Genomic DNA, 129,870 nt, shown 5'->3' on the forward strand with positions numbered 1-129,870 from the left:
ACTACAAGATGTAGTGCATGCCCCATTAGAATGGCTGCACCAACACTTGAAAACTGGATAGGATTGGGCCCTGAGACGGCACTCTGAGGCACACACAGGGTGACCAGATGTCATAACAATAAAAGAGGACAAGTCACCCCAAAATGTAGGATATTGAAGAAAAATGTAGGACCATAAAATAAAAGCTAAAAACACTAATCTATATTGATTATATATTGATCAATATATAGATTATATATTTATTATATATTGTATTATTGATCTCATGTGCCTAATTTAAAATTACTTATTATTGAATTTAAAATTGTATTACATATAATTTATTAATTACAAGAGGGGATGCGTTGCCTGCTCACAGGGAAAAGCAGGACATTTAAGTTCTTTTCCAGGACATGGGGCTAAAAAATAGGACATGTCCTGGAAAAAGAGGACCTCTGGTCACCCTGGGCACACACTGGGATGGTGCATGCTAAGACGGCACCCCTGAATTTAGCACTCTTCATTTTCCCCAGGTCAACCCCCATCTTTCTTGCTCCTGAAAGAGCAGCCCTTTCTAAGGCTCCCACAGCCCCATCTCTGCCCTCCTGCTCCCCAAGGCACCCCAGAAAAGCAAGGTAAAGATGGAGTTACACAGGCAGCCCTTCCACAGCCTCCCTCTTCCCCACCCACGCACCCACCCTTGCAAAGTCAACACTCCCCCCCCTCCCACTGCTCTGCCTCACCTATTGCCCTACAAGACAAAAGTGAGGTCATCCCCATTGCCTCACTGTGCCAAGCCCCACCCCACAGCTGTGTGCACAGGAGATGCCCACAAGGGGACTGCAGGTGCCTTCTGCCCTCTCCTGGGAGCTGCCCCTGCCTCCCCCCACCCAGGCAGCCCTGCCTGGGCTCCCCCTCCTGCCTCTGCGCCCCCCACCGACCCCCCCACTGGAAGCCCACCCGCCTGGCGCCCCCACCCCTTGCCAGCCACACTCAGGGTGGCAGGAAGCCAGGAGGGGAGCCTGGCTGCTGTCAGCCACACTCACCATATACACGATGCACAGCACATTACGGGAGCAGGCGAAGCCCAAGCACACCATCTTCCCAGGCAGGAGCGGCCAAGCCCCCCTTTCCCTCCCCCGCAGCACAAAACAATCTCCCCCTCCGCCCAAGGGGAAAGCAGCAGCAGCCCGTCCTGCCCCTTTAAATCCCAGCCTGCAAGAGCCAGAGCAGCAGCCGCCTGTCCTGCCCCTTTAAATCCCAGCCTGCAGGAGCCAGAGCAGATGGCTGAAAGAGCCGCATGTGGCTCTAAAAACACAGGTTGCCTATCCCAGGAGTAGGCAGTGGTAGAGAGAATGCTTCGCATGTAGGAGATTCTAGGCAGGAAAAAGAGTCTTGTCTGAAAAAGAGTCTTGCCTGAAAACCGGTAGAGCATCTGCTTGTTGGGGTACATCTACACAGACCAATGGTCTGACTCTGTATACAGCAGCTTCACTACTACATAGCCATTGGACTACATTCAGTTCGGAAGGCCGTGAACTGCACAAATTTGCATTAAACTTAGAAAATTCCGCTCTATTTACAGCCAGTGCTTGCAATTTGCTGAGCCTAGTTCACTGCATGCATTTTGCATGTGGTTGCTGCCAAACCACATGAAGGAAGGCCCATAGCCAGGGAGACCGACCAGGGACAGACTGTACTTGCTCCCAGTGTGGAAGGGATTGTCACTCCCAAATCGGCCTTTTCAGCCACACTAGACGCTGTGCCAGAACCACCTTTCAGAGCGCGATACCATAGTCTTTCGAGACTGAAGGTTGCCAAAACATGCTGCCAAACCATGCAGTGAACTAAGTTCAGCACGTCGCACAAAGCAACTGTCTACAATACCTTGTTATTTCCTCAGTTTAAGGCAGGCTTGCATAATTTGTAACATACCAAGTTGACCGCCGCTTGCATCTCCCTCTCTCTCTCTCGTTGAATAATATTTACATATTATTGCAAAAAAATATTTGGTGGCTTTTTACAATCTTGCCTACTGATGCAAGTTGCCAATGTACATTTATAACCTACCCTATAAATGGCTGCTTAGCATTTTGCATCTACGCCTAGAGTGCTGCCTTTGCACGCTTGCAAAAAATGAAGTCCTATGGACACCGTATTTCTGCAGGACCCACCAATTTTATAAACAGGAACAATTTAGAGTTTATTTTATCACATTTATGTCCCTAGGTTTTATATACCAAGTGGAGCCAATTCAACTGAATGGAATATATATGTGGATAGAAATCCTCAGTTGAATGAATGAAAGAGATGTTCCTGCTAAGGCAGTTTCATGTGTGCAGCGAAGATCCTATACCCTCTTATATGTCACCAAGCACAAATTGACACAAGAGGTGGTAATGGCCACTGAGGAGATCTGAAAGGGGATCAGACCCATTCATGCGACCAACTGAAGCTGTCAGGCAACAGTTTAGTGGGAGGGTGCACACCCCCATCTCCCACTGCTATCAGTCCATCCCTATCAGCTCAACTCCATCTGCCCACTTGCAGCTGCTGCTCTTGCTCCTTGGATTTGAAAAGATAGAGGAATGGAGCAGAAGCAGAGGAGCAGGGGAGAGTGGGTGGGCTTAGAAATAATCTCCTCCACACTTCTGTTCTGGCACCCTCTTCCTTTTCCAATCCAGGCGGTGGAAGGAACAGAGACTGGCATGCCACCAGCTATGAGCAGGGAACAGCTGACACCCCTCTTCGGTACCAGGAACAGGGTGACCAGATGTCATAACTGCAAAAGAGGACAAGGCACCCTAAAGTATAGGACATCCAAGAAAAGTGTAGGACATGACAAAATAAAAGCTAAAACTCATCTGTTGATTTCATGTGGCTAATTTAAGCACTATATTACTTATTATTACATTCAAAACTATATTATTATATATAATTTATTAATTACAAGAAGGCTATGTGCTGCCTGCAGGGGCTGCTCATAGGGGAAAGGAGGACATTTCAGTTATTTGCCAGGACATGAGCTTAGAAAAGGAGACCATGTCCTGGAAAAAGAGGCCATCTGGTCACCCTGGCCAGGAAGCCTTTGGAAGGCATCTCACAATGGCTATTCGTAATTGTAGACAAATTGAACTTGCCAATGCTTGCAGACAGTATTCATCTGAAACAAACAACTTGGGAGTGATGTTGTCTTAATGCTCTGCTTGTGAGCTTTCTGGCAGCCTCTTGCTGCCTGCTGCTGACAGTCTGGACAGTCTGGTCAGCAGGACAGTCTGGTCAGCAGGGCTTTTCTCAGCTTCTTAGATCCACTGATCTTTGAGATAAGTTTTGGGCCACTAAGAATTCTCTGCAGCCCAGTAGCATAGCTACAGGGGGCAGTGTGGCAAGCGTTGCAGGTGTCACAATGCACCATGTAACCAACCCTTCCACTTGCCATTGGAGTCATTTTGGGCAATGCATTGTTGTCACTGCCCAGAATAGGTAAGTGGGTAATGGCAATGTAATAGGTAATGGCAAGCAGGAGGGGCTGTTTACATGACATGTTGCAACCCCTGCAATATTTACCACACCAACACCTCTATCACTACACTACTGCTCATTTCTTGAGGTCCATTTCCTGTGTTTGAGCTCTGTTTTGCTTCAGCTCCCTGCTCCCGACTGCACTCAGACCTTTGTGGATTAGCATAAGAACTGCCTACACAACTCCAGGTGCTAAATGTGACAGGTTCTTCCACACCTTGCAGAGTTCCTTGCTGGACTAGGGCGAGCGCATCTGTGTCCAGGCATATGGGCTTGGCACCATGGTGATATATTCCCATTAGTAATTGGAAACAGTATAGCAATAAAGTACAGTATGAGGCAATTAATTCTGAGCAGTGATGAATGGTGGGGCATTGCAAGTGATACTGCGAGCATAATTCAACTATCCACTATAATAACTAATAAAGATAAACATCCTTCTGAGTAGGAATACCGAGCCTAAGGGACTCGGCTGATAAACTGATAACACTTGGCCAACGGTGCTACAGCAATGAGACAAATCTTTCCTTCAGCTTCTGTTTGTTTTACCTTGTGACTTACATTTTCCATTCCAAGAGTGCTGTAAATGTCACATTTTTCCGTTAACTCACAGGGCTGGGTCCTGATCTTTGCTCCCAAAGGGGCTGGTTTTGCCATTAGACGTGCAGGGCTGGCCTCTTCTTCTTTTTCTTTTAAATAATAATTTTGTATATTGGGGGCATTTATCTGTAACAGAAAAAGACACAATTTCCTGAACTTTAGCTCAGCGAAGGAAACAGAGGCCGATTAAACATTCAAACTTTTTAGACTGGAAAACAAAATTAATTGATAGTTTGCAACTTTTGGGCAGCCACCCCATGGCAGGTTGCAAAACCCAGTCCCATGGGAAAACGCCAAGGAGCAGAAGCAAATGCTTTTAAAGCGCTCATCAATGATCTGCCGCTTGATCCAGTCCCTTTTAATCAGAACTGTGCTTTAGTAAATTGCACAGGCTTGCAGCTGTAGTCTAAATGATTCTGCCTTACTGTTCCCAAGTCAATCTGAGGGCCAGCCATCATTCTAAACATCACAGCAGTCATATGGAGGGCAGCTGAAACTGACTGTTGGTTGATCCAGGATGAGATGTAAAATAAGCCCTCAACAGTTCATCAAGACGGTGGATGTTCAGTAGATCACAGAACAGACATAAAAGTGCCATGGCAATATAAATATCCCCTCGTTTATGAAGAATCTGTACTACTGTGTCAAATGATATACAGACCTATGCACTCTTACCTGGGAGTAAATCCCATTGAACTCAATGAGACTTACTTCTGAGTAGACACATATAGGCTTGCACTGAAAGTCTGTTTTCTAGTAATAGTATTCGGCACCAGCAGACAACAAGCTGAGACACCCTTCCAACAGGAAGCAGGGGTATTGGACTTGCATTCCAAACACTTTCAAGAATACTTTGATTTGGGAAGGTGGCATTGGCAGGGACAGTTTGAAGAATGCAAAGTTACTTACATTATTTCCTAATGTTTAAAACGCAAACACGCAAAGGCCACGATCCTGCAAATCTCAGCCAACAATGTCACTATTGATGTTCTGGATGAGCATATTAGGGAACATGAGAACATAAGAATGTGAGAATAAGGGATATAAGAACATAAGGGACACTGAATCCATCACCATATGTTTCCATGGTACAAGCAATCCCACGGGTTGGGTAGTAGCACTCTGAGCCTAAAGAGGCTTTTATTATAGCTGCACTTACAACATTGTGCTGAGTAAGTTGTAAGTTCAGCAGTGTTATAAGATGAACCTATTCACCCATGTAGCCTGTTTGCCATCATTATTGGTTTTTCCATATTATGCTTTACAGAGACTTGTCAGGTAATTTAACTGCTCTTAAGTCACATGAGTTTGACCTGCAATAAAGGAATTTGGAATGAGATAACCTACTTTTTTCCATTATCCTCTTAGGGCTGAGAATAACTCTTAAAACTCAGGCTCTGAAACACTGACTGACTGCTTCCCCAAACAATAATTATGTTCTGTCCAGGTTCTTACAGTGTAGGGATTGTTCAGGGCTGGATTGCACTGGCAAGAGTACAAGAAGGTAAAGAATCAACAAGCTGTGCTTGTAATTACATTAGAGAGAGAGAGTGTGTGTGTAAATAACAGACTTCTTCATTTCATTATTCTGTAGGTCACAGTCTTTTTCATTCCTAGCACTTGATTCTTGGAGCACCTTAACAGTTAATCTTAAAGCTGCCACAATTCTATCCAGTCTTTCTCCAACAAGCTCAAGTCAGTTTGCATGGAGTTACCTGATTTTATTCTTATGACAGCCCTGGAAGTGAATACCCTCCCCCCCCCCCACTGCTGCCTGAGGCAATGGCTTCAGTTTGCCTCATGGATGGGCTGGCCCTGTCTATTCCCCTTTTCCAGACCAATCCCTTCAGACCAGACCAGCCTCTGACTTCCAGGCCATTACACTACTTTGCTTCTATGACATTTAATTAGTTGGTCACTTTCCTTCTGAATAATACTGGGGCAGTAAGGTACTTTCTGAGTGGGCAAAGCACTTCAGATGTATTCACCATGTAGTTCTTGTAACAACCCTGTAAGGTAAGTGTTGTTCCGGTATTTCAACTAGGGAGCTAAGAATGAGAGGGATCAGATTACCTATCTACTGAGTTCATCTCAGAGGCAAGATCCAAACTGGGAACATCCTGATTCACAACTCAGGCTGCAATCCTACGCGCACTTACCTGGGAGTTAGTCCCACTGAACTCGGTGGGTCTTACTTCTGAGTAGACATGCCTAGGATTTCTCTTACAGCACAATCCTATGCACCCAATCCTTTGTATTTACTCAGAAGTAAATCCTATTGAGTTAAATGGCCCTTACTCAAAGGTAAGTCTAGAATTACAGCCTTAGCTATTGTGCTACACCAGCTCTCTTTCTTGGCCTACAGCTTTTGGTCTGGCTACAGACAGTATCTAATGATCATTTTTATCATTCAGTTTTTACAGTCATTTTATTTATAAAATCAACTGTTTGATTCAAGGCACAGAAAAACGTTCAGTCTGGAAGAAGTCATGACAAAAGGAGAAGCAAAGTGCTGAGCATTTTCCAATTTCAGCCTCAGCTCATTCAATTGCTTCTAAAGGGGGGGAAAAGCCAGCCACAATGTGTGCTGCAAGATGCATTAAGGTGGGGAAGGGGTCATAGAATACAGGGACTGATGTGACTATGATGCAGTTGATTGGCACACTTGCACTGTCAGCTTTCCTTTCACCACTGACGCTATTCAGTGATTACAGCAGCAGAACACAATTAACTGTGCTCGTCGAGCTTGATAACAATGCTCTAGAACAGCGGTTCCCAAACTGGTGGGTCATGACCCACCAGGGGAACCAGAAGCAGCACATTGCTCCTTAAGGAAAGTGGCCGTGAACTAGTGATGGTGCCACAGTGATCATGTCACCACCATGACCAAGGGGTGTCAGACTTACCTGGGGGGTAGTACCAGTCTCCTAGGGGGTGTGGGGAGCCTGCAAACACCTCATCAGGGCTCCCTAAGCCTCTGAATATTGCAAACTGGAAGTAGGCTACAATCACTATTTTTAGGTATTCAGAGGCTTGGGGGGGCCCTACAGAGGCATCTCTGGGCTCCCTGTACATCCAAGAACAACCTTTCCCTCAACTTCAGAGCAAAATGTAGCATTTTGCCACTCCCCCCCCCCCCCCCCCGGAATACCAGTGTGGGGAAGATATACTCATCTCCCTTGAGACAAGGACTTACTTGTGCCTATTTAGTTTGCTGTGTGATGATATAGTACAGCTGTTCCCAAACTGGTGGATCATGACCCACCGTATTGGAATCACGGAAGATATGAGGAGGAGATTAGATGTGGTGTCAACAGTGGCCCTTTACTCTGGTGAACCTGGGGAAGACAGGGTTAAGGCTTGGGCTTTCAGCAGAGGGTGTGCTGCACAGCTGCAACCACTAGAGGCAATGAGGTCTTCAGGGATATAAGGAGCACCTGAGACAGGGAGAGTTTGGTGGGTTGTAGTCAAAGACAGAGTGGAGGAGGGAGAGGAGACTTTTTGGCTAAAACTGACTTATGGCTCTACGTATTGGACTGACTCTCTGGCTAACTGACTTTCTGACACACTAAGTCATGGACTGGCAAACAAACAATGAACTGGTACCCTGACTGATGAACTGGAGGATGAATGACAAACTGGTGCATGGACTAATCCAAGGGAGACTGCAGAGTGGAGGAGAACTGAAGTAAACTCTGCTGCTTGAAGGAGGGACCCTGCAGAATTACAGGCAAGCCAGCCAATTGCTAGTCTCCTTCCTACTGGTGCTGGGTGCAGTGGTAGCTTTTGCAGTCTGCTAGATCTAGCTGTGGTTAAGCTGGGAGAGCTAATTAGTTTAAAGTGGGCATAAGATTTTTAGACAAAGCTCAGAATAGGAGCTTGGCAGAACACCCACCAGGGGAACTGAAGCAGGTCATTCCCTCTTAAGGGTAGTGGCCTTGCACCCACAGCAGCTCTGCAACCTGCTCTGCATAGTGATTGCTCTGCAACCAAGGGGTCTCAGACTTGCCTGGGGGATAGTGCTGGCCTCCTGGGGTGTGTGGGGAGCCCATTAACCCCTCCACAGGGCTCCCCAAGCTTCTGAATATCTAAAAATAGCAGTCATGACCTACTTCTCATTTCACTATTGTAAACTGGAGGTGGTTGCAATAGCTATTTTTAGCTATTCAGAGCTAGTTAGTAATTAGTCTGTGGAACTCCTTGCTGCTGGTGGTGATGGCATTCTGGCCTAGTTGCCTTTAAAAGGGGATTGGACAGATTTTTGGAGGAAAAGTCCATCACGGGTTACAAGCAATGATGGGTATGTGCAACCTTCTGATTTTAGAAATGAGTGACCTCAGAATGCTAGATGCAAGAGAGAGCACCAGGATGCAGGTCTCCTGTTGTCCTGTTTGCTCCCTGAGGCATTTGGTGGGCCGCTGTGAGATACAGGAAGCTGGACTAGATGGGCCTATAGCCTGATCCAGTGGGGCTGTTCTTATGTTCTTATAAAGGCTTGGGGAGCCCTGCAGAGGTGTCCATAGGCTCCCATACCCACCAGGAGGCTGGTGCTGCCAGGGGAAGTATAACCCCCCTCTTTGTCCCTCGTAGCAGTGTAATCCTAGTGATTACACTTCATCTCTCCCCTGCAATGACTTGCATTGTTCCTAGCTTCACTGTAGAAGTAAGGGAACTACTGGTATAGTGGAAGACGAGTTAGAAAAAAATTAACAATCTGGCAATAGATGTTCCCTCAATTCAGGGTTTCAGTTCAGTTCAATTCAGGCCACAGCTTCTTTCTGTCCTCTTATTCAATTCAAGATTGGTCTTTCTATGTGATCGAATAGGGGATGAGAAAGATGCTATAACCTAGAAAAAGCTTGCTAGGGAGAAACCCCTCTCCCAAGGTTCCTTTGGGCAAGAGTTTCACCTGACTCTTTTTCAGCCAGCAGTGCTACAATTTGAGACAATTCTATCCTCTTTCTTCATAAATTCCAAATAAATGCCAAAAGAATACAGGATTCCAAAGGCTTGATTTGCTCTTGCAGAAGACATCTCTAAAAAAATAGAACTCCCAGTTTTGGGACAGAATCTGGGAGAGATGGATTCTGTAAGTATCCTTGCTGAAAAATGAATGCTGAAGGTCTCTGACCTGTCTCTGCAGGACCTTACAAACTGAAACATTGGTAGATGCCAATGGTAAAAACAATTGCATAGCTACTTATTAGAGTAGAAGGATTGCTAAATAGAAGGTGGGAAATCTGAAGCAGAAGGAACAAAAGCACCTCCTGTCCTTTAATGCATCACTGATCATGAATTAAAGAAACTTTGAACCTGCTTAGATATAAAATTTAAAGGATCCTTACTGTTTATATAACTCTTTCCAAGTGCTCAAAGGACATACAGTACATTATCTCAACACAACTATAACATAGGGCAAGGATTATGATCCTCATATTATAGATAAGGCTGAGAAATAGCTTGCAAATGACCTTGTATTGTCATCTGTGCTGAACTGAGATTTGCCATAGGAACTCCTAGCTTGAAGCTCTGAATGTTTAACAACTTCCTCACTGGTATGAATGAAAGCCCTTCCTATCAAATCCCCTATAATATGTCTAATTTGAAATGCAGATGTATCTTCCCACTTTCAAATTTTGCTACTGACATGTTGCATATGAAATATTGAGGAGGTGTTCATGTTGAACATTCTCAGATTTGGACACTGTAAAAACCGTTTTAATAGGGTGTATGAAGTTTATCTCATGGGAATGAGGCATGTTAATGGCTAAAGTTTAAAAGTCGAGAACAAAAAGTGATCCAGGAAAAGTATCAATTTGCATCCTAGCTGTCATCCAGGGACCTCAGGGTGACATACCTGGGGCAACACCATTTTATCTTCATAATGAACCTAGTTAAGCTGAGAAGTATAAATGACCAAAAGTTATCCAGTGAACTTCATGCTGAGCAAAGATCTAAACCCGAATCCCTTCAATCCAGGCCCTACAGTGAGTCCCACTTACAGACATTGCTTGTGTGAAGTAGTCAATGGGAAGTGGGGTGGGGCAGTAATACTCGGCATTCGTGGAAAACTTGTTGCATGTTCAAAGCATGTTGCACAATTACCTCAATGTAATCTCGACAACAAACCCAACTGTCCTGTAGTTATCCCCATGTGGCTGCTTAGTCTGGGAGGAGTCCTTGAGGTTGCAATCGATATACACTTACCTGGGAGTAGGTTGCACTGAACTCCATGGGAATTACTTCTGAGAAGACATAGATAGGATTACCTTGTAAGATCACCAAGTGAGCTCATTGCAGGGGTCAGATTTGAAGCAGGGAAGTCTTGATTTGTATCTCATTCTCTTAACCATTATGCAACCAGTTCAGCTGATTTCCTAAAGGTGTATCTCGTTGAACAATTTTTGCATTTCCTTGAAAGGAGAAGTGTTCGTGTTTGCAAAAAGAACATACATCAGCCCACAAATGACAAAGAAGCATGAGGGAGCACAAATGCATCTATGAGAGGTCTTCTCTTCTGAGCCACTTTTTGTATGTGGCTGGGGCCCCAATCCTATCCAATTTTCCAGCACTGGTGCAGCTGCAATGTAGCCTCAAGGAAAGGGAACAAATGTTCCCATACTTAAGGAGGCCTCTGTGAGTGCTGTCCCACCACAAGATGCAGTTCATGCCCCATTGGCGCAGCTGCACCAGCACTGGATAGGATTGGACTCTTAGACACCACTCTGATCTCTCAAGCTATGCTACTGCTATTAGTTCAGCCCCAGTTTTGCCCAACTACCTTATCACCAGGGAAGAGAGCAAAAAACTATACTACAGTTGCCTAGCAACCACAGGACAGGTTCCCCATCCAGTCTTCAGAAACTTTATTGAAATTCTGTGCCAAAAAAAGCCATACTCAAACATCTATTATTTTTATGTTCGAAGAATAGGTAGGTGACACCCACCCTCTCACATAATTCCTCTAGCCATTCATGCTGTGATAGAAAAAACTGCATTTTGATTTGCAGCACAATCCTATGCATGTCTACTCAGAAGTCCCATTTTAGTCAAGACTTACTCCCAGGTAAGTATGCATAGGATTGCAGCCATATTATATTAAAATTTAAGACTCCATTGATAGGCTGAAGACCAAGCTGATGCAAGTGTACATTTCTTAGGGATTTACTCTTGAAGCAGTAACTCTGCTGTGTAACTTCACTACACACACAGTCGCATATACAAAAACACACAGAGTTCAAGTTAGTTAGCTGGCAACCTTCAGTCTCGAAAGACTATGGTATCGCGCTCTGAAAGGTGGTTCTGGAACAGCGTCTAGTGTGGCTGAAAAGGCCGAGAGTTCAAGTACATTTTAAGAAAGGTCAACCTTTTGCCAACTGAGAGCCTGGTTCTATCAGGATTTAGATAGATCCTGATAGAATCAGGATCCTACGCTGGTGCTAAGTGTCATAAGTGTGCCATACAGCATGTTTATGGCACCCTTGGAGTAAAGAGTGCTGGCACCAAACCAGCACCAGCTGTTGCTGGGCCTGGTGTTGGAAGGATGCTGGCTGGTGGTAAGTGGAGCTGCTTGCTGTGGTAAGGCTGTCCAGGGTGGGGAGAGGTGCTCCAGAGCTGGAAAAGGTAGTACAAGGGAAGGACTGGGAAGGGAGTGGGGCTGGCGGAGGCTTCCCCCATAGGGTCCTATCTTCTGTGTTGGGCTGAAAAGCCCAACATGGAGGTTCTCAAGTCTGCACAGCAAAATAGTCAGCACAGACTTGAGTAGCCCCATTGCAGGGCCTGCACCTTAATCAGGGGAAGGGGATGAACTTCCCCTTCTGCCAAGGAGACCTCTGGTTGCTTCCTTGCACCTGCTGGATACAGCAATTGCCATTTTGGTGCTGCTGTTCCTCCAGCTGTTCACTCCCGAATTGGCCTTTTCAGCCACACTAGGCGCTGTTCCAGAACCACCATTCAGAGCGTGATACCATAGTCTTTCGAGACTGAAGGTTTCCAACATGTTCCTCCAGGCTCCAGGAACTACAGGATAGGGCTGTGAGGCTATTACAATGTTTTTGAACTTCTGCTTCCATAAGAAGTTTGTTCTAGAAGCCAGTTTTCAAACTTGGCTCCAGTCCTAGAGACAATTTATGTACCTGTTCCACTTCAATACCATAGCCAGTCATACAGAAATCAATACAAATATTCATAAGAGAAAACAGAATAAAATAAGGAGTTTCCCTTGTTCCTCAATTTTACAGTCTGATTTCTATCTGTATGAACGACTTCAGAATAACTTCAGTGATACATCTTTATATCTACACATGTTCATCTGTGTTTGTCCATGTACTATCTTTTTTATTTTTCTTAAATGAAAGCTGAAATGGCAGTTTTGCTTTTCAGCCTGTGTTGTTCCTTTGTCCGCTCCAAATGGATGATTTCCCAGACACAGGGTAAAGTTTGCATCTATTATAATGGATGAAGGTATATAGAAGCTTTCTAATTTAGTTAATGTTTTGTCTACCTTTTCAATTGAGTTAGTTAAGAGAGTTACCCATGATTGAGCCATTAATACTGATTTTTAGATTTGGTATAAAGTTAATTGGCTGCTAAAAATAGCTTTGTGGTTATTTTATTATGGCTGCTTGATGACAATCCATGCTACTCAAAGACCTTTTGCAAAGGATTCTGTGTTTTCAGATGCTGAAAGATATATTTTATGGAAGTGTTCTAATTGCTTTTTCCATTGTGAACAGCAGGTATAAACCTCTGGAAAATAATGTTTTTAAGATGTGTTTAACTAGTATGATTTGTTGAAGCAGGCAGAATGCCAGATAGCTTGAAACAAGGTTAGAATTCAGTTTGCTATGAACAAACTGAAGTAAGGACTTCTGCCCTCCAACATTTCCTCTTACAGAACACATAGTAAAGTGTCTCTAGCATGCAGATCTACTTCCTTGATGTGTAACAGTGTAATCCTGCCCATGTTCATTTAGAAGTAAATCAATTTGCATTCATTTGTGCTTTTGTAAATGTGCATATGATTACAAAGTTGAAAAATACATTCTAGGTAGTGGACAGAATGCTGGATTTGGTGAGGACAGCAAGTTTCGAATACCTCTGCTGACTAGCCCGGACTCTTGCTGAGCAAGTCCATCCAACCCAGCAATCTGGCTCTAACAGTGGCAAGCCCGACACCCTGGACAACATCATATTCAGGGCATGTGAGCTAACTCTGACTTTTGTCTCCATGCCAACATCTGTGAGTCAAAGGAAGACTGCTTCTGTACAAAGAGACTTCACTTCTGTTTCTAAGGGACAAGAGCCACAGATTCTCAATGTCAGGGGTGGGCAAACTTTTTAGAAAAAGGGTTGATGCTTGGCAATGTTATCATCGCATAACCACTGAACTTCCAGGTAGCCAAGCTCCTGGAAACGGAAGTTCAGACTTTGGATTAGGAAGCAAGGACTCATGTCCAGTTTGCTGTGCGCCAGACAGGGACTGGTGGAGTCACTAGGCTCTTGGAGCCCCTATGCTATTACCTGTCTGGCACCTGGTGAATTGGGTGGGAGGTTTTGTCTTCCAAGCTGAGCTCTGTGTGGGCCAGAAGTCTTTGGGTAGCAGGCAGGATCTGGCCCATGGGACATAGGTTACCAACCTCTGCTCTATGTGATCCTTCTTTAAAGCCATCTGTGCTAATGGCCAGCATACTATCTGTTGACCCTGAGGTTCCTAAATTCATTATGCACTACATGAAGAAGTACTTCCTTCTTTTTTTGCGTGATCATTTTTATTGGATAACTGCCTAAGCTCTTGTATTCCCAATGCGAGGGCCCATGGAAACATTGGGTAATTGGAAGGGACAATAGGCAACCCATATGGGGACTTATTTTTGTAACAGCAATTTCTACTCTGCCTTTCCAGGCCAGTGACATTCCCAGAGGGGGGACTTTGCTTTTGGAACCATGAATGACTCTGCAATTGAGGGGGAAAGAGTGCTTTACACAGGTGTTCAAGCACCTGAAAACTTGGTGTGTCGTCCCCCCAAACCACCACTGTTCCAGGCTTCATGATAACATCAAAGTATTTGAAGCCTCTCATCTTAAGTCACTCATTTCTGCCTGCTGTCCATCAGGTTTGGCAAGCCTTAAATTACACTGGAAGTTATTTCTGTTAAGTCAGAGTTTCCTGAATGAATGTTTCGCTATTTCTTTTATTAGTTCCATCTGTGGGGGCATTTTAGACTATTGGTATTTACTCAAGGTCAGAACACTTTAGAGAAAGTTTGATTTTTATCATGGCTTAATAACACCAATTCCTGCACAGGGTAAATCTATTCCTAAGGAACGTTATTCAATACATTTAAGTGGTACTAAAAGATGGAGTACATAACATAAAATAACAGTTCATTTGAGGTTCATTAGTCTGGAATAAATCCCACCCTCTTGTTCCATACATACTCATAAAAACTAAACCTCACATATTAATGGACATTGAAAGAGCAAAAACAAAAGGCCTACTCCTTGTCATTCTTTAAATCTTACAACTATGTTGTAAGCTTGGGAAAAATGGTGAATATACATTAAAGGAAAAATAAGATGCAGTGAGTAATACTGCATGTGTCTTAGACAAAAGCTAGAAGAAACGGATGAGAGAGTACATCCATACATTTTCTCCTTAATATTTAATTTCTGGGGGGGGGGGGAGGGTGCATTTGAAAAGCAGATACTTGCATAGTTTGGTTTTTCTTCATCAGTAGGTTTAAATGGGACTATACAAAGAATGTACTTGAACATTCAGTGAGCATTATGCATGAAGATGTGGCCCTTGGGTACACATGGATGACTTTTCCATGCAAATGTGTTTCATTTTTATGTTTGAATGAAGAACTGGTTTCAGTCCATCAGTTGCAAACTTGTTCACCTCTTTGACCTTTTTTCAAGGAACATGAGTTCGTTCACCATTATATAAAAAAATGGACAATCCCAGTGCACTGTTTGAGATGCAGCTTCTACTCTCAACCATCTTAGGGAGATTTAAAGAAGCCAGGATGAAAAGATAAATTACAAGAAAGTAAAAGGGAGAGGAGAAGAGGAAAGGACAACAGGAGAGTAATGAAAGGGGGAGTTCAGAAAGTACATGTAACAAAGTAGTGATTTGCTTTTGCCATGTTATAAACATACTTATTCCTGCACTGCAGGAATATTTTTAGTTCTAACACCTTGCATACAAGGCTATCAAGTGATATGTATTTGTTGCTTAAGAATCCTGTGTTTTAAATGCATATGCCTACCACTGGAACATCAATATAAGTTCCTTTTTGAGAAATTGAAAAAAAGTGCTGGATAACATAAATTTTAATAAAGAAAACAATGAGTTTTTAGGAAGATGGCTTTTAATGGTTTTTTCCTTTGTCACTGTAAAACACCAGAAACAAAATGCCATCAAAAATGTTTTGCTATTTCTTTTATTAGTTCCATCTGTGGGGGCATTTTAGACTATTGGTATTTACTCAAGGTCAGAACACTTTAGAGAAAGTTTGATTTTACCTTTAATTTGCAGCCTCACCAATTAAGAGTTACCTTCACTAATTAAAACTCTACCACCACTGACTAATCAGCTACACAGAATTAACCCAAATCCTAACCAATTTTCCAGCACTGACATAGCTGTGCCAATGGGGTTTGTGCTGCATCCTGCAGTTGGGTGGCACTCACGGAGGCTTTCTCAAAGTAAGGGAATGTTTGTTCCCTTACCTTGGAACTGCATTGCCTTAGGTCAGTGCTGGAAAGTTGTTTAGCACTTTCCAGTGCTTTCCAGCACTGACAAAAGGGCAATCAGCTCTGAGGTAAGGGAAGAAACATTCCCTTACTTTGAGGAGGCCTCGGTGAGACACCCAAATGCAGGATGCAGCACATGTCCCATTGGCACTGCTATGCCAGTGCTGGAAAGCACTGACATAAGGGGTTAGATTAATCAACTTAAGGTGCAATCCTATCAACTCAGCCATGTTGATTGCGATTCTACCTGCATTCAAAACAAACCAAAACTTACACAAAAAGTGACATTGCATTTCAGCTTTTCAAAAAGCCACACAAGTCCTGCATTAATAAGCAAGGAGTATCTTGGCTACTATTACTTATGACAAATATCTTATTCTGGGAACTGTTCATTCTTCAGCATCACTATGATTAAGAGTAATAGATCTGAACCGGCCCAGCTTTTCCTGAGTTACAGATCAGAGGTCAATGGAAGACAAAGCACCCACTGTGTCACTTCAGAACAGTGTGCAGCCACCAGCTGCACTAATGTCAACAGCAAGGAAGATGACAGAGGAAAGAGCTTCCGTGCTGCACTTCTACTAGGACATACTGCTCGAAGATGAAATTCTGCACTGTACTGGGAAATTCAATATACTTGGCAGGTATAAAAGGTCACCACATTGGAAGGGGCTTGCTTCATATAAAAATGATGGAAATGCCAACTCTGTCATTCTTTGTCACCTTCCAGTACCTTTTTTCATCCCTTTAGCTTTTTTCTGTCTTGCAGGTCCACGCTGATTGGTCCCAGAAAGCCTTCCGCCACACTTGATTACACTCATACACTTCCAGTGTCCTTCTCTGGGGCACTAGTGGAGCAGCTGACGGCTGCATAACCTTCCATACCTGTTCCTCGGTGAGATCCAAGATGCCTATTAATCAGTAAATATGGTAAGACTTGCATAAACCAGTTATGGACCTAAAAGCTGGCTCACCCCACTCTCACCCCATTTAAAGGTTTCTAAGAGCCTAGTCCTATCCCCCACCCGCCCCACTGTGCCACATACAGTAGTGCTGTATTTGGCAGGGAAAATGGATAAGGAGGCTTCAGAAGGAAAAGGAGATCTAAATCCCCTTATTCCTCTGTCAGCTTCCCACTTCTCAATGGGTCTCCTTAGACAGCATAAGTCCAATGGGGTAAAGAGGCTTGAAAAACAGGGGAAAGGATCCAGCATGTGCCACCACTGCCAAATCCAGTCCCTCCCACAGCCCCCACCTCATTCTGCCTCCTCCCCACCCCCTTCCTGCCCCTGCCAATCCCCACCCCTGTTTCATCTGTTATTGAAGTCCAGCAACAGTTGGGGAGCTCTGCCACTTCCTGCAACAGCACTCCCATAATGGTCCCCAATGGAGCACTCTGAGTTCTGTCACCAGTCATTTTATGACAGCAGAAGTAGGTTCCACTATCAAAAAGCCCTGCCATGCTGACCCAATCCTAGATAGGGTTAGGCTCAGTAATTACATATCCAAAACTGATCACGAGGAATCCTGAGTAATGGAACTTCTGACATGTATGAACATTTTGGTTCTTTAGCACATTGCATGCCAAAATGACTTAACTTTTTGAATGTTTCTGAAATATTGTTTCTGATTTATGATAAATGAGATAGTGATGTGTTAAGAAATAAAATTATGCATTCATAGATTCTTGGAAATGTTAACCAATAAAGATTTTGTGCTGAGTCTTTAAAATGAGTTGCACATTTTGTGAAATACATGGGCACCTGCTTTGAATTCCTGATGTCAGAAATCAATCTGAAGATCTTGCTCTGTTCACTATTCATTGATCTGAAATAATGGATCCTTCCTGTTCCACATGTCTAGCTCAGATTAGAATTCCTTCTCTACCGTTAATGTGGAGTGGAGAGAAATCGAATCCATCTCCCACTACCAATATTGGTAAAGAACCAAAAAGTTGACTAAAGTGTTTTAAAAGGTAGATAATTCATGTCCAGTTATTTCAGGTAGATAACCTAACACTGAAAACATTAGTCAGATCAACTAGATATCCTTTGGGATAAAAAAAGGATAGAATGAAGAAGGCACCAAAATAAGATACAGTACATGGTAATCATGTACACAGTGTGCATCCATTATTAGGTCAACTTCCATAAAATCAATCAAAATGTTCACCAAAGGAAGTTGTTTCTTCTAATGAGCACAGCCTTTTCATAAGCTTCAGGACCCTTTTCACTAGTCAGAGGCTAGTGAACTTTAATGCTTGCCTTCAACTTCTGAATCTGATAGTCCATTATCCACATCTAATCACCCATCTCAACATTTTACTTGTATTTCCAACTGTTCCAAGTTTATTTCCTATAATGCTTAAGACAGTTGCTTAAATCCACTAGAGTGGGTACTGGATGGAAGGGTATTGCTTTCCACTGGTTTGTCTAATTCAGGGTAACCTTTGAGACTCTCAAAAGACTGATCATTTTATATTGTCAGTGTAGGTCAGTTATACCAACAGAAAAGGGAACAACCATATAGACACACTATTTCATAGCACAGTGGTTCCCAAATTTTTTCACTTGTGTACCCCTTGGCAGTCTAGTTTCATAAATTGTACCCCTCGTATTAGCCTTGTAAGGCATTCGAATACAGACCTGCCTCTTTCTGCTATAATTAAATTCTTTTTCAAGTACCCCTAAAGGTCCTGGCAAGTACCACTGGGGATACACATACCCCAGCTTGGGAAATTCTGCCTGATTCTGAAATTGCAACTTTAAACATTTTGGGTGGTGGGTTTTTGTAAATAGAAGCTCCAGTCTGGGTTGGTACTCATGGGTGTTCCTGTGCAAATAGTGGCTGCAGGGGGACCCCCTCTGGAATAGAAGCAGAGCATGGAAAAGAGTTAAATCACACTTTCCCCATGTCAAGAGTCCACACTTATAGTCCAGTTGAGCGCCCAGCCAATGTGAAGGGCAAAATGATATGTTTAAAGTCATGTGTGATCCTCTGTGTGGGTAAAAACTTGTTTCATATTTCACTCCTTAGTCTTCCAGTTTACAGATAAGGAACTGAGGCTGAGACATGGTCTCCCATAGCCAGGAACCACCCCTCACATGGGCCTCAAGTTCATGCTTTAGATAGCTTTAAAGAAGGAATTAGACAAATTCATGGAGGGTAGGTCTATGAATGACTACTAGTACTATGGACCCTCCAGATTCAGAAGCAATATACTGTTGAATATGATTGGCTGGGTTGGTTGGGCAGCAGTAGGGAGGACGCTTGCCTTCATACACTGCTGGCCTGATTCTGGTTGTAGGACTAGGTGGATTTTTGGACTGTTCCAGCCAGTGGCGTAGCTAGAGGGGGTGCAAAGCACTAAGTTTTGCAGGTGCCTGAATGCACCATGCAATCCCTTTGGAGCCATTCCAGGTAGGGGGAGCAAAACAGAGGCGAATGCCTGGTTTTGATGGAGAGGGGCAGGAGCTGCTTGCACACTGCGTTCAGGTGCCTGCAAAACTTAGTGCTTTGCACCCCCTCTGGCTACGCCACTGGTTCCAGCAGGGATCTTCCAAGAGGAAGGGAAGAACTGGACTCCGCTGTCCTTCTCACTTTGCCTCCAACCACCATTTGGAAAGAAAGCCCTGAAGGGACAGCTTGCCTTTCATGAAAGGGAAAGAGCAAAAGAGGAGGAACTCTGTCCAGGGGAGGCAGAAAGGAGGGAGAGCTGTGCGGGGAGGGGAGGCGTGGTCCGGCGGGCAGGGACCGGATAAATAGAGCGCACTCAGCCCAGAACGCAGAGCAGGACCAGCCCGGGCAGAGAATCAGCACCGCGGACAGCGACACGCAGCTCCAGCAGCAGCCCGTCCTCGCTCACTCTCGCTCCCGCACCTCGCCCAGGCGCACGCCATGGCCGTGGAGGCTCACCTGAAAGGAAAGGAGATCTCTGCAGCCCACTTTTTCGAGATCTGGCATCACTACGACGCTGACGGTGACTCCCTTCCCCCTTCTCCTCACTTGCTGCAGCTTGCAACCCACCTGGGGGTTGGAGGGGTTTGGAGGGCTGGCTGAGCTGCCTTTAGAGAGGGAGAGGAGACCTGGAGGACAGGTGCCTTCCTCGGCTGCTCTTCTGAAAGCAGGAAACTTTTGCCCTGCACCAGCCAGAACTTTGCCCATCACCTGGAACCATGGAAACCTTGGCCAAGCCGGGCTATGGACCGCGATCCTGGCTGCTATGGGGAGTACCAGCTTGCGAAGGAATCCTATGCACACTTACCGGGGAGTAGATCCCATTGAACTCCAAGGGACTTACTGCTGAGTAGACAAGCATAGGATTGGGCTGGAAGTCCTGTCAGTTCCTGTCTGAAGGCGTTGAAAAGTTCCTTAAAATAGAGATCTAGAAGTCAACCGAAGTGTTGATTTCTTGGGACGGGGGCTGAGAAGAAGTGGGCTGAAAATATGCTGCAAAGCAGCTTGGTTTTGCAAGCCATCTCCTATAAATGCAGTTTATAGCCAGTGAGGGAGGCTGAGAAAAACAAAACATCGACAGCCTTAACAACCATGCGCTCTCTTTTTGTGTCATTACAGGCAATGGGTACATGGATGGAAAGGAACTGCAGACTTTTATCCAGGAGCTGCAGAAGGCACGAAAAGATGCAGGTTTGGTAGGTTCAGATTCCCCCTCCCCCCCCAGCTCTTACTTAAACTTCATTAAAGAAGAAATATGTTCTGAAAAACTTCAGTGCAGATTTGGCTCCTATCTATCTCTATCATGGCAAATAAAGATGAATTGAATAAAATCTAGCATAGCCAAAAAGAAGTAGCGGGGTGGGGAATCTGGGTGAGAAGAGATCAAGACAAAGAACAAAGTTTATCTGATCATGTACTAAAATTGGAGTACTAACCCTTGTTTATAAAGAAATGGTGAAATCACTTTCCCCACATTTTTGAGTGTGGTTAAAGGGCTATTCAAAATTAGCGCAATGCATCTGAGATAACGTTGGGTGAAATACATTTCTGCCCCTTGGTGGTCAATAAACAGATCTGCAGATTAGTTTGAATGGAATCTAATGAGATATTAAGTGGGTTTGTGATGCAAGAATATTAGTAGGGAACATGGTTCCTTGACCTGCAATTGGTGATATGACATTCAATTCCACTCCATTCAAATATTAATGTTCAGGCAAAACTGTGGTAGTTTAGAAATGTTAAGCAAAAGTTTGCAAATGGAGTAAAACATTTTTAATTGACGTTTTCATATTTTGAAATAAGAAAGAACACCTTAGCTAAATTACAAAGGATTTGTTAATGAAGGACAAAAACAGGACAAAATCAGTCACACTAAAATATATGTCATAAATACAGTTGAATCGCTTAGTTAATTCCACTATGAAAGATATTCAGTGTCACTCACATGTACAGTGACCATGTAGTCACTGTACATATCTGTAGAATACATGTGCATTTCCTATAATTCCAAATTTAAAAATGTGTAAGTTGTCCTATAACCATGAGTTAATTGTAGAACTGCAAAATTGAATGTATACCCAGTTTTATGCAGTCTCTAGGTATTTGAAATTTTCACTCTGAAAAGCAACATAAAATATATATTTTAGCATTGCTATCAAGGACTTTAAGATGTATACAAGATGCAATGATGTTTAACTGCAATTATTTAGCATAAGACAAGATGAAAGGTCCTCATATATATTTTGCTAATGTTTCACCATTGTTTTCTTCAATACAAAACTCAGTGATCCACAGGCTAAAATGGATACACAGATTCATTAAAAGTAAGCTAGATCACATCCTGCATTAAATACATTCTTAAAATTTCAAACCAAGAAATTGAGTGCATTAAAAAGTCATCCCTTTTTTCTTACTTGAAATTATGTCAAACTCACAACTAATTAAAAACTAGAACACTCTCAAAATGGTGTATAAAATCCCTGAAGGCACATTCTTGTGTGCCACATACAATATGACTTTTAATATATTCTCCCTGCACTCCTGCTAGTAATTTGAAAGTACTTGGATATTCTTATTGAGGCTTTCATTGACATTGCTTCAAGGCTATCTCTGGAATATTCTGAAAAGAACAGCACCAAATTTCAATGCACTCATTGGATCACCCATAAACACTTGATCTCTTGAGTCTCTTTTTTTGGGATTTTGGATATGTGCCTGCCCATCAGAGGTTTCAAATCCAAGCTGATTCTTGGATTTGGAAGCTCATTTCCTGAACAAGTAGTTCACATGTCTCGCTGAACATAGTTTTTGTTAGCTTTGTATTTCTAAATTTTTCCCCAGAAAGAACATATGGACAAGTTTATGCATGTTCTGTACAATTTTGGTGATTGTGTTTTTATTCCCACCCTCGTTTTCTTGGATTTGCCTAAGCATTTTTTTTTTAAATCCCCCTAATTTTTCTTTGACACTAATTCTGAAAGCATTTTCTATCATTTAATATTTAATGTCATCACATTATAGAAGTTATAGATACATTTTCAGATTTCCAGTTTTTAAAAACTTAACCTATTTTGTCATAAGTTGTCATATTCAAAATGATTCATTGCGATGGATATGTTTTCGATATTGGATTGAATATCCACATTAATGGGGGGGGGAACCCATTAATGGGGGGGAACTGTTTGCACTTTCTCTTTGAATGACTACCATGAAGTGATTTGCACATATGAGTGTCAAAAATGACTGGGTGATTCAGGAACTTAGCTGGCTCCTCCCTAATATCTCATCTCCCAATTGGTCCTCTGTGTCTGCAAAAATACTATGCCAATGCTGGTTCACATAAGCAATCTGCACATAGTTTTTTGTGCAATATCTGAATCGATTTGGGGACTTGCCAACAGGGCAACAGGACAAGTTGGTGCTTGTGAGGTGCAAATGCCCTGCATAAATTTTACACTAGCATTGTTGTAGAAGTGGATGGGGTAGAAAGGGAGGCATGCTCGAAAGTTATCTGTTATCATTAAACAGCTTAATCCTTGGAATTTCAACCAAAGATATAGTGAGACAGGAATATAATGGTTGAAGTATTTACAGGAGGCTTGTACTGCAAATCAGAGTTGGCCTCTCCTTGCAATCAGGGTGCAGCTCTTTCCAATTTAGCATTACTCTTGGTTTCAGGACTGTTGCAAGCAAAAAGTACATTCACCACACCCTAAGGACATCATTAAATAATTCTACTGTGCAGAGGAGAGAATGGATACAAAACTGGGAAGCCATTTTCTTGCTCAAGCAACAATGGGACTTTTATTTAGACCAATGAAATAGGCAACCATGCATTAAATGTACTTGGTAAACAAGGTTACAGAGTCAGCTAGAGATACGACTCTCTATAAAGTGTCATGTGCGTTGTGAAATAAAAATAAGGTACTAAAAAAAGAATGAAAATTTCTGTTAGATATGCACCATATGATATTTGATCCCTCCAAGTTTATTTTTCCTTGGGAAGGTCCTTCTCCTCAGCCAACTCATACTATGAAATCAAATATAACGTATAATAAATGAAAATATTTATAGTAACCAGGTATGAAATTCCACATAGTTGCTCTTTCATATCCCAATTTTAACTAATAGACAAATTGACTCATAGGCAATGTGTTACATTGGTAATGTGATTGTCACGGAATTGGTAAATAGGACACAGTGTAAGATGTATTGTATAAATTCATTATTCATTGTAAGACCTAAGAAAATATTGCATCAGCATACCTGGTTGCCTTCCAAAGTTGTGTTAATGTTGCATCTGTCACCAGCAATCACTTTTCACTTCAATGTCTTTGAGAACACTGCATTATTTATTTGCAGGGCACATTTAAACCTTGATATTTTATTTGAATTTCTGGTTGGAACGTGCACTGATGTCATTAGTGCAAAGAGTTTAGCAGCCTAATCCTCCCAAGTAAACGTTCACAAGACTGCAATCTTAAGGCCGCAATCCTAACCAACTTTCTAGCACTGACATAAGGGCAATGCAACTCAGAGGTAAGGAAATGAACCTTACCTTGAGGAGGGCTCCGTGACTACCTCCCAACTGCAGGATGCAGCACATGCCCCACTGACACAGCTATGCCAGTGCTGGAAAGTGGGTTAGGATTGCGCCCTAAGACTGCAAGCCTATGCCCATCTACTTGCCAATGGGCCCCTTTCAAACAAAGTGGGACTTACTTCTGGGAAAAGCACAGAATCAGGTTGCATGTAATCTGCTATGGAGTCACCTAAATAACTACTGGTAACACCTAGATAATGTGATGCACCTTTTTCCAAACATCTTAAGCAGAGGAATCTCATTGCTGTAGGAGGCAAGAGCTGGAATAGAGGAAAGGGGAGGGTTCTTTAATAACTAATAATATTTTTTAAAAAGAGAAACTCCTCTTGGAGTACTTAATTTGTGGTGTTGTTGACAGACATGTATATTTTATAGCGAATGTCCAACTTTTGGTCAATGTTGACATTCACATGTGAATGCTGATGGTCCTGGATAAATTTCACAAATGTCCGAAGACTCAGACACACATCAGTAAATGTTGACAGTCACCTGGATGTGATTGTGCTGTTCAAAGGCGTATGTCTGAAAAGTGGGGAAATCATTGAGTTTTTTTTGGATATTCATGACACTTTGGAGAGCATCAGCATTCACATTTAATGTAATTCAACACATTTTAGGTACATGTTCTAACATATGCACTAACAACAAATACTTATTTAGTTCAGGTTGTGTTATGAATTAATAAAATGGTTTGTTTTGGCAGCTTAGCCTTTATTAGAAAAATATGTACAATGGCAACACTTCACCCAATTTTTGGTAAAGTTTGATTTTTGAGGTTAAGATGCCATTTTGAGGTGGGTGAAAAGGTCCATGAAAAACCCCTATGTTGTACTTTAGTTCGCTTGCACATATTTGCATCTATTTGCAGTCATGTCTCCAATCTGCCGCAACCTCAGCACCATTTTAAAAATTCAAAATTCATGGCGATGTGGTCCCAATCAGTCTGGACTCATGTAGTGAACATAGTGACTTCATGATGCAATATGCAATGTGGCCAATCACATTTAACTATGCAACAACATGGATGACAAATGTGACTTTTGTATAATCCTCACTCTGAAGAGAGGGGTAAGAGGGAATGTGTTCCCATTGTCTAGGCAGCTGTGATCCAGCTCTAGTCACACACGATCTAGTTCTAGTCATTCATTAAAGGCTGAGGAAGACCATGGATGAGGGTGTGTTTGCAGATCTTTATGTCGACCATCCTCACTGAATTACTTTCAAGGGAATGTACTGTTAAATGTGTACCCAAATGTGTTTCACTCTCTACATTCTGCTAGTCAACTCTGCCCAACTGAATAAAGGAGTGCTGATCTGGTTAACCTAGCTAGAAGGATTGATCTTCTGTAAGCATGTTCATACGTCTTTGTAAGGGGGTGAAAAATAGCATCTAAAGTAGGAATTGTTTAAATTGCATAGAGGGTGGAAAAACAGAAGAGTGAGGGCCCAATCCTATTCAACTTTCCAACACTGGTGTAGCCACAATGCAGCCCCATTAAGGAGGCCTCTGTGACTGCCTCCCTACCACAAGATGCAGCACACGCCCCATTGGCACGGCTGCACCAGCACTGGAAAATTGGATAGGATTGGGCCCTGAGTTGTTTTGGCATTCCTTGTGGGTTAAACAAAGTGAGAATAAGCTCAGTTCTGTTACAGATTTATTTTTATATTTAAATGTTCATAATTGCAAGTTGAAACAGAAGAATCTGGATAGAAAATTTCTGTACCTCAGCAGTTCATACTCATTTAGTTAGATTTACAGCGTAGTTTGCATGTCTGCTCAGAATTAAGCCCCACTGTGTTTAGATAGAACTTACTACCAGGTAAGGGTGTATAGCAGTGGTTCCCAAACTTTTTGTAAAGGGTGGCAGTTTTTTCACAAGGATTCCGTGGCTTCCCTGTCTGGTTTCCATGGCTCCCCAGGGAGCCCAGGCTCACAGTTTGAGAACCACTGGTGTATAGGATTGGAAACTTATGTTATTACTAGATGTGATGGAACTAGCAGAATGGGTTCCTAATTCATTTTCTCACCTTTTGTGTGTGTGTACAATTATTTAGGGCTCAGTCTGCTGGTAAGTTCTCTTGGGCAACCATTCATTTGAGTGGGGCTTGTGCAAGAGAACTTTCTGCAATGGATTATTTCTTTAGCTGCTCTCTGTGTCTCAAGTAATAGTCACCCTATTATACATTTATAGGACTTAACCCCTGAAATGAAAACATTTGTGGACCACTTTTCGAAGAGCACTGATGGGAAAATAGGAATCGTAGAGGTAAGAGAGCTTCTCTTTCTAATCACATTTAATGTGTTTGTTCATACATGCTGCTCATAGCACTACATGATACCAAACAGTCTGTAAGTATGTGCTTTGATTTGGTTCTGACGTTAACAAACAAAAAACTGCTTTCTTTATGTCATTTTGGATTCATTTTCATTCTGAATTGAGTCATGAAGCAGCAATCCACTTGCTGATCTTGAGTTGTTGTTGTTTTTAATTACAACTTTAGGTTTCCTTTTATGCAGCTAAAATCAATGGAACTAATTCATTTGTGTGGGCACTATGTACCTATTTGCTAAGGGAAGTTAGCCACGTCAGCAATGAGAGCACTGGTCACTAGTTCAGAAGGGGCTATGAAGAAATGGATTCAATTTCATTTAGCACTGAGCAAGTGATCACTGCCATCCAGCTGACAAGAATGGGCCTTCTTGATTGGGGTGGCACTCACACAACCCAGTCCTATTCCCCACCAGATCATAGCAGGCAGCCAGGCCAATGGAGCACACGCTGCATGCTATGGTGGGTGGTTGATCAGACAGCCAGCAACAGGTAAGTAAATAACTTTTTAATTTACCTCCCAGCAGGCTGCCTGATACCTTGTGGGTCTCCTTGAACCCACACCAGCTATTTTGATGGCATACGTCCAGAGACAGGAAGAGGGACGAGCGGGTAGGAAAATCAGGGATAGGATCTGGGGTCTACTTTTGCTGCCAAGATTCACCCGCCCCCACCCAATCCCCACTCCTGCCCTCTCTCCCCTTCTCCCTAAACCTTCCCTGATCTGCCCCCTCCACCACCTTATCTGGGCCAGTGGAGTATCTGGCTGATTCTGGTGCACATGTGGAACTGATGGCTGTTTCTGTAGCAGCTTTGACAGTGAAGTTTGCACCATCATAGGGCTATTTATGGCAATCAAAGCAGTAGATATTTGATGCGCCAGTTCTCTCTTGATATCAAAATTTTCTACTGTTGCTTAAAATACTTAAGATAACAGATTGCTTTAGGATGCCATTCCTTCCCAAAGTTGGCAAGAAAGGTCTGGGTTCTGTTCCTATGACTTACTGATTGGTGCTGGTAACACACACAAGCTTTAATCCTGAAGTCTGTGACTGCCCCAGTGGAAATGATGAATGGTATCTCAGTACCCACTGTGGTAAATAAGTAGGGGAGATAGACCCCATGTATCTGTTTGCTGATGTCAAATTAAAATAGTAAGACTGCAACTCAGTGAGAACTAAAATATAGGTTGTAAATTGATGCAGCCGTTCTTGGGATGGAGTAGTCCCAGTGGATTCACTTGCACTGTTGTCCAATAAAACATGCTTAGGATCAGGTTGCACAAGAGCTGTCTGTGTATTTATTAAATTGTACAGCGTACTGGATCCCAAAGCTTAAGTATTATTCAGGTACTGGGATGCATTCTACGGTGAATTAGTCATGGCTAGCTAAACTTAGGATATAATCATCAAAAGAAGTAGTTCTAATGACAAAAACCGATCTTTTTAAAAAAGACACAGGAAACTGGAGAGCGAATGAATCACAATAAAAGCTGGGGAAAAGCCTTAGAGAACAAAATCTCTCTCCTTTGCCTCCCTTCCAAAATTGATGTAATGATTACATAACCTACCTATTAGGAATTGTTAAACACAACTAAACTGGTATGTAAGCTATGTGACTTTGGGTGCAATCCTAGAAAGGCAATGGGCCGGTGCAAATCCCACTGGTGTCGCAAATATGGTGTAAAGCACTTTTGTGTCACGAGGAGAGGAGGGAGGCCAGCACGAGCCCTGCTCAGTCAGCCTAAAAGGTCAGCCCATGCTGACTGAGGTAAGCCTGAGTGGGGGTCAGGGGAGCATGGGGAGGGTGGGAAGGAGGCATTTTAGAGTGGGCAGTGGGTGGGCCCATGAGCACTTATGCTGGATCCTATCCCCGTTCCAGGGCAACCCGAGGCAGCTCCGGGCTGCTTGGATCTGCACCACCTCTTTAGGTGGCGCAGATCCAAGTAGCCCCATTAGGGCTGCTGTGGTGTTACCTGGGATAAGGGAAAGCGATTCCCCTTGCCCTGGGCTGAGCCGCAACTGGCCCTAACCCTGCCTTGGATGTGGGGCAGTCTCAGTGGCCTGCCTGTTCCAGGACTGGTTAGGTTTGGGCTGTTTGTGTTATATTGCATGATTGTTTCACTTAGCAAAACATTCTGCTAATGCTTCCTAGAAAAAGAGACCAACGTGAATCAGATTTCAAATTTCACTGACATAGTCTACCTAACTTAAAACATTTGCTGCCTTTAAAGAAACTGTGATTCATTAAACATGCTATATTAGAAGTCTAAAGAGTTCACCCATCTCTTCTTTTTTAGTTCCACTTCTCTATTTCTTAAACACACTGAATATGACATAGAAGATCTGTTTTCAAAAGCTTACTGGTCTTATGGGAGAATCTTTTGAAATAATGAATAGGGCAACCTGAATAGCTCAGTAAAGTGCATTTTCAGCATGACTGCTAAATTCAGGGAGATTTTTAAGAGCCTCTTCAACCAGACTTTCCTGAAATTGTATCAATTTGTTCTCAGGCTAATGTATAGAGTTTAACGGCCAACTGGTTTTTCTAAAAGGCTTACCTCCCAGCACTCCAGCCTATTTGGTTCAAGCCACTGGTTATGCTGAAATGCACCTTCAAAAAGCCTGCCCTCTTAACATGTCCAGGCTGCAACTAGGTTCAAATGATGTAAGGGCTTTCCTGCTAGGGAAAGGGGGACAGCCATGGTGGAAGTCTTCACTCCTCTTTTTCTTTCCTTCCTGTTTGCTTTCTCACTATCTTTTTTCCTGATTAAAAGTATGTACATACATTTAAGCATTCCAATTAGAAAGACTTTACTTAGTAATCGATATAAAGAAGAGAAAAATTATTTAAACATGGAAGAGTACAAGTTGTTCTCTAAAAATAGAGGTCTCCTATTATTGTTCCTCTTATGGTAGGTTTGCATGCAGTCCATCAGTCATGGGTTTTGTTTGCCTGGTGCCTGGTGCAAAACCATCCCATTCATCTTAGCTAGCAGCGAAATTATAAGGTCCTTTTGGGCTACCTTACATGACTGGAGTGTTCTGTACAGTTTGATGAGTCACAAGAGCCCAATAAGCATTGTCAATAAGATCTGCCTATTGTCATCAAGCTGTATTTCCTTTACTGGGGAGATGCCACATTTTTTTTCCTCAACCCTGCCTTTACATAAGGAGGCTGCAGCCAGAAGCTGCTAAGTGAATTTTAAGTGGGAGAGGAATAAGATCTGTCTTTTGTCTATAAATACTTTGTGTTTTGCAAGCTCCCCAAGACTGCAAAATGGAGTTGTATGTTATCAGTATGTATGTGTTTGGATTTGGCATGCGGTACAATCCTATACGTGTTTACGCAAAAGCAAGTCCCATTTATTGCAATGGGCTTTACTCCCAGATAGATTCCCTGTATAGGATTGCAGCCTTGGTGGATCACTGTTTGAGCAAGCCCATTCTAACTTGCGAACCTTCACAAAATATGGATGATAGCGAATCCTGTTGATATTATTACATTTATATCCCACCTTTCTTCCTTCATGGAGCTCAGGGTGGCTTGGATGTGGTTCCTAGGTAGTCTCCCACCTAGGCAGTTCAGGCTTAAAGAGGGTATTATGCATTAGGTACCCTTAGACCATATACTGGGACCCAAAAGAAAAAGTATCCTTTTAGCAGCCTTCTCCTAGTTATGTAAGCATGCATATCTCAAAATGTACTGGGTTGAATTGTTCTGTAATAAGGAATACAGCAGTTTCAGTGAGGAAGAGTAGAGGCTCAGTGACAGACCTGATTCAGACAACCCCAGATTTAATCCTTGGCATTCCCAGATTTAAAAAAAAATAAAAATCTGGCATCTAGTGATGAGCAAAATCCTTCTCTGACTAAGTCCTGGACTAAGACCTGGACTTCTCTGACTAAGACCTGGACTAAGATCTTGAGACTAAGTCTGGAGAGCCATTACTAGAATGACCAATAGACCAATTGTACAGTACAAGACAGATTCATATACCAAGTTTCTTTGGTTTCAATTAGAGCAGAATCTCTGTGGGCAGATCCAAAACCCACTGCATTCTAAGAGGTACTTGGCTTTTGAGGGAAACAACCTGTAACTGGACATAACATGACCCCAGATTCTGTTTAGTTTCCTATCTCCTCACCAAGGCTGGACTTAGGGTGATTTGATCTATTTGGCCACATTGTGCCTCATGCTTGGAGGTACCCCACACCAGGATGGTCAGCAGAGCGCCTGCAGCCACAGATGGCTTCGCGGTCTGTAGCTAACACTCCAGCATGGAATCTTCCATTCTGAGGTGTTGTGAGGAGAGTAGAAAGAGTGGAACCCAGTCCCAGCCACCCCAGTTCCAACTGACTTGAAATTGCCCTCCTGGAAGCAGTTGGTATTGACACCCCTGCCAGATGCCTCACCACTACTGCTCATCTTGGTGAGTAGGGGGCCAATTCCAGAAGCCATCACAAAGTTTGGCCAGTTAGATTAATTCCTAGACAAAGTTTTCTCCAGCAGCACCTCACTATTGGTAATCTATGGAAAATTGAAACCTTAAAACTTTTTAATGTTTAATGTTTTTTAATTTACCACCCCCCCCCAAAAAAAAACTCTTATATGTTTAAAGGTGCAAGTCACTATAAAGACAATATTTGATTTCTGATTGTAATAAAGCGTTTTAAGGCAAATTCCCAGAACTACTGCTTTTGTGTCTCAACTAGGTAATTACAAAAACATTTCATCACCTCAGATGGGTGACGGAATTATCCTAACAGTAGTCTGGACTCTTCAGTTTATGTTCTCCAAGAATAATTTAACATTCAGTTCAGGAAATGCTATATAATGAGTAGTTTGTGCCATTTTAAATCCTGAATAACTTTTAAAGCCATAACAACTTCCTGCATGAAAATATAATTGCACACCCAATTCTAAGTAATACATTTTAGTATATAATTACCAGTAAAGGCAGTAAGAAATGTAAATGACTAAATTAAAGAGTTTGTCAACTCTATTTGTGTCCCATTGAACTCAGAGAGAATTTCAGCGCAGGAGACATCCTTGGCATTGGGCCAAAAGGCTACAGTCCTGTGTACACTTACTTGGGAGTAAGTCCCACTAAACTATGTGGTCTTTACCTCTCAGCACACTCAGGTTCATTTATTTATTTAAAAGACTATTATTCACTTTCCCCATACTTAACTAATTTCTGCCCAGCCCACAGGTGTACACACTTGATCCCTCGTATATGCAATTGTCTGCATCCTTCTTGTACATGAGTGGACATCAAAAATACTTTCATGGAGAAAAAAGAACAAAAGAGTGGTTAGAGCAAAAGAAATACCTGCTGTCATTCATATATGTGGGAAGAACACAGCAGTTGTATATATGGAAAAAGTGCAGTATTCAGGAAGTATGGAAAACCAGTTGCAATTCCAAATGTCACCAAAGCAGAGAAACCATGTTGTGAAGTGCTAAGAGATCCTGATCTGGAATAACTCTTTTGTTAAGGAATGGGCAATAAGAGGACTGTGCGTCAAATATCTACTTCGCATTTGAAGGCCTCCTGTGTTTTGTTTTCCCTTAAACATGCGGTCACCTTCTCCCCAGCCATGTTTTGACAGCTGCACTCTTTAAAAAAATGCAGATAGCCTTGAATCAAGGCTAAAAATGCTTAGCCTTGATTGCAAATAGCAAGTGAAAATGTATTGAAAAGACTGTTGTTGGACAAAGTGGAATATTGAAGTGGAAATATCGTTTACGACAGTGGTTCCCAAACTCCTGTGGAGGAGTTGAGAGCCACTTAAATGTTTGTGGGGATGAGGCAATAGCAGTGACATGATCCCCAGGATTGCACCACCGCTGGGGTCAGAAGGAAGGGTTTTTTACTTACAAACGTCAGTGCCAGCCTCGGGGGGCAAGGGAAGAAAGCCCTGTGGAGGTGTCCATGGGGTCCCTGACCCCCCCCAAAGGGTCCCTGACCCCCCCCCCAAAAGGCAGCCACTGACATTTTTAAGTAAAAAGCCCATCCTTCTGACCCCGGCAGCAGTGCGACCCTGAAGATAGCATTGCTGCCATTGCTCCATGCTGCCCCATAAGAGGCTAGAGAGGAGTGCTTCCCTGGCTGGTGGGTCGTAACTCACCAATTTGGGAACCACTGGCTTGCAATTTGAGTGGGTGCTCATTGCCCTTAGTAGTAAGTGAATTTTCAACCTAATCTAATTTGAAGCAAAAAAATAAATAAATTATTTTCACATTCCAGTTATGAAGGCAATTATTTAAGGCTCTAGAATGTGACTTCAAGTTCCCAGAATATTAATCTGTCTCAATGACGGTATGTTAACAACAGAATCTTATTCATGACTTTGCAGAAGTGCTCCCATTACTCCCACAAAAGTGTGTATAGGATTCCATCTTTAGGTATATTTCTATACACGCTTTTTTCAAGGAGGTATAGAAAGTTCTCCCCTTCCAGCTTATGCTCAGATCATCCCTGTGGGGTACGTTATGTTGAGAGACAATGACTGCTCAATGTCACCCAATTATCTTTACAGTTAAGTGAAGGTTTGAACCTAGGTATCTCCATTTCAAAAACCACATCACGCTGGCTTTCATGCTTAGCTTGGAATGCTTTCAGTTTTTGAAACGTAGGCATCAATTTCAAGTTTCCTTTCCGGTCACAGCAAAGAAATAAAAGTTTCAGGTTGCCATTCTCCAATTACAAAATATTATGATCAATCTAATTATGGTCAATTATGAAGCATTTGCTTCCCATGGATTGCAAGTGTGTTAGTCAAGCGATTTATTTAAAGAATTTCAGACTGTTTCTTGCATAAGTGCATTAAGGTTACGCATCTTAAATTCTGCTTATGACAAACCCTTTGCAACAGTAATCTTGGAAATGCAGACATTCTATTTCTAGCTCATCTATATAAGTTAAAGTAAGGGCCTATGGATTAAGAGATGGGAGCTGGGGTCAACTAAGATCCTAGTGTACCGCTGCCACAAAGCTCAAGTAAAGGCAATCAGCGAGGAAGGGAACGAGTTCATATGGGGTTGGGAGAAAGGGATAGGGTCAAAAGAAGCAAAGACCAGTTCATTTCTCATGTTGTTCTCCCTGAACTCCAAGAACATGGAGAGGGAGGAAAGAGTAGTGCCAGCTACCTCTTCAGATCCGGAGGGTCCCACCAATGTGATGTTCATGAGTGTTCATGAACTCTTTCTCAAGAATACTGAACATGTGGCCACTGGGGGAGCATCATGGGCATCAGGAGATGTAGTAAAGAGATGTGTAATCCTGCTCCCTGTGAGATGAGGACTACTATTAAGCCCAAATCTCACTCAAGACTCCCCGAAGAACAGTCTTGGACTGATAGGGAAGGTGGCAAGTCAGGAAGAGCAAACGACTTGTGCTTCCTAGTCTTCTGCTATCTCTACTTTAGGACATCCCAGTGATATTGTACATGCTCTCAGTTACACAAGCCTGTTGACATGGCTTTTGATGGTTGGGCTGGGAAATTGAAGTGCAGAGAAAGAAGCAGTGGAAGGTACTTCCTATTTGACTATATCAGTGTCACACTCAAAACTATAGCAGGAACATGCAGTGGGTATCCAGAGTCCCACTGGAGTTCTTCAAAAAGCACTGCTGCTGCTCTGCACCTGGGTTGTGTGTGCTTGAGCACCTCACATGGCAGCAGTGCTTTTCAAAGGACTCTGCCTCACCTGCCTCCCAACCCACCACATGCCCCTGAACTGTAGTCTGCTCTAAAGTGGAACCAGGGATGTAGCTGAGTGGCAGAGCACCTATCTTACCTGCAGAAGATTGCAGCCTCACAGCCCAACCCAATCCTAAGTAACTTTCCAACACCAATATAGCCATGCCAGTGGAATGCAAATTGCATTCTCTGGTGGTGGTAGCAGTTACGGAGACCTCCTCAAGTTAAAGGAATGTTTGTTCCCTTACCTCAGGGATGCATTGCAGTTGCATTTGTGCTGGAAAATTGTTTGGGATTGAGCTGTCAATCTCTGACATCTCCAGATAGAGCTGGGAAAGGCCCTTGTGTGAAACCCTGACCTGCCTTACACAATGCAACTGATACCGGACTAGACTAATGGTCTGTCTTGGTATAACGTCATTTCAGACGACCTATTCTGTGTATTTCAAAACATCATATAGTACCAAGATGTCCAGTTATCTTCACTACTGCTGTCATGCAGCACAAATTTATATGGAAGAAAGTCCAACTCTGCCTGCATTCAGACTGGGCAAGAGGTACTTATTCCACTTTTTCAGAGTAACTGTCCCTCATCACCCCAGCACAGTGTCTTTTCTAGTGGCTGCTTGCTGGTGTCCTTCTGCATTTTATTAGACTGTTAGAACGAGTCTAAGTCTAATAAATTAGACTTTATTTATTAGAGTCTAATAAATTAGATTTTATTAGAACGAGACTAGAATCTCGTTCGGGACAGGGAGCCATTTAGTTATCAACAGTATTATTAACAGTATTTATTTGTAGTTATTTGATTTTTTTTTTTTATCTGTAAACCACTATGAACTTTTGTGTTGAAAAGCAATAGATAAATACTTTCATTAATCATCATAATCATGCATAGGATTGCAACCAAAAATCAGTTCAAAATCATTAGTTGAACAGTAGTATTTTAAAAGCTAGACGTCCTCCTTTATTTTTCTTTTCTTTGATTCTTTCTATCTGTGCTGAGGTTATTAGGTTTTTTTTGGTAATGAAAACTTCATTGAAAATATCCATGGGGCTACCAAATTCAGCAGTTATCAAGTTCCAATCAGTCAATTATCCAATCAGATTATCAAGTTCCAATCAATCTTTTTAAACATATATATTTCCAAATCTCAAAAGGAGAAACACCCCATTTGTTTCTCTGGCAATATCATTACACAACATTTTGTAGCTACTTCAACCACAATTTAGTTCAATGCGACCTGCACAGAAGATCCTAGTGGATTGCGTCTGGGATTTTCAAGCTTCTGATAAATATCCAAGTTACGTGAATGTAAATAAATTTTGAGGTCTCAATGCAGTTGTCAGCAATGTCTCCTTTCAATAAATAACAGCTGATTTAAATTTAATCTCTTTCAGCTTGCTCAGATATTACCAACAGAAGAGAACTTCCAATTATTCTTTAGGTGCCAGCAACTGAAATCAAGTGAAGACTTCATGCAGGTAAAATGTACAAATCACCCCCTCTCATAAAGTTAAATGACCAAGGTACAATTTATTTTTATGATTAAAAAAAGAAGTCTACCTTTTCCATTTCAGACATGGCGAAAATACGACAGTGACCACAGTGGCTTTATTGATGCGGAAGAGCTCAAGGTAAGAAATTATTTCTTATTTATTGAGATCTATGTCTCATTTTACCCTATCTTGAAGAATGGGGGAAAGGTACCTAAAGCAATTCCCCTCAACCACCAAAGATCACAGTGGATAATAATAAAATATACGTTCTTAGAAATTTCACATCCTTTCCCAACTTAACCTTGAGCCTGAAAGGTCAGTCTGTCTTATTTGAATCTGACATACGGTATCATTAAGGAATGCTTTCAATAAATATTGAGATCATTATCATGATCATAATTAGGCAGTCTCTGAGGTTTGTTTGGTTATAAATCATACAGTTCATATATATTCAGAGGATTATATATTCAGATATATATTCTACTGCTTTCCTTCTGATGGAGGCAAAACTGAGAAAATTTAAAGGATACTGGACATTATTAATTTTGATATGAAAGAAATGTTCTCAGGGAACAACAGCCTTCAGGGGCAGTTTCTTCCCCTGAAAACATTTTTGGCCTGAAAGATTATTTTAAACCAATAGTTCAATATGTAGTAACTGTTTCTGGACTATACTATTCAGCATGCAGATGGGAGGGGTTGCCTGGTGGAACCTTCCCTGTATGAGAAAATTAAAGCTAAGTATCAGGCAGAATGATTCTAACTTAGCTTTCTTTCTGACATCCTAATTTCTATATGTAGGATTTTTATTTTGTGCGTGGAACATTCAATCATGCAGCCTCCCCCCAACTTGTACTTTGAGATGTACGTCTTGGAACTCTTTTTATATGTAATTAATAGTTTGTCTAGACCAACCATTGTCAACTATTGTGCTGCAGCACACTGTTGTTGCTGTGAATGGTCTACAGGTGTGCCGCGGGAGTTTGGGGGAGGGTCATTTATTAGAAGGGCCATTGGGGGATGTGATCCCTCCCAATGGCGGGACAGTGTGCCTTGTCAATTGTCAAAAAACCGATGGTTTGCCTTGACAATTTTAGTACCTTGTCAGTGTACTGTGAGATGAAAAAGGTTGAAAATCACTGGTCTAGATTGTCTTGGAGTCTGGTGGCCCAATATAACTGCATTTCAACAATTATTCAAACATAGGCTAGGGACCACCCACATTTACAGTGTTTTCTGGCTCAGAGCAAAACAATCATCCAATTCAAGCCTGTCTCAAGCTACTTTCCAGAACATTGCACTGCTATATTTGAGTTCTAGTGCCTAGCATGTTAGGTTTCTACATACATATGCGATAATTTGTGGTAGAAATTATGCTAAACAAAACACAGACCAATAGCCAGCAGGCACATAGTTTGATGGTTAATTATCAGCGCAATCCCATGCATGTCTACTGAGATGTAAATCCCATTGTGTACAGTGGGGCTTACTTCCAAGAAAGTGTGGATAGGATTGTCAACCTTAGTTTTAAGATATGAGTTGTTGGATTTTGTTATATTCAACATGTAGCTTGGTGAATGTGCAAAGAGATGAAGGCTAATAGACTAGTGAGAGTACAAGGTCCCTGTTTCCATCTCTGGCATTGCCAATTAAAAAGATCTCAGGCAGTGGTGTCACTAATGATCATGTAGCCCGGTGCCAAGTTCAAAGTGTTGCCCCGGAAGTGATGTCACCACTATATCCTAGAGTGGTGTGGTTTTTTTGTTTGTTTTTCTTTAAATGAAAAATTTCAGGAGAGCCAGCCCAAGTGAACAACTTGATCATCTATTAGAGAAATAAACCCTGTACTTCTTGGTTCTGATATGAACCCACAAGTTCCATCTCTGTTTTATTGCCTGATTTAAACACTGGTACCAGATGAACTGCGGTTTTTTCCTGTGATAAGGCAGGCTCAAATATGACTGTGAGGGAAATATATGCTGATAATCCCCTCTTGAGGAATGGCTTCTTGGGAATCATTACTCATTACACAGGCTTCATGTTACAGTTTGGCCTTTAGAAAACACAAAAACACATTGGAAAACACAAATGTTTCACCACTTCTTTTAGTTTGCAACTTTCTTTTTCCAATCAGTGCAAGCTAAAAGATCTGGTCCAAAATACCAAAAAGTAACAATACTCCAAAGTCATACTACATATGACGAGGTTAGCACAGGTGGGTCTACGTGTCTTGGTACTCGTTCCAAGACAATTCTCAAGCTCTCGAGACTTCTTGCTTAATAAAGGATACTAAGTGTCGCTAAACTAGGACAATTGACTGATCTTCTGGGAAAACAAGTATCATTTCAGAGCAAAATTGGTTTTATTTCTGAAAGTCAGCAAAGCAACTTATTCCCTTCCTTCAAATATATGAGCAGAAAATAGACATGTCCAATTACGGAACCTGTCACTGAAAGGAGCAGAGGAAAAGCTCATTGTCACCAAAATGGTGTGACAGTGACCCTATGGAGTTTCAAACTAATTTAAATGATATTTTCATAACCCATGTTTAGCCACTGACATTCTTATTACCTAAGTGTAAGCCCTACTGAACACAATGGGACTTACTTCTGAATGTACATGCACTGGACTCTGCTGTTAGCCTATTGATTTCTGTGATTGTTAAATATATAATGTTTGTATGTGCTTTTGAAATGCCTGTGTGCATGACTGCATGCTTACAGAAATTAAAAAGCAAGTAAAGTAAACCATTTGTTCTAGCTATTTCAAAATGATACAACTATAAAGAAATAGATCTCACCCTAATGCTGGGTTCTCAGATTGGTGTGTTGAGACGCCCCAGCCTGAGAGCTTCAGCCTCTGGCCCCTTAAGAAGCCGGGGAAGTGGGAAGACAGCTGCACAATCCCCAAAGTTGTGCCGCTGCCTGGGACCAAGGCCCTCCGCAGGGCTTCCCAAGTTGTAGAATAGTAAAAATAAGCAACCGGAAACCACTTCCAGTGGTTCTGCCCTGTAAGTAAACCCCCTCCCTTTGCCCCCAGCAATGGCATGACCCTGGGGATCACGTCACTGCCTTTGCCCCTCCTCTGCCAAGACTTACCCCAGGAGACTTACTCCCAAGATGTTTGAGAACTGCCACCCTAATGGCAAACTAGGTAGATTATTGTTTTTGGAGACCCATCAATCACATGTGCGTGTGTGTTTTCTTCCAGAGTTTCTTAAAAGACTTGCTACAGAAAGCAAACAAGCAGATTGAAGATGCAAAGCTGTCAGAATATACAGACATAATGGTAAGATTAGCAAGTGTATCACGGGAATAGAGTACCTAAGACATTTACATAGCCCTCTAAAAAGTCCTTTGTCATTAGCAACCTGTGACTTTGCCACTCTTTTGGTTATGGACTGGTTGGCTATGTAGGCCTCATAGGCAATGAGAGACCAAGGAGGCGCTCTGATATTCCCTGAACATAGTAGTTTCCTAGATTTTAGTAACCATAGTAAAACTTTGACATTACAACCTTTAGAGGAAACATTTTTTTGCAAAATCTCAGTATCAGTCCAGTTATGGGAAATCTGTTCTTCCTTTCATGTGACTTAAGTGAACATTTGGATTCAAGAGTCATACCACATTACCAAACTTGATTAAAAACAAACATGCACTATTCCCCTTTTTCAGGGTAATCAATGCGTTTGATTGCAGGAAAGAAAACCACATCTAATTAAATAACAATTTATTTTACTCTGTAAAACATTTTGTGAACTTATTTGTTGAAAAGCAGTACAGTCATCTGTGGGGGTTGCTGCCAGCCCTCCACCCCGCAGATACTGATTTCTGCTGATGCTGGAGCCCAGCGGGCAATCAATTACCCGATGTTTGCACCATGCCCTCCGGAGGTTGCCCACTCCATGTGGCCTCAGAACAACTTCTGGTCATGTCTGGAAGGTGTTCTGAGGTCCATGGAGTGGGCCGCAAGTCTCTCTGGACCTCAGAACACCTTCTGGACACAATGGAAGTCGTGAACACAAACTGAATGTCATGTGTGGGTGTCTGTAAGGTGTTATGAGGCCCAGGAAGTCACATCCAGAAGATGTTTTGAGGCCCGGGAAGGCCAATGGAATGGGCCATGGGCCTCAGAACACCTTCCGGACATGGAAGGTGAAACATGGAATGGGCAATGGGCCTCAGAACACCTTCTGAACATAATCAGAAGTCATGCCCATTCACATCCAGGAGCTGTTCTGAGCCCAGGAAGGCATCCACGGTTGGTCAAATCCGAGGATGCCGAGCCCACAGATATGGAGGATCCACTATATATAAATATTCTTAATGAACAATAATTATTAATGGGTTTCATTAATAACATAATTTGGTTTTGACATTTCATCACGCTGCCTTATTCTATTGCAATAACAAGAAACTGTTGTAGTGTAACTTTTTTGGTTCTTTGCTGATTTTGTCCAAAACATTCACAAAAATCTCTAATAATGTTTCAGCTCAAAATGTTTGATGAAAACAATGATGGAAAGCTGGAACTGACTGAAATGGCCAGGTATGTATGGAATACCTACCTGGGAAAGAAAAAAATTGAGGCAGAGAAAGGACTCCAAAGAGATGCAGGGGAACAAGTCATTAAAATGAGCAGCAAAAGCCTGACTCAAGTCAACCACTTTTTCATAAAAAGATGATCTGGGAATATGACAGAAGTTTATGGCACTGTTTATAATGTGGAGAAAGTGAACAGAGATGGTTTTTTTTTTCTCATACAACTTAAACTCAGGGTCATAAGAGCATAAGAACAGCCCCACTGGATCAGGCCATAGGCCCATCTAGTCCAGCTTCCTGTATCTCACAGTGGCCCACCAAATGCCCCAAGGAGCATACCAGATAACAAGAAACCTGCATCCTGGTGCCCTCCCTTGCATTGGCCTTCTGACATAACCCATTTCTAAAATCGGGAGTTTGCACATACACATCATGGCTTGTAACCCGTAATGGATTTTTCCTCCAGAAACTTGTCCAATCCCCTTTTAAAGGCATCCAGGCCAGATGCCGTCACCACATCCTGCGGCAAGGAGTTCCACAGACTGACCACACGCTGAGTAAAGAAAATTTTCTTTTGTCTGTCCAAAAAAAATTGGACTCAAAATTTATTGGATCATCCAATAAAATTGACAGGCAGGAGATTCAGAAGAGCGTAAAAAAAGTCCTTGTGCGCAATAATTAATAGGTGATGGCCTCTAGCCATGAGATTCTTAACTGGAAATATCCATGCCCCTTGTGGGTATGGAACTCCATCTCTGAACAAATAAAAAATATTGTTGTTAGATTAGATGATTAACTATCAGCATTAGCAATATGGATTGAGGCATTCTGTCCTAACTGTCCATATGTAAAGTAAAACTAAGCTATTGATATCTTTTGAAATCACACTGGTACCTAATAGGATCAATGGTGATGATGATTTCTTCAGCTGCCTGGCAAACGGGTTATGGGTACATACTGGGCAATCCATTGAGGTTCTGTAATCGTAAAAAGGTTAAGAACTCCAGCAGTCACTTATCATTGCCATGGCTCAAAAGGCAGTGAGACCAATTTATGACATTTAACTCTGTCATTGGCTATTAGTCATGATGGAACCTCTGTGTTCAGAGACAGTCTATCACTGCATGCCAGCTGCAGGGGAACAACAGTGAAAGGGGGCTATGACTCTCAGGCCCTGCTTGACGTTTCCTGAAGACATCTTGGTCAGCCACTGCAGGAACCAGGAAGCTGGCTTGGATGATCTTCAGTTTGACTCGATTTTATTACATTCTTATGACTCTTGTGCAAGGAATATACACTAGTGGCATCTTTTAATGAAAAAGTTTGAAACTGAATGTTGTCCCTGAAAAGTGTTTCCCTCTCCCCACCACACAACACATTGGAATTCTGCAGCTCATTTTAACCTACTTCTCAGCACCTGTCAAAGTCCTCTCCTTTCATTGTTTCTACAGGTATGTGTTTAGATGCCTTGTGTGAGTGTTCAAGTTTTTACAATTATAGCTGAATAACTGATTGAACTTGTGTTTTCTCCAAAGATTGCTCCCAGTACAGGAAAACTTTATCCTTAAATTTCAGGTAGGCATTATCCTCATCTAAAGCTTGAACACATATTATGTATCTATATATGCACTGTTTGCAACTATGGCCCTAACAACTGTTTTTCGTTTGATTTTAGGGTGTCAAAATGTGCGGAAAGGAATTTAATAAAGCTTTTGATACATTTGATTCGGTAAGTAGACAAACAATGAAACAAACTCTACAAACTTGGGGTTCTTAAAGATTCTGTTCAAGAAAAAAACACAAAACCACCTGACACAAATATTTAGAAATGCTCATGTCGTATTTTAATTGTTTTTATTCATTACACCAATATCTTGCTTTTCTCCCAAGACTGTCTCTCAATGCAGCTTAAAACAATAAAACACAACAATTTGTTTGTTTGTAGGATGGAAATGGCTACATAGATGAAAATGAACTAGATGTTTTGCTGAAAGATCTTTGTACAAAGAACAAAGCGGTAATTCTAATTGTTTTGTTTCATTAGAAGTGTATTTTAAAAAATGTATATGTTTTTTGTTTTTTTCAAACTAGCCAGTTGACTGCACAATCCCATACTTGCCCTGCACTGCTGGTGCATGTGGTCACAAACATTCTGTAAAGCACATTTTGACAATGCAGAAGATGGGGTGCAGGCAGAAAGGCATGTCCTGCTGGAGCCAGTGCAAGAAAGAATGTGCCTTGGAGCAGTTATGCTCTGATGAGCAGGGGGCAAAGGAAGGATAGGGGGGAGTAAAGGAGAGGGTGTAACCAGGGCCTAGGAGAGGGGGGGTAAAGGGGGTAATTTGTACCCCGGCCCAGGGTCAAAAAGGGGGTTCAGGAGCCAAAGAAGGGGGCCCAGAAATTTCTTGGGATCTTACATTTTCCTATCTACTCAGACTTTTTGCCCTCAGGGGATGCTGGGAACACTACCATTAGCATGTGGCTGCAGCTACTGCAGCTATTGGCAAGCTATATATGCTGGGTCAAGCAGTGCATACATGACACTCCTTAACATAGTGTCAACTCTAGGAGGAAGCTATACTGCTGCAGTAGCTCTTTGACCTGTGGATCTGCTTACCATGAAGGAGCATATAGGAGCTTAGGGACACAGTCGCAAGACTATAGCTGCTGCAGAAGCATGTTCTGGTACAAACAGGACACTTTCCATTCTAGTGTGAGCCTAAATATGATGAAGCAAGATTTTCTATATTTAAAAGACTTTAGAGAGACTTAGGAGTATGTTTGGTTTACCATATTACTGTATCTAGTTGCCGATGCCACATGGATGGGTAGACCTGGGCTCCAAAGACTTTTCCAGCAGTCTCCACCCTCTCCCCTACCTTGTTTTGCCCCTCCCTGCCCCCATTCTGCTCACCCGTCACTGCCCTCCCCCACTCTGTTTCACCCCTCCCTCTTTACGAAAGGGCCCAAAAGAAACTATATCCTCTGATAAAATTCCTCTCAAAGGCCTTGGGTGTAACAGAATGAGGGGGGGAGAAGGGGGGTGGATGGATTGGGCCTGGGATCATGTTTCACTCACCAAAGCAACAGCAACTTTTGGAGTGGAAAAGGGAAAGAAGAACCATCATTCTAAGTCCAAACTGCTGAGGACATACAATATTCACATAATATCCGAATCTTTCAGGTGTGAGAATTTTTTTTTTTAACGTGTGAAGCTTTTTTCTCAAGGACTATTTGAAATTATCGTCATTCGCTTGGGCAACAGACAAGTTAGAGCTGTGCAGGTACTACTGCATAAAGTCTCTGGAAAGGCCCTAATGAGACCTGCTGAAAAGGTCTGATATACTCATATAGTCAGGCACCCTTGTCATCAACACATGGCCCATGATAGCGTACTATAGTGCTGGAGACATTTGTTTCTCCATATTTAAAATGAGACAGGACTCTAGGAGCAGTGGCAACTTGTTGATTCACTTAAGTAAACAAACTGGATTATAAAGCATTTTCTCTTTTTAGGATTTAGACATTAACAACATCGCAACGTACAAGAAAAACATCATGGCCTTGTCTGAAGGCGGAAAGCTTTACCGAAATGAACTGGCTCTTCTTCTTTGTGCGGACGAGAATTGAAGTCCGTCAATCATTTCCACGCAACTAGTGATAAATCTTTAAAATTAAAAAAGGGGGGGGGGACACACAACAACAATAACTGTGCACTATAAGGGAGTAGGCTTTATTTTCTTTTATATCTTGTAAATTAAAAACTACGTATAGATGATAAATACCCAGGATACGTGGCATATTCTTTTCAGCTTGTTTCTATACTGTTTGTAATGTACAGTTTTTGTAACTATAAGATTGATAAAGAGAACGTCTATGTTTGGGCCAGTCTGTTGATTCATTTGAAAACAAACCCAACACCCATAAAATGGAAAGAAAGAAAGAAAGAAAGAAAGAAAGAAAGAAAGAAAGAAAGAAAGAAAGAAAGAAAGAAAGAAAGAAAGAAAGAAGTGCGAGATGATTTTAACTTAGCTGAGACTATTGGGCTTGTGCTATGTTTGCTGCTACAGCTGCAACAATAATGATCACTATGAAGTATGTATCCTAGACATCATTCTTTCCAGGGTGGGAAGCCATACAGGTTCTGAGTCAAGTTAAAGCTATTTCACCTGTGGCACAGTTGTCAGAGGCAAGGTACACATGGTCAGTTTTTGTGGCAGATGTGGGCAGGAGTAAGATGGTCACCTGGCTGTAGGCAGGGTTATCTCTCCATAGCTGTGCTGGCTCAAGACCCAATCCTATCCAAATTTCCAGCACCAGCGTAGCTGCACTGATGGGGTGTGGACAGCAACCTGCAGTAGTGGGGCAGACAACATTTGTTCTCTTACCTTGGGGCACCATTTGTTCCATTACCTTGGGGCTGCATTGCAGTTGCACCAGTGCTGGAAAGTTGGATTGGGCTGCCTGTCAGTAGACCACAGAGGGAGCTTCATACGTATCATAAAGTGTACTAAAGTGGCACTTTTGGTCTTAACTTGTAGCACACTTGCCAAAAAAAGCTGACCTCCAACCTACTTATTTGCAGTGGCATAGCTAAGGAGGTGCAGGGGGTAGCAGTTGCACTGGGCATCAAGCTTAAGGGGGGCAACAAACTGAGCTTGACACTAGTGACCAAAATTGTGAAAATCTTGGTAAGTATGAATAATACCATCATGTTATATATCACTGGAAAGGTAATTTAATGCAGAAAGCAATGCAATAAACTGTATTGGAATATTTGTATGCTATCAAATGTTATAGCCAATTAACCAGAAAATGAAAACACAACTGCCTGTTATGGAACAAAAAGTGGATTTGCTGACATATGAAACTGATTGTTCTGAGTGCCAATTAGATATTATTATGATACAGCATGGAACCAATAACTTTTTATTTACTTAATTAATTGAATTAAATTTATTTATTTACTTAATTAAATTTGATTTTGTTGTGGAGAGGGACTACAAAATCTTTTTTGATCCCAGATAGCAGATAGATGCTTTAGCTATGCCACTGACGGGGGGGAGGCAGCAGAGTAAGTGGGTGGTGAACTGCTGGGGGGGGAGCAGGTGGGTTCCAATTTTCACTTTTTAAAAAACCCAGGTGTGATGTCACTTCTGGTTGTGACATCACTTCCAGGGCAACATTTTGAGCTTGGCACCAGGCTACGCAATCATTAGCTATGCCACTGCTTATTTGTATATTTGAAGCTGGTAAGATATTTGCTATAACTCTGCCTGCAAACTACACTAGGGACAGTGCCTCAACTAAGGGGAAAGGTTTGAGGCGCGTGTTATTCAGGCATCACAATGTTATAGGTGAATACTGTTAATTCCCCATCATATTCTGAATTCCATAGTGATTCAATTCCTCTGATTCGCTATACCAAGGTATCTCAGGATTATGAGATGCTGAACTTCATGAGAAGCCTTTAAGATACCTTGATAGCCTATTTAGGCATGTAGGCCCAACAAATGCCTTCTACTGGACAAACTGCACGTTGGAAAAATAAGAGTACAATACACGGAAGCAAGATACAATAACTGAAACGCAAATCAGCCTCATACTAGACTATAATGTTAGCATTAATGACAAGCTGCTGTGTCAGAGAATATGTCAACCCATTTTCTAAAACAATTTCCAACATTTTGCAGAATATTATAATTCTAGCAAATTGCTGTTTTTACATCATTCTGTGTAATCTATAATTAAATTTAATATACTAAGACTGGTGGTGTCTAATTTTGTCTACTTCCTATATTCTGTTACTTTGAAATGCAAGAAACAGCCTGCATTCATTCAACTTGATCCACAATACAGGTCATCTTACATTTTGCTCTGAGTTTTTCTCATGGGCAAAATACAGTCAAAATAAGTTGTGACTGTATCCCACTGAAATGCTTCATGGGACATGTTAGTCACAACCTGGGATAGAAACCTATGAACTCCTACTGGGAGTAAGCCCTATTGAACACGGCAAGGCTAACTTCTGAGTCAATATCCATAAGCCAAGGCTTCACATCTGATTCTGTTGTGTTCAATATTTTTGCTTACATTCCTATCCTACCCACGGAAATCAGGGCAGAATACAAGCCCCCTCTCCTGCTGTATCTTCACAACAACCTTGTGATGTAGATTAGACTGTGGTAACCTTCTCAAGGTCACCTTCATGGGTGGACAGTAATTTGAACTCTCAGCTTAACTGGCCCCTTCAGTTACCAGTACAATCTGCAGTGCTATAATAAGCATCTTTTTCCAGCAGTATAGTCTAGGATGTTTAGGACTATAGCTTAACAGTGCAAACACAGACATGTCTACTCAGAGTAAGTCCCATTAAGTTCACTGGGATTTTCTCCCAGGTACAATTGCTGCTGGGCAGCCCAATCCTATGCTATTTCCTGCCAGCAGAACAGGCACATGGAGTAAACTGTATTGAGACTGCAGAGGTCAGTGACGTCAGTGGAGAGGCTTGCACCTATGCCCACTGACCAAAGTACAACACTGGGTGGGGGGGGGATGAAACACAGAGGAAGTGTTTTGGGGAGGGCAGTTCAGACCCCAGAGATGGTGGGGATGGCAAAGGAGGCCTCCACTGCATCCTATTCCCTATCCCAGTCCTGAAAGCTGTACACAGGGCTACTTGGTTCTGCACCAGCAATTGCGTTGGTGCAATCTGAGTAGATACATAGCAGCTGCCGGGGCCCTACATCAGGTAACTGAACAAATATAGGACACAGTGGCATCCATTTCAGCACCACTGTATTATGATGTGGGTAGCCTGAATAGGATTGGGCTGTTAGTCACCACCACCATTTCTGGAGTGTCTTATTGACTGCAGAGCTGGCTATTGGCTGAAATAAAGTATATTCACATAAATGGGTGAGGCTGCAGGGTTGATAAAATGTAAGCTCTACTATTTCCAGGTTACTTGAACAATGAGGACCAAACCTAAATCTCAGAATGTAGGCTGAAAAACAGCAGTTTTCAGAGCGGCTGAAAGTACTTTCCATTGGCTCACAGGATTATGACATCACAAGTGTCAATGGCAGGAGTGATTCTTGTTTCTCTACCTATTAAGTATGAAGTTTTTGCAGTTATGGAACTGACACTGAAATCTGAGTTAGGAGAAATCCCCATTGCATTATGAGATCGCTTTAAGTCGTTTTCACAATACCCTCTGTTAATCATCCCAATCCCTCAACTGATGTAGAAGTGTTGCTATTTTATACTGTTACGAGATAGGAACCAAACATTCATACTGATTAAAGCAAAGTGCCTCTGTCTGAAGTATGCTTTCTTAAGAACAGGTCCAAGCTAACTTCATTACAACTGTGCTGTCAAAGCTAGTTACTACCCTATAAAAAATGTACCAAATTTTTCCTAATGTGATTTTTTTTTTTAAATCAGATCTAAAGGTTACTACACAAATACATACAAAGGCCTCTATGAAGTATCTTCTTTCACTGCTGGAATTACAACTGTCCCTTGGTGAAAAAAGACAGTGCAACCCTAACCTGCGCTGGTAGCCAGGCCACATGGCCTGCACTGTATTCAGGTTAGGAGCAGGCTAGAGGTCACCATAGGGTAAGGGGATATTGCTCTACAGCATGTTTACAACACTCTGGGCTGGAACAACGGCCACTGAACTGGCCCAAGCCAATGTTGGGATCAGGCTGCCCAGTATTAGTTTATCCTATGCTTACTTAGAAGTAAGTTCCACTGTATTCAGTTCACTGTATTCAGTGGGACTTACTCCCAGGTGTGCATAGAATTGAGGTCTCAAAATCAAGTCTGATGGTCCATTTTGACAATTCCACTTCAAGCAAAGTTATCTAATTCTTCAGTTCATGTACCTGTACTCTCTATATGCAGTGTAAAATATGATTGTGCATGTTAAAGAGAATGAGTAATTGGAATATCTGCCCATAGGAGGATTCTGAATTACAAAACTATTATAGTCACTGAAACCATGGATTTGTCTTTGCATACTTCACTTTAAAAAGGGAGAATCTTACCCTAACTTTGTACAGTACTTCAAACATCTGTGATATAAGATATCTGCTTGTTGGAATAATTACTGCATTGAGAGGTTTAAAATGGTCTCAAGAGCAAACCACTGCAAATTTGATTTTTTTTTCCCCTGTAGTTGCTGTCTTTTCTGTAATCTAGTCATCTGTCTTGTTTATACAGGAGCACAGATGAGATGCATGACTCACTAGGACATCAAAACGGTCAGGGCATTCCATATCAACCCAGAAAGTTGAAAGTGTGGATACACATACAAGACCCCATGGGTTGTATTTTAAGGGACACTCAAGAAAAACTATCCCACCTACCCATTCCCCTTAGCCTAATAGTGTTGCCTCCAGAGGAGAAGTCTGTGGGGTACAGAGAGCACTGTGTTTATAAATATCTGCCAGAGACCAGTAGAGCTACTGCCTACAGCAGATAATACTTAGGTGGACCAACTGCCTGATTTAGCATTAAGAAACTTCATATGGTTAATTTAAACTATTGATAATTCTGCAGGATTTCTGCATGGTGGAAATTTTTCAAGTGACCCATTGGAAGCTGCCTTATTATACGTAGTCAGTTGAGCTATTAGTCCTCCAGGGTCAGTATGGTCAACACTACCTGGAATTCCACATGGAATTTTTCTCCACCCTACCAGGAGCTGCAGGGGTTAAAACTGGGTTACATGTCTACCAGTGAGCCACAGTTTTCCCAAATTACACAAACCTGGAAATTTATGTATGCTGATGTAATCAGGAGAAGATAGTCTTTCATGAACTTTCATCAGTTTGCACTATTAAAAATTTATACTATAATGCCTAATAAAGGTGTCTGAATCTGAAATTTATACTTATGACCATAAACATCTGGAAAGGCAAATTGAAATCAATATTCACGCTGGTCAAAGCTATCAAAACTTGCTGATTAAATGTGGCTCAGGAATCCACAACTAAGCACCTAAATATAAATGGCCCAATTTTTCACAGCTGTTGTGTGACTGCAGATCCCACTGGTATGAAGAAGCCAATGATGTGAATCTTTGGAATTCAAGGTTAGGAGCCAATCAGGCCAATGCAGATCTACAATCATTTTATCTTACTGCATTTAGTTAGTCACATAGTAAAACCATAATGATAACCGATACTTGGTACTGGATACGACTAATTACCAGTGAGCAACACTTAGTGATGTTCTAACCAGCAATAGCCCGCATATGCGACAGCTGCCGCTGGTCCCTGTCCACTCCCCCAGCCTCCAAAGCAGAGGGGAACTGTGCTCCCCTCACCTCTGGAGGCTTATCTGAGCCTCACAGAGGCAGCGCACATCCACATGCTGTCTAAAAGGCTCAGATTGGCCATTTTAGGCAAAAACATGTGATTTCCAGTTTCCCAGCAAACCATGTCGTGTTTTTTTTGCCCAAAACTGGCATTCTGAGCCCACTGCCTCTGCAATGCTCAGGAAAGCCTATGGAGGCAAAGACAGTGTGGCTCCCCTCACCTTTGGAGGCTTTGCATAATATCAAGCCTTGCTTGGCAATGGGAATGTTGGTCCCCATCCCTGTCTCTAAGTGACACCCTACTGTATATGAGAGTGGAAATACTTAAAACAAGTATACTGAAATCCCTGATGTCCCCATATTTTTCCCTTGGTGTAAAGCAGGGATGCCCAAACCCTGGCCCGGGGGCCACTTGCGGCCCTCAGGGACTCCCAATCAGGCCCTCGGGGAGCTCCCAGTCTCCAATGAGCCTCTGATCCTCCAGAGACTTGCTGGAGCCCATGCTGGCCTGATGCAACTGCTCTCAGCATTTGACCTCCCACCTGAGCTGTGGGACAAGGGCTCCCTCCACTACCTGCTGATTCATGTCTGTGATGCAGCAGTGGCAGCAAAGGAAAGACTGGCCTTGCTTTGTGTAAGGACTTTTATAGGACTTGAGCTACTGCAAGACCTTCATTCATTCATATAACTTCCATCTCTAATAAATTCATTTATGTAAATTTATTCAAATTTTTAATGTAAATTAATTCTTTTTTTTCCTGGCCCCCGACACAGTGTCAGAGAGATGATGTGGCCCTCCTGCCAAAATGTTTGGACATCCCTGGTGTAAAGGAAAGCTTCCTATCTCCCAGAAAGCCATCTATAGGGCAACAGCATCCAGAGATTGCTGAATAATTTAGATGTACTCATTGCTGTTCTTTGTTATCAACCTTCTCCAAACTTTTAAAAAATGGACTAGACTTTGAGTCAGCATCCAATCATCATCTAATTCTCAAGAAGATAATCTAATTCTCAAGAGCGGGAAAGTCGGGGTTTCAAGAGCAGGAAAGTGAGCTGGAAAGTCAGGACACACACACTCATTCCCCAATATCCACTCCCGCAGGTGAAAACCTCCACAGGGTTGAAAAGTAATCACTTGCTACTATGTGTACATTTACCCTAATCTGATGTCTAGACTGTGTGATGCAAAAGGGGTCATCTTCCCATCTAGCTAAGAGTGGGTACAAGGACCAAAGACTAGCCTGAGTACTTAGGTAGTGAAAGTACTCATTAAGATACCTTATGCGTTTTATTTCCTTTCAGCTTACCTTTCAATTCTTATATCAAGTGGTTGACTTCACCCATTCATCATCGTGTCATTGCGTGCTTCCTTCCACATTTATTTTTCCCTTTTACTCTACCCTTTTGTTTCAATGTTCTTCATCATATTTAATACCAGTGGAGGTCCCAGGGCCCAGTCTGACCCCTAAACAGTTGTCCATCCCCTCTCCACTGCCATCCACAGGCAAAAGGCAGTGTCTAGAACAGAATTCATTTGCAGTCCATTGTGGCAGGACAGAAAGGTCCAAAACCATTCTTCAGAGTTGCCCTCTTAAAAATCTATTTGCTGATCAAGGCATTATAAATCATGCCTTTTTGCTTATCCTTTAAACCACATGCAAAAAAACCCTTTTCAATTGAAAGACATATGCCCCCATGGATTTTTCAACAGAAGTCCAGTACCACCTATTAGATTAGGTTTACTTTGCTCTGTTACTAAAGTCTTGCTTTGTTCAAGTTATATTGTGTTATATTCCTACCTAGTGGTCATATGGAGAGTTACAGTTCCTGCATTCAGCCTTTTAATGGCCAGTTAGATAGGGGGGGGGGAGAGAAATTGTGTCTATGGTTCTGTTAACACACTTCTGTAGAGATGCAGAACTTCCTGACACAGCAACAGTTTCTCTCGGACCACTATGAATTTCTAGAATCATAAGACGTCTTTCTAAATCCAAAATGCCAATCAAAATAACACAATATTGTGCAATCAAAATTATATAACAGATGAACCAAAAACAAAATCATTACACAAAAGTATAAATACAGCTGTAGTGCAAATCTACAATGCCTATTCAGAAGTAATTTCCATGGAGTACAATGGGACTTGCTTCCAAGTGTGTATAGAGTTGCAGCCCTAGTCCTTCCTGTGTTTTATGTGATTAGCATTTGTAAAGACACTAACATTGCTTTACGCAAGTTAAAATCCATCATGTGTACATAAATTTATATATATAATTTTAATCATTAGTCTTTTACTGGTTTCATTAGTATTAGTGAAGACGATCTATAGCTTATAGTACTTCGGGAAAGATTTTGAATACAAAAAAGTAGTAAAAAAGTTAGCTTTTTGTTTTCCTTATCATTTGTTCCATCATATTCCATTGTTCATTGGTGACCTAGAATACAAAAGAAAGATGTTAAATTCCAAATGTTTGTATTTTCAAGTTTTTATGTAGATATGACACAGGCTAGCAAATGGTAAAGCTATACTCGTCTAGTTCCCATTGATTTCAATGGGGAATGTGCATGTGCTTCCCAACTAAAATCAATGAAACTTAAGTGATTAGCTTTTGGATGGATTGAGCTCTAAGCATATTATTACCTTACGCAGCTCATTGAACTCTCCGGCCATAGATGCATATTCTCCACCATCCATTCTAATGACCTGCAATATTAAAACCCAGAGATCATTTTCATTCAATTACTCCAATAACAATTCAAGTGGATTTTGTTCATTATTAAGATTAACTTGGAATGTCAACCAACATTCCAATGACATTCAGTATGACAAAATATTCAAAAAATTGTAGAAATGTAAAAAAAGAATTGACATTCTCTATCTTATGCAACAGCCAAGGGCAGTGGTTGCACAAAGCAAATATTTTCACAAAGCAGATGAGAACAGATATACAGTAGCTGGTCGTTCATTATGAGAGCCAGGTAGGAATTTTTTCTGTCATCTGAATTGGCTGTGGATGGCAATTTTTTTGCCTACACCAGACTGGCAAGGGAGGAAAAGTGTATTCAGTATGTTTCATGCATTAAAAAATTGGTCACTGTGTTTAATAAAGTAGCACAAGTTCAACCCAAGTGGTGTCTTCACTGGGGGTGTGAGGGTAAATAGAATGCCAGATGCAGGAGAGTGGGAGAAAGATGCAGTGTCTTGTGTGCTCCCTGAGGTATCTGGTAGGCCTCTGAGGCACAGGAAGCTGGACTAGATGGGCCATGGGCCTGATCCAGTAGAGCTCTTTTTATGTTCTTATTTTAGAAGTAGCATCAAATCTGTAAATCAACCAAGGTCCGATCCATCAATCTTAATCAACTCTGGAAGAGCGATTCCCAATGAATTTGCATTAACCCCACCTAGTTCAATATAGACTACTGAGATTAAGCTGCTTCAAATGCAAGGAATCAGGCAAAAATAGTGGGCAGACTAAAACCCTCTGAATTGGAAGCAGGAAGCTTGGTGAACCTATATGCATTACAACTAGAACTTACTGCTCCAGTAATCCAACTTGCATAATCGCTACAGAGGTAGGTGGCAAGATTTGCAATCTCTTCCACTGTACCCAGGCGACCACAGGGTATTCTCTCTATCATTACTTTTTCAAACACACCAGCTGGATCAAGGCGGCTGAAAGCACCCTAAAGAAGAAAAGAGTTAAGAAAATTGGTGTTAGAATTCCATTAGAGAGCACACACACACTTCTGTAAAACTAAACAATAAAAGAAAAACAGTTAAAAGTACTGTGTATTGCAGAGAAATAGCAAGTCAAGAACAGGGCAGCATACACTATATAATTCCAGTATATGAGATACCGTGAAACACAGCAGACCCAGATTATCCTAAATGGGTATATATTCCGTACACAGAATTTTGGCATTAACAAAATAAATGCTGCAGCTTAGCAGAGGGAGAAATGCCCTTTCCGTCAGTTCACCATTCACCCCCATCTTCTCTTGGACTTCAGCAGCAGCCAGCCTCTTTACATGGGATTGAACATATGAGAAACCTTAGGTTAGTCCTTGGGGACCTATTTTTATTGCATATTTCTTTGGTTTACCATTTAAAAAAATGGTATAAATATCATAAAAATGTTATACTGGACAGAGAGCTCCAAACTAATGAAACCGAACCTATCCGTTTATAAGTAGAGACCTAAGAACCTTCAAGTGGAAAAGGAGGAGGAAAGGAGGAACTGGATTCAGATGAAACACATCCAGTTCTTCAACCCAGAATCCTTCAAGGTATAGAAGTAGCAGGTAGACCCCCTTGACTTTCAGAAGGCATTCAACACGGTCCCTCACCAAAGGCTACTGAAAAAACTCCACAGTCAGGGAATTAGAGGACAGGTCCTCCCATAGATTGAGAACTGGTTGAAGACCAGGAAACAGAGAGTGGGTGTCAATGGGCAATTTTCACAATGGAGAGAAGTGAAAAGCAGTGTGCCCCAAGGATCTGTCCTGGGACTGGTGCATTTCAGCCTCTTCATAAATGACCTGGAGACAGGGGTAAGCAGTAACGTGGCACAGTCTGCAAGACAACACCAAACTTTTCCGAGTGGTGACCAGACATGATTGTGAGGAGCTCCAGAAGGATCTCTCCAAACTGGCAGAATGGGCAGCAAAATGGCAGATGCGCTTCAATGTCAGTAAGTGTAAAGTCATGCATATTGGGGCAAAAAATCAAAACTTCACATATAGGCTGATGGGTTCTGAGCTGTCTGTGACAGATCAGGAGAGAGATCTTGGGGTGGTGGTGGACAGGTCGATGAAAGTGTTGACCCAATGTGTGGCGGCAGTAAAGAAGGCCAATTCTATGATTGGGATCATTAGAAAAGGTATTGAGAACAAAACAGCTAATATTATAATGCTGTTGTACAAATCGATGGTAAGGCCACACCTGGACTATTGTGTCCAGTTCTGGTCACCACATCTCAAAAAGGACACAGTGGAAATGGAAAAGGTGCAAAAGAGAGCAACTAAGATGATTACTGGGCTGCAGCACTTTCCTTATGAGGAAAGGCTACGGCTTTTGGGTCTCTTCAGCCTAGAAAAGAGACGCCTGAGGGGGGACATGATTGAGACATACAAAATTATGCAGGGGAAGGATAAAGTGGAGAGATACTCTTTACACTCTCATATAACACCAGAACCAGGGGACATCCACTAAAATTGAGTGTTTGGAGAGTTAGGAGAGACAAAAGAAAATATTTCTTTACTCAGCATGTGGTCGGTCTGTGGAACTCCTTGCTACAGGATGTGGTGATGGCATCTGGCTTGGATGCCTTTAAAAGAGGATTGGACAAGTTTCTGGAGGAAAAATCCATTATGGGTTACAAGCCATGATGTGTATGTAGCCCATTTTAGTAATGGGCTATGTCAGAATGCCAGATGCAAGGAAGGGCACCAGAATGAGCTCTCTTGTTATCTGGGGCATTTGGTGGGCCGCTGTGAGATACAGGAAGTTGGACTAGATGGGCCTATGGCCTGATCCAGTGGGGCTGTTCTTATGTTCTTGTGTTTGTGGGGAAGGGAATGCGTTTAAGAGCACTCCAACAGAGCTTCAGGTCAAACAGACATGCATGCACTTGATTTTGTTCACTTCCCTTTTTGACTCCCAAACCATTCAAGTGTAAACATAATTATTCATGAGGGTTCCAAGCACTCACATGGATAACAAAAACAAACTTTGATTTTTTTACTTTGAACTTTGATCAACAAAAATTGATTTTTTAAATCAATTTAAAAAACAAAGTTTCTTTGCTCTCTACATGGGATTATGATTTTAAAAAACAGCCTTGCTGACCTTCCTGATGTAAGGTAAGAGTCATTAAGAAGACAATCCATCAGCACTTCAATCAGGCCCTCCCTTCACCAAAGCAAAATGATCACCTTTCTTTCATGTGCTGGGGGAAGAGAGGGGTCCACAGGAGAAAGGAGAATTGATGGATTGTCAGCCTGCTGCCCCTCCCTCATTAAGGAGGCTATTGTTAAAGGACTGTTCAATTTTTTAAACTGATTTTAAAGGGATGCATTTTTCCCCTTCTCCAGGGATCAGCACATTCCTTCTCATTTGCAGGGGCCATTCGTGTTGAGTCAAATCCGTGTATAAATAGGCTGGACCTGTACTACCAGGCCCTGTTGCTTTCCTTCAGCCTCCTGAATTGCCAGGCCCAGATGGCTGAGGGCTAGCACCAAAGTGCGACTTGCTGTGACATTCCTTGGAAGGATACAGGTACAGCACAACTCTTCAGGAAGTACTACATGATAACAGATATCATAACAGATATCAAAGCCATTTCTTTAATAGCTAAAGTGTACCTTTGTCTTTATTGGACCTGGTTGAATCGCATTGAATCTCAAACCATATCGACCCCACTCGGCTGCAAGGGACCTAGAATTCATTAACGATCTGCATAAGTACTTTTTGTATGTAGATATAAATAAATTTAGGCAATACACAGCTAAAGTACTTAAATACTTTAGACTTGCCCACACAGTTTGTTTCCACTGGATAATTCTGCAGACTTTTGGATGCTCAGTCACATGCATGCTCCCTGCCTTCCTCTCATAGCCCCTTGCTTTCAAGCAGTGAGAATGCCATTAGCTGGTATGGAAATCCCAAAACTGATAGGGAAAGGCCTGCAAGCAGACATACAAAACCAGCTAGTATTTTTTTGTGGTGAAAACCAACAATTACAATATTTTCAGGCCACCTTTCTATTCAGAAGATACACAAGGAAATTTCAATTCACAGCATATTCTTGTGTGAACCTCTTCTATGTTGTTTGACAATGCAATCCCTTTTAAGTTGTGGACTTTGTATTGTTCCAGGAGGCCACCCTCAAAGATTCTAGTAAATCATTTACTTATTATTATTATCTCCCATGCAGCATCTATCCATTTAGAAGGAAAACAACTACAATCAAAAGTTCCATAAAAGTGGAAAAAGCACTTAGGAACATATGAACTGCCTTTCTGGGCTAAACCAAGGCTCATCTAATCTAGCACTCTATTTTCAAAAGCTGCCAGCATGCTTTTGAAAACTCATAAGCACGATCTGGAATTCATTATTCCCAGAATCTGGAACTCAAGGGAACATAGAGAAGTCAAGCCAGCAGCCTACAACTCTACCTAATTTATTTGCTATATTCACTGGGCACACTGTTCCCCCTCCCCCACAGATTTGATGGTGTCACAGAAGCAGTAACAAGGATCCTAATATTTTAAACAAATTACTGCTTCAAGGTTAGTCTATCAGAATGTGAATAATGCACCTTTTAACCTTAACTGGGGCTATAAAGAAAGAGGAATAATGCATGTTACTCACTTGCATAAGGCTTCTACACCTGCTTTGGCAGAGGCACTTGGTGATACAAATCCAGACCCACTTTCTGCATAGATTGTCGTAATGGCCAGGAATGCTGCTCCTGAAAGATGTATGAACACATCAAGTATAAGCGTTAATCAATATATTGCATCAAGCACATCACCGACTTGTGTAATGTTGTTTTGTGGGTCCTAAATAACAGCCACACCATGCTTATTTTTGCATGTTGCAAAAAAAAAATCAGTCTGCGTGTGTTGTACTTACCTTTTTGCGCTTTAATAAGTTCTTTTCCAATTTCCAAAGTGACAAAGGCAGTACCATTAAGAACAATATCGGTGATAGTCTTCCAGGCATTTGCAGAAAGGCGTTCAGAAGGAGAAATAAAATTTCCTGCTGCATTGTTTATTACCACCTGAAATGGGGAGAAAAGCTCAAATCTGTACTTGGTATATTTAAAGAAACTTCTTGGTGAAGAGATTGCAACAGAGGCTTAGACAACTACAGAAAATCAACTATCAATGTCAACTTCTGATGTTGAGAAAAAATGCATCAAATCTTCCAACTAATAATTCTTAGATTCCTTAATACATTTTTGTTCATTTCAATAGTAAGTTTCTACCTTAGAAATTTAACCATGTAAAAAAACTACAGTTAAACCACAATCAGCCCTGAGAATTTATCCCATGACATTACAAAACATGAATCAGTCCTGGTTGATCTTTAACCCTTATGCCAGTAACTGATATCATAAGTGGTGCAACTCACTATGCAAGAGAAAAGAGGGCTGTGGTGGAATACAGAGGCCCAGCCTAGTATTTGCATTTTAAACCATCAAATTTGGGAAAAACTTTTAAGTTCATCCTAGCAGTTAAGATGCTGATATAGTGAGCAGAACTGATCCTTGCCTTGAGAAGTTCAAAGGTTAAATTATGACATTGCACAAACAAAAGTTCTCAAGCACCTGAGTTCACTACACTCTCTTTTCCAGGATTTATGAATCAAACCTTATTTTTGAATTAGGATACTTACACTGGGATGTCCAGCCACTTTGATTAACTGAGAAACTGCATTGCTAACAGAAGCTGGGTCTCTCACATCACACTGAACCGCATGAACCTGTGTAATAAAGATATTGTTAATGAGCATCAGAAAAAAGCAGTATGCACAGTAATATTATTAGTGCACTTTCTAAATCACCAGAGATCAAAATACATTACTGTATGCATTAAATTCCTAGATTCCAATATCATGTAAAAGCATTAATATGAATTGTCAAACAATACCTTATGTCCTGTTTTGGAAGAAATTTCTTCTGCCGTTTGTTCCAACACATCAAGTTTCCTAAAATAATTATACACCATGGCTGAGTTTTCATTACATGCTTTCATATGTCAGACTTCAGTGCAATATAAAACATTAAAATATTTTGTACATGTAAGCAAAAGTTGTGCTATTTATATTAGCACTGATGCATTTCATTCCAAAATGTCCGTAAAAGCATATTTACCGGCTTGCTATGACACACTCTGCTCCCAATCTAGAGAGAGCAGTTGTAATTCCTTTCCCAATGCCAGTACCTCCTCCCGTGATAAAGGCCACTTTCCCTTGGAAAGCATTTGGTGGCAACATTTCTTTCTGAAGAGGCAAAAAGAAGGCAGCCTGAGGACCGTCCTTTTGATACATGACTTTTGTTCCATGACTGAAAGGCTGAAACAGAAAAAGAAGATTATTGCAAGGCCTATAAATGATTCTCAACAATAGCATGACTACAGCTATACTATAAGCCAACTATAAGTATTAATGTACAAACACTGACATTTTTGAACACAGTCATCTTTGGGTGAAACTAGCATCTCACCTAAAATCTGGATTAGGGGTGTCAAACAAAAGGCCCGAATGCAGCCCCCAGAATAAATTTATCTGGCCTGTTACAATTGGGCATTTCCAATATGATAGTTAAGCTCTCTTATATCTAGAAAATGTGTACAAGATTTGCACATTTTCTCTTCTGTCATTTGCAGCTAATGAATTACTTTGTGAGAATAAAATGCTTATTTCTGGCCATCATCTGCTCAATGATGTCACTTCCGGCCCTCAGCAGACACCATAAATGTCATAAAACTTCAGCCCTCTGTCTCAAACGAGTTTTGTCTTAGATCATAACTTTGAAAAAAGTACACCTTAATAACACACACAAACATTTCACATGGTTGATCAAGACATATTTGCCTAATTACAAAACAAAATATAAATCCCTGTGAATAATGGTGCCATCTGGGTTCAAGGTCAGTAACAGCACATTCCTATGCTTTTCCACTCAGAAGTGAGTATTCACTGTGGCCTACTCTTAGGCAAGTGTGTATAGGATTCAATGCTTTTTTGTTATTGATCTTTGATTGTGGCTCTATACATTTGACATTCAAAGCTAAAAACCCATTCCCTTCTCTTTCAGTCCACCCAGTCCTAAGAGATGTTATGAAAGCATCCAGGGGTGAGTGTGAGTGTGAAAGAGAAAATAAAATGATCAACAGAAAAGAATCCCTTAGGATCCTGAGTAGTTCTTGACTGTAAACAAAGATGCTATATCCTGCTTTCAACTTAATGACTATCCTCAAGAGGCTTCTGAGTATTTAACAAAGTTAAAGGGGGGTACTAATTAATAAAGTTGCCTAAATATAAAATATAGAGTTACCAAAATATAAATCTTATTTCTTAAGTATAAGAATGGAGTCATGGAGTTATGACTCCATGTTTATGTTATGTTTGCCCGAGTTATGTTTGCCCGAGTTGTACTAAAGAGGCTCCAGGTACTTGCAGAGAGCGTCTATCCAGAATCGCAGTGTGGATTCCGAGCCAACAGGTCCACCACTGATATGGTATTCTCCCTTAGACAACTGCAGGAGAAATGCAGGGAACAACGACAGCCACTCTTTATAGTCTTCATAGATCTCACTAAGGCTTTCGACCTGGTCAGCAGAGACGGCCTCTTCAAGATTCTCCCCAAGATTGGATGTCCACCCAGGCTCCTCAGCATCATCAGATCTTTCCACAAGGACATGAAGGGCACTGTTGTCTTCGATGGCTCCACATCAGACCCTTTTGACATCCGAAGCGGAGTGAAGCAGGGCTGTGTTCTTGCACCAACCTTGTTTGGGATTTTCTTCGCTGTCCTGCTGAAGCAGGCCTTTGGAACTGCAACAGAAGGCATCTATCTCCGGACCAGATCAGACGGAAAGCTCTTCAACCACTCCAGACTGAGAGCAAAATCCAAAGTCCAGCTGAAATGTCTGCGTGACTTCCTCTTTGCCGACGATGCAGCTGTCACTACCCACTCTGCCAAAGATCTCCAGCAGCTCATGGATCGTTTTAGTAAGGCCTGCCAAGATTTTGGACTGACAATCAGCCTGAAGAAAACACAGGTCATGGTTCAGGATGTGGACTCACCTCCCTGCATTACAATCTCTGAGCATGAACTGGAGGTTGTCCATGACTTTGTGTACCTTGGCTCAACGATCTCCGACACTCTTTCTCTCGATACCGAGCTAAACAAGCGCATCGGTAAAGCAGCTACCACGTTTTCCAGACTCACAAAGAGAGTCTGGTCCAACAAGAAGCTGACGGAACATACCAAGATCCAGGTCTACAGAGCTTGCGTCCTGAGTACACTTCTGTACTGCAGCGAGTCATGGACTCTTCGCTCACAACAGGAGAGGAAACTGAGCGCTTTCCACATGCGCTGCCTCCGACGCATCCTCGGCATCACCTGGCAGGACAAAGTTCCAAACAACACAGTCCTGGAACGTGCTAGAATCCCTAGCATGTATTCACTGCTGAAACAGAGACGCCTGCGTTGGCTTGGTCATGTCGTGAGAATGGATGATGGCCGGATCCCAAAGGATCTCCTCTATGGAGAACTCGTGCAAGGAAAGCGCCCTACAGGTAGACCACAGCTGCGATACAAGGACATCTGCAAGAGGGATCTGAAGGCCTTAGGGATGGACCTCAACAAGTGGGAAACCCTGGCCTCTGAGCGGCCCGCTTGGAGGCAGGCTGTGCAGCATGGCCTTTCCCAGTTTGAAGAGACACTTTGCCAACAGTCTGAGGCTAAGAGGCAAAGAAGGAAGGCCCATAGCCAGGGAGACAGACCAGGGACAGACTGCACTTGCTCCCGGTGTGGAAGGGATTGTCACTCCCGGATTGGCCTTTTCAGCCACACTAGACGCTGTGCCAGAACCACCTTTCAGAGCGCGATACCATAGTCTTTCGAGACTGAAGGTTGCCAATACAATACATGGAGTTATTTGTTAAGAATGGAGTCAAACTTTATTTCTAAGGTGTAAAGGATTTTGGGGCAGCTGACTGGGTAGAGTGTGAGGAGCATAAACCAGGGGTTACTTTGTAACTGTGGAACACTGTAGAGAACAAAGGAGACATTACAAATTTGCAGAGCATGGAAACAAGGACTTTTGAGGGCCTGGGAGCACTTGCTCCAAAGTACCTGACAAGAGTCTTACAGCACAATCCTATGCATGTCCATTCAGAAGCAAATCCCACTATGTTCAATGAGTCTTGCTCCCAGGAAAGTGTGGATAGGATTACAGCCTAAGGCTGCAAACTTGCGCATACTTCCCTAGGAGTAAGTCCCACTGAACAAACATGACTTACTTCTGAGCAGAGCACAGGCTTCCCAAAAGAATCAGGTGCATTTACAGGACACATTTCTGCAAAGTGACTTGCAATGACTTATGTACTGCCTGAAAACAACCAAGTAACAAAGGTCTCCATTTTGAAGAAAGGATTCCCCTGTTTACAGACCAGAAGCCAGGAAGGGTAGTATGCGCAACATCCCAGCTGCTTATTCAGTGAAAACAGGGGGACACCTCAAGGAATATTTGGGTGTTTTAAGCTCAAGTGGTAAAGAAAACCTTGTTGCTCTTAGGATAGGGAGATTTAATCTTATTTTTTAATGGCTGGAATCTGTCTTAGAGCCCAATCCTATGCATGTCTACACAGAAGCAAGTCCATGGTAGTAAATACAATTTACTCACAGGTAACTGTGGGTAGGATTGCAGTCTTAATACATAGATACACACACAATACTACTCTGATAAGAGGTTTCTGAAGTTGTACACCAGCGGAAAGCAGGGCAGAGCCAGGCTTCACCCCTATCCACACTCACTTCAGAGTAAGCCTCATTGTCTATAATGGAACTTACTTCTGAGTAGACATGCACAAGACTGGGCTCTTAAGTGGTAGATACACACCCACTATTCGTTTGAGAGGAGCTGGAAGTTGTACCAGGGGGAGAGTAGCGCCCACATACAGAAGGCGCCCAGACTTTACTCCTACCCACACTTACCCTGGAGTAAGCCTCATTGTCTCTAATGGGACTTACTCCTGGGTAGACATGCACAAGACTAGGCTCCTAAGTGGCAGATACACACCCACTACTGCTTTGAGAGGAGCTGCAGGGTGCACACCAGGGGGAAGCAGAGCAGCGCCCCCCTACAGAAGGCGCCCAAGCGGGGCCGAGAGCGAGCTCCTTACCCGCAGGGTGGCAGAGAGAAGCCGGGAGGAGACGCCCCTCCAGAGCCCTCGCTTAGCTCCCAGCACCGTCGCCATCTTGCCTCCTCTCAGTCAGCCCTGCCACAGGGGGCGTGGCCTAATTTAGAGCTCCGCCCCCAGCGCCTCTTTTAGGAGCGTGAGGGGCGTGGCCTGAGAGTTAGAACGCCTGTGCGTTATCAGTCACGCCCCAAAACATGAAGCAAAGATGAGCGATCCCTATTCAGCGCAGTGGCGTTGACTTGTATGGAAAGCACAGGGGGGATTGGCCTGCTACGGTTCCGTCAGAGCGCTACAGCAGTGGTCATTCATTGCAGCAGCTGCAACTGCACCAGTCTAGGCGTGCAATCCTGTCCACACTTTCCTGGGAGTAAGCTCCATTGACTGTAATGGGACTTACTTGTGAGTAGACAGGCATGGGATGGGGCCCTGAGGTGTGGCTCCTGTCCACACTTTCCTGAGAGTAAGCTCCATTGACTAGAATGGGATTTAAACTTCTGAGTAGACAGGCATAGGGTTGGACTCACAGTCCGCTGTGCACCTGCCTGGGGGGTAAGCCCAAATGGACGCAATGGGACTTGCATCTCATACAGTGAAATGCAGGTCTAGGATGACCTGATACAAAGGGGGACAGAGTGCCTCTACCTTTAATCTTTGTAGAGAAGGGGGAATTTGGGCAGATGCAGCTCAACGTGGAAGAGTTTGAAAAGTGGCATCTGCCCAAATTTCCTCTTTTATACCAGCATGGGGAAACTTTCAACTTTAGGGATCCAGGACCTTTAACAATTGTATACAAGAGGGAATTTCAGCAGGTGCAGCTTCTCATCTCACAGGTGGCAAGCTGCACCTGCTGAAATTCTCTCTTACTCAATTGTTAAAGGTCCAAGATCCCTAAAGTTGAAAGTTTTCCCACCCCATTCTATACAATGGTTCAATGTATAGGCACTCTGCCACCCTTTGCATCCTATGCATGTCTCCTCAGTAGTAAGCCTCACTGACTTCAATGGGGCTTACTCCCATGTAAATGAACATAGGAGGAGTGCAACTTTGGCTTGCATCTCCCTCCCCCCAATTCCAGAATTTGCTAGTCCAGTGCCAGAAGAGAAAGCTATAAATGTCTATGCCAGGGACAGCCAATTTGCTTAACATAAGAGCCACAAAAGATAAACTTGAGAGCTGCAATATTTGAGAAGCATTTAAATTCTTAAACCTATTTACTCACCATGAATATTAAACTTAGGTTTTATATCCTAAGTGCACTCTCAGTAAATTATGCTGAGGGTTTATACCCAGTAAATCAGTGGTTCTCATACGTTTAGCGCTGGGACCCACTTTTTAGAATGAGAATCTGTCAGTACCCACCAGAAGTGATGTCATGACCGGAAGTGACATCAGCAAGCAGAAAACTTTTTAACAATCCCAGGCTGCAATCCTACCCACGCTTATTCAGGAGTAAGTTCCATTTACTATCATTGTTAAAAGAATATACGTACATAGTAGCTTGTTAAAAGTACAGGTCTGTAACATTTCCGCAAATGCAGTCACATACCATGGGAGCATCAAGTCTAATATATTAAAAATAAAATATTGAAATGAGTGGGGACCCACCTGAAATTGGCTCGTGACCCACCTAGTGGGTTCTGACCCACGGTTTGAGAAACACTGCAGAAAATGATAAAGCTTGAACATTTATTTACATGTTATATCAACCATGATGTAATGTGATGCAAATATTTGCTTAGCCAACATAGGGCCCAATCCTACGCATGTTAACTCGGAAGTAAGTCCCGTTATAGTCAATGGGTCTTACTCCCAGGCAAGTGTGCATAGGACTGCAGCCATATTCTGCGAGCAGTATATTACCTGTCTCCGTCGGTGGTGTGGCCACCCCACTTGGGAAACTTTAAGTGCTATTCCACCTTCCTACCTGTAGGTGGCGCAGTGCAGCGCTCACTCCTGCCGCCCGCGCTGTTCTTACAAGACACGCATGCGCACTCCTGGCTGCGTTTCCTCCTTGCTGTCTGTAGGTGGCGCTGTTCTCTCTCCCCAGGGGGCTTTTCTGGGACTGGGCGTGTACGGCCTCGGCGGCGCTGACTTGAGCCGCGCATGTGTGGTGGAGTCGGGGACGAGACTGGGACAGGGAGGCGGTGGTTGGGCTGCTCACCTGCGGAGACAGGAGCGCCTGAGGATGTGGAGGCTGGTCCCAGCCGCTGACCCGGGTCCAGGTGAGGGAGGAGCACGTGGAGAAGGAGCCGCCTGGTCTGACAACGCCTCGGTGCTGGGCGCTCTGAGGTCTTTTGCCCCTGTGTGGGTTGGCTGAGCCTGGGCTAGCCCTGCATGGAGCAGGGACGTGCGGTGGGTGTGGAGGGCCGAGCCTCCCCACCAGAGTCCTTTGAAAGCGCCGTCACCGTGTGAGGCACCCAAGCGCCCGCAGCCCATGCACGTAGCGCATAGCAGATGGGTTGTGGGTGCTTGGGTGCCTCACACGGTGGCAGTGCTTTTCATAGGACTCTGATGGGGAGGCTCTGCCCTCACCTGCCTCCCCACCCACTACTGTGTGAGGCACCCACAACCCATCTGCTATGCACTATGTGCATGGGTTGTGGGTGCTTGGGTGCCTTACACGGTGGCAGTGCTTTTCATAGGACTCTGATGGGGAGGCTCTGCCCTCACCTGACTCCCCACCCACTACTGTGTGAGGCACCCACAACCCATCTGCTATGCACTATGTGCATGGGTTGTGGGTGCTTGGGTGCCTCACACGGTGGCGGCATTTTTCATAGGACTCTGATGGGGAGGCTCTGCCCTCACCTGCCTCCCCACCCACTACTGTGTGAGGCACCCACAACCCATCTGCTATGCACTATGTGCATGGGTTGTGGGTGCTTGGGTGCCTCACACGGTGGCGGCATTTTTCATAGGACTCTGATGGGGAGACTCTGCCCTCACCTGCCTCCCCACCCACTACTGTGTGAGGCACCCACAACCCATCTGCTATGCACTATGTGCACGGGTTGTGAGTGCTTGGGTGCCTCACACGGTGGCAGCATTTTTCATAGGACTCTGATGGGGAGGCTCTGCCCTTACCTGCCTCCTCACCCACTGCCGTGATCACTATGCTACTTCATGGTGATGGTTATACGACATGACAAACACCAGTTAGAGGCTCAGGGTGGACAAGAAGACATTTTTGAGCAAGGAAAAGCATGCTTTGGAACTCTGTCCTAGCCGAACCGCCTACCACTGTTTGTTGTGTCACATACCTGTTCTCACTGCCAGGTGGCATGGGTGCTGTGAGTACCACCAGATAACCACCTCAAGTACCACTAGTGGTACCTGTACCACTGGTTGAGAAACACTGTTCTAGTATGTATGTTTTATATAACACTTCATTCCTTCCTTCTGCCATAAAAATAGCTTCAATGCAATTTCCAGTAATAACGGAATCTTCTGAAAGGTGAAATAGTGTGACAGCCCAATTTTCCATGTATGTCTACTTAGAGGTGAGTCTTTTTGACACGTGTCCCCAGATATTTAGCTGTGAGGGTCATGTCACTTGGTCTTGTTCTTAAGTAGGCCAGGTTAGTTGTAGAAAATATGTGTTTTGTACGTATCTATGCATGGGGGGGTTTACAGACACAGAGTAAGAGAGAGATTGTGCTACATCAGTGTTTCTCACAATTTGTCTCCCTCTGTATCATTTTGCATGGTCCATCTCTTAAGTACCACTGGAAGAACTACCGATGATGTCATCACCAATTACTTCTAAATTGGGAAGCCAGACGCAATGCAACAAGCACCAGTTAGAGGCTCAGAGTGGGCAGGAAGGCTTTTTTGAGCTTGCAGAAAGCACATGCTGGAGCTCTGCCCACTGAACCAAGCCTCTTACACATTTTGCACAGTTATATCAAAAACATAAGCAATGTGACGTAACTAATGCTTAGTAATATTTGTGTATCTCTGTCATTTCCCATGTTCATGAAAATGGTCTAATGCACTTCATAGATGCAACAGTACTTGAAAACTACTTAGTAAAACAACGAAGTTAATTTGTTCAGTTTCAATCCTGTAGTAGTGAGTTTATTCCATTTTTTAAAAATGTGACCTCTACTAACTCTTTTTCTTTTAAATTGTGCGTTTAAGTTTCAGATCAGTCACATCGGCTCCTAGTTGGTGTCAACTATGTTGTTGGGCGTAAGAATTGTGCAATTTTAATTCAAGATGATTCATCAATCAGCCGAAGTCATGCCGTTCTTTCTGTTAGTCATCCTCAAATGAGCCTTGTAAGTATCACAAATAAAAAATTATGAATTCATTGTAGAATTACTCTTTGTTCAGCCGTAGCCATTATATAACGTACTCCTCTATGGAGAACTCGTGCAAGGAAAGCGCCCTACAGGTAGACCACAGCTGCGATACAAGGACATCTGCAAGAGGGATCTGAAGGCCTTAGGAGTGGACCTCAACAAATGGGAAACCCTGGCCTCTGAGCGGCCCGCTTGGAGGCAGGCTGTGCAGCATGGCCTTTCCCAGTTTGAAGAGACACTTGGCCAACAGTTTGAGGCTAAGAGGCAAAGAAGGAAGGCCCATAGCCAGGGAGACAGACCAGGGACAGACTGCACTTGCTCCTGGTGTGGAAGGGATTGTCACTCCCGAATCGGCCTTTTCAGCCACACTAGACGCTGTTCCAGAACCACCTTTTAGAGCGCGATACCATAGTCTTTTGAGACTGAAGGTTGCCAACTACTAATGCAATGTGTCTTACACATTATAAAGAGTATACAGTTCGGTACCTGGTAAGGGACCTAAATTATTTCTTTACAGTCACTCGGTTCTGGAGTTGTGTTTATATATATGCATTTCAGGTCTTCGCATCCTTTGCAAATTATCATTTGAATGTACTTTGTTTAAGAATTTGTATATAAAATAAACCAGATAGTGTTTTTGCTAGAAAAATATAGATACAAATTATAATTGTTGCTTGACCTGTGTGTGGTAAAAAGTTGCAGAAGTAAAGTGTATATGGTATAGAATTTTAGAGGATGTATGTATGTTTCTGTTTATTTAAGTTTGTGGACCTGTTAGAAAACAAAAATGTGAATTGTATATTTTGCTTTCACAGCATATACCAATGTTCACTTTTAAAGGATACTGAAACATTAGTATCCTGTTTTATCTTTCTGAACTGTGGGCTTCTAAAAATTGTATTAGGAAAGGTTTGAATGATAGGAAAACACAAATTTATAGCGTATCCAACACGTTACTGAAGAGATAATTTTACTGGATGGCTGATGTATGTACACTTAACTAGGAGTAAGGCTCATTGAATTCAGTGGAGCTTGCTTCTGAGTAGGCATGTATAGGATTACCTTGTTAACTTGTGGTAAAAAGAAGGTTGCATGACTAGGTTAAAATGAACTGGATAGCTAACATCTTTAACACAGTGCCTTCAGTTTTCGTATATAAGAAAGAGTAATTCTTAGTACAGTGTTTTTTTTAATATTCATTTTCAGAGTCAGTGTTCTGTTTTGCCTCTGTTAACATTAAAAGACACTTCTAAATATGGTACCTTTGTTAATGAAGAAAAAATGCCAAGTGGCTCGACTAGATCCTTGACATCTGGTGACAGAGTCACTTTTGGAGTATTTGGAAGCAAGTACAGGTAGGATCATTTCTGTTCATTTTAAAATGAGAACTTGTGAGTTGGAAAGTTATAGCCTATGTTTTGCAGATAATTAAAAAATGGGTGAGAGACTAATTTTTAATGGGCAATTTTGAAGACCTATGAACAGTCTTTGGTTTTTCATGAATAATCAAAATACTTCAGAATGAGTATAACTTTTCCAGTGTATCGGATCACTGAGAACTCAATCTGATTCATGCGTTGGACCAACACAGTGGCCAAGGGTGTAACAAATGTGTCTTAAAGCATATTCGTGACACTGTGCAAGTAGGCAGCACTGCCAGAGAGGCCTATGCTGCCTCACCAGCGCTGTATCCTCAGGCTTGGTTGCTGTTGAAGGTAAGTACTTTGCCAGGTGTTGCAGGGGCAGAAGGAAGACATTCCAGAAGTGGGGAGGCATGTTTTAGGGCGGAGGGAGAATTGGGGGTGAGTAGGACAGGCCTGGGAGGGGGTGAGAACGGCAGAGTAGGCCTCCGCTGTATCCTAACCTTCTTCCCAGTCCTTGCAGCCTTACACTGGACTTCTTGGATTTGTGCTAGCTAAACAGCTCATGCAGATACGAAAAGCCCCGTAGGGAAGATTGGGGCATTATCCAGGGTAAGGGGAAAAATATTCCTTTACCCCAAGGAGACATCCAGCCTCTTCCTAACCTGAGCTGGATAGAGCACAGCCCATACAGCCTGGCTGTGCCAGTGCAGGTTAGGATTGGACTGCCTGGCTGCAATCCTATTTCTTACTCAGAACTCAGAAGGAACTTATTCTGAAGAAATAAACGTTGCAGTCATTGCCGAAGTGAAGCTTACTTCAGAGTTTATTTCGAATCGGACTGTAAAAGGCTGGTTAAATGATACTTTATTGCATACTTTTATTGATTTTATTACTGACATTAAAATCAGTGCAGCTGAAAGTTGAGAGCCTTTTTCTCTGTGTCTGCAGAATTATTGCTAAAAATTCTTCACATTTGAAGTACTACAGAATTAATACAACTTATTTGTGGTGCTCCAAACAACACATGAGGGTTTTAAGTGAACATTTGTTAAAGAATGAACATCAAATGCCAGTGTCTATTTGTATAAATTCAGAAACAATCAAAGTATACTTGTGCACACCCGGGTTCATGAAACTTTGAAATTTCTACAACTCTCTGCAATAATTTCTCTTGAACATTTTGTGTTGTGTTTGGATGTTTCTCCAGGGTAGAATATGAGCCTTTGGTTGTGTGCTCTTCGTGCCTGGATGTCTCACAGAAAAGTGTGTTAAACAAAAATATTCTTGAGTTGGGGGGCCATGTTGTGAATGAGTGGAAAGCAGAATGTACTCATCTTGCTATGGTCTCTGTCAAGGTTACTGTAAAGGTAAGGGAGATGTGTGGTTGTCGTTTGGATACGAAGGTGTAATCTGGTTTTTTCCAGATAGTTTTTTTTTTTTTAACAAAAAAAAATCTATAATCAGTTATGTTAGACAATTTTGTGTACAGTCTCTTTACCCATGGGTTCAGAACCTGCAGCTGGAAGATCCACAGAGTATCTGAAAACAGAACCCCTGTGGGTGCCAAAGGCTAACCTGTACTTCTTTTCTCTCAGTTCATTTTCACATTTGGTTTCAAATGCAAGTTTCCTTGTAACAAGTGCTGTAGTATAAGAGTATAGTAATGTTCTTTGAGGCATCAGACTTGGTTCTGTGTAGGAAAAAGAGACCTTAGGGTGCAACCTGATGCGTGCTTACTTGAGAGTGAGCCACACAGTTCTGAGACTTACTTCTGAGTAAACATGCATAAGATTGCATTGTTAAGCTATTTCTACCCAACGTTGCATATACGCAACAGTGATCAAATAGGTACACCTATGGACTTGGCAGAAATGGGTTAAACTTTTTCACTGAGTCCAGTAGCCATACAGAAAGTAGGGAGATGCTTTGAAAGAAACCTTAGGTTTATGGAGAGCTAGAAGATGATATGTTAATAAATAATTAATAAAATTAATAAATAATATGAAGATAGTGACAACCACTACTGACAAATGCTGAATGAACAATTCAATAGACAAGAGGCCACTCAAGGTAAGGTTAAGATACAGAACAATGGGGATTTATTATAAGCCTTTGAATTTCTGCTTTGAAGAGATCATTAATTATTTTAATAAGAGTAGTTTTAAAAGTAGAGGATTGAGAGAAGAAATTTGATTGTATTGGGTCAGCATTAAATTTGAGGAAAAATTGAGAGCGCAGGATTAAAGAAAGAGATGGCCAGGTGTGGAGGTAGTTACTGATACCCAATATTTATTATTTATTTATAGAATTTATATCCCACCTTTCTGTCCCAGTAAAGGGCACTCAAGGCGGCTTACAATAAGTAGTAATGCATTGGCGTTTGTTAGATAGTGGCGTTTGTTGTGTGCTTTGTGTGTTGAGTTCTCGATTATATTGGGGGAATTAAGGTAGGGTAATGATTGGAAGGAGTGAGAACAGCACCCATAAAAAAATAGATGAAAGCAGGATAGCATTAGCCAGTGAAAGAGAATACTGTTGTAATATTGTGAATTATGGTGGGTTGTGTTTTTTTGCCTTATTTTTAGACAATATGTGCATTGATTTGTGGTCGACCAATTACAAAGCCGGAGTATTTTGATGAATTAATGAAAGCCATTCAGGCTAAGCAACGTTTACCTAAGCCTGAAAGGTAAGAAATTATGTTGTTCGATTAAGAAATTTTTGTCTCACCTTTCTTTTGTCAAGGCAGCTTACAAGTTTCAAAAAAACAACAACAAGGCTTACAATAAATAAAAACAGTAAATGCAACACTAAATAAAACAATTAGCAAAACAACAGTTGGGGGTTGGTTAAAAAGGGGGGAATGTATCCCCTTAAGTTAGCATGTATCCTAAATTTTAAAAAGATTTAATAATAATTTGGGCAGTTATGATCCACTGCATTGCAGTCTTGAAGAATTAAAATGATATGTTTTTGATGAGTTAAATGCTAAACTAATCTGGATGCCATGTTCTGAACCTCCTGAAGTTTTCAAGCTGTCTTCAATGGCAGTCCCATATACAGTCTGTTACCATATTCTAGTGACGAAGTTACTAGGGCATGCATAAAAGTGGCAACATCACTCTTCCCTAAGAAGGGGCATAGTTGGCATATCAGCCACATCAGATAGAATACTTTCCGACTGTAGACTGCACTTGATGGTTCAGGAGTGGGATCAGCTCTGTGAGCGTTCCCCAGTAGTTAACTTGCTCTTTTAGCGAAAATATTTCCATACAGATTTTTACTAATTCTCTATTTCTAGGGTCACCTGTGGTGAGCAACTCTCATCTGAATTGAATTTCAACTTATCTACTCCTAGCTAAGCCATGACTGACTTTAACAATCATCCAACCATCATGATGGGTTGGGTGTTATCAGCATACTGATAACAACTCACTCAAAATCCTAGGCAACCTCTACAAACAGATAGGACAACCCATAAGAACATAAGAACAGCCCCACTGGATCAGGCCATAGGCCCATCTAGTCCAGCTTCCTGTATCTCACAGCGGCCCACCAAATGCCCCAGGGAGCACACCAGATAACAAGAGACCTCATCCTGGTGCCCTCCCTTGCATCTGGCATTCTGACATAACCCTTTTCTAAAATCAGGAGGTTGCGCATACACATCATGGCTTGTACCCCGTAATGGATTTTTCCTCCAGAAACTTGTCCAATCCCCTTTTAAAGGCATCTAGGCTAGACGCCAGCACCACATCCCTGTAGAACTTCCCATGAGAGCTCTTTCATGGAAGAAAAACAATCTTCTAATATCTCCTATTTAATCTTCTAGTAATGTATATTGCCCAAGCGTATCTATAGCCCCTTGGCCAAAATACATTCATTTTTCTTGGAAAAGGGAGATGACATACTGGCCTATGATTTTTCAGTTCATGGGGATCTAGGAAGACCTTTGACTACTGAATCGATATATAATTATAATAGTATATTGTGGCCTAGATGCCTTTAAAAGGGGATTGTACCAATTTCTGGAGGAAAAATCCTTTATGGATTACAAGCCATGATGTGTATGTGCAACCTCCTGATTTTAGAAATGGGCTTTGTCAGAATGCCAGATGCAAGGGAGGACACCAGGATGCCATGTTGGCAACCTTCAGTCTCGGAAGACTATGGTATCGCGCTCTGGATGATGGTTCTGGCACAGCGTCTAGTGTGGCTGAAAAGGCCAATTCGGGAGTGACAATCCCTTCCACACTGGGAGCAAGTGTAGTGTGTCCCTGGTCTGTCTCCCTGGCTATGGGCCTTCCTTCTTTGCCTCAGACTGTTGGCCAAGTGTCTCTTCAAACTGGGAAAGGCCATGCTGCACAGCTTGCCTCCAAGCGGGCCGCTCAGAGGCCAGGGTTTCCCACCTGTTGAGGTCCACTCCTAAGGCCTTCAGATCCCTCTTGCAGATGTCCTTGTATTGCAGCTGTGGTCTACCTGTAGGGCGCTTTCCTTGCACGAGTTCTCCATAGAGGAGATCCTTTGGGATCCGGCCATCATCCATTCTCACAACATGACCAAGCCAACGCAGGCGTCTCTGTTTTAGCAGTGCATACATGCTAGGGATTCCAGCTCGTTCCAGGACGTTGTTGTTCGGAACTTTGTCCTGCCAGGTGATGCCGAGGATGCGTCGGAGGCAGTGCATGTGGAATGCATTCAGTTTCCTCTCCTGTTGTGAGCGAAGAGTCCATGACTCGCTGCAGTACAGAAGTGTACTCAGGACACAAGCTCTGTAGACCTGGATGACACCAGGATGCAGGTCTCTTGTTATCTGGTATGCTCCCTGGGGCATTTGGTGGGCTGCTGTGAGATACAGGAAGCTGGACTAGATGGGCCTATGGCCTGATCCAGTGGGGCTGTTCTTATGTATATTTGCCGAATGTGTGTTCACTGACACTGTCATTATGTGATGTCTTAAGAAGTTGGAAGATGTTTTTTGTTATGAGATCTGTATCAGGTTCATTTTCAGAGGTTGCTATAGAGATCTCTATGGTAATATTTTCAAAGTGGTGAATATACTCTTCTGGGAGTAGTGCTTAACAAAGCATTGCTTGGAAAAAAAATCCAATGATTAAGTGCTTAAGAAAAATTATTCCCCCAAAGAACTTCAATTTCTAGTTTGAAATGAGGTTTCTCTTAAGCCTTTTAGTATCATGAAAAAATTAGAAAATTTGAGAACCCAACAGTTTGTGACTTTTGATCTGGAATTAAAATCCAGTACCTGTTTGAACAGTACTGCTCAGTTTTTAATCTTTGTATCGCAGTTGTTGTATTTAAGCAATACCTGAGTTTTGAAGAGAAATTATACTTGGCTGCCGAGTTGTATGAAAATATGCATCGTGGTAATATTCAGATTATTATGGAGGAGTGTAGTTGCCTGTCTGTTGGTGCAAAGTTTGCTTAAGTATTTTGCTCTGGGTGAGAGGGAGAGCTGGGTAGGAATATAGGAGATGCTTATGTCCCTTTACATTCCTTTACATTCCTTTACATTCCTTATGTCCCTTTACAATTTTTGCAGTTTGTCACACAAAACTCTGATTGGTGGGGGGAATTGGACTTTACTGCTGGACCCACATTCAGAGGGGTGACGCCATAGGTGTGATTCTATCCTAAGGGGACTCGAGGAAGCAAAATTCCTTGCCACCTCAGCACAGCAGTCCTTTGGCCCAAAAAGTTGGTTGCAAAGTGGATGAGTTGGGGAGTCTTCAGACCTACATGTAATGCAGAAACAGACCTGCATGTAATGCAAGTTTAAGATTTCTCCAAATCTTAAATAAGTAGAAACGTTTTCCATTTGCAGAAGAGAAACTGGGGATAAAAGACACAGGATTTTACATTGTAAACAAATTAAAGCAATAAGATGTAACCCTAAGAAACTAGATGTTGAGTACGAAGTACAGGGTAGGCTATCCAGGCTGCAGAAGGGTTGAGAAGTGGATGAGGGGGACTCATCTCCCCTCTCCTCTTGCATTCCCATTTTCAACATTTTTATCATACTAGCTGCAAAAACGATCACGCCATGGCTGTCTATCTTTCATGAACTTTCTCTTGAAGAACATAGCCAACATTTCAGTTGCATCTTAGTAATTATTTCTTTCCTTTGCAGTTTTTATCCTCCCGTTGATGAGCCAAGTATTAAGAGTGAAAAATTGGATCTGGCAATGTGTCCTGGAAGAAAAACTATCTTCAGAGGAAAAACATTTGTGTTTCTAACTGCAAAGCAGGTAACAGACTTGGGGCCCAATCCTATCCAATTTTTCAGCACTAGTGAAGCCACAATGCAGCCCCAAGGTAAGGGAACAAATGTTCCCATACCTTAAGGAAGGTTCTGTGACTGCCTTCCCATCATAGGATGCATTGCAAGTCCCACTGGCATGGCTGCACCAGCACTGGAAAATTGGATAGGATTGCGCCCTTAGGCTTTTCTGTTCAGAGCTTAATAAAACAGGATTTAAGGTACTTTCATATATTTATCCATTTTAAAGATGTATATCCCACCTTTCTATGCCAAAGAAAATGCCGAAGGTAGCTTACAAATACAACATTGTGATATACAAAATGTAAAATAAAGTCATAATAAGAACAGTAAAACTGTTGGGGCAACTATATAGACCACAGCATTATTACAAAGACACAGATACCAGGAGAAACAACCAAGCATCACTCAAACACCAGACAAAACAGAAACGTTTTGAGCCCTCGTTGAAAGGCCATGGGGGGAATAGTTCTTAATTCCCCTGGAAGGAAATTCAATAATTGAGGTGCTACTATAGAGAAGGCTCGCACCACCATCCCTCTAACTTGCGATAAAGGTGGTACTTATAGGAGAGCCCCCTCAGATGACCTGTGAGGGCAGGCCAGAATGTATGTACAGAGGTTAATTTTGTAGCGCAGATTTCACTCAGTACTCTTGACTGACATGTTTCAGTATGGATGAGAAAGTGTGTTTAGATTGCTCTTTATGAAGGCAGGTAAGAGAGCAAACCTGACTTCTTGGTGAATTACCTCTGCTTGCATATAGCATTTGTAATCCAAGTGAAGGAGCGTTGCACTGATCAGTACTCTGAACTGGACCTTGCAATCAGTTTTGTACACGTTTATTTAGGGTATTCCCTTGAACTGCATTAATATAAATAAAGGCACATGTAGCTCATAAAAATGAGTAGAAGACTTAGTAGACCTTCAGAGGATTGCTTTATGCATTAGAGAGTGGAAATGACTATTAGGTTCACGCATTTGCTTCCATGCCTTTTTCCAAATCCCTTCTTGGACACACATGGTAATGTTTGGGTGCTCCTTCATGTGTTAGAATGCAGGCCCTCCCTGTCTCTCTCCTTGTCTCTCTCTTCCAGACAGAGGAACTGAAATAACAGATTTCTCTATCTGTATATAGACAGTTTCCCCTGGGGGCTGGGGATAAGAATAGGCCCGCAGTTTGGCTGTACTTGTCGTAAGAGGCGACTAAACAGCCACCGGGTAGTTGGGACTCGTTAGCCTGGGAAGGCAGCTCATCTGAGAGAAGGAAAACTGATCCCAAATTTCCACTGCCTTGTGGCTACATCCAGTTATGGAAAAGGCTTCAGGAGTCGACCTCGAGGCAAAATCCGGAGCAGGAGTCCCTGAGGCAGTTCATGGCTGAACACAGTCACGTTCTGGCAACTCCTGCAACGCCGCTGGAACCAACCGTATTGGCCTCTGCCTTTCCATTGGACCATTTCAGCGACGTGGAGTGGGGGGATTTGCTGCATGGGAAACAGCAAACTATCCTCCGTATCTACTTTACCCAGGCTTCACGCACTGGAGAGGACACTGTTCCAGAACCATCATTCAGAGCACGATACTGTGGGCTTCCAAGACTGAAGGATGCCAACAAAAAAAAAATATAGACAGTATAATATGATTAATGATCACTCTTGTAACATAATGCTATTTGAGAATCCTCATATTGTTTGAGTTTTTTTTAAATATGGAAGTTTTGTTTATTGTAGAAACAGGTCATCTTTATCTCTATCTACTTCACATTCTATGTATCTTGTTTTTAATTTTAGCATGCAAAGCTGAGTCCAGCAGTTACACTTGGAGGAGGAGAAGCAAAGCTGATGACAGAAGGAATGGAGGATGCTTCTTGTTTGGTAGCCCCTGATGTTTGTGTTGTTGATGTAGGAGTCACCAATTCTCAAGCATCAGTTTTGGAGTTGGAGAGGAAATGGATTGATACTATCTTAGATGACTTGAAAAGGTATGACCTTGTCTTTTGTCTAAAATAGGACTACTCTTAGTAAATAGCTGCCACGTAAAGGTAAAGTGGTTATTTTGTTTGTTTATTGAAGCAAAAACAGCAAAATAATTAAGCGCCTATTGATGCAACATGGATATTAGTTACAGTTTTCAGATGTGTAAGAGATCAACAGAGATTACAGTTTGGTTGTAAATATTAGTGATCTATTTCTAGTGTCAAAATAGATGCATAGATCATATCCAATAAATTTTTGCAGTTAAATTTGGATTTTTAAAAATTGCATCAAATTATGATCCCGAGTGAAGTTTGGTGTAGTTTAATAGGCCCTCAGTAGAATTTGTTGAATATGAGAAGTTTAGGACTGTAGCTGGGCAGCCCAGGCTACATGACCTATGTTGTATCCAGGGCAGGTTAGGAGGTAGCTGGAGGTCTTATGGTTATTTATTCCATTACTCAGTGTTGAGCCCCAGCCTGCCTTATACGGCTTCTTGGATCTGCGCCAGCTATTTAGTTGGCACAAGCCCAGTGTAACACTGTGAGTGGAGGTTAGGATACAGAGGAGGAGTCCTCCACCGATCCTTCACCCTTCCAGGGCCTAATCTGCCCCCTTGTACTGCTGTTTCCCTGGCCCAAAAATGCTTCAGCTCCCTTCCCTCGCCCCTGTACTGCTCAGCACCTTACCTCTTTTTGTCTGCAGCTAGAGCTCCAGATGCAGGGCCAATGCAGGACCTTCTTGCTGGTGCCACTTCCTCCCGAATCAGAGTAAAAATTCTTTACAGTGCTTTTATGAACTGATACATCGGCACAGCGCAAGGTTTGCATTACGCTGTTAGTCTCACAGATGGCACCCCTAGTTATATATTCTGGGCATGCAGGTAGGTAGTACCAATTGTCCTAAAAGCAGTATTGTCTTGGTAAGAATTTGCTGTCAGCAAGCAATTCCCCTGGGGGGAATTCCCCTGGGGGCTGGGGATAAGAATAGGCCCTCAGTTTGGCTGTACTTGTCGTAAGAGGCGACTAAACAGCCACCGGGTAGATGGGACTCGTTAGCCTGGGAAGGCAGCTCATCTGAGAGAAGGAAAACTCAGATCCCAAACCTCCACTGCCTTGTGGCTACGTCCAGTTATGGAAAAGGCTTCAGGAGTCAACCCCGAGGCAAAATCTGGAGCCGGAGTCCCTGAGGCAGTTCATGACTGAACACAGTCACGTTCTGGCAACTCCTGCGATGCCGCTGGAACCAACCGTATTGGCTTCTGCCTTTCCATTGGACCATTTCAGTGACGTGGAGAGGGGGGATTTTCTGCATGGGAAACAGTCTATCCTCCATATCTACTTGACCCAGGCTTCGCGTACTGGATAGGACACTCTGTTCCAGAACCACCATTCAGAGTGCTATACCATAGTTTTCCGAGACTGAAGGATGCCAACAGCTTGGGAAGAGTAGTGTAAGGTATGAATTCAGCTGAACTATAGCAACATTTTGTGTAGCTTTTGTAGACCTTTTCTCTTTCCAGATTAATTGGTGTTAGTTTAAAACCTGATTCACAGAACGTAAAAAAAGTGTAAGCAGGAAACTGCACAGACAAAAACAGTGAAGTGTTGCTGAAAGTTTTCTTTGAACTAACCTGTACCACTGCCAGCACCTCTCGACTGAGTTTCAAAGATATTTATGCTATTGTGTGTAAATGTTCCCTTTAAGTCCCACTTTGCAACATACTTAATACTTCTCAGGATGCCTCCCTGACTCTCAAGAATAGTTTTTTTGCAGATGAAAGGAGCTGGGTAGGAGGAGGCGGGTAACCTGAAAAATCCAGGGTGCCCTGTAGATTCTGGCTGAAATATTTTGTGTGCTGCTTAGAGGTCTGTCCCTGCAGGATTCCTTTTGGCCATTGTTTATCATGACATTGTTCACTAAATGACTTGTTTGTCTTTCTGATTGTGTACTTTCAACAGAAAGAAATACAGACCAATTTCAGAGGCAGAGATTGGCTTAGCCGTTATATTTGTATCCACAGAAATGTATTGCAATCCTCAAAGTCAACTTGAATCAGGTAACTAAGAAATTACAGCATGACCTGCTTTCTTTGACCCTTAAATCTTCCCTTTATTTTGAGGGACTAGATTTTACAGATGGCTCTACAACTTTCAAGTCAGCTCCCAAGTACTGTATTCCTTCCATGCACTGAAAATATTTCCATGGCGGGAGGGAAAGAGGGACACATAAGCAATGTTAACCAAATCCCTTTCTTACTTTGTAGTTCCCTGGAAATTTTCTCCTGAGTGTTGGAACAGTTGGTACATGGCAGGGCAGACTGTTGCAGCAAGGAGAGGCTTTAGTACAAATTTCTTTTCCCCTTTGTGAATGGAAGGGCCTTCTGTTCATGGAAGAAATACTTCTAGTCCATTACAGAGTTTTCTTATCAGGATATTACAGCCTTAAGTTAGTCTTGTATGCTTTACAGACATAGAATTCTTGATCATCGGTTGAAAGAAGCAAAAATCAATTGAATTACAAAATCCAGTTCCAATAAATAATAAATAGAATCTCACAAACTTCAAAATACGGGCCGCCTTTCCCTGGAATCCCTTGCAGACACTGATCTTAACCGAGCATATTTAATCTTAAGGACAAGACTATGGCAGGAAGAAACCCAGTTAATTATTCGTAATCTTAACCCCACCTGCTCCCCGTGTTATTTTGGCTTGTCTCCCTCTTTTGGTTATGGTCTTAACTACTTCCGAAAGTTAGTGAATCCTGGCAAGAGGCAAGCTTTTATGCTTGGAAGATTTAATATTTTTCCTTCCTCAGTCCTCTCCGGAAGATTTCAAAATATCCCACATGAATGTAGAATTTGCGAATTTTGCTACCAGGAACCTGATACAGTTGCCCATATTTTGTGTCATTGCTGTGCTCACAGTTACTTTTGTGAACGCCTGTTAGAGCCAATTTTATCCAACTTTATTGGTTCATCCGAGGGGCATGTGGGCTTCCTCCTCGAGGATGGCTCCGAAGTAATTACAAACTTGGTAGCAGATTTCCTGGTGACTGATATTTAAAAAAGTAGTTACTCGTGAACTATTACGTGGGATGTGATAATGAAAGCATGATCCATAATGAAGTTTAAATGTTTAAATTTTACCCTGTGTATTTAATTGTTTTTAATGCCAATAAAGGTTTTATGATTAAAATAGAATCTCCATTTCCAACTTTTCCTATCTGTTCTTAGTTGCATAATCTTAGCCTTAATTTCCACTTCTGCTTTTCCTAGGAAACGGCCTTTGCACCAAGGCATCTAGCTTAGTATGGTTGACACTTGCTGACAGTGGCTTTCTAGAGTTTCTAGGGTCTTTTCCAGACCTACTGGGATTCCTAGAATTCAACCTGTGAACTTCTGCATGCAAAGAACGTGCTACTGAACTTGGCACCTTTTCCATCAGGGATGCTTGTGCACATGTTAGGTCCCTTCTGATAAAGGTTGATCAGGGCTAGATGTCGGACAGCTCAGTCTTAACCTGCCCTGGAGCAGGCAGGCCAGCTGGCCTGTGCTGCATCCAGAGCAGGGTTGGTACTGGCTGCAGCGCAACTCAGAGCAAGGGGAATTAATTTCCCTTAGCCTGTGCAATGCGACAGTGGGCCAAATGGACCTGCCCAGATCTGTGGGTCCAATCCTATCAATTTTCCTATGCTGGTGCTGTGGTGCCAGTAGGGTATGCACTGCTTCCTGTGTTGGGGAAGCAGTCAGAGTCCTCCTCAAGGTTTGAAACATTTGTTCCCTTACCTCAGGGCTGCATTGTGGCTACACCGGTGCTGGAAAATTGGATAGAATTGGGCCCTGTGCCACCTAAAGAGGTGTCACAGATTTTAGCAGCCCAGTGGTAGGCCAGGCTGCTCGGAAGGGGGTTAGGATCTGATCTAAGCACTAGATCCTGCTCCCCCCCGGCCCAGTCCTCCCACTGGCCTGCATGCCACCTGCCCTCCCCCCGCCTCAGAATGCCCCTGAAACGCCCTCCCCCCATGCCCCAGACATGCCCTGGCAAATTTGCCAGCTTAAGGTATCTTGAAGGCCAATGCATCTCTGTGCAGTGGCCTGCCAAGTCCCACAGTGGCACAGAAGTGTCTCACAACACTTTTGTGACACCTTCAGGCCAGCGCAAGGGACTTGTGCCAGCCCAAGAGTGCTTTTGTTCTGTGCTCTAAGAGACTGAGCTGCGAACGGAGAAATCTCTGGTCCTTGTCTTGCTTTAGCCCCAAACTCAATTGTTTTGCAAGTTCCAGCACCCCTGTCAAAGGATAATAATTTTGACTTACCTTGCAAGATTGTTGTAAAGGGAACTGAGACTGTATATGAAACATTTTGAAGATTTTGAGTATGAATGTTATGAACAGTGTATCATTAGCTTGAAAAGGCGCATATTTTTCAGTGCTCTGAACTGTTCACTGATATATATGTTGTGTAGAAGCAGGAGGTAAAACTTGTTTCCTAATTCCTGAGCAAATGCTCTCTTTCTGCAGTTTGCTGATTCTTTTGCTCACCATGAATGCATCAGCTGCTTTTTCATTTAGTGAATTTAGCTGTTTAAAATGAATGTAGAAACTGAGTACTGGAAACAGTTTGTAGGGCTGCCTCATAATGCATTCTTTTAGGACTGCATGATTGAAGCTGTTTGACTGTCTTAGGCTGCAATCCTAACCACACATTCCTGAGAGTAAGCCCCATTGAACAAAATAGCACTTACTTCTGAGTAGACCTGGTTAGGATTGTGCCCTTAAATTGGTATCTTGCTGCCTGCATAGGAACAGTAGTCAGCTTAGGATCTTTAAATAACTTCTGGAGGGTGTCAACAGTTGTGCAGATTATCTTAATGACAACATAGTTGTATTTAACAAAAAAAAAAACTGCTTTGAAAACCAAAGAGAATTGTGTTACTTTGGAAGACTATTATTTAAGACCCGAGATGAAAGCCAAATGAAAGAAAATATATGCTATGGACACGTCCCTACAGGAATAGTTGACGAACAAATGTTTAAAATTACCCCTGCTAATTGGGTAAGAGGCACTTTTTCAAGTGGGTGCTCCTTTTTTTAGCAGGGGGAGAGTAACTGGCCCACCTCACCCCAGCACTGTCTGTTCTAGTGGCTGTCTGCTGGTATTCCTTTGCATATTTTTAGATTGTGAGCCCTTTTGGGACAGGGAGCCATTTGGTTATTTGATTTTTTTCTGTAAACCGCTTTGTGAACTTTTAGTTGAAAAGCAGTATATAAATACTGTTAATAAATGGCATTTGTTAAATGGCATTCTTTGAGAGACTTTAGTATGCTAATAGAATATGTTGCTTAATATGTTACCTTGCTTATAATTGTGTCCCAAACTGAATTACGGTGATGTGAATTTCAGGCTCCCTTATGAAAGCTGAAGTATTTCTAAGAGAGAATTATGTAAATTGATGATATGGGATAGCATCTAATGCCTCACAGGCATGAATAATAATTACACACTTTAATAAAATCAGTATTTTTTTTTCTGCTGCAATAATAAAATATAGAACCTGGATATTCTGTATTGTACCTTGCAATCATGGTAAATAGTACATGCACTTTTGACATGCTAGCAACCATTCTTCCTTATATTTTCAAATTACAGGAGCAAAACCTGCCTCTTCATCATCAGTTGTTCCAGGACCAAGTCTTTCTCAGAATGCAGTAGTAGATGAGACTGTAATGCCAGCTATTTCAGATTACTTGACTGCATATGTAGCTGATACAGAGGCCGAACAACAGATGGACACGTGGTAAAGTAGTGGTTGCATCTCCTCTAAATGTGATTTCATGAACACAGCATAGCTGGTGTGACTAACAGCCCAATATGCATGTCTACATGGAATTAAGTCTCATTATAGTCAATGGGGCTTACTCCCAGTTAAGTGTGGCTAGGATTACAGCCTATGGGCCCAGTCCTATCCAATTTTCCAGTGTTAGTGTAGCTGTACCAATGGGGTGTGCACTGCATTGTGTGGTGAGGAGGCAAACACAGAGGCCTCCTCAAGGTAAGGGAATATTGTTCCCTTCCCTTGGGACTCCATTGCGGCTGCACTGGTACTGGAAAGTTGGATAGGATTGGGCCTTGAGTCATTCAATTTAATTGTACAGTTTTTTTACTTTTTGTTTTTTGATCAGAGCTCTAGAGCAGGGGTGCCCAAACATTTTGGCAGGAGGGCCACATGATCTCTGACACTGAGTTGGGGGCTGGGAAAAAACAAATTAATTTACATTTCAAATTTGAATAAATTTACATAGATGAATATATTAGAGATGGAACTTATATGAATGAATGAAGGTCTTGCAGTAGCTCAAGGCCTATAAAAGGCCTTGCACAAAGCAAGGCCAACCTTTCCTTCGCTGCCACTGCTGCATCACAGACATGAAACAGCAAGTAGTGGAGGGAGCCCTTGTCCTGTAGCTCAGGTGAGAGGTTAAACAGTCATCCTCGCACTGAGAGCAGTTGCATCGGACCAGCGCAGGTTCCAGCAAGTCTCCAGAGGGCCAGAGGCTAATTGGAGACTGGGGACTCCCCACGGGCCGGATTGGGAGCCCCCGAGGGCTGCAGGTGGCTCCTAGGCTGGGGTTTGGGCACCCCTGCTCTAGAGATCACTGCCAGGGTCTGAGCCCTTTTTTCTTTTAAAATTTACTTATATGTTTATTATCTCACTCCGAGTTCATTTGGTGTCTTATCACCACTAACCTTTTTGGATTGTGTATTTCTTGGAACAAGACTAACATATAGTCTTGGGAGGGCACCAGGATGAGGGAGGGCACCAGGATGAGGTCTCTTGTATCTGGTGTGCTCCCCGGGGCATTTGGTGGGCCGCTGTGAGATACAGGAAGCTGGACTAGATGGGCCTATGGCCTGATCCAGTGGGGCTGTTCTTATGTTCTTATAGGGAAAAAAAATTCTGTAAGCTGCTCTGAGCCCATAGGACAGAGCAGGATATAAATAAAATATGTTCAGATATTATAGAAAAGGAAATTGCTAGAGAGAGAAAAGACAAAGAATGAAGAAGAAAATTTGAGGATTTTCTCTTGGGTTATAATAATGGGATGTGCTTAGTTATGCACTGATTTTGCTCATTAATTTAGAATGTCTTGCTAACCTGGTATTCTGTCCTGCTTGTGTAGCATGGAAGTGACTGGAAAGAAGAGAAATAAAGAATTTTCCCTGAAGGAACAAAGAGGCAAATCATATCAGGATGATCTAACTTCTGTAAAGGAGACTCCAGGAGTAAACATGGGGCCAGCATTATCCAGATTGAACAAAAGGTCTGGGGTTGACTCAAACAGCTTGGCACTCTCTCCCTCTAGACTTTCAGGGTCTGGCAGGAATAGAGAGAGAGATTCACAGCGACAATCCAATTCAATTACAAATTATTTCCAGAGAGCTACTCCAAAAAGGTGAGTATACACTAATCTTATTTCCAAGTACACACTACTTTTGTCAAACCAGTTCCACTATTCGTTCTCTAAATTCTAGTTTTAGGAAGCACCTGTTCTATTTTGTACATTTGTTTCTACATTTGTTTCTGTAGTAATAAATTTTTGAGAGAGCTACAGTTTCTGTCCCAAATGGCATAGTAACTGAAGATATGGATTTTAGGAGAGGTTTTTGCGTATCAATCACCTGCTAGCTACCAAAAGCTATACAACAAACACTTTTAAGTGATATGCTGCTTCCTGCAAGATTGCTCAATGATACAATTAATTTCTACTGGATTATACCCAACAAATTTAGTCACAGTGAAGTCCCATTGAGATCCATATGTTAAAATGCTTGTCATTGGTTATAATTAGTGCTCATACCATCTGGCTTATGCATGATTGTGCCCTGTGCATTTGGTCACTTGGTCATCATCTGCATTAGCAGTGAGAGTGTCTGCGTGAGAGAGAGATCTAGCTTTATATCAAGACAGAACAACATCTTTTTTCTCTTTAAGGGAAAGGACTGAGGAAGAAGAAACATCAGTACCTAAACATGCAAAGATTGAGGACAGAAGCCGCACACAACCTATTTCATTGTCACTGTGGGAAAACAATACTGAAGGCTCTCAAAGGGGCCAGTGTTCCTTGTCCCAGGAAACAAGCCAGTCTTGTATAGACCCAAGTAGAAAGTCAGTGGCAGAGACTAGCAAACTAGAGACAACTGCTACTGAAAATATTCCTGCTGGACAGTCTGCATCAAAAAAGAGGAAGGAGTTGGATGACCTCACAGATGAAGATTCAGCTTCATTAGAGCTTGTCTTTGCAAGCAAAGAGCTCGACTGGGACGAAGATAGAAAAGAAAGAGGTGAAGGAAGTCTTTCTGGTGTAAAGAAAAAACGGAAATTGGAAAATGAAGGAGCACAGGAACCCCTTGATCTTCAATTAGGCAATGCAGGAGACGTGAAGGCCAAGAGGCTGTCGGTATGGGCATTTCTTACCATCTAATGGCATTCTGAGTTCTTCAGATGATAACAAAACCATGCATTGGGTGTAGCATCTTACAATATAAGGTTATTTGCACACAGCTGAATTACACAGCAATGATATTGAGAGTGGAAGGAAATGTTGTCCTATACCTTCTATTGATAAAATTTATAAATTGGGTATATGATGCCAGCAGGTTTCTGGAGAGGAAGAGAGCTTATCAAACTTCAGATCGGGAGAGGGGGTAGAAGGGAAAGGGCTGCAGTTGCATCAGTGCTCACATAGAAGCAGAAAGTTGTAGACATCAGAATACTGTCTGAAGGAGAATTTATTGGCACAGATGTACTATGAACATCCTGTGGTCATCTGAAGTGCAGAATATGTTCAAGCCCCAGGGTATGATCTGAGGGCACAGCCAACTTGCTGAAGCTGAGCGGGTCTTGTGCAGGTCAGGTATGTGCCCTGACCGGTGTCTGCCTAAGAATTCCTTATAAGGCACTTTCAGTTCCTAGATGGGAGGAAAGTGTGAGATAGAAATGTAACAAATTCTGAAGAAGCATCTTTTGAAATGGTAGAGTTTGTAATTTTTAGCCTCAGGGTGATAATTTGTCCAAAATGCCTTGGGTGGTGCCTTTGTCCCAATAAATGTTCCTTTGGGCACCAGTTTGAGCCTGAGCTCTCTCTTCCTTGCCGCACTGCCTGTCCTTTCTGCCCCCAGTGATTTGAATTATCTCACTGATCTTTAAAGGCAGTATGCCTGTTGATGTTTGTGGGTAGGGACGTGTGTACATACAAGGTGTAGAAGTTTAGTTTCCTCTTATAAGACAGTATTCATGTGAAAATTCTGTAATTGAAGGAGCCCAACCAAAAAAAAGTCACAACAGTACATAATTTCAGGCATTTAAATTCAAATCATGGGTTAAATGTCCTAATTCTGTGCTGAATTGTGGTTCTATACCTGAAGCATTTTTATTGGAGATTTAAAAACATCTTTTAGCTTTTGCTTTGGAGTATTAAGATCCCCTTTTAGTCTCTCATAACTTTATTTCAGGAATCACTCAGGAATCACTTAAAAGTGTTCTCCTTTAAAGAAAGCAAATATGAATGCATGGTGTGTTGACTCAATGCATCTGTCTATTGTGCTGCCACAGCAAATCAGCCGCACTGCTATGCACACCAATACATTTTACTAAAGTTACTCTGTAATGCAAGCTAGATTTCTTGTGCTTCAAAATTCTGAGAATGACCCACTTGGTATACCAAGAAATAAAACAAATTTTGTTTTATCAATTGTGGCCATAAGTAAGTAAAAATGAATGCAAAGGGTCCTGAGTTTTGGATTCTTTCTATTGTGGGAGCTACCTCACGTAAAATTTTAATATAAGATGAACTGGAAAGAAGACTCAGTAATCCAACTCTTGTGTGTGTCAGAGAGAGAGAGAGAGAGAGAGAGAGAGAGATTATATAATACACTTTTTCTTCCCAAACAGCAAGAAACTACAAAGACTCCTCTAGCTTTAAACCAGAAACGAGAGATAAAAGAAGAATCATCAGACTGCACAAGAAATGACTCGAATGTAAAGAATAACTTCGCATTGGTATTTCGCATGTATCATTTTAAGTACAAAGGAATCTTTTTAAAACTTAAAGGAATACCATGAGGATGAAATGTTTTTGAGATTGTCTTGCATAGAAGATTAGATAACTTGTATATTATTAGCATGTTTGTCTTGCCCTTTCTCTTCTCCACCTCAGTTGTAATTGTTTGTTTAGAATGAGAGCCAGAATTGTGGAAGACCCATTTTTGTTTCTATATCTACTTCTTAAAATAGAAGGTTTAAATAAACAGTTTTGTTGTCTCATAAAGAAAGGTGGTGAATGATGTGATTTGAGGATGTCAGATGAGTAAATTCATGTAGATTTTTCACAGATGATCACATAACTGCCGGGGAATGCATATTTCAGTTTCCCTAGTATAGCAGATATACAGCATAATCCTATGGATGTCTATTCAGAAGTAAGTCCCATTGTGTTCAGTGGTGCAGGAAAGCATGTTTAGGATTGCAGCCTTCGTTGGAAAACTTTAGAATATGGTCTCTGAACATTGACAATTAAATACCGCCATTTTATTATTAAAGTGACTGTGACTTGAACTACAGAAGTGAATTTTAGAATAACCTCAGTAACTGTTGTCTAATTCTTTTCTTTCCCCCCCTCTTCAACAAGAATCCTGAAAAACTTGCAAGTGACTCAAGCAATCTTCCCAGCAGGCTTTTGCTGACTGAGTTTAGATCACTGGTTGTTAGCCGGCCAAAGAGAGACGGTTGTGCTACAAAAGCAGATTACGGTCACGTAAACAATTTTAAAAGATTTAAAAAGGTGAGTACGTGCTCTTAGACTGTCACAAGAAACTTTCCATTTTATATCCTACCTTGCCTTAAGCAAGGCTGAGACAGCTAACAACTCAAAATTGGATTAAAAACAAAAAATAATGCATTGTAGCCTGTAGTACCCCCTGCTGCTCTGCTTGGTACAATCCAGACATTTTTTGCTTTGGATGCTAAATAGTGGGCTCTCTGTATCCACGGGAGATCTGTTCCAGGACCACCATCCCGTGGATTCCAAATTCTGTGGATAATGAAATCTGTGGGGGGCTCACGCCAGCAAATTGGAAGTGCCTTCCGGTCACATCAGAGAGATCCTCTGAGTTCCTTCAGCTGCAGGCTCAGCATCCATGGGTATTCGGATCCATGCATGTCAAGCTCACAGATATGGAACGCCCACTGTACAGTGGTCTAGTTTTCAGAAAGTAATCTTTCTTGGGGAATTGAGGTTTCTAAACAAACCACTGTATATTACGTGTTGTGACAGATACAATACACATGGAAATACCAATAATGATAAAGAGTACCCTTGTTCACTTCTTTGCATGTGAAACAAGCAGGCTTAAGAGGAGTAGTGTTTTTTATCTGCATATTGAGGCATCTATTTCTCCTTTTGCTAAAAATGAAATCCCTTCCTGAGATTTTCTTTTCCCCCACAGAAGTTGGTGCTTTCTTTGGTGTTTTTGTGCTTAAGTGGTGAACGTTCTGTGTTTGATAGGTTGATTACCCTGGAGCAGGACAGCTTCCACTCATTATTGGGGGATCGGATCTTGTAGCTGCTCATGCTAGAAAGAATTCTGAGATGGAAGAATGGCTAAGGCAAGAAATGGAGGTAAGAAACACAAAACCTTCTTTCAAAGGGAAACAAAAGCAATTTTTTTTATTTTTTTTTATTTCTGTACATAACAAACCCTGGCTGTAATGCTCAAAGTCTCAGACAGATGTTGGACTTGTAAATATGCTGTACGCAATGCTGATATGTAAATGCATGAATGTAAAATAAGGATACTTTTATCTTTCTTAGAGGTTCTTAAATAAAAAGGAACATTTTATTTTTCTAGGAACAAAATCGCCATGCAAGAGAGGAGTCACTTGCGGATGACCTTTTCAGGTGAGGGTTTTACTTTCAGTTAACTGTCTCAAGGACGCTTTATTGTGCATAAGCCAATACATCATTATCATCTCTGAGATGGTTTGGCTCCAGTTCTATGCAAGTTGCCTGCTTATCTCTCGTAAGAGGGAAGAATCTGAAAACTACAGGAGGTAACTTTTAAACATATACTTGAATGCACCATCTCAATCTTTTTTTTCAGAGCTTACCAACATCACACATAAGCTTCCTTGTGGAAGGGTAGCCCTCACATTTTGTATCTGCTGGTTGCTAATCTTTAACTTTCATTGTCAGTTGCAAACTTTTTCACAGTGAATGACTGAGGGCAGCATTTGTATTTTTTACATACATAAATTCAAACACAAATATCTGAACACAAAATATTCAGATAAATATGAAATGGTTCAACTTTTGTTACACGGTGTAATTTATACTCTCCCCCCCCCCGCCGCCGCTTGGTAGATGAGAAATATTCTGGAAAAGATTTTTTTCATCAGGTCTGCAGCAAAAATACGATGCTCTTCAGAGTATTAATCCAACTGTTATTCCTGTGCACAAAATCTAACGCATCAGTTTATTGAAGGTGCACATAGTATCAATGTCCTGTAGTAATCTGTTGTTTGGAAATTGATGCAATTTGATTTGCAATTTGTATTTTTTCCTTTGAGCATATAGCAGGTTTAACAAATGGGATTAGGTTTAAGGGAAGTAGAACTGTGTAGTTATTTAGTAGCAGCCAAATCAAAGTCAGTATGACAATCAATATGTTTGTCAATATACAAACAATTAGAGAAAAAAATCTTGAGTTAGATTCTGTCATGGAAGATCTGGCACCTAGAAACAAGAGGATAATCTTCAGACTTCCAAATACGTACCTGTACACTCTTTGTAGTTGAAATAACTTGGTGATAAGCTATCAAACTGAATGAAGACAGGAGACCTATTTGGAGAAGGTGGAGGAATTATTTTAAATTTGGAACCAGGTTTGAAGAGACTGACACCAGTTTAAACTAAACAAAATCCTCTCCACTAAGGACTTATTGGCCTGCATATACCAGCAGCACAGGAAGCTTGTCTCTCATAATCTATTGCAATACTGAACATATAATGACAGGACCAAGCTGTGATCAGTGATTCATTGCTTGCACCACCATCAATTCTACAAGGTGTATATTCAAAGATAGTATCTCTTCATGTCTCTGCTGAATGCATATACTACTCTCTTTAAATGTGATTCCCAATATCTGAAACATTACCTCCTCCAATACAAACCTGCCCATAAACTCAGAAGCCCTGCTCTGTGTTTCCTCACTACCTAGGATGTGGTGACTGGGCACTTTTCAAACATGGCACCTATACTGTGGAATGCCTTCCCTAGGGAGCCCATCTGACCTAATCACTGCTTCCATTTTGACTATTCACCAAGCATTTGGATTGTATGCATATTCATTCAAAATTTAGCTGTTCCTTTATAATTTTATAATGGGGGAGGGGGGAGGATTTCATTAATTGTGTTGTGACTTTTTTCTTGTTTGGTGCTTCGAGGTTATTTAACTGAGAAGGGTAAAAATATTTCAAATGAATAACTTAACCTGGACCACTTAAACTACATGTGACTATATTTCCTGTTGAACTTTGGATTTAAAAACTAGGCATTGAGTGTAACTTCTTTATTATTATTTTTTAATTTCTTTGCTTTTTACAGGTATGATCCCCATGTAAAAAGAAGATAGTTGTTCCTTGAATTAGACCTACTGCAGAAATTCTCTCCGTCTCCTTGCGGGCAATACATTGTTGCTTCAAAGAATTAATTTCACATTGATCGTACCTCCGAAAATCTGCTTTTCATGGAAAGGAGAGGACATTTCTGGTTTCAAGACTAGACAATATTTCAAACCAATTATAATGTATAACAAAGCCTTTACATTCATTTGCAGGTTGCATTTTAGAATTGTCCTTCTGTATAGTTTTTACAAAAGGAAATCGGTGGAAGATTGATGTTTCTTTTTAAAATGTATGCTTGTTTTAGTGCTTAGGGGGGTTCAGTCTTGAAATGCAAAGTCTTGAAATGTGATCTACCAGGTTTATAAAGAACTTGATGTGGAATCTGTAGCATGGGTCTCTGTTTACTGACTTCTGTACCATTTTGTACCTCTCAGATTGGCTTTGGTCTTTCGTAAATCTCCAGATTAATAGGAAATGCTTTCTTGTCTTTAGTTCTCATTACTTTAATGCTAAAATCAAAGGTTTGTGAGTGAAACAGTAGCAGTTGTGGGAGTGAGATAATACTGAAATATAGTCCTTTGGCTTTTGGCCTCAGGAAGTCTTGCCTTCAAGAAACAGTATGTTTTAGGCCCATATCCATCATAGTTCTGTTATACCTGGGGAAGGTGAAACAGGGACTTTATCTCTGCTGTATGCTGTTGCATCTCTGGATTTGGCTTCTGAGTGTGTTGACCCTCAATTTTTCATTACTACATGTCTAGCTGAGAACATTAGTCCTGTTGATGTTAGTAGAACTACTTTCAATTTCAGACTCCTGAAGTCTATTGAATCATAATTATGAAGATTATATGTGCTATGTTCTTCCATTACTAACTAGGTTTGTACATACATTCACTTCAAGAGTGCAGGAACCAATCTATGAGCAAGTGTTGAGGATTGTTCAGTCTTTGGGCATGGCAACCGATCTGTTCTGCCTCCAGCAGCTAGTCTTCTGATCTGTAGATACTTGTGTTTGTAGCCCAAGTTATACCTTTTTTCTTCAAGTGTCTTCTTTGAGGGCACCCACTTTCCTTGGGCAGAAGTAGATGGTCTCAGTTAGAGCTTTCTAGCTATTCCCTAACCTCTGGACTGCATCATGGCTGCATCAGTGTTGGAAAGTTGGTTAGAACTGGGCTGGTGAGCACTACATTGACAGTAGTGTTTTACAGATTGGGTCAAAAAGTACCTATCTGCCACCAGAAAACCATAAGAACATAAGAACATAAGAACAGCCCCACTGGATCAGGCCATAGGCCCATCTAGTCCAGCTTCCTGTATCTCACAGCGGCCCACCAAATGCCCCAGGGAGCACACCAGATAACAAGAGACCTCATCCTGGTGCTCTCCCCTACATCTGGCATTCTGACTTAACCCATTCCTAAAATCAGGAGGTTGCGCATACACATCATGGCTTGTACCCCATAATGGATTTTTCCTCCAGAAACTCGTCCAATCCCCTTTTAAAGGCGTCTAGGCTAGACGCCAGCACCACATCCTGTGGCAAGGAGTTCCACAGACCAACCACGCGCTGAGTAAAGAAATATTTTCTTTTGTCCGTCCTAACCCGCCCAACACTCAATTTTAGTGGATGTCCCCTGGTTCTGGTATTATGTGAGAGTGTAAAGAGCATCTCCCTATCCACTCTGTCCATCCCCTGCATAATTTTGTATGTCTCAATCATGTCCCCCCTCAAGCGTCTCTTTTCTAGGCTGAAGAGGCCCAAACGCCGTAGCCTTTCCTCATAAGGAAGGTGCCCCAGCCCCGTAATCATCTTAGTCGCTCTCTTTTGCACCTTTTCCATTTCCACTATGTCTTTTTTGAGATGCGGCGACCAGAACTGGACACAATACTCCAGGTGTGGCCTTACCATAGATTTGTACAACGGCATTATAATACTAACCGTTTTGTTCTCAATACCCTTCCTAATGATCCCAAGCATAGAATTGGCCTTCTTCACTGCCGCCGCACATTGGGTCGACACTTTCATCGACCTGTCCACCACCACCCCAAGATCTCTCTCCTGATCTGTCACAGACAGCTCAGAACCCATCAGCCTATATCTAAAGTTTTGATTTTTTGCCCCAATGTGCATGACTTTACACTTACTGACATTGAAGCGCATCTGCCATTTTGCTGCCCATTCTGCCAGTCTGGAGAGATCCTTCTGGAGCTCCTCACAATCACTTCTGGTCTTTACCACTCGGAAAAGTTTGGTGTCGTCTGCAAACTTAGCCACTTCACTGCTCAACCCTGTCTCCAGGTCATTTATGAAGAGGTTGAAAAGCACCGGTCCCAGGACAGATCCTTGGGGCACACCGCTTTTCACCTCTCTCCATTGTGAAAATTGCCCATTGACACCCACTCTCTGCTTCCTGGCCTCCAACCAGTTCTCAATCCACGAGAGGACCTGTCCTCTAATTCCCTGACTGTGGAGTTTTTTCAGTAGCCTTTGGTGAGGGACTGTGTCAAACGCCTTCTGAAAGTCCAGATATATAATGTCCACGGGTTCTCCCGCATCCACATGCCTGTTGACCTTTTCAAAGAATTCTATAAGGTTTGTGAGGCAAGACTTACCCTTACAGAAGCCATGCTGACTCTCCCTCAGCAAGGCCTGTTTGTCTATGTGTTTTGAGATCCTATCTTTGATGAGGCATTCCACCATCTTACCCGGTATGGATGTTAGGCTGACCGGCCTATAGTTTCCCGGGTCCCCCCTCTTTCCCTTTTTAAAAATAGGCGTGACATTTGCTATCCTCCAATCTTCTGGCACTGTGGCCGTTTTGAGGGACAAGTTGCATACCTTAGTCAAGAGATCTGCAACTTCATTCTTCAATTCCTTAATAACCCTTGGGTGTATGCCATCAGGGCCCGGTGACTTATTGATCTTTAATTTATCAATGAGGTCTGAAACATCTTCTCTTTTAACCTCTATCTGACTTAACTCCTCGGTCAGGAGGGGCCGTTCGGGCAGCGGTATCTGCCCGAGGTCTTCTGCCGTGAAGACAGATGCAAAGAACTCATTTAATTTCTCTGCCATCTCTAAGTCTCCTTTTATCTCCCCTTTCCCTCCCTCACCATCCAGAGGGCCAACCGCTTCTCTGGCGGGTTTCCTGCTTCTAACATATTTGAAGAAGCTTTTATTATTCCCCTTAATGTTGCTGGCCATGCGTTCCTCATAGTCTCGCTTGGCCTCCCCTATCACCTTCTTACATTTCTTTTGCCACAGTTTATGTTCCTTTTTATTCTCTTCATTAGGGCAAGACTTCCATTTATGGAAGGAAGCTTCCTTGCCCTTCACAGCCTCTCTAACTTGGCTGGTTAGCCATGCGGGCACTCTCCTGGATTTAGTGGAACCCTTCTTTCTTTGCGGTATACACCTCTGCTGGGCCTCTATTACTGTTGTTTTAAGCAGCCTCCATGCATTCTGGAGAGACTGGACTCTTTTTACCCTCCCTTTCAACCTCCTTCTAACCAGCCTCCTCATTTGAGGGAAGTCCGCCCGTCGGAAGTCAAGGGTTTTTGTTAGAGATTTGCCTGGTATTCTTCCCCCAACGTGCACGTCAAAACGGATCGCAGCATGATCACTGTTCCCCAATGGCTCAGTAACGTTTACATCTCTAACCAGGTCCTGCGTACCGCACAAAATTAAATCCAGAGTCACCTGTCCTCTGGTGGGCTCCGTGACTAGCTGATCTAAGCCACAGTCATTCAGCACGTCAAGAAATCCGGTTTCCTTATCATGACCAGAACACAAATTGACCCAGTCAATATGAGGATAATTGAAGTCCCCCATGATTACAACCCTGTCCTTCCTTGTCACCTCCCTGATCTGTTTCCTCATTTCAAGGTCCCCATCAGATTTCTGGTCTGGAGGACGATAGCACGCCCCCAGTATTACATCGCTGCACAAGCCTGGTAATTTAACCCACAGAGATTCTACGGTGGAGTCGGACCCACCTTCAATCTCTACTTTGCTGGATTCTATCCCTTCCTTAACATAAAGGGCCACCCCACCTCCAACACGCCCCTGCCTGTCCCTCCTGTAGAGTTTATAGCCCGGGATTGCGGTATCCCACTGATTCTCCGCATTCCACCAGGTTTCCGTTATGCCCACTATGTCAATATTTTCCCTTGTCACCAGACATTCCAGTTCTCCCACCTTTGCTCGTAGACTTCGGGCATTCACATAAAACCACTTTGATTTGATGTAAGGATTAGTGAAAGTGCTGTGTAAGAAAAGTGACCTGAAATCCAGAGGAATTCTTCCACTTCCACAAGTTCATTTCAAACTCCTTCTATGACTCACTAATTTATACAGTACCATGTTTTCTTGTTCACTGTGTTTCTTGCTCTGTAACACTGGCTTCATAGTAAGATATCTTTCACTACTGCTTGTGCAAGAGTTCACAGAACAGTGAACAGACTGCCACAATGACTCATTTGGTGTTCTATGTTGCATCTAAAACCATTATTTTGTAAGGCATAATTATGTTTTGCTGTTTGTATATGAACCCTAGAAACTGAGAGTGAGCAGTCTTTTTTTATAGCTATCCTACCTTATGTAGGAAGATTAGATTAGATGAACACTAGATGTTATGTATGTAAATCACTCAGGGTATTCTTGCTTTTGTCAACTCCCAAGCAAGAACTAGAAACAAACAAAAGGAAAATTGTGTGGCAATATTTAGGTAAAACTTGCTTTTCAAATTCTATGATGGGAAGAGTCACTGCCCTTTCCTTCCTCAGTTTTGAAAGAGACTTTCCTGAATTGAGTCATATTTTACATCACAGATAATGCTAAACTTCTTTTCCCCTTTGCTAAGGTGTGTTCAGCAAACAAATTATATTTGTACAGAACTTACAGAAGTTGTTCAGACTAACTAATACAGTAGTATGAAGATTCTGTGGATTTTAGAGGACCTTTCATACAAGACTCTCAGACTTCACACACCCCTATGCTTATCCATGCTTTTATCTATGGTAGGATAAAAATTGAATAAATTTTCACTAATCTCCTTTCCCTATTTGCTCTTGTAGATTCTGCATATATCAGGAACAAATTTTCTGGGGCTGTGGAGATGGAAAGATTTTTGCTAATCTCCCCTCTGACCCAGCACAAATGGGGTTTCTTCTGTTTACAGAAGACCACTTTAGGATACAACCCCACAACTACACTGACTGCTCAAACAAATACCTTCTCCATAATTTTGCAAGAACCTTGTTTGGACTGGTTTATTATTATTTAACATATTTTATAGCATAAGTTACACTAACCATATTTGTCTCTTCCCCATACTGCTTGGTTATATTCAGCAAGCCAAGTAGTTAATTCTATATTAATATAATAGATCTTTTTTCCAGTGGTGGTGCTGAGTTTCTTTCAAGTTGATCTGGGCACAGAGATGCAGAAAAGTAAGTGCTGCTCATGGGAGGTTTTCCAAACCCCAGATCCGGCCCATGGGTAAGAGTTTGGAGAAGCTTGCTCTAGCACTAGATATTGTCAGTGTTGCTGCCAACAATTTTTTGCTTAAAACAAACATTTCTTACCTTGAAGCTTTCCTTCCTGTGAATAATCGTTCCTTACCCTCACATCTGTGATTGTCCCTCCACTGCATGATGCAGCACACGCTCTTTTGGCACAGCTGCATCAACACTAGAAAGTTGGTTAGAATTGGGTTGTGAAATACACAAGCAGCGTTAGCATTAAGCTCCACTGTTCAGCAATTGGAACTGGTAGAAATGGCCTGGCTACGTCACAAAGACACACACCTAGAAGTTTTAGGAATGTTATTTCACTATGTAATTCTTTCTAGTCACAACTTCACTTGTTGCAGTATCTTTCAGAATAAAATATACACATGGTGGCATGAAACAAAAGAAGCCAGGTAAGTTTTATTAATTTGCATCATTTATTAGCATGGCATTCCTTGTAGAGATTGTTGAATGTTTCTGCTGTTTTTTAAAACATTTCAAATTGTGGTGCACAGTGTTCCAAATGGGGCCTTGACACGCTGTAATGAAATTTGGAAAGGCTATATTTTAGGCCATGCAACTGTCTAGGCCAGGGATGTCAAATTTGTTCCATACATTCGCTCAAATAGCACTCATGGCACCTGCTGAGGGCCAGAACTGATATAATTAAGCAGCAAATGTCACTAAGCAGATAATGGCCATAAGTAAGCACTTTGTTCTCATATTGTTCTCATAAGTAAGCACATTTGTTCTCATAAGCACTTTGTTCTCATGTTAACACTCCTGCTAATTGGGTAAGAGGCACTTTTTCAAGTGGGTGTTCCTTTTTTAGCAGGGAGAGAGTAACTGGCCCACCTCACCCCAGCACTGTCTGTTCTAGTGGCTGTCTGCTGGTATTCATTTGCATCTTCTTAGATTGTGAGCTGTTTTGGGACAGGGAGCCATTTAGTTATTTGATTTTTCTCTGTAAACCGCTTTGTGAACTTTTAGTTGAAAAGCGGTATATAAATACTGTTAATATAGAAACTTGTTAGTTGCAAATGACAAAATATGCAAATCTTGATTGTATTTTCAAGATATGGGAGAGCCCAATTACCACGTGGGCCACCCTTTCAGCCGCACCACTTCTGCCAAGGCATCTCTTTGTAGCTTAGCAGCTGAGAGATGCTCTGTGAAGTGACGCCTTGACGGAAGTGGTGTGGCTGAAAGGGTAGCCCAGGTAATAATTGGGCTCTTCCAGTGCCTTGGAAGCACCTCCCTCTCTCACCCCTTAGTCTGTACCTTCCCCTGTAGTGTTCCTTGCCTTCTGAGGTGAAAGGGTGACACTGGGAGAGCCCAATTATCATGTGGGCCTGATAAAGAGCATATCCAACCTGCTGGTCTTATGTTTGATACCCCTAGTCTAGGCTGCTCCCTAGTGTTTATAGCAAGTAGCATGCTTTAAAGCAGGGGTGCTCACACTTTTTTTGGCTCGACAGCTACTTTGAAACCCAGCAAGGCTCTGAGATCTACCAGTTTTTTTTACAATGTTCACGCCATCATAACATATAACATTTATGTGTACAATGTATGTTGGTGTACCTTGAGCCCCACTGAGTATAACAGGACTTACTCCTGAGTAGACATGCCTAGGATTAGGCTGTGAGGCTGCAATCCTAGCCACACTTACCTGGGAGTAAGCCCCATTGATTACAATGGGCCTTACTCCCGGCGTTTCCTCCCAGAGGCACCTGAAGGGGGGGGTCGGCACTCCGGGATCTACTCATTTTGCCTCGCGATCTACTGGTAGATCGCGATCCACCTATTGAGCACCCCTGCTTTAAACACTATGTCAAATCACTATTTAACCCATTTTTGCCTGGCCCACAGGTGTACACATTTGATCCCTGTTGTATATATGCAACATTGGGTAGAAATGGTTTAAAGCAGACCTTAACCAACGGCAGAAAACTTGGCCCTCTTAGATTTGTCCGAGCTGAATCAAATACTGTATGTATTCAGGTCTGTGGAACTAAACTGAATGAGAAAACCAAGAACTGTAGATGGAGTTCCAGTTCTTAAAATAATTGGAAGAAGCCTTGTTTTCTCAATTAACTAAGGCAGGGGTGGGCAAACTTTCAACTTTAGGGATCCTGGACCTTTAACAATTGTGTAGGAGAGAGAATTTCAGCAGGTGCAGCTTTTCATCTGTGATGACAAGCTGCACCTGCTGAAATTCCCTTTTACAGTTCTGGGAGACAGGAAGTTAAACAGTTTCCCTTTATTGGTTTCCTGATTTAAAACTGTTTCCTCCTCTCCTGCTATTTGCTCTGTCAGTGTTCTTCAACTTGTGGGTCAAAAGAAGCCAATGGGGTCATGAAGCTAATTTTGGGGGTCGCAGCAACCTTTCAAAGTCTGTACAAGAGAGGGCTTGGATCCAATCCTATATTGGTACTACTTTACCAAAACTGAGTTCTTAAAATAATTCTACACAGCCTCTTCTGGCTGTCTTGCCCCTCAGCTCCTAAGGCTGGCCCTGTTCTGGCTTAGACACAAGAGGCAAGGGGAAATGGGGCAATGGGTGGGCGGCAACTGACAAGGGGTAGGCAGATTGGGTTCCAGGAGGGAGACAGGATGGATGATGAGTCCCTAAGTTTCATATTTATTAGTGTCATGGCACAAAAAAGGTTGAAGCTCACTGTGCTACATTAACAAATTTGGGTGTAGTTGGAAACTCTCCCCAGGCAAACTTCCTGCACAGGAATTATTATTGTTTGACACACTTAACCGCTCATTTTGTTTTTAAATACTGCTTTGAACTGATACTATTGATAAACCTAATCATCCTTCCAAATTGCAAATTAGTGGGAGAATTGCAATTTTCTTCCTCCAGAACTCATTGTACCAGGGGTTAATTCTTTACTTTGAAACCATGGGTCTCTTATAACATAAATGTTAATCTGAAGTTGATTCTGCCATTTCTTTATGACTTAATGAAAAATGTCACTCCATCTTATTGTGCCTTCTTGCTAAAAGGCCCTAATCCAGTGCAGGCAAACAACTTTAGCAAGCCAAAGCCACAGCATAATCCTGGGGATCAAGGCACAGGTATCTTGCTTTGTCAGATTTTGCCTATAACAGAACCTGTAAATATTATTTAAAAATTCCCCAGTTGCCCCTTTTCATTCTTAGGCTGAAACAGGCTTCTGGGTGGTACAGCTCTGCTGCATGGGGATGAAGGGGAGGAAAATCTAGTCATGGTCTTTAACTGCAACTTTGGAACTAGTATTGATTGATTGTAGGTCCAGATGCAGTTAAAGACCAGTGTTGTTCTCTCCCCATATATCTCATCAGTGAGACCCATAAGCTTGAATGGAAAATTCAGTCTTTGAAAATTATTATTGAAGCAAATGTATTTCACAATACGGGAAATAGCTAAGACCTGTTAATTCAAGAAAGGTGTATACTCTTTGAAATCTGTTTGGACAACCATTAAATACCCTTCCAAAAAGAAACAATATGCAACAAATTCTGTAATTTTTTGTGGCTAGAGTTAAGTACATGTAGCTTTCCATCCAAGATACTTTGCCTTACCAAGAAAGCTTTAAATATGTCACTTTGCCCTTCAGATATAATTGGGTCTTGAAACACATACATAGCTTTCATTATTACAGTTATAATTAATGCTACGGGCATTCCTCCAAGGAATTGACTGCAATTAAAATAAGTAGTGTCAATTTGCAATGCCAATTCCTTCTAAAAATACCAGAGAAAATGGACAGATTCTTGAGTAAATTTCCACTAGTATAAAAGCAATTTAATGTCTTGGTACCACTTCAGGAAATAAAAATGGCTCGACAGTTATTCACAATCTAGAGATGGACCTTGTAAATCACAGCTAGCTTAATAAACTTTAATCAGCATTTCAGGTTGTTGTAAAGCACCCTAGCAGAACTGTCAAAAGAAGAGTTATAAAACTACTAACAACCCGACTATCGCACATAATTTCTTGGTCCTTTTCCCCAGTTCTTTCCATTTGTAAATGTCAGCTTCTTCTGTTCACTTACAATTTCATTGAAAAATCCTGCTGTGCCTGCAAATAGACACGTTGGGGCATACCAATTTTTTTGGAGGGGAGGGTCAGTGCAGTGCCACAAACAATACTATGTTGTCACTGCAAGGTTATTTACCTGAGTAAATGATGGTGAAAGCATTTAGCATTCAGAGTGGCAGAATTCCATATTCGCTTTTAACACTTTTAAAATTGCTGTTTTAGTGGCTATCTCCCTCCATCTGCATAATAGCAAACATTATGGAACAAGTATCCCAAACAAATCCATTCTGCTCATTGTACTTTTAAGCAGAGCAGTCTTATGCTTCTGTGGAAGCACAGAACAGGTGTTTGGTGCAAAATGTAGAGCCAAGAAACTCAGCTTACCTCAAAAAAAAAAAAGTATCAAGAAGCAGAAGCCAAAAGGAGCTAATTAGGATTTCTGGGGAGCAAGGGCTTCAAAATTCTAGTTCCTTGTTCCTACTTCCAGACTTGCTGAGCAAAACATGATGAAAAATAGACCATACCTGCAAATGAATGAAATAACTAGAACATGCCTATGCAGCATGAACATATTAATCCTAAGTGAAATCAGTGGCCATAATGCTGAAGACCACAGAAGGAGCTCTGCAAAGACTTTGGATGCATGCAAAGTGACTCTCTGGACTATTGCCAATGCCTCTGTCCTAATTTTGTTGGACATTCAGAACTAGCTCACAAAAGCTGCAAACTATCCTGCTTGAAAAAGCAGTACTGTGCCTCCTTCATGTTTAGTTGTTTAAACACTTCTTATATTCCAGTAAAATAACTGTAAGCAATAACTCAGGGGGTCTTGACAGTCTAACATTAAAATTGATTAATACTTTATTGTGCAAGCTAATGAAACAAAGCAGCACAACTACATTTAAGTCCTCTGGATGATTCTTATTAAACATACACTCCTAACATGTTTTAGAAAAAAATTATGGCTGGAACTTAACATTTTATGTACTGGTAACTAGGGACTATCTGTACAATACTGTCAGAGATGCAAGCAGATAACTGCAAAAGGCTAACTTTAGGAGTCAATGTTTCTTACACTTCAACACATGTGTGATAATTTTAAAAGGTAGCATGTGACTATCTTAAAGTGGTCAGTGGCTATGATGCAGGTGCACATATGCACGGAGATTTATTGGTCCGTTTTCCATTCAGCAACATACGCATACAGGGACTTTTTAAACAGCATGTGTTTTAAAATGCTCAGCTGAAGAGGAAATATCCATTGTATTCTGATGTGTTTAGAAACTATACCTCACAGGCACTGAGTTGCTTCTTTGGTTCATAGTGAATTTGATGTGTGCATGTCTCTAATCCTGAAATAAATAGCTCTGAATCCAAGTGATAGACACAGCGCATGTTTCCAGAGAGAGAAAAGATACAGGTGAAAGACTACGTGCCCAATCCTATACAACTCAGTGCTGATACAGTTGTCCAAGGACATACACTGCATCCTCAAGTAGGGCAGTAGTCATGGAGGTCTTCTCAAGGCCTCATTATTTATTCCCTTACATCAGGGCTACATTGCAACTGCATTAGCACTGGAAAGCTGGATAGGATTGAGCCCTAAGGGTATGAAAGTAAGACTCCGGAATGCCAGGCTTGTATTTCTACACTTTGCTGGCAAAACCTGACGTTCTCTGTGTGAACTTGGATTTTAGTTCTTACTGCTCAATCACTGAATGGAAAACGAGCAGATTTTCAAAACAAAAAAAACAATTATATTTGTGACCTCAGGTGTCCTGAACATTGTTTTAATCCTAGATCAGCCTGATCTCAGAGATATCACCTTATACATTCCACAATATACGTAAGAGGAAATTTGAAAGTTCCCCTCTAAAATAATTTTTATCCTATGAAATGGGTTGTCAACTCAGTTCCATGAATTGAACATAAAGTATTTATATTTTGTTCACACTTTTCATGCTTGTCCAATTCTTAGCAAACATTACAGGCTTGATTCAAAGGTGTCTTTAATGAACTCCTCCCGAGTTAAGAATTTGGGGGGCAGGGAGCTAGATTAAGAAAGCTACTGAAGTGGAGACTTATAGGGTAGAAAACCCAACAGAATGCAGCCAGTAAGCAAACACAAACGTATGCATGCTTCAATTCCATTAGAATCAACTTGTTTTTAGAGCTTAACTGGGACCATAATTCATATAAATCATTTAGGAACATGCAGGGGAACCACATGCTTTTGTTGTGGATTCTATTGTTGCACTTTCCAGTCAACAAGGCAAGCTATGTTTTCCTCAGCAGTTGCAGAAGTGAAAATAATAAAAAAACAAGCAAACAAAAACCCCCAAAAACCTTTAACTGCATATGGGTAGCTCCCTATCTGCATATAAAATGTTTCTTTGGATCATGACTGTGTTGAAGTTTCACTGATTTCAGTAGGCCCTAAAGTGACTTTACCTTTCTCTGGGTTTTACTTGGTGTGTTTCATCAAGACTTGGCATCTCAGACCAACACCACTTTAGTTCTGTTTTGAGACCTGAGAGATTAGGCATGTCTAAAATGCTAAGTCAGTAATGTCCAAAATGAGCAGCACTTCACATATGCCTAAATGAAACTACCATTTGCAAATAAGTATATGATATGTGAACAGCCTTCTGTGTAGTTAATCTTTACTAACTAAATCAGTAAATTCACTATTCATCGTACTGATTCTGTGGTAAGAGCACTGATACAGTATTTGTTTTGTACCAATGTACTAGAGGCCAGATCTCTGCACCATTCCTTTGATATTTTTCTGCATACAATTTATGACTATTGTTTGTCAATACTAAGTGAGGCTAAATCTTGGGTATAATTTACATTGGCTTCTGCTAGCAAAAGTATTTTTTTATTTTACAGGCCACTTAAAAAGTGCTAAGTTAGTTTTATTCAGCAACCATAATGACCAGAGTAAAATAAATAAAGTATTTGCTGCAAACATGCTACCAAACATTTGCTTTAATTTATCATTTACGTTAAGGAGAAGTTTCTATTCTTACAACTTGGTCTAGTTCTGTACAGTAAAACACTTAGCTCATGGTAGAAATTCTCTCTCTCACTCTAGAGAGGTAAATATGCACTCACTAGAGTAGGACACCAAAGTAAATCAGCATGAGTTGTTTTCATTTACTCTTTATCTGGAAAGAACTTAAGGAAAAATGGATATTCTTGAACCTTGTAAAGGCTGAAATACTGTAGTATCATCCTCTACAAGGCAACGCAAGCATTCAAAACTTGTGTGTATAACAAAAAATATGGCTGCCAATGACTTTAGCTGTTAATCAATTACTTATTAGCAGGTGCCTGTAGTTCTCTAGATGATGTCTATGGGTTTGCTTTAGGGCACTCAGTCTCCTCCTCCAATTAGCTGATGCTGCTTCTTCCGCTTTGTAGCCAAATGTCGTGTAATGCCCAAGGCCCCTCCTTTCAAGAAGCGAACAAAATTGTCTCCAACCAGAGGACCTACTGCAAAAAGATTGGGTTCCTTGGTGCATTCATATGTATACGGGTCAATTTCAATAGGGTTACCCTTGCACGTAATTGGTTCATTTGTATTATGGCCTATACCCTGGCCTTGGTCCTTTAAGAAGAATAGGTCAGGATGAGAACCTATTAATACTAAGGCTACAGAGAACTTTAAGATCTTCTTGAATCCAGAGGCACTCTGAAGGACACATTTCATATCTGACTGAAATGAAAGTACCCGATGTTCAGGAAAACTGGTATAAGTAGGATATAAATTAGAGTCCACAGCAACTGACTGAGTACACATCATCTGGTAGACCTTATGGTATTCTGGATAAAGCTTTTTAGGCAACTGTTTGAAAATTAAATTTGGGTCAGTGACCCTTCTTCGGAATGCATGAATTATAGGGATATTGTTGTTATAAGCACATAGAACCGCATCTGCTGCTGTGAGTCCACCACCTACAATTAAGACTGGGTCTGTTTTCCCATGTAGCATTCCTTGGCTGATGGCAGCTCCAAAATCAGATATGGAATGGAGCACAAAGGGAAAGTCTTCTCCTTCCACCTGGAGGCGACCAGGGGCATCAAATGTTCCAGTAGCAACAGCCACATTTTCAGCAAACAGGCAGAATGACACATGAGAACCATCTGCTGCTCTCTGATAACCTCTGATTTCCCAGTTTTTCTTGATCAGTGTGGTCTGCCCACCTTGCTCTTCAATTTGTAAATGCTGCGTTGAAACCTCTTCATTTACTTGGCTTTCGGCTTCACCGTGTTGTTCTCGGTAAAGCTTTGACACAGATGTTATGTAAGTGTTTTCTCTGAAGTTTTTCTGTAAGCCCATGACTTTAACATAGTGCTTATAATAGTTAGCAACTTCTTCAGGCAGAACTCTGTCACACTTTATATTTCTGAAACAAAAGACCAGATCTCTGGTTATTCGCATTTAATTTTCATATGCACATGCACAACAAAAGCACTCCCCTCAGCTCCAAAATTGATCAGGAAAGACTGTTCAAGAGCTTTTCAAATACGGTGGGTGGGAGTATTTAGTGGTCCTTCACTGTACTCTCCTAACAATAGTTCGCTTCCCACCAGCATATCTGATTTATAATCTAATTAAAATGGTTGATACTGTACAACGAAACTAAAATATCACTACAATAGCTGGTTGTCTACTTGCTGTTGACATAACATATACAACAGCCTACTGTCCTTCATTGAAACTTAAGTCTTAGAAGACTGAAATCTTTGACTTATGCTGCAATCCTAACCAACTTTCCAGCACAGACATAAGGGCAATGCAACTCTGAAGTAATGGAACAAAGATTGCCTTACCTTGAGCAGGCCTCCATGACTGCCCCCAGAGTGCAGGATGCAGCACATGCTCACTGGCATAGTTATGCCAGTGCTAGAAAGTTGGTTAGGATTGCACCCCTAATCACTTCTCTATCCATTAAGAGCAACCATTCCCCCTATATCAGTAGCTGTAAAATTATTTTCCTCACCTCCGCTTAGTAGCAGCCCAGTCTTTAAATGTGTATCCAGGTAACTCCATCCAATCTCCAAAGCTGATGGTCAGCATAGATCCTTCCATAGCCTAAGACAATATTTTCAAAATATTACTTATTGTCATCTTATTCCATTTATCCACTAACAAAACTAAATAATGACAATTTCAAAACAACAAATCAAAAAACTAAGTACCACACACAACAATCTAAGGACCAGTCTACTATACATTACAGTATCGGCATGGCAGGAAGCTTTGGCATGATTACACTCCTCAACACACTTGTAATGTCTGGACACAGCTTGCCATACAAAGCCTCATGAAGAGTTTCTATGGCAGCAGCTGAAATCCCCAAAGAACATCTGCTCTTGATATGGGAACTCTCCAAGCTATGCAGTGGAGTCCATGCTGCAAGCTACACTAGACATCAAAGCCAGAAATAACACCATTAGAAAGAAAAAGAACCCATAAAAGATTAGTGTAGGATGTAGAGCAGTCGTCAAACTGCTGGCCTTCCATTATCAATTTTGCCAACGATTCAGTCTTTGCATGATGTTTTATTTCTGAAAATGTCTTCAGCTGACTGTGCAAGGTGATAGTACTTTATGAAGAAGGAAATCAGGCCTCAACCAAAGGTTGCAGTACATGTACTCTACTATAGTACTACTGCATGGCTACCAACACTGATTGGTCCAAATCATCAAATACTACAACTACATTCCCAGCATGTGCTGAGAACTATTACTGTTAGAAATGTACACACTTATGGAAAATGTATTGTTGGAAATGTATATATGCTTCAAAGAAAAAACCACCAGAAAGGAAAGTGAATGCAAATACTAAACTGGCATTTTTAAAGAACAGTTTTGCAATGCTTTTTATGTTATATTTTCACAGATTTTGAAAACACTGGTATGTTCATTGAAAATACTAGACTCTCAACATGATACACCAAAAAAATTAACCTCCACAAATGAATATACATCAGACTTACAATCCATGCACCTATATAAAATAAATGCATGCGCTCATATAAAATATAACAAATTAAATCTCAGACATGGAAGCTGAAGTTCTCACAACCAAATAGGTTTTACTAGTATAAATGAAAGTTTTCCTCACATGCCAGGCCCCTCCAGGCAGTCCTTTGCCAAGCACTATATGAGGGATATAATGATGTGGTTCTAGTTTCCACTGAAGAACAGGTGAGTAGTCAAAATCAAAGTCAGCATCTGGATGAAGCAGTGTATCAAACAGTACTGCAACAGGATTTGAAGAGCGTCCTTCTAGGCCTTCAGACAGGTACTCTAGCTCCTAGTTTAAAAAGACAGATTTGGTTGAGAACGCAACTTGCACACAAAACACAAATTACATACAATAAAAGGTTTTAACTACCTTTAGGCCCAATCCTAACCCCTCCTCTTTGGACCTGCAAGGAAAGCAAGAGGGTGGAGAGGCTGCGGAAAAGGAGAATAGGATCTGTTGTACTCCACTGCCGCTGGATCCACCCCCACCTGCTGCCTCCCTGCTTCCCATTCCTCCCCCCTCCCTGCCCAATACTGATGCTCATGAATGTGAGGTTTTTAAGACTAAGGGTATGTTATGCACTTTACACTTACTAATATTATAAAGTTACTTAAATTTCAACCCAATCCTAACTAATCCCTCTATCTGAGGCAGCAGTACCTATGGAGCGTGCATTGCATCCTGCAGTGGGAGCGATAGTCTCAGAGATCTCATCAAGGTAAGGGAACAAATGTTACCCTGAGGAAACCCTCCACTGCATGAATGGGTCTCCTTGGATCTTCATAGCTATTTTGGTGGCACAGAACTGAAGACAGTAGAGAGAAGAGGAGAGGGACTGAAAATAGGATTCTGGTGCTGCTGAGATCCATCCCCTCCATCCTGTGCTCCACCTTCCACCACCAACCCTCCCCACCTTCCACCACCAACCCTCCCCACCCCGTTCTTCCCACTCACACACACATACACACACCCCTTGCTAGCTTACCTGCACTGCCAGCAGGTGGCATCTCCACTGGCCTGTGCACATGGCCACCAGCCATGCGTACTAGTAGCCTCACTGCATGCACCGGCAAGTGTGTTCTGCCAGCAGAGGCCTCATCCTTAGGGCTTTTGTAAGTATAAGCTAAAATGTTTTGCATGATTTGGAGCAATCAACAATGAAGAAAATTAATACAAGGTTAGCAAGACTTACCTGATCAACAATAGAGAGATGCCTAGCTTCTTTTAATTTTCTATGCAAAATTGGATTTGGATGTTCAGCTTCAGGTGACAAGTAAGGCCTGTATCCAGACAGCATGTAAGAGAGACAAATTCCTGAAGGTCCATTACCTGTTGTTTAAAAGGAAAAAAAAGTCACAAGACAAAGATTAAAGTTACATGATTTCCATGCAATGGCAATGATCAAGCCAAGCAAAACACATATAACTGATTTTAATTACAGAATTAACCACTCTCACACCGGTTAAAATCAAAGGGTTGTGTTTTTTTTTAAACTTTGATATTTTGGATGATATATCACCAAATACTCTATGCCAAGTATATTAGCTTGATTCTGATCACTGATTTAGGTTTGCTAGTTAAATGATGCCATGTTAAAAATTTTAAATAATCTGTTTATTGGTTGCTATATTTTTGAATAGTGCCAAAAGGAAGAAAGTTCCCTTGTTCTAGTCTAGGTATTTGAACACCTAGGGGGCAATTTGAGTACTATTGGAACCAGGATTCAAGTTAGTTTTTTAATGTTTAAAAAGAAACAAAAAAACTAGTTTGGTGTGCTTATTGGAAACAGAAAGATTAAAGGGTTAAAGATGCCTTCTCCTACTGTTCCACAGGCACTTTGGGGTTTTAAAAGAGGTGTAGGAGGGACTTTACAGACGTGCATTCATACTGTGTTAATCACCCAGCACCACCATTTCTCCATTCCAAATTATGCCCTTTTCAAACAACATTTCCTAGAAAAAGGGCACTTTGACTTCAATTACGCATTCACATGTACTGTGTTGTCAGACCCTAAGTGACGATAGTATATTCTTCTAGGAGAGGAATCTGAAAATTCCAGATTACAGAACTTTACTTCCTAATTACTTGGAGTAAAATCTTTTTTTCAATATTCTTTCATTCAGGATAACAAGTATAATCAGGACTATCAATTAACAATTATATCTCTATTTAATAAACACCCTGATACAGGACTGGTGTATCAAATTACTACAATTTTAAATTGATTTATTATATAGATTCTAAGTCACATGAATGCTGAAATTCTCCAAGAATAACTCACCTATTACTACCATTGGTAAAGTCAGTGGTGGGTCTACAGGTAGAGTGGTTTCTTCTAGCGAAGGCATTGTTTTAACATTTGTCCCAACGCTGTCACCGAGGTACTGCACTAAGGAATTCAAAAGGTGTCCTTCAGTTTCAGGGCTACAATAATTTCTATTTAAAGAGGAGGAAAATGGTTCATCATTAAAATACATCCTTAATAGCACCAAATTAATGTCAAATCACTGTATTAATGGGGCGCACGTGCGCGCATGCACACATAAAAGATCAACAGAAAGTCCAACAAAACTAAGTAGCATTACATGCTAATGAGTTCACACATAGCAACAAATCTGCAATGGCTTTTCCTACCTGGATACTATTTTGTTAGCATACAAGGAAAAAAATTTCTTTTACCAATTTGATGTTTACAGAAGGATAAAAAAGTGCGTACTTTCAGTGAAAAACATTTTTTGTAATAAATTGCTTTATATAATTTCCATAGTTAATTATCTGAATATCAGGTCACACAGTTCAGCATCTATGAAACTAACAATTTGACTGTGAAGCCGAAAGCTAAATAATGGCTATAGGTTTATAAAGGAGGTCGCATGAACTAGTTGCAATATACCACACAGATGAATTTCTTAAAAGGGAAAGTAAGTGATGTTAGATGAGAGCAGTGCAAATGCTTTCTCAAGAACTAGCATTTGGATGCAGTTTTGCAAATGGTTCCTTCCTTACAGACTGGAATTAGCTTCTGTTTAGAAAGGTATTTCTGGTTTTAGGTGGCTGTTGCCATTGCCCTGTCTTATCTGGATAATAGTTGGTCCAATCTGTCCCTGTTGCTCCAAACACATGTGTCATTCATCCATGCAAACACACTTATCTGCAGCTGAATGCACAAATCAAATTTAGGAAAAATCATGCAATAGTGTCATGGATGCACGTGTGAATGTACTAACATGCATGGTGTTCACCATATGGTATATTTTATACTGGACTGGTTCTGTATTGGCAGTCAACCATTCACAACACCAACTTAAGGTAGAGATTCACCAGTGCAGTGGTCCCTGCGCCAGCAGATGTTGTAAATGCACCATAAGGGATGTCGTGACACTCGGTGAGTAAGCAGTGCCAGCGGAGCTGCCTGTGTTGCTCCACCAGTGCTGCATCCAGCCCATGTGCCACCAGCAGAGGTAAGACTTGCGCAGGGCAGGAAAGGTGGTGGTTCAGAGGCAGGAGTGGGGGAAGGTGGACCAGAGCAGATTGGCTCAGGAAGGGGGTATGATTGGTAGAGGCCTCTTCCACTGTATCCTAACCCCCAGCTCGGGCTTCCCGGTATTATATCGAGCCGCTCAGACTTCAGCCAGCGAAACAGATGAGGATTCAAGTAGTCCCATAGGGCAGGCTGGGGTGTTAACTCAGGGTAAGGGAAAAATATCCTCTTATCCTAAGGACACCTCCAGCCTGATCCTAAGCTGTGTTAGATGCAGCAGAGGCCATGTGGCCCTGCTGCACCAGCGCAGTTTAGGTTTGGAATGTCAGTCATTTAAACAACTTGGGAAAAATATATTCATATATTTTACTCAGTATGACTCATAACTTTCTTTTTCTACTAAAAAAGAAACCCCATGGAAAGTAGTATTGCACACTTTGCCTACTCAAGTGCATATGTCAGAACGAAGCCAAGCAAGAGAACAACTCCAAGAGAGAAAAATGTTACTTCCTGCTTTCCTATTTATTTATTTCTCACTTCCTCTCATGCTGCATCTGTCCATTTACTTCAGGATGCAGAAATCAATCAAAGTTGACTGAATTGACCAATTAATGGGCAAGATATGGAAACAAAACTAGAAAATCCCTTTCTATTACAACATAAGGTGTAACTGCAACCCTGTAATTTCTACAGTATCACTGCTAATTCTACTACTAGTAAACCCTTGTTAGTCTGCCTGCACATTCGTGTTCTGCAATTTCTAAAAGAATTGACAAAGAAATGTGATTACATAGAAATCATTGAAGCTTCTACAGTAAAATAAGCTATAAGAACTTTTTCTATAGCTTCTATCAGCTGGTATGCTCAAGTAATATTGAACTATTTTACCTACGTGGGCTGCCATATTTTGTATGATGTTATCTTATGCAATATTAATTTTAAGGCTTTCAAATCCATTTTGGTTACCAATTGTTTCAATGGACAGTATCCAATCTGAAGCAACAACAAAGGACTTTAGGATAACTGCACCACGGCGCTTCAGGGTGTCACAGCGAATTCACATGGGCACTGCAAGATAGTTTCCTTTTCAAAGGAAAACACAGTATCAGTAGGGATGCCATGAGAAAACTACTAGGAACTACAGGGGCGCAGAGAACAGAAAAAGTCCGAGAACCTCTGGCATAAGTACTTATCTGTACAACAAAAATATCTTCCATGAGTACCTAAAAGGATGCAATCCTATACACACTTTCCTGGGAGTAAGCCTCACTGAAAACAATGGAACTTGCTTCTGAGTAGACACATAAAATTGCGTTGATAAGAAATTAGAGCAGACCAAGCAAGCCCAACAACAAAATACAATGCCTGCACACTGAAAAGTGTATAACTTTATCAGTTTTCACCCCTTATTCAGTGGATGTTAATTAACACAAAAAGTTAAATATAAAGGTAAACAAATACTTTTGGGTTTCCAAGGAGATCCAGTTGGTCACATTGGGTAACAGGATGGTGAATTAGTACAGTATTAAGCTTTGGTTTGATCCAGTAGAGTTTTTCTCAACATAGTTTTAAGAGTATAAAGCAGGGGTCTCCAAACTTTTTGGCCAGAGGGCTGCATCAAATATCTGGCATGGTGTGAAGGGCCGGGGGGAAAAAATTTAAATATAAAATCTAAATAAATAAATTAGAGATGGAACTTAGATGAGTGAATAAATAAATGAATGGGCTCATTCATGCAACCTCTCTGGCCCTCAGAACACCCTCCAGGTAGAACACCCTCCAGGTACAATCAGAGCACAATTCTGGTCATGTTCAGTTATTAATTAACAGTATTTATATACCGCTTTTCAACTAAAAGTTCACAAAGCGGTTTACAGAGAAAAATCAAATAACTAAATGACTCCCTGTCCCAAAAGGGCTCACAATCTAAAAAGATGCAAATGAATACCAGCAGACAGCCACTAGAACAGACAGTGCTGGGGTGAGGTGGGCCAGTTATTCTCCCCCTGCTAAAAAAAGGAGCACCCACTTGAAAAAGTGCCTCTTACCCAATTAGCCAATTACCCAATCAGTTGAGTGGGCCAGAGGCTTTCAGGAGACAAGAGGTTGGCTATGGGTCTGAAAGAGGCTTGCTGTGGGTCGCATCTGGCCCCAGAGTTGGGGTTTGGAGACCCCTGGTGTAAAGCAACAGTTTCAAAATATAGTGGCAATTACATTTTCCCCTCAACATTCATCAGTCTCTAATTAGTATCACAGTACACTCATCTTTAACAATTCCATTGGAAATATATACACACACATTTAAATTACATTACACTCTATAATTCAACACTTGTTTAATGGTTTATTAAATATATGGGACTGAACTTCTAATTGCCTATTCCAAGATGGTGACACTTGGTCAGATAACACTAGCAAATACATCACTAGCCACATTACAGTAAATGTCAGCAGTAACTACAATGCAGGCAAAATTACAGGTTATATAGATGAACCCTGTAGTAAAATTGCTGTATTTCTTTATTAGATGCTAACAGTACTGGAAGTAAAAGATCAAAGATCCCTAGGAAAGTTTCCAAATTCACAAAGCAGTTTTGAAAGAGCTATATTATTTGGCCATTATATTCATTTCTAAAAATAAGAATTATAGAGAATTAGGGAATTTATGCATTACATTACTTTTAGCAAGTGCACAGTTAGTACATTATACTACTACACCAAACACTCAAATATCAACCAGCAGTGTAACATGTGCAAATGACAAATGTGCATATTCAAGTTAACACAACTTTTAAGTAACTGGCTGGGATCAGTCACTGATCACCAGCATGTGAGCACACAGTGGCAAACATACATGTGCTGCTGCATTATGTATGAATCTCTCTCTCTCTCTCTCACACACACACACACAATATAATGCACTCTCTCACACACACACACATATATACACACTTGTGCACGTGTATTGTATAATGTGTATGTTAGAGAGATCACTCTCTAGTGTGTGTGAGGAAAGGGAGAGTGCACATGCTTTATATAGTGCATAAGAGAAAGAGTGTGTGCATTGTGTAGTGTGTGTGTAAGAGAGTGCATGTGCATTGTATAATACAGGGTGACCCCAAAAAAACAGAAACCACAAATCTGAATAAAACTGTCAATTTCAATTTTTCATCTTTGGAAAGAACATGACTTTTGTGCAAAGCGACCAAGATAACTGAAACTTTGGGGAATAATCGTACACAGATTGAAGTTTGAGTCCAGTAAGTTTCTTGAAATTTACCGGACCTTTGTAGGATTTAATAAAATTTTTATGGGTTCTGTTTTTTGGGGGTCACCCTGTATGTGCATGTTAGAGAGTGTATTGTATAGTGTGTGTGTGAGAAGAATGCATGTGGACTGTATAGTGTGTGAGAGAGCGGATGTGCACTGTATTGTGTGTGTGAGAGAGAAAGGGATTACCTGATCTGAAGGAGCAGGTTCGCAGCTTGGGGGTCCTCCTGGACTTGCAGCTGCTCCTGGATTCCCAGGTGGCGGCTGTGGCTATGGGGGCCTTTGCTCAGCTTCGGCTGGTGCGCCAGCTGCGACCGTACTTGGATCGTGCAGACCTGGCCACGGTGATCCATGCCACGGTGACATCGAGGTTAGATTACTGTAACGCGCTCTATGTGGGGCTGCCCCTGAAGACGGTTCGGAAACTACAATTAGTACAGAATGCGGCGGCCCATGTGGTCACCGGAGCCAGGCGGTTTGACTCTGTCAGTCCGCTTCTCCGGGGGCTACATTGGCTGCCCATTCGTTTCCGGGCCCAATTCAAGGTGCTGGTTTTGACCTTTAAAGCCCTATACTGCTCTGGGTCAGGATATCTTAGAGACCGCCTACTCCCGTACAATCCGGCTCGCCATCTCAGGTCATCAGAGAAGGCCTTTTTGCAAGTGCCGCCACCCAAGGAGGTCCGGGGGGCGGCTGCAAGAAATAGGGCCTTCTTGGTAGTGGCACCAACATTATGGAACTCCCTTCCCCTTGATTTGAGAATGGCTCCCTCTCCTGAGAGTTTTCGGCGAGGCCTGAAAACACTGTTGTTTAAACAAGCCTTCTGATTTCTGGCCTTCTTAACATTTTTATACATCTTTTAGTTTGTTACATGCTTGATTCCTCGGTGACTTGCTCTTTTATTCTGTCTTTTAATCTGACTACTGTTTTTATGGCCTCTGTAATGTGTTTTTAAATGTTTTTATCTGCTATGTATTAATGTTTTTAAAATCTGTTTTTTTAATATGTTGTTAGCCGCCCTGGGTCCCGTTAGGGAGAAGGGCGGGATAAAAATAAAGTTTTATTATTTTTATTATATTATTATACATGTGCAGTGCATAGTGTGTGTGTGTGTGTGTGTGTGAGAGAGAGAGAGAGAGAGAGAGCATGTGCATTGTACAGTGTGTGTATGTGTGTGAGAGAGAGAGAGAGAGATGGAGAGTACATGTGCACTGTACAATGTGAGCGTGCATGCGCATTGTAGTGTTGTGTGTGAGGGAGAGCGCATGTGCACTGTATAGTGTGTGTGGGAGAGCACACATGGGCATTGTAGTGTATGAGAGCGCACATGTGCACTGTATAGTATGTGTGAGAGAGAGCGTTCGTGTGCACTGTACAGTGTGTGTGTGTGGGAGAGAGGGAGAGTACATGTGCATTGTGTGTGTGTGTGTGTGTGTGTGTGTGTGTCAGTAAACGCAGGCAAGATGCCGAGTGGTTTCCCATAGAATGCATCGAGCCTGCTGATGCGGACGGGCACATCCTCCCAGCGGACGGGCACATCCTCCCACCGCTCTGGCCCTGACCCTGACCCTCCGGGCGGGCGAGCGCCAGAGCCACCTTGCACAGCCCGCCCCCTCCGCTCCCGTTCGCCCAGCCCCCCGGGACCGAGGCGGCGGGGGAAGGGAGCGAGGGAGGGGGCAGGCGCGGTGCCGGCTTCGCCTGGCGTCTCCTCAGCCGGGAGGGCGGGCGGCCGGGTCCTTCTGACCCACAAACCCACTTCCCGCGCTACCTGAAGTGGCTGGCCAGGGAGCAGCGGCAGCACCAGACCGTCATGGGGGACCGGCGGGCAGGTGAGCGACGGAGACGCTGCTGGCGCCACGGCCGCCTCCTCCACGAGCGCTGCCTCCTCCTTCTCCTCCTCCTGCCGCCGCGCGCGGCTTCCCTCCTCCCCCTCGTCTTCTCGCCTCGCGTGCGGCGCCGGGCCGCTCACACGGCGGGGAGGAGCCTCCACCTGCCCCCGGCCGAAAGCGAAGGCGGGAAGCCGCGGGGGGAGGAGGGAGGCGGAGCGCCGCCGCCGGCGCGCTCATGGCGCTCAGCTGAGCGCTTATTGTGAGCGCGGGAAGGATTCGGCGGGCGGGCGCGCGCGGCGGTTGACAGTCAACGGTTGCGCGTCGCCAAGATGTCCGTTGGGCGCCATTGTTCCACCTCAGATGGCCCACCTAGTCAAAGCAACACTGGGAGTCACGGGTGATGACGTCACCACCAGTCACTTCCAGTTTGGAGGCCAGCTGTGACAGGGCAAGCACCAGTGAGCGGCTCAAGGTGGGCTTCTTGGAGTATGGAAAAGCCTGCTCTGAGCTCTGCCCACCAAGCTGAGCCTCCTGCTGCTGCTTGTTGTGTCATGGTCTGGGCCTCACTGCCGCGCAGCGGGTCCAGCGAGCACCACCAGGCACCACCTCAAGTACCACTGGTGACGCCCGCACCACTGGCTGAGGAACACTGAACCACGTTGACGTGTACACAGTGACAGTCACAGGGCCTTGATCCCAGCAGAGAAAGCTCCTTAGGGGTCCGTTAAGGTGGCTCTGAGTTCGTCACCACCATCCCCACAGTCGTCACAGACCACTTTCCGCCTTCACAAGCTATGCTCGACATCAAGTTTGCGCACCCACAGCAGAGGTGCTGACTGAGGTTGGCGGTGGATTCAAATATGTGCATGTCCATGTGCGTCTTTTGCACTCAATAAGCCTCAAGGGAGCTTTTGGAACAGTGATTCTCAACCTTTTCCATCTCGTGGCACACTGACAAGGTGCTAAAAAGTATCGGCACACCATCAGTTTTTTTTTTTACAACTTAGGGCCCAATCCTATCCAATTTTCCAGCACTGGTGCAGCTGCTGCATCAGTTCCCATACCTTAAGGAAGCCTTTGGGAACAAATGTTCCCATACCTTAAGGAAGACTTTGGGACTGCCTCCCCACCACAGGATGCAGTGCATGCCCCATTGGCACAGCTGCACCAGCACTGGAAAATTGGATAGGATTGGGCCCTGACAAGGCACACTACTCTGCTGGTGGGGGGCTCACATCCCCCAATAGCCGTACTAACAAATGACCCATCCCCAAACTCCCATTGCACACCTGTGGACCACTCACGGCACACTCCAATGTGCCACTGCACACTGGTTGAAAATAGCTGTTTCAGGGCCAAATCCTATCCAATTTTCCTGGGCCGGTGCAGTCATGCCAATGGGACATGTGCTGCGTCTTGCAGTTGGGGAGCAGTCCTAAGCTTAACAGTGATTAGGATTGCACCCTAAGCTTAACAGTGACAAGGCCTTGTTCACAAGGCTTGCAATCTAAAGAAAAGAAGAGGAATTAAAGAGATTGTGCCAGTGATGTTTCCCCTCCACACAGTTAATACAGGCTGTAGGTTGAGGGTTAAATCCTTTAAGTACAAATCCTGTTAAAATCAAATTAGTCATCCTTGTTGCTTTTTTGAAAAAGAGACACCAGAGATTCTAATCATGGAACTCCTCCATCATATCTACTTTGACTGAAGCTGTCTAAGCTTTTTAAAATCTTTGTTTGGCTGTAATATTGTCCCCACCATAAGAACAATTTATCTGTGCTAACTTGGAGCAATCAAAACTGCAGCAGTCAAGCTGGTTAACACCTGAAACTTATTCTGGAAGCAAAAACTATTGCTTACAAGTAAGGCCAATACTAGCCCAATATATATATCTGATGCAACTATATCAAGTTCAGAGTAGGTCCCACAACATACAAAGTTAAAGTTGGACGGAGCTTCAGAGGTCTTCTAGTCCAACCCCCTGCTCAGATGCAAGGGAAGGGTCACCTAAAACCAGACAGACACCTTGTCAAAGCAGAGTTTTAACCTGTGCAAGGTACTCCTAACCCATTTTCTTTGCTTCCCTTTTTCCATGCGCTCTGTCTCATCTCCTTCTGGAGGGTTCCTTGACCTTCATGAGAAGGTTTTCAAGGGAGTACAGGTGGATGGACTTCTGATTGCACAGCTTTGAATCAATCCCATTATTTTTAGCATGTGAAAGTACTGATGCTTATATACATGTGCTTGCTCTTGTAGTCCTTTAAAACTATTTTTAGAAGAGTGCAAGCCACCTTATAAGTGTCTTGCTATTCAAGAACATTCTCAGGAATTGTATGGATTCATTGAATTCCACATTTTGTACCTGATTTGTCCCTTCAGTCCATGTTTTTCTTTTCTCTCTTCTATTCTTGTTCCTATTCTTTCCTTCATGCCTCCATCTCCCTAAAGTTGTTACCTCATGAGGTGGAAACACATTCACCATATTGGCCAGTCAAATGTGCATACATGTAGAATCTCCCATTTAGCATTTATACTTAGCTTGAAAAAATGACTTCAAATAGGTGGATGCACAATTATTTGTTTGTTAGAAGTAATACATTTTCATTGTATAACCATACCTTGTAACAATATAGAACAAACATATACACAATTATTAAACTGGCTGACAAAACAACCCACTATAACAAGTTTGGCAGCCCAAACTTCCACCTGGGTAGCGCCGTTTTCGCACGCTGCCCAGGTAACAGCCATCGCAAACATGCCATAAGGCACGTTGTGGTGACTGGGAGGGGAATGGTGCTGGTGGAGAGGCCAGCAGCAGTCAAAGCTGGACCTCTGCACCAGCAGGACAACGCTGTGGAGCACCTGGCAGTAACTGACTGAGTGGCGAGAATGAGTTCCAGGGCAGGGGAAGGACAGGGGAAGGAGGAGAGGGGGTGAAACTGGGCAGAGGGAGGGTGGCCAGGAGGGTGGTTCAGGCCCGTGAGGGGGGTGGGGACGGCAGCAGCAGCCATCAAATTCTATCCCCCGACCTGAGCTAGATATGGATCTCCTTGGCTGTGCACCAGCTAAATAGTTGGCACAGCTCCAAGTACAGCAATCGGGGTTGCTGGGGCTCTACATGGGTAAGGGAATCGCTGCTGCTCTGGCCCCTCAGGATACAGTCCTGACCATTTCGGCGCCACTGTACCACGTGCACAGACAGACCATAGCGTTGGGCCCTCAGTTGAATGCTACCTTTGAAGTGTTATAGACTTGAAATATAAGGTTAAAATCTTTTAAATAAATAACATCAATAAATAAATAGGCTACAATCCTATCCACACTTTCCTGGGAATAAGCTTCACTGACTATAATGGTACTTACTTCTGAGTAGACATGGATGGGATTGGGCTCATAGTCTTTAACAATTAAGCAAAATTTTGTTCATTTGTCATATTTATACAGAGAAGCATTTAGTGTTGGTAATTAAAATGTTTTCAGGTAATTAAGCATACTTATTTAGAAATCAGCACCAGTTGTTTACTAGAATAACTGGCTCCATCCCCCAAGTATATGACAATTTATACCTTCTCAGAACCTCATGGACATGACAGCCATGGGTAAACCACAGTACAATTCTATTTTTTTTAGTGGGCCATAGGCCGCAGAACTCCAGAATTAGAACTGATATTATTAACATTATGATTATTATGATTGAGAATGCATTCCTGTACATTAGTACAGCTCTACAAAACACAAGACCAACAGCAAGAGCTATCTATTACAGTTAAGAGCATATTGTAAAAAAAGCATTTCCTGTTTGATTTAAGTCGTAGATAATATCGTATTGGGGTTTCTGTGAACTTTTGAAGTGTTGATTTTAATAGAATTCTAGGTAGTCTTTAGAACAGCTACTGGGTTTCCATTTCCTGGTTATTCAGAAAGATGTCCAAGAATGCATTATTTACCTATTAGAAATGTAGGCTTTTAACTGTATATGCAAAGAGGGAGATGCTATTCCTTATTTCAGTGCATAGATTTGGCAGAGCTCGAAGTCTCTGGCTGACTCTTGATACTATGAGTAGAGGAATTGTAGCCAAGGTGATTCTCAATCTCAGTATCAAGTTGCTAAGCTTACCTAAGTTGCTAAGCTAGTGCTTACCTCATTCTTCTTCCTGAGGCATAAATTAGTTCCCAGGCTTAACAGAGCACATAAGAGACAGTGCTTACAGTAGTCATATACTGTAAGCTTGTAAGGCCCATCCTGACTCTGTTGAAATGTGTTTTGCTCTGCCATCTTAACTCTTTCTGCTAACAACCCATATCTCTAATGTGTAGGAGTGGTAGTTCATCAAGTTTTGTTGCCCATTTCCAGAGCAACCAGGAACTAACCTGTTATAATTCCAAAACAGAAGCTTGTGTGTTGCAGTGACCACAACAGGAGGCAGCTGATCAGACCACTGCTGTGGTCCATTCCACTATTTTTAAACTCATTTGTTTAAAAATAATGATGGAATTAAAAGATAATTTTTACAAAGCTATATTTAGGAAGATAAAACACAAATAAGTCATGGGAATATAAATGGTTTCCTAGTGGTGAATAATTCCATTATTCTTGTATCCCTCATAGTACAGTTTATCCTTTTTCTAAAAATCTCTGTGTATTTGATTTCCTGGCACATGTGCTAGAGGATTATTAGATTCAATGTCTAATTGTTCCTTTCCTAATGCTGTAAACAGAGCAGCAGCATTTTAGTCTGCCCTGCAAGTTCCTATGGGATGTGCTGTGTTCAGTGAATTCCACTACATTTGTTCATCTTTATTTTCACACTGAATATAAAACACAAAGCAAAGGGACTTAAAGTATTAAGATTTGGATAAAATATTTAAAATACGTACATGACTTTGAAACTGACCTCTGCTACCAGAGGTGCTCTGAGACATGTGTAATGACATGAGCACATTATTTATTAACAGTATTTATATACCGCTTTTCAACTAAAAGTTCACAAAGCGGTTTACAGAGAAAAATCAAATAACTAAATGGCTCCCTGTCCCAAAAGGGCTCACAATCTAAAAAGATGCAAATGAATACCAGCAGACAGCCACTAGAACAGACACTGCTGGGGTGAGGTGGGCCAGTTACTCTCCCCCTGCTAAAAAAAGGAGCACCCACTTGAAAAAGTGCCTCTTACCCAATTAGCAGGAGTACAAACATATGTGCAGTAATTTCAACCACTGGTACATTTTGGTGGAACTTAGCATTTAACAAGGATGAGAGAGTTGGAGATATAGGTGTAAACACAGTAATGTTTTGCAGTGGCTCCAGTCCTTCTTGGAGGGTGGATTCCAGAAAGTGTTATCAGGAAACTCCTGCTTGACACTGTGGTCATTGGCCACTGGGAGAAGTTATCAGTGGGGTTGAGATTGGGAGCCATCAATGTGCAGGTAACACCTAGTTCTATGTGTTGATTCTTTTTGAGTGTATGGAGGCTGTAGAAATCCTGAACTACTGTCTGGAACCAATAACGGGCTGGATGAGGGAGCACATGTTGATATTAAATTCAGACAAGGTGGAGGTGGTTAGGAGACCTGTAATCTAATTTATGGATTTAGTTATTCTTTCAGCTCAATCCACCATAAAACCCCATGGGGCGATGCAGCAGCACCAACATGGTGCCCACTGCATCCATGGGGGTGGGAGGTGGTTCAGCCTCCAGAGGCATCCTCAGGACAAGGGAACATTTGTTCAATTGACCCAGGATAATGGAACAGACCTAGAACATTATCCTGGGGTAATGGAACAGATCAGGGAAATGGATCAGGGTCAGGCCACTGGGTCTACTCTGACCTGTGCCAGCAGTATTGCTGATGCAACTCCACATGGACTCTTGAAGGCAGATTGAGCCCAGGAAGGGAGTTAGGTTTCAGGGTATGCAGCTGCCACTGAAACCGTCCCCTTCCTGGTTCTGATCCGCCCTCCTTTCCCTGGTGGTTGCCAGAATGCTGATGGGTCTGCAGCCACCTGCCAAGGAACATAAGGCGGCAGGAGCAGCAGGAGGAGGTGGAGAGGGTGGAATGGGGCAGGGGAACAAAGTGGTGATGGGGTGGGTGCAGGGGATGGGTGGATTGGGTCAGGGAAGTGGGCAGGTTCAGGGGCAGCAGCAGCTGCTGAATCCTAATCCCCTTCCTGGACCCAGTTCACGTGGACCTACACCAGCTATTTAGCTAGCACCTCCCCAGTACCTTGGAGGCTTACCCAGAGGAGACCTCCACAACTCCCAATGCCCTGCAGGATGCACTGACCTCCATGTTGGTGCTGCTGCATTGGCATGGGGGGAGAAATAGGATTGGGCTGTAAATCTTTTAAATAAGTATTATTGTATTAAGTAATTATTGTATTAAGTATTGTTGTATTATGAAATAAGTATTATTGTGATTTTAGTGCTGATAAATATTTTATTTATATTTATAAGCTACTTTTCTACCCAGATGGGGTCTCAAAGTGGCATACAGAAAGTACAATATAAAGTCAATGAAAAATGTAAACACTGAGCAATAACAGACAACATCTTAAGAAGCATAAAAATATGGTAGTTTGGCAATAGAAATGCTACTTTGGAAACAAATATTTGGGTCCTTCATTTAACGATGATGGCACATTTTTTGCATAATGAAATGCACCATTAATTTAAGAAAATAGAAATCCCTTCAGGCAGTTGAATGAATTGGCCTTTAGTTACATAAAAATGAGCAGGCTTGGTTAAAAATAGAATTGAACACTGTCTGTCATGCCATAAACAAATTCCTTCCACTACAGATGAGACATTTTTCTAGCTCCAACAATAGTTGCCTTTATTTACCCATTCAACAAAAGCAGACAAGCTCACAATTGCTTTCTCTACACCAGGAGTCTCCAAACTTTTTGGCCAGAGGGCCACATGAAATATCTAGCACAGTGCTGAGGGCCAGAAGAAAATTTAAATATAAAATTTAAACATAAAATTTAAACAAATAAATTAGAGATGGAACTCAGATGAATGAATAAATGAATGAGTGGGCTCATTCACTCAGCTTCTCTGGCCCTCAGAACACCTTCCAGATGCAATCAGAGCACAGCTCTGGTCATGTTCAGTCAAGTGGGCCAGAGGCTTTCAGGGGACAAGAGATCTGGCCATAGGCTAGATAGAGGCTCGCTGCGGGCTGCATCTGGCCCCCGGGCCGGGGTTTGGAGACCCCTGCTCTACACAGACACTCCTTTTAATTGGTAAGCATTTTTTATTGTTTTCAAATTGATAATTCACAATTTTGTTGATTAAAATGCCACAAATGACTGAATAACTGCACCATTGTCAAAGGCCTGTTCATCTGATGGCCACCATGAGCCGGCTCTTAGGGCCCAATCCTATTCAACTTTTCAGGGCTGATGTAGCCTCAATGCAGCCCGGAAGAGCCCTCTATGACTGTTCTCCCACCACAGGATGCAGCTATCTGCTATCTAGAAATTCCAGCAGGTAAACAAAGAAATGTAGTTCGAGATCTCCGCCCTTGCCACATAACTTGCAATGTCTTTACCTTTTAATTTTTTTTTGTTGTGTTTGCTTTTAATAAAACTAAAAAGTATTAGGGAAGAAAAAAAGAAAAGAAATTCCAGCAGGTGAAGGGGGGGGGCAGTTAAACCCAGGAGGGGGTTGGCAGAGGAGTTCTCTGCTTTAACCTAATCCCTGTTCCAGGTCTGAAAGTTCTACATGGGGCTTCTTGGACTTGTGCCAGCAATTTCACTGGCGCAGATCTATGTAGTCCCATTGGGCAGGCTGGAGCTTGATATGGACAGGGTAAGGGAATAAATGTTCCCCAACATTTGTTCCCTTACCCTGGGAGACTGCCAGCCCCTGCTCAGTATTAGCTGATGCTGGATTTGGAGTATCTTCTTCTCCAATTGAGTAGTAGTACCTGATTTCCAGGAGCAGGAAATTCCAGTGGTTTAAGTGACACCCCCCACAGTACCTGCTCTCACAGATAAAGCGGGATAAACATTCACAGTCTGTAAAAAGTAGAGAGAAGTGTAGCAGAGAGAAGTGCACCAGAGACTAACCACTAGGCACTGCTCTTGGTCTGCCTTCCATCAACTCTTACAGCTGTTCTTTAAAGAAACTTGTATTCGAGATCTGGAGGAAGGACAAAGGAGTTGTTGGCTATTTCAGACTCCAAAAGAGAACTGATCTGCACACAGTTTTACAGCATTCCCCAGTTCCTAGACTTTTGTTCAAGGAAGCCAGCCACTACTGAACACTGATCCTACTGATAAGGTGGATGAATTCCTGCCAGCCTGAGCTCTGGAACCCACTTGCTTCCTTGCCTCAGCTCAGCCCCAGTCTGCAGGTCTTTTGGTAGAGATCCAGAGACTGTAACAAGGTCTTCTTCAGTAGCGTCTCTATAGAAGTGCAGGGGGTAGCAAATGCACCGGGCTACAGCTGCTGAGAGGGGCAACATCGGGGCAACTCCGCCCGCATGCGAGTTGCCTTGGGCTGCTGCAGCCCCGCCAGGTGCCCTGGCTCTGCGTTTGGGCAAGAAGGAGGCGAGGCGACACACCGCGTGTCTGTTGCTGGCTGAGCCTCCCTCTCTCTGCTGAGAGCCAACAGCTGCAGGAGCTGAAGGCTTCGCTTGCTCCTATCCCACCAGAGCCAGCAGCGGGAGGAAGGGAGGGTGAGGCGCGTCGCCCCCCCCCCCACGCACGGCCTCAGAGCACAATCTTATGCATGTCTACTTAGAAGTAAGTCCCATTGTGTCCAATGGGATTTACTCCCAGAAAAGCGTGGACAGGATTGGAGCCTCAGTCAGACAGGCACCACTTCCTCCTGCCTGCAAGAAGACCCAGGTCCCCCTCCCCCCAGCCGCAGCAGGAAAGCCTTCCTCTCATTCACACACTCAGAGCCAATCCTTGGCACTCTACTCAGAGGTAAGTCCCAGTGTAGCCAATGGGGTTTACTCCCAGACAGGTGTGGAGAGGATTGCAACTCAGAGCCCAAGCCTGTGCTGGTCTACTCAGAAGTAAGTCCCATTATAGCCAATGGAACTTACTCCCTGGAAAGTGGGGTTGGGACAGGAGCCTGAGAGCCCAGCCCAGCTCAGGCATGTCTACTCAGAAGTAAGTCCCATTATAGTCAATGGGGCTTACTCCCAGGAAAGTGGGGTTGGGACAGGAGCCTGAGAGCCGAGCCCAGGCAGGTCTTCTCAGAAGTAAGTCCCATTATACCCAATGGGGCTTACTCCAAGGTAAGTGCAGATAGAATTGGAGCCTCAGTCAGTCAGGTGCAACTTTCTCCCCCCTGCCTGCCCTAAGTTCTCCTTCCCCCACAATCAATGTGAACTGTGGCTGTGCCACCAAACAAAACGGGGTGCCCCACCCCTCCCCTCCATGTAGCCCATTGCCCCCTGTGGCCCAATGTGCCTGGCTGGTGGGGCATCAGTGCCAGTGGTGGCGACTGCTTCTCCCCCCCCATGAGCCTGATGGGGCTCCAGGAGCAGCCCAGTGTAAGACCTCAGAGGGAATGGAGGTGAAGTAGGAGGGAGCTGGTGCTGGGGAGAGGCAGCATGGGGGATGTGGCAGATTTTTTATTTTTCACTTTTTAAAAAAGTGGATGTGAAATCAAAACCTGGGAGTGATGTCACTTCCGGGGCAACATTCTGAGCTCTGCACCGGGCAGTAGGATCGTTAGCTATGCCACTGGTCTTCTTGGCCCAGCAATGTAGATCCTGCTATTTGAACCCTGACATTGCTAAATGTTTGCCCAAAATCTTCTTCACCCAGCGGCTTCAATCAGCTCCTTCCTGCTGAGGGACTCCCTAATCCAGAAAGCTTCTGTGCAGGTTGGTGTCTGACAAGAAAACTTTATAAAGAATTTGACATAGTTTTCTGAAAGAGCTAAAGAGTAGCTTGTAAAAACCAGGACTTATCTGTTTCCTGATGCTTAACTTTGTTTTATCTCAGTGTGGGCAAGATTTATTTACTGATCAGTTGAAGGAGTCTTCACTGTTGCCAGGTTTTCATCCACTAATACCTTTAACAGAAGCAAAGAGGTGATCTGTTCTCCAATATATAAGGAACACTTTCAGGCACTGAGCGATATTTAACAACCTGTAATCAAATGAACATCAGCCCAGTTCTCTTGCAAAGAACCTTGTAACCTTGTGTTAGTTGCTATTTTCTGTCTGTAGCTAACCAACTAGAGCAGCAGATAGTTAGGATACTGCTTGCTGTACTCTTTAGCAAGTGGCCTTTTTATTGCAAAAAGTAAACTGGTGGTAATGGATGATAAGAACTTTACACATCTATTACCGGTAGGTTCATCCAGGAGGGCTCATTGTACCCATTTTTGCTCAGCCCACAGGTGTACACATTTGGTCCCTGTTGTGTATATGCAACATCAGGCAGAAATGACTTAAACAGCATTCATTGCTTTTATGGTTGTTATCTGGAAAAAAAAAGTTTGCTGAGACAAATCTGTTAAGGGACACTTTAGTAAAGTGGATGTGTTTACAGTGAAAAAGCTGAGAATCAAGATAGGACTTCCTTTGCTTCACTACAACACTTAACCAGCTTTTTATCTTCACACACACACATCTACAGTTTTTTTTTCCTTAATATTGTGAAAGAGGAAAACATAAAACAGTTACAATAGTCCAATGCAGTGCAGATGTTCATCTCTGGGGAAGATGAATGCATGATGTTGTGGGAAGGAGAGTATGCTGACAACCACATCGATGAGCTCCCGAAGCTTGTCTGCGCAGACAAATGCTGCAGTTGTGGAAAGATTCGTCTTATGATTGGGAACCTATTATTCCTGAACATCACAAATGATGCACACCAATGCATGAGTTTATCAGAATGAAACCTTTTATATATGATGTCAACCTGGTCATGGTGCTGCCACTTACATTACTAGCATTGAACCTTGGATCTAAGAGAGTTGTGAACTGGCTGGGTAACAATATTAATTTTAAAATATATTTTAAAATTACTAGTCTAAAAAGTATTCCATTTGGAGCATTTTCTCCAAGACTGGCACCTCATCTGAGGCCCTGGTTGACCTCTGGAACGGGGAAATGTCCAGGGCAGTGGATGAGATTGCTCCGGAGCGACCTCTGCCACGTCGCAGACTCGGAGCGGCTCCTTGGTTCACTGAGGAGCTGCGAATGATGAAGCGGCAGGGCAGGCGTCTAGAGCGACAGTGGCAGAAAACTCGTGATGAATCCGATCGGACACGGAGTAGAGCTCATTATAGAGCCTACTCCGTGGCGGTGGTAGCAGCGAAGAAATCATTCTTCTCTGCTAGCATTGCGTCTGCTGATAGCCGTCCGGCAGAGCTGTTCCGTGTGGTGCAGGGCCTCCTCCGTCAGGCCCCGCCAGTGGACCAGGAGGAATACACGGTCAGCCGCTGTGACGTGTTTGCACAACATTTTGCAGATAAAATCGATCGCATTCGTTATGACTTGGATGCCACATTGACAATGTCTGATGATGTCCCCCTGGCAACTGCTTGTCCAGTGTTGTGGGATTCTTTTCAGCTTGTGCAGCCTGAGGATGTGGACAGACTCCTTTGGAGTGTGAGGCCGTCTGCCTGCCTGTTTGACCCTTGCCCAGCTTGGCTGATAAGAGCTGCCCGGGGGGGACTGGCTGAGTGGACGGGGAGGGTGGTCAACTCTTCTTTGGGGGAGGGGACACTGCCGCTTGCTTTGAAGCGGGTGGTGGTTCGCCCCCTCCTGAAGAAGCCCTCCCTGGATTCCAATGTGTTGAACAACTATCGGCCAGTCTCCAACATCCCGTTTCTGGGCAAGGTAATTGAGCGGGTGGTGGCGGCCCAACTCCAGAGGGTCTTGGATGAAGCGGATTATCTGGATCCTTTTCAATCTGGTTTCAGGCCGGGCTTTGGGACGGAAACTGCCTTGGTCGCCTTGGTGGATGACCTACGCCGGGGACTGGACAGGGGGAGTGGTTCCCTGTTGGTCCTGCTGGACCTCTCGGTGGCTTTCGATACCATCGACCATGGTATCCTTCTGGGCCGATTGGCCGAGTTGGGAGTTGGAGGCACTGTTTTGCGGTGGTTCCGCTCTTACTTGGAAGGTCGGTCCCAGATGGTGGTGCTGGGGGGATGCCTGTTCGACACCCTGGCCATTGAGGTGCGGGGTGCCGCAGGGCTCAATTCTGTCCCCCATGCTATTTAATATCTACATGAAACCGCTGGGAGAGGTCATCCGGGGGTTTGGAGTGGGGTGTCATCAATATGCTGATGACACCCAGCTTTATCTCTCCTTTCCTCCAGACTCCAGGGTGGTGGTTGAGGGCCTGGAGCGCTGTCTGGAAGCAGTGAGGATCTGGATGGGGGCTAACAAGCTGAAATTAAATCCGGATAAGACAGAGGCTCTCCTGGTTTGGAAATCCTCGATGCAGGTGCTGGATTATCAGCTTGCTCTGAATGGGGTTGCACTCCCTCTGAAGGAGCAGGTCCGCAGCTTGGGGGTCCACCTGGACTCGCAACTGCTCCTGGATTCCCAGGTGGCGGCTGTGGCTAGGGGGGCCTTTGCTCAGCTTCGGCTGGTGCGCCAGCCGCGTCCGTACTTGGATCGTGCAGACCTGGCCACGGTGATCCATGCTACGGTGACATCGAGGTTAGATTATTGTAACGCGCTTTATGTGGGGCTGCCCCTGAAGACGGTTCGGAAACTGCAATTAGTGCAGAATGCGGCGGCCCATGTGGTCACTGGAGCTAGGCGGTTTGACTCTGTCAGCCCGCTTCTCCGGGGGCTACATTGGCTGCCCATTCGTTTCCGGGCCCAATTCAAGGTGCTGGTTTTGACCTTTAAAGCCCTATACTGCTCTGGGCCAGGTTATCTTAGAGATCGCCTACTCCCGTACAATCCGGCTCGTCCTCTCAGGTCATCAGAGAAGGCCTTTTTACAAGTGCCACCGCCTAAGGAGGTACGTGGGGCGGCGGCAAGAAATAGGGCCTTCTCAGTAGTGGCACCAACGTTGTGGAACTCCCTTCCCCTTGACTTGAGAATGGCTCCCTCTCTTGAGTCCTTTCGGCGAGGCCTGAAGACCTTGTTGTGTAACCAAGCCTTCTGACGTTATGGCCTTTTAAACATCTTTTATATATCTTTTAGTTGCTTTTTTACAGGCCCGATTCCTCTAACTGCTGTTTTATGCTCTTTTATTCTGACTCTTCTGACTACTGTTTTTATGGGTTCTGCTAATGTGTTTTTTAATATGTTTTTATCTGTGAAATTATGTTTTAATTTGTTTTATATGTTGTTAGCCGCCCTGGGTCCCTTTTTGGGAGAAGGGCGGGATAAAAATAAAGTTTTATTATTATTATTATTATTATTATTATTATTATTATTATTATTATTATTATTTCCCCCAGGTCAAATAACAGCCACCAAAGGGTGAGGGAACCCCTATCCAGCCTGAGACTATAGTGAGGGGAAAAACATAAAGATTCCTCCCTCCTATAATGGTTCCAATCCAGATTCAGCCCTCCCTATTTAATAAAAACAAACAAGCATACAGAAGATGCTTAAAGTAATAGGTAGTTTGGCCCTAAGGGTCAGGGTGGAGATAGGATAGAAGGAAAGTAAAAGTAGGTAAATCTTCTTTGCCACTGGAGTTTGGCACTTTGGAGTTCTGGGTGCCAGAGCAAAACAGAGGCATTTACCTGCAATGGCTCCGAAGGGGAGGGAGAGGGGCTGCTTGTGTGCTGCTGTGAGGCTCCCTGCAAAACCTAGCACTTTGCACCACCTCAAACTACACCACTGCCCTTGCTCGACAGTGTGCCGGCATCTTCTCTTTCCACTTTACAATGTTCTAGCTGAACACTCTCCTACTTTCCACATTTCCTCTTCCTCCCTCTCTTTCTTCCTTTTCCAAACCAGGGAGTGGAAAGAGAAGGAAAGGCAGTGGAGGCAAGTAGGCAGATAGAGATGGACACCCACCCACCAACCTGCTGCCTGAGGCAACTGCTTCAGTTGGCCTTATGGATGGTCCGGAGCTGCAGCTGCCATTTCCCAATGGAAATTCCTGCAAACATGGCATCCCCTTTTTCAGCCAGAGGAGGTTGTAAAAATAAAACTCGGTTCACACATACTTTGGTTCTCCACACAAATGCATCTTTTGGGACAGTTTCCACACTTCTTTTATGGCAACATTTGAAACTTGAGGTCCAATGCTGTGCCTCATAAATACATATTCTGAAACAGCTACTACTGTTACCCTGCACATGCCAGATCTCTTCTGATCTCAGAAGCTAAGCAGGGTCAGACCTGGTTAGTACTTGGATGGGAGACTGCTTGAGAATACCGGGTGCTGTAAGCTTATAGTCTTTCGAGACTGAAGGTTGCCAACCATTTTTGAAATGTGGAAACAACGGTCTCACTAGTGTCTGTGACAATATGTAACTTATATTACATATTACATATACATATGTACATTATATATATATATATATATATATATATATATATATATATATATATATATATATTACATATGTATACATGTACATACATTATATATATATATATATATATATATATATATATATACATATACATACATTATATATATATATATATATATATATATATATATATATATATATATAAAACATATGTATATGTTACATATATGTAACAATATACAGCCTGGGGGCTGGGGATAAGAATAGGCCCTCAGTTTGGCTGTACGTGTCGTAAGAGGCGACTAAACAGCCACCGGGTAGATGGGACTCGTTAGCCTGGGAAGGCAGCTCATCTGAAAGAAGGAAAACTCTGATCCCAAACCTCCACTGCCTTGTGGCGACATCCAGTTATGGAAAAGGCTTCAGGAGTCAACCTTGAGGCAAAATCCGGAGCCGGAGTCCCTGAGACAGTTCATGGCTGAACACAGTCATGTTCTGGCAACTCCTGCGACGCCGCTGGAACCAACCATATTGGCCTCTGCCTTTCCATTGGACCATTTCAGCGACGTGGAGAGGGGGGATTTGCTGCATGGGAAACAGTCTATCCTCCATATATACCTTACCCAGGCTTCGCGCACTGGAGAGGACACTCTGTTCCAGAACCACCATTCAGAGCACGATTCCAGAGTCTTCCGAGACTGAAGGATGCCAACATGTAAGAATATGTAGGCTTATAGTCTTTCGAGACTGAAGGTTGCCAACCATTTTTGAAATGTGGAAACAACGGTCTCACTAGTGTCTGTGACAATATGTAACTATGTGATTGTGTGTGGAAGTATGCATTATGTATGTATTATGTATGCAATTATTTGAAACTTCACATCTCTCACTTTACTTTTATTCCAATCAATCTGCAGGACACCAGTAAGGCAACCACGAACTGAGAAACCAACATCTCAAGGGTGAGAATGTGCCCTTTGCGGTGTTCATTTTCCTGGAATCTATTCAACCTTCTAACTTGCCAGGAACTTTCTTAAAATGCTATTTGTTCTGTGTCACAATATAAACTAATTGTAGGTATCTGTCAATCAGCTCATTTTGAATGGGAGAAAGAATGGCCCACCAGCCAGCCTTGTTATTACAGAGCAATTTGGCATTTGATTCCTTCAATGTCTGGACTTTCCCCAGTTCTCAGCTCTGCTGACATTCAGCTGTCATCACTTCTCATCAACTGATTATCTGCTTTACAAAGGAAACTTTCAGTCCATTTGCCAGCATGTTGAGGGAGGCCTTTCTCTAGAATTACGCGGAGTTCCCTATTCCCACACCCTAATGTTACTCTTTGAACAACCAAAACAAACTTGTCAGCACTGTGTATT

At 42.5% G+C, this 129,870-nt stretch overlaps 4 protein-coding genes across 6 annotated transcripts; 2 read left to right on the top strand and 2 right to left on the bottom strand.

Annotated features, from left to right (window-relative positions):
* The first annotated feature begins 19,758 nt into the window (after nucleotides 1-19,758).
* On the top strand, nucleotides 19,759-43,630 carry CALB1 (calbindin 1). The gene is made up of 11 exons (XM_066623390.1): nucleotides 19,759-19,840; nucleotides 20,437-20,513; nucleotides 26,116-26,190; nucleotides 35,361-35,444; nucleotides 35,541-35,597; nucleotides 38,670-38,747; nucleotides 39,952-40,007; nucleotides 41,536-41,575; nucleotides 41,676-41,729; nucleotides 41,946-42,017; nucleotides 43,517-43,630. The coding sequence occupies exons 1-11, from the start codon at nucleotides 19,759-19,761 to the stop codon at nucleotides 43,628-43,630; spliced, it is 789 nt and encodes a 262-aa protein (XP_066479487.1).
* Nucleotides 43,631-43,714: 84 nt separating this feature from the next.
* On the bottom strand, nucleotides 43,715-62,342 carry DECR1 (2,4-dienoyl-CoA reductase 1). Its single transcript, XM_066623389.1, has 10 exons — nucleotides 62,248-62,342; nucleotides 58,208-58,407; nucleotides 57,984-58,041; nucleotides 57,730-57,816; nucleotides 56,965-57,112; nucleotides 56,701-56,800; nucleotides 55,692-55,764; nucleotides 52,866-53,012; nucleotides 51,970-52,032; nucleotides 43,715-51,763 (listed from the first exon to the last, which is right to left on the bottom strand). The coding sequence occupies exons 1-10, from the start codon at nucleotides 62,320-62,322 to the stop codon at nucleotides 51,707-51,709; spliced, it is 1,008 nt and encodes a 335-aa protein (XP_066479486.1). The 5' UTR covers nucleotides 62,323-62,342; the 3' UTR covers nucleotides 43,715-51,706.
* A 2,047-nt stretch (nucleotides 62,343-64,389) lies between these two features.
* On the top strand, nucleotides 64,390-90,364 carry NBN (nibrin). Of its 2 annotated transcripts, none has more exons than XM_066623965.1 (16): nucleotides 64,390-64,487; nucleotides 66,406-66,545; nucleotides 67,776-67,924; nucleotides 69,141-69,300; nucleotides 70,519-70,622; nucleotides 74,082-74,199; nucleotides 76,024-76,214; nucleotides 78,168-78,265; nucleotides 81,857-82,004; nucleotides 83,389-83,661; nucleotides 84,201-84,666; nucleotides 86,160-86,267; nucleotides 86,896-87,048; nucleotides 87,772-87,885; nucleotides 88,115-88,164; nucleotides 89,870-90,364. In XM_066623965.1, exons 1-16 carry the CDS (start codon nucleotides 64,451-64,453, stop codon nucleotides 89,895-89,897), a joined length of 2,337 nt encoding a protein of 778 aa, XP_066480062.1. In that variant the 5' UTR covers nucleotides 64,390-64,450; the 3' UTR covers nucleotides 89,898-90,364. The 2 variants fall into 2 exon arrangements, with proteins under 2 accessions (XP_066480062.1, XP_066480063.1); XM_066623966.1 differs by having other exon boundaries at nucleotides 86,160-86,246.
* Nucleotides 90,365-102,080: 11,716 nt separating this feature from the next.
* On the bottom strand, nucleotides 102,081-114,118 carry OSGIN2 (oxidative stress induced growth inhibitor family member 2). Of its 2 annotated transcripts, XM_066625436.1 has the most exons (7): nucleotides 113,993-114,060; nucleotides 112,414-112,631; nucleotides 107,755-107,909; nucleotides 106,666-106,802; nucleotides 105,570-105,761; nucleotides 104,443-104,534; nucleotides 102,081-103,845 (listed from the first exon to the last, which is right to left on the bottom strand). In XM_066625436.1, the coding sequence occupies exons 2-7, from the start codon at nucleotides 112,575-112,577 to the stop codon at nucleotides 102,813-102,815; spliced, it is 1,773 nt and encodes a 590-aa protein (XP_066481533.1). In that variant the 5' UTR covers nucleotides 112,578-112,631; nucleotides 113,993-114,060; the 3' UTR covers nucleotides 102,081-102,812. The 2 variants fall into 2 exon arrangements, with proteins under 2 accessions (XP_066481533.1, XP_066481534.1); XM_066625437.1 differs by lacking the exon at nucleotides 112,414-112,631 and having other exon boundaries at nucleotides 113,993-114,118.
* Nucleotides 114,119-129,870: the final 15,752 nt, after the last annotated feature.

The sequence above is a fragment of the Tiliqua scincoides genome, chromosome 4, assembly GCF_035046505.1.
Source record: "Tiliqua scincoides isolate rTilSci1 chromosome 4, rTilSci1.hap2, whole genome shotgun sequence".
NCBI lineage: Eukaryota > Metazoa > Chordata > Lepidosauria > Squamata > Scincidae > Tiliqua > Tiliqua scincoides.

Bases quoted from the DNA above. Each gene is read 5' to 3' on its own strand.
- NBN (XM_066623965.1), top strand. From the start codon at position 64,451: ATGTGGAGGCTGGTCCCAGCCGCTGACCCGGGTCCAG. The intron at 74,200-76,023 runs GTAACAGACTTG...TTTTAATTTTAG, and splicing joins TGTTTCTAACTGCAAAGCAG to CATGCAAAGCTGAGTCCAGC. The intron at 88,165-89,869 runs GTGAGGGTTTTA...TGCTTTTTACAG, and splicing joins CTTGCGGATGACCTTTTCAG to GTATGATCCCCATGTAAAAA.
- OSGIN2 (XM_066625436.1), bottom strand. From the start codon at position 112,577: ATGGATCACCGTGGCCAGGTCTGCACGATCCAAGTACGGTCGCAGCTG. The intron at 107,910-112,413 runs GTAATCCCTTTC...CTCTTTAAATAG, and splicing joins AACCTGCTCCTTCAGATCAG to AAATTATTGTAGCCCTGAAA. The intron at 103,846-104,442 runs GTGAGGAAAATA...CTTTTGTTTCAG, and splicing joins TGGGCTGCTACTAAGCGGAG to AAATATAAAGTGTGACAGAG.
- DECR1 (XM_066623389.1), bottom strand. From the start codon at position 62,322: ATGGCGACGGTGCTGGGAGCTAAGCGAGGGCTCTGGAGGGGCGTCTCC. The intron at 57,817-57,983 runs GTATTGTTTGAC...TTTATTACACAG, and splicing joins CTTCCAAAACAGGACATAAG to GTTCATGCGGTTCAGTGTGA. The intron at 53,013-55,691 runs GTACACTTTAGC...TTTCTTCTTTAG, and splicing joins CAGGTCCAATAAAGACAAAG to GGTGCTTTCAGCCGCCTTGA.
- CALB1 (XM_066623390.1), top strand. From the start codon at position 19,759: ATGGCCGTGGAGGCTCACCTGAAAGGAAAGGAGATCTCTGCAGCCCAC. The intron at 26,191-35,360 runs GTAAGAGAGCTT...AATCTCTTTCAG, and splicing joins GGAAAATAGGAATCGTAGAG to CTTGCTCAGATATTACCAAC. The intron at 35,598-38,669 runs GTAAGAAATTAT...GTTTTCTTCCAG, and splicing joins TTGATGCGGAAGAGCTCAAG to AGTTTCTTAAAAGACTTGCT.